The sequence below is a fragment of the Megalobrama amblycephala genome, linkage group LG7 (assembly GCF_018812025.1).
Source record: "Megalobrama amblycephala isolate DHTTF-2021 linkage group LG7, ASM1881202v1, whole genome shotgun sequence".
Classification (NCBI taxonomy): domain Eukaryota; kingdom Metazoa; phylum Chordata; class Actinopteri; order Cypriniformes; family Xenocyprididae; genus Megalobrama; species Megalobrama amblycephala.
The window spans coordinates 670,445-814,623 of record NC_063050.1 but is presented as its reverse complement, the minus strand read 5'-3'; the positions used below and the strand labels follow the sequence as shown (position 1 = coordinate 814,623).

General features: G+C 39.0%; 1 protein-coding gene and 1 long non-coding RNA gene across 3 annotated transcripts; one reads left to right on the top strand and one right to left on the bottom strand.

Annotated features, from left to right (window-relative positions):
* Window positions 1-12,662: 12,662 nt before the first annotated feature.
* On the bottom strand, window positions 12,663-31,186 carry LOC125271068. Of its 2 annotated transcripts, none has more exons than XR_007185520.1 (5): window positions 31,054-31,186; window positions 29,440-29,495; window positions 29,227-29,312; window positions 29,026-29,138; window positions 12,663-12,722 (listed from the first exon to the last, which is right to left on the bottom strand). It is a non-coding gene; the product is annotated as an uncharacterized LOC125271068 (long non-coding RNA). The 2 variants fall into 2 exon arrangements; XR_007185519.1 differs by having other exon boundaries at window positions 29,440-29,498; window positions 31,054-31,172.
* A 27,781-nt stretch (window positions 31,187-58,967) lies between these two features.
* On the top strand, window positions 58,968-139,977 carry LOC125271050 (regulatory-associated protein of mTOR-like). Its single transcript, XM_048194991.1, has 4 exons — window positions 58,968-59,421; window positions 104,897-105,071; window positions 138,452-138,554; window positions 139,149-139,977. The coding sequence occupies exons 2-4, from the start codon at window positions 104,910-104,912 to the stop codon at window positions 139,280-139,282; spliced, it is 399 nt and encodes a 132-aa protein (XP_048050948.1). The 5' UTR covers window positions 58,968-59,421; window positions 104,897-104,909; the 3' UTR covers window positions 139,283-139,977.
* Window positions 139,978-144,179: the final 4,202 nt, after the last annotated feature.

The window sequence follows — 144,179 nt, the reverse complement described above, 5'->3', positions numbered from 1 at the left end:
GAAGTTTTGCTGATACATGGAAGGAGTTACAAGCTTCAGGAATCCAATCTTTTTTGATCTACCCAGCCACTCGGCGCGTTATGCACAACGGTGAGAAACTGTCTTTCTCTTCGCCACAAGAAGCAGAGGAGTTCCGACTTCAGATCACAGACCCTTCGTGGGCAAAACGGCAGCTGACTTTCAGCGATGTCAATCCATACGAGATGGACACGAATCAAACTGATAATTAACCAGCCATCGTAACTGGTAGGACTGTCCATGGAACTGTATGGTTAAAGACATTCTACATTTACTTTGGATAAACACAGGCTACCAATAAGTTAAATGCCGTTTCATTACGTTCAGGATTTCTTTCTTGTTCAGGGCAGCACAAATTTTGAGAGTATATAACGCAGAAAGGTGTGCTTTTAGTTGAAGTGTTCTATTGTTCCTGTTAACTTTTGTTTCTGACATCTAAGTTACACACGAGAGGGAGCGGGTGAGTTTCAGATCAGTGGGACGTATGATACTGTCACGGTTCCGATACACAAGTTGGGGAATATCTAGCGGTCTGGGGGAGGGGGGAGGGGGGGAGTTTCGTCCCGCCAAGTATCTCTTTGTTAATGTTAGTAACGAAACGTGCAATCAAACTAGCGTTGTCTAAAATAACTCATTATTTAGCCTTTAACATAGTTAAAGTTTACAGTCCCTTTGATAATGGTTAATATCTCAATGATTTCAGTTAACATCAGAGGTTTAAATAGTCCTATAAAGAGAACAAAGTTTCTGCATAGTTTAAACAGACACAAAGTAGATGTGGCTTTAGTTCAAGAATCTCATCTAAAAACAAGCGATGTTGATCATGTACAAAATAAATTTTATAAAGTCATTGCTGCATGTGATGGAACAAAAACAAAGGGATCTCTTATACTCATTAAAAGAAACTCTTGTTATTGAAAGATGTAGTAATGATAAATCTGGCAGGTTGAGCTATTTCTGCACAAGTATTCAAGGCAAGAAAATAGCTTTTGTCTCCGTCTATGCCCCAGCAGTTTTTGACGTAAAGATTTTTCAGTGGTTAACTAATCAGTTGCTACTCCTGGATGAATATGGCCTTATTATTGGAGGGGACATGAATGCACTTGCTGATTTGATGCTTGATAAATCCACTACTATATTTTCCAAATCGCAAGAGACAACATCTGTAAACTTTAAGTCCTTTATGCAAACTTTTAATCTCATAGATGTATGGTGAGTTCAGAATCCTTTGGTTAGAGATTACACTTTCTTTTCTTCAAGGCATCAGACGTATTCTAGAATAGATTATATTTTATGTTCTTGTGAATTCAGGATGTATTTTGAGAGCATCGCAATCCTTCCTGCTGTAATATCTGACCACAAACCTCTTCTGACAAAGTTTATTTATTGTTCACATGAAAGGTCTCCAAGATGGCAATTTAATATATCTCTTCTACAAGATTCTGCATTTTTAATAGATTTTATAAATAAATTGAAAGACTTTTTGAGCATAAACCTCATAAACCATAAATGAATGGCTACAAAAGGCTTTATTAGAGATTTCGTTATATCTTTCTCATCACATTTAAATAAAGCAAGAAAATCACAAATTCAGGAATTAGAACAAATTTGCCTCTCCCATGAGAAAGATTTGAAGAAGAAATTCTCAAGATCAGTTGAAAATGCTTTAAAGAGTTCTAGGTCAAAGCTAAATGATTTGCTCCGAAGAAAAGCTGAATTCATTATGCATAGAATCCGTCAGAAGTATTATTATAATGGGCCAAGACCCAGTAAGTTACTGGCTCTACAACTCAGACAAAGTGAAGGTAGGGCTATTATTGATACCATTGATTCACCTACAAAAGGCCTAGTAACAAATCCTAGAGAGATAAACAATACTTTTGCAGAACAATTTAAAGAGCTATATCAGCCAAAGGATAGTACTGATAAGGTTGAATGTCATAAATTTCTACAGGACATTGATTTACCACAATTAACGCATAGTGAATCTGAACAAATGACCCAACCTATAACACTTGAGGAGCTGTATGCAGCACTAAAAACGGTAAAGAAGGGAAAATCACCTGGGCCAGACGGGATCCCCCCTGAATTAATTTTAAAATTTTGGGATATATTAGGACCAATTATGCATGCTGCAAAAAATGCTGCAATCCAAAAGGGACACTTTGAAAAACAAATGAATACAGCTCTAATCTCTTTAATTCCAAAAAAAGATAAGGACCATACTAAATGTTCAAATTTTAGACCAATTTCTTTAATTAACTCAGATTTAAAAATATATGCTAGGGTTTTAGCTTTACGTCTTGATGCGTTCATCAAACAGCTGTGGTAACTCAGATCAGTCTACAAACACGGTGAGTCATGTCATCCTTTCCCACTGTTATCTCGTGTTCAGTTTGTCACATGTTCAGTGTAGCTCTCTCTGTCAGCGACGAGGGATTTGCATGTCATAAATGTAGGGAAATAGTCAGGCTGACAGAGAGAATCTCAGAATTAGAGACACGCATCCAAACTTTAATCGAGGATAGTAAGAATGCAGGGGCTTCAGATACTGTTTTGGATGCGACTAGCTTAGTGAACTCTGTACATTGTTCGGTTCCGGCTGTAGAGCCCGTGCAGCAGGGCACTTGGGTAACGGTGAGGCGACCTAGCCACAGAAAACACCACTCTTCCGTTCCAATAAGAACATCAAACAGGTTCTCCCCACTCAGTGGCGCACCCACTGAGAATCCTGTTGAAAGTGTCCTAGTCATTGGCGATTCTATTACACGGAACGTGAAAATAGAGACACCAGCCACCATAGTCACATGTTTGCCGGGAGCCAGAGCACCTGACATCAAAGCAAATTTAAAAGTGTTGGCTAATGCTAATCGTAAATACTCTATTATTATTCACGTCGGCACAAATGATGTTCGACTTCGCCAGTCGGAGATCACTAAAATTAACATTAAAGAGGTGTGTGAACTCACAAATACAATGTCAGGAGAAGTAATTTGCTCTGGTCCTCTTCCTGTTCGTCGGAGTGATGAGATAGTTAGCAGATTATCATCACTCAATGGCTGGCTGTCTAAGTGGTGTTCGCAGAATAATATAGGTTTCATAGACAATTGGAAAAGCTTTTGGGGCAGACCTGACCTGTTGAAAAGAGATGGTATTCATCCATCCCGGGATGGTGCTGCTCTTCTCTCTAGTAATATGGCACATAGTCTTAGAACTAAAATGACAAACTGGGACCCAGGACAGGAAGCAGACAGACTGGCTAAACCGACGTCTGCTAGCTGCTTCACGTTACAGAAGTCAGATAATTCCCAACACATAGAAACTCTTGCACCTAGATATTATCAAATAGAGACTGTGTCTGTACCCCGAATTAATAAAAACTTCCAAACCCATTTAATGGTAAAAATTTAATTGATGTTCAACAAATAAAAAATAGAGATAATAATGATAAACAAATGATAAAGCTTGAGTTGTTAAATATTAGATCACTTTCTTCAAAAGAACTTATTGTAAACGATATTATCACAGACAATAATCTAGATGTGCTGTGTTTGACAGAAACCTGGCTAAAACTGGACGATTACACTACTTTAAATGAGTCTAGCCCTCAAGGTTATGATTATCGACACAATCCTCGACAGAAAGGAAAAGGGGGAGGTGTTGCTGTAATTTATAGTAATATTTACAGTATCAGCCAGAAGTCTTTCAAATATAATTCCTTCGAAGTGATGGTGCTTTACGTAACATTATGTAAGTTGACATTTGTGTTGGCTACTGTATACAGGCCACCAGGGCACAACACAGACTTTATCAAAGAGATTGCCGATTTTCTATCAGAATTAGTACTAGCTGCAGATAAAGTCCTTGTTGTTGGTGATTTTAATATCCATGTAGATAATAAAAAAGACTCATTAGGATTGGCATTTACAGACATTCTAAACTCTATTGGTGTTAGACAACACTTGTCGGGACCCACTCATTGTCGTAAATCATACTTTAGATTTAATATTGTCACATGGAATCGATATTGATGCAGTTGAAATTCTGCAGCAGAGTGACGACATCTCAGATCATTATCTAGTCTCGTGTATATTACATTTAGTGAAAGCGGCTAAACTGCCTCCCTGCCATAAATATGGTAGAACCATCACTTCTACCACTAAAGATTGCTTTATAAATAATCTTCCTGATCAGTTTCATCGCCTTAGCATACCAGACAGCTTAGAAGACCTTGATATTGCAACAGAAACTATTGACTCTCTCTTTTCCAGCACATTAGACTCAGTAGCTCATTTGCGTTTAAAAAAGATTAAGGAAATTAATCCAACACCATGGTACAATGAGCACACTCGGGCCCTAAAAACAGCAGTTAGAAAAATGGAGCGCAGCTGGAAGAAAACAAAACTAGCAGTATTTCGCATTTCGTGGAGAGAGAAAATGACTGAGTACAGAAAGGCCTTAAAAACTGCTAGATCTGCCTATTTTTCAAAACTTTTAGAAGAAAATAAACACAACCCTAGGTATTTATTTGATACAGTGGCTAAATTAACAAGAAATAAAGCTTCAACTTCTGATGTTTCCAAAGAGCACAGCAGTAATGACTAGCAGTAACTTCTTTACTTGCAAGATTGATAATATTAGAGAAAAAATTATAACCATGCAACCGTCTACTACAGTCTTGTGTCAGACAGTGCATTGTAGTGTCCCTAAAGAAAAATTAAATTCATTTACTGCTTTAGGAGAGGAAGAATTGTCTAAACTTGTTAAATCATCAAAATCATCCACATGTATGTTAGACCCTATTCCAACTAAGCTATTGAAAGAAATGCTTCCAGAGGTCATAGATCCTCTTCTTAATATTGTTAATTCATCTTTATCACTAGGATACGTACCAAAAACTTTTAAGCTGGCTGTTATTAAACCTCTTATTAAAAAACCACAACTTGATCCTAGAGAATTAGTCAATTACAGGCCGATCTCAAATCTCACTTTTCTGTCAAAAATACTAGAAAAGGCAGTTTCATCACAACTACAGTATGTTCCTTTTTAGAAAAAAATAGTATCTGTGAGGATTTCCAGTCAGGATTTAGACCATACCATAGTACTGAGACTGCTTTCATTACAGTTACTAATGATTTGCTCTTATCATCAGATCGTGGTTGTATCTCTCTATTAGTGTTACTGGATCTTAGTGCTGCATTTGACACTATTGATCACAATATTCTTCTAAACAGACTCGAAAATTATGTTGGCATTAGTGGAATTGCATTGGCATGGTTCAAATCATACTTATCTGACCGTTATCAGTTTGTAGTAGTAAACGATGAGATGTCATATCAATCACAAGTTAAATATGGAGTACCGCAAGGCTCAGTACTAGGACCGTTGCTTTTTACTCTGTACATGCTACCCTTGGGAGATATCATTAGGAAGCATGGCGTTAGTTTTCATTGTTACGCTGATGATACTCAGCTCTATATTTCTTCACGCCCTGACGAAACTCACCAATTCGCTAAATTAACAGAATGTATAGCTGATATAAAAAACTGGATGACCAGTAATTTCCTACTACTAAATTCCGAAAACTTCTTCACACAATAATCTAGAATACTGTCTAACACTTGATGGCTGCTCTGTTAAGTCTTCGTCGTCAGCTAGGAACCTGGGTGTGCTCTTTGATACCAATCTTTCATTTGAAGGTCATGTTACTAGCATCTGTAAAACTGCATTTTTCCATCTTAAAAATATATCTAAACTACGACATATGCTCTCAATGAAAAATGCAGAACAGTTAGTTCATGCGTTTATGACCTCAAGGCTAGACTACTGTAACGCTCTACTGGGTGGTTGTTCTGCTCGCTTGATAAATAAACTACAGCTCGTACAAAATGCAGCAGCTAGAGTTCTTACTAGAACTAGGAAGTATGACCATATTAGCCCAGTTCTGTCATCACTGCATTGGCTTCCTGTTAAACATCGGATAGATTTTAAAATCTTGCTAATTACTTACAAAGCACTAAATGGTTTAGCTCCCCAGTACCTAAGTGAGCTCTTAATACATTATAGTCCTTCACGTTTATTGCGATCTCAGAATTCAGGCCAGCTGATAATACCTAGAATATCAAAATCAACCGCAGGCGGTAGATCCTTCTCCTATTTGGCACCTAAACTCTGGAACAATCTTCCTAGCATTGTTCGGGATGCAGACACACTCTGTCAGTTTAAATCTAGACTAAAAACGCATCTCTTTAACCTGGCATACACATAACACATTATCAATTTATATTTTCAAATCCGTTAAAGGATTATTAGGCTGCATAAATTAGGTCAGCCGGAACCGGGAACACTTCCTATAACACCAGATGTACTTGTTACATCAGAAAAAGAATGGCATCTATGCTATTAGTCTTTCTGTTTATCCCGAGTGTGGCGAGGGGGGCGTGGTTCAGCGAGGTCTGCAACCGGAGAGAATAGCGGGAGATGCTTGGTAAGTGAGTGGGTTGAATACAAATCACGAACACCTGTTTCTCATTCCAGTGATTGGCGCGGAGACAGGTCAAAACGCCGTGAGAAGCAGGAGTGTGTGAGAGAGAGGGGAACTGCTGACTGAGTCGAGTCGAGGTTCTTGGAGTGAAGCCCTTGTGGATTGTGTATACCAAACTTGGAGAGAAGCCCTTGTGGATGGTGTATACCGAACCTGGAGTGAAGCCCTTTGTGGATTGTTTATTTTTGTTGTTGTGCGTTGCACAGACTTCCTGTTGAACCTTTTTGAAAGTTAATAAAGGCTCAGTCAGCAGTTGTTCGTCGACCCTGACCTCTTCCTTCCCCCAACTACGAACTTAAGTGTACTACACTGGTGCCGAAACCCGGGAAGGAAGACGGGAGTGTAGCGAAAATTAACTCAAAGGGGAAATATTAATAATTATTCATAACTCATTATGATTATTAACCCTCTGGAGTCTGAGGCTGATTTGGGGCTTGGAGAAGTTTTGACATGCCCTGACATTTGTGCTTTTTTCAGTTGTTCATAAACATATAAATGACAAAAGTGTCATTACACTGTATTCAGCACAAACTAGGCTACAATAATATGTGAGGAACATGTACGTACATGTTTGTATTTTTGAAGGAATAATGTTTATGCGTGGTTATTGAAAAAACAAAAAACTTAAGTCACTGAAATAAGGCCAAAAAAAGTATATTAAATCTGTGTTCATAAGACTTCTGGGTATTGGAGGTTGTAGACTAGAGTTTTTGCTTCAGAATTATGTAAAAATTTTGCTGCCTACTCCTTCATATAAAACAATAGAGAGATTTAAATTTTCTAAGACACTTTTGGTCAAGAAACACAGTATGCATGGGGGCGTGAATCCTCATGTATAATGGGTGATTCTCACCTGAGAAGACAAAAGAATTGAATAATAATGACCTGAAATGACTTGCATATTAATGAGGCCTTTCAGTCAGGTAGGCTGTGAAAAAACCCTCTGTGATCATGCTGATAACAGGATTAAAGTCCACTCAGGACAAAAAAAAAAACATGATTTTTGTGATCTCATGCATGCACGTATTAAGAAAATTTTGTATAGGCCTATGTTAAATTACACTACCAGTCAAAAGATTGAACACATTGGCATTATAATGTTTTTAAAAGAAGTCTCAAGTCTCTAACCAAATAATGGTTTTCTATTCAAGTCAAGTCAAGTCAAATTTATTTATATAGCGCTTTTACAATTGGTAATTGTTTCAAAGCAGCTTTACATATTAGAAGCACAGAAAAAAAGGGAAGTGGTTAAAAATAAGCTGTACAAACAAGCGTGGTAATATGTAACATATACAAGATGGTGCTACATTAAGCCAATGTCGGCTGACTCCCAGGGGTGGAAAAAACCCCCTAGGAGAAAACCCAGCGTGGGAAAAAAGTCCTAGGAGGGAAAAAACCCCTTGGAAGATATATATATGTAAATGGATATGGAGATCAAAATCTGAATTATACATTTTTATTATAGAGATTAAAAATAGATTATATATATATATTTGTAAGCGGATACGGGGATTTAAAAATCTATGCAGCCAGAACTGGATCTGTAGGCCCATTGTCTCCTGGGCTGCGTTGTAGTCAGGTCCAGACACAGGTTCTCCATCTGATCTGGATACGGCCTGGATCCAGCACCCGGAAAACCTCGGGATAAGCAGAGAGACAGATATTAGTGTAGATGCCATTCTTATTCTGATGTACAGGTATATCTAGTGTTATAGAAAATGTTCTCGGTTCCGGCCGACCTAATTATTGCAGCGTAACAATCCTTTAACGGATTTGAAAAATGTTAATGTATTGATAATGTGTTATGTGTATGCAAGAGCAAAGAGATGTGTTTTTAGTCTAGATTTAAACTGAGAGAGTGTGTCTGCTTCCCGAACAATGCTAGGAAGATTGTTCCAGAGTTTAGGTGCTAAATAGGAAAAGGATCTGCCGCCTTCAGTTGATTTTGATATTCTTGGTATTATCAACTGGCCTGAATTCTGAGATCGCAATAAACGTGAAGGACTATAATGCATTTAGAGCTCACTTAGGTACTGGGGAGCTAAACCATTTAGTGCTTTATAAGTAAGTAGCAAGATTTTAAAATCTATACGATGTTTAATAGGGAGCCAATGTAATGTTGACAGAACTGGGCTAATATGGTCATACTTTCTGGTTCTAGTAAGAACTCTAGCTGCCGCATTTTGGACCAACTGTAGTCTGTTTAAAAGCCGAGCAGAACAACCACCCAGTAGAGCGTTACAATAATCTAGTCTTGAGGTCATGAATGCATGAATCAACTGTTCCGCATTTGTCATTGAGAGCATATGTCGTAATTTAGATATATTTTTTAGATGGAAGAAGGCGGTTTTACAGATACTAGAAACATGACTTTCAAATGAAAGATTGGTATCGAAGAGCACACCCAAGTTCCTAACTGAGGACGAAGATTTAATGGAGCACCCGTCAAGTGTTAGAGAGTATTCTAGATTATTGTGTGAAGAAGTTTTCGGAATTTAGTAGTAGGAAATTACTGGTCATCCAGTTTTTTATATCAGCTATACATTCTGTTAATTTAGCGAATTGGTGAGTTTCGTCAGGGCGTGAAGAAATATAGAGCTGAGTATCATCAGCGTAACAATGAAAACTAACGCCATGCTTCCTAATGATATCTCCCAAGGGTAGCATGTACAGAGTAAAAAGCAACGGTCCTAGTACTGAGCTACTGTTAGAGAGTATTCAAGGTTTTTTCGTGAGGAAGTTTTTGGTCCAAAGATTAGGATATCAGTTTTTTCTGAATTTAATAATAAGAAATTTCTTGTCATCCAGTTTTTAATGTCAGCTATGCATTCTGTTAGTTTTGTGAATTTGTAGGTTTCGTCAGGGCGCGAGGAAATATAGAGCTGAGTATCGTCAGCGTAGCAGTGAAAACTAACACCATGCTTCCTAATTATCTATTCCTAAGGGCAGCATGTACAGAGTGAAAAGCAACGGTCCTAGTACTGAGCCTTGTGGTACTCCATACTGAACCTGTGATCGATACGACATCTCTTCATTAATTATTACAGACTGATAACGGTCAGATAAGTACGATTTGAACCATGCCAAAGCAATTCCACTAATGCCAATATAGTTTTCAAGTCTTTTTAAAAGAATGTTGTGATCGATAGTGTCAAAAGCAGCACTGAGATCTAATAACACTAATAGAGAAATACAGCCACGATCGGATGATAAGAGTAGATCGTTTGTAACTCTAACGAGAGCAGTCTCAGTACTATGGTACGGTCTAAATCCTGACTGGAAATCCTCACAGATTCCATTTCTTTCTAAAAAGGAACACAGTTGTGATGAAACTGCCTTTTCTAGTATCTTTGACAGAAAAGGTAGATTCGAGATTGGCCTGTAATTTACTAAATCTCTCGGATCTAGTTGAGGTTTTTTAATAAGAGGTTTAATAATAGCCTGCTTAAAGGTTTTTGGCACGTATCCTAGTGTTAACGATGAATTAATTATATCAAGAAGTGGACCTACGACCTCTGGAAGCATTTCTTTCAGTAGTTTAGTCGGCATTGGGTCTAACATACATGTCGTTGATTTTGATGATTTGATAAGTTTAGATAATTCTTCCTCTCCTATAGCGGCGAATGATTCTAGTTTTACCTCAGGGACACTACAGTGCACTGTCTGAAGCGAAACTGTAGACGGTTGCATGTTTTTAATTTTCTCTCTAATATTATCAATCTTGCAAGTAAAGAAGTTCATAAAGTCATTACTGCTGTGCTCTATGGAAACGTCAGCAGTTGAATCTCTGTTTCTAGTTAAATTAGCCACTGTGTCAAATAAATACCTAGGATTATGTTTGTTTTCTATTAAGAGATTTGAAAAATAAGTAGATCTAGCATTTCTTATAGCCGTTCTGTACTTAATCATTTTTTCTTTCCACGAAAGGCGAAAAACTTCTAGTTTTGTTTTCTTCCAACTACGTTCAGCTTTTCTAACAGCTCGTTTTAGAGCCCGAGTGTGCTCATCATACCACGGCGTTGGATTAGTTTCCTTAATCTTCTTTAGACGTAAAGGAGCGACTGCATCTAATGTGCTGGAAAAGAGAGAGCCAATAGTTTCTGTTGCAGCATCGAGTTCTTCTAAGTTGTCAGGTATACTAAGGCGATGAAACTGCTCGGGGAGATTATTTATAAAGCAATCTTTAGTGGTAGACGTGATGGTTCTACAATATTTATGGCTGGGTGGTGGTTTTGTAGCCTTGGCTAATTGTATTATACACGAGACTAAATAATGATCTGATATATCATCGCTCTGCGGTAGGATTTCAACAGCATCAATATCAATTCCATGCGACAGTATTAGATCTAAGGTATGATTACGACAATGAGTGGGTCCTGACACGTGTTGTCTAACTCCAATAGAGTTTAAAATGTCTGCAAATGCCAATCCAAATGCGTCTTTATTATTATCTACATGGATATTAAAGTCACCAACAACAAGGACTTTTTCCGCAGCCAGTACTAACTCTGATAGAAAATCAGCAAATTCTTTGATAAAGTCAGTATGGTGCCCTGGTGGCCTGTATACAGTAGCCAGCACAAATGTCAACTTACATAATGTTACATAAAGCACCATCACTTCAAAGGAATTATATTTGAAATTCTTTTGAATGATTCTGAATATATTACTATAAATTACAGCAACACCTCCCCCTTTGCCTTTCTGTCGAGGATTGTGTCGATAATCATAACCTTGAGGACTAGATTCATTTAAAGTAATGTAATCGTCTGGTTTTAGCCAGGTTTCTGTCAAACACAGCAAGTCTAGTTTATTGTCTGTGATAATTTCATTTACAATAAGTGCTTTTGAAGAAATAGATCTAATATTCAGTAACCCAAGCTTTATCATTTGTTTATCTGATTTATCTGTGATTTTCATTTTTTGAACATCAATTAAATTTTTACCCTTAAAAGGTTTCGGAAGTTTTTTGTATTTACTAGTTCGAGGTACAGACACAGTCTCTATGTGATAATATCTAGGTGAAAGAGTTTCTATGTGCTGTGAATTATCTGAGTTCTGTGACGTGAGGCGGCTAGCAGACGGTCGGTTTAGCCAGTTTGTCTGCGTCCTGATCTGGGCCCTGGTTTGTCATGGTTTAGCTCTAAGACTATTTGCCAAATTTCTAGATAGAAGAGCAGCACCATCCCGGGAGGGATGAATACCATCTCTTTTCAACAGATCAGGTCTGCCCCAAAAGCTTTTCCAATTGTCTATGAAACCTATATTATTCTGCGGACACCACTTAGACAGCCAGCCATTGAGTGATGATAACCTGCTAACTATCTCATCACTCCGACGAACAGGAAGAGGGCCAGAACAAATTACTTCTGCTGACATTGAATTTGCGAGTTCACACACCTCTTTAATGTTAGTTTTAGTGATCTCCGACTGGCGAAGTCGAACATCATTTGTGCCGACGTGGATAATGATTTTAGAATATTTACGTTTAGCATTAGCCAGCACTTTTAAATTTGCTTTGATGTCAGGTGCTCTGGCCCCGGCAAACATGTGACTATGGTGGCTGGTGTCTCTATTTTCACGTTCCGTGTAATAGAATCGCCAATAACTAGGGCACTTTCAACAGGATTCTCAGTGGGTGCGTCACTGAGTGGGGAGAACCTGTTTGATGTTCTAATCGGAACGGAAGAGTGGTGTTTGTTCTTGCCACTATGCCGCCTCACAGTCACCCAGTTAGCCTGCTGCGTGGCTTCTACAACCGGAACCGAATGTGCAGTGTTTACTAGGCTAGTCGCATCCAAAGCAGTATCTAAGGCCCTTTCATTCTCACTATCCTCAATTAAAGTTTGGATGCGTGTCTCTAATTCTGAGATTCTCTCTGTCAGCCTGACAATATCCCTGCATTTATCACATGTGTAAGTCTCACTGCTGACAGAAAGAGCTAAGCTGTACATGTTACATTTAATACACATGATAATCGTCGGACATGACTGACCGTGTGTTTGATGAACGCCGTCCGAAAAACTGCAACGCACACGGGACTCGCTGGCTGGATGTCTCGGTCGCTTGCCGGTGCCTGGGGCAAGGGTGATGTGCGGGACGCTGTACCTCGCGGTGGATCGATGAATGCCGGGCAGCAACGTCTCCACAGCTTCCCGATCTGGCGAGGACAGATCAGAATAACATACATCGGATAAATCCGCCATTAAATCGACAAGGAAGGTTGGTTTAGAGGAAAAAAGAAAGTAGACGGTAGCTAGCAGGCTAGCGGGCTATGGCTAACACTAGGTGATTACGCTGGTAGATAACTAGTAATAAATCGTTCCGTTTAGTAATACTATGCAATAGGTAATCTAGTGAAAAATAAGAAAGTTATATTATGTGAATAGGAATAAAGAGAAGGATTTAGGATAAACTCCACGAAGCTCCAAACGTAGGTCAGACAGCAGGCAGCAGCGTTGAGCCCTGCCTGCCTGCTGCCTGCATAATATATTATTTTAATATACTTTAAAATATAATGTATTTCTGTGATGCAACGCGTCTGAACATTCCTACGTCTAGGGCATTTCATATAGGCTACTATATTTGTTATATTATAGAGCCTAAATGTTGATGTGCAGTTGACAAACTATACATCATTAAAAAGATCTAAGACTCAAGCTTCACATTTTGACTCTTAAAATCTTATATTGACCATAATTTCTTAATATGCTTAAAAGCATACACATTTGGAGAAATATTGATGGATTCTCATATGTTTATATCAATTTTCTATACAGAGGAGTAATATTTATTATTCTATATTTATTGTCATCATTATGAGCGCTGGATGCTGTGTTTTTAATTCATACTTCAGCCGGAGGGCGCTCTGCCCCTTTTGTCCACAAATACCTCAGTAAAAGAAGAGGCATATCATGTGACAATCAAGGAACTAACAGAGGCAAGAGATCGCTAAATATGGCTATTCAAAACACTTTTCAAGACAATAAATACACGATTGAGATGACGAATGCATGTATTGCCTCTGAATTTGCGTCTGAATAGCGCTGGCTCCGTGGGCGTGGCCGCATTAGCGGAAAATGAGCTGAATCACAGACTTCTGACATGGCTCTCTTTTCATACCGATTACATAAACACAGAAGGTTTGTTTTCGATTTGACTTATATGTTTTAAAACCTGACATCTTAACGTTTTTTTAGACATAAGTTTAATTTTTCTGTGATTAGTATTCACTAAGTTACAGTTCATTTTCTGAGAACTATCAGATTGGACTTCGTTCAGAGGGAGATGAGAGATCACGCATCATGTTAGTTTTCTTTATTTTACAAAAAGCACAACATTTTGTTTTTACTCTGAGTGTACACAAATGAAAGAAGATATTCCACAGATTAAAATGGTGTATAACTCTTAATTGTATGTGCAACATTGACAGAGTATTTTGAGTCTCTTTCACACTGATAAGAAAAAAACCACGGTGGTATCGCCGGCGATACCCTCAGACCTCAGAGTGTTAATTATGATTAATTATGAATGTGCAAATTCGTTAATCAGATTAACTGGACGTAGCTACATTAAAATTAACATTACAATCAGTTAACCTGTTCGTCCAGTGAACGCTCAGTGTTGATTGTTTATTAATTCTAAGAAATGTCAATTTCCAAGTTATGGAAAAATAATATTTCTTATTGTACTGTACTACTCAGAGCACGTAGTCCGGATCTATCACTTAAGAGGCAATTCATTAGCAGACGGAGTCAGAACCAAACGTGTATTGTGCACAATCTTTATTAACTAACTCACAAACACATAACTAAACTAACAAACACATAACATAACATACATAAAGGGTCACACACACACACACACACACACACACACGCAAGTCAGAATGAGTAATGATAGAGTTGAACCGGATGAGATGCTGTTACTAGAGCTACATGAAATGTCAAAGGCAATCTGGAAAGGAATCATCAGTTTCTTCAGCAATAGCAAGGTAAGTCTTACAAATTAATACTAACTCGCTGTTTAGTGTTAAAATGTACGATACTTGCAAGATGCCCTTAGGCTGAGGAGCATCGGCTCTGCCATCTGAGGAGAGATCTTGGGTGATTCAGTCCGAAGTTATTGCCAGTCTTTTCCATGTTGGATGAGGAGCACATGGCTCATTTGTAGGCCGAGGCCTACAGGCCTTGCAGGCCTGGCCTAGGCCGGCCGCAAGGAGATCGATTCGGTCGTTCAGAAGCAAGGAGAAAAAGAGAAGGAGTGGCCCTGTTCAATCGTTTTTAACCTCTGGTCAAAGCCAACCTCTTAGGAATGATGGGGGCCAATGAGGTCGTTGTATTTCCGGGTGACACACACCTCCCCTTGGTGGGGCTTTTATGACCGAGCAAGATTAAACTGGTTGAGCTTTAAAGACTATTAAAGATCCTTATAACACTTATGTGTTGTGCAGGTATGGACATACCGCATAAACAAACATTTAAATCTGCTCGACACGAATGCATAGACACCAAACATGGCATAATTGAAGTTACCGTGCAGGTCATAACATTTAACAATCATCAAACATGTAAATACAATGAGTGCAATACAACAACAGTAATAATGGATACCATTTCCTGAGAAGGATTCATTTATAGCACAGTCTGTCTATACATTAATGCCATAGAGTCTGTGTTCTGTGTGGAAAATGCAGGGAAGATGCAGATTTTCTGTGTCTCTTCTCTGCTCTCCATGCGGCAACCACATTCCTCAGCGCAATAAACTTGTAACTGAAAACTTCCCGGGGGATGGGGACAGTCAAATCCCAGAGTGAGCTTAAAACTATTGGTGAACTAACAAATAATTGTGTCTGATTTGTCTCAGTCATTACATAATTTTCCCCCTTTCGCTCGTTGTTTTCTCTCTTATGGCAACAGTGAGCGACATTGAAGGTGCAGAAAGATCAGACACATCACTGACACACAAGGTTGGAAGGCTGTGATGGGCCCTGGTTGTATGTGTCTCCTGGAGTGGTGGTCGTTGATGCAGACCGTGGGCAAGCTAAGTTCTCTGAGCTGGTGCTGCAGGAATCAAGGCATCCAGTGCCTTGACGGTGTGTCACCTGTCACCCTAAAGTCAGTTAGTGCGGGCGAGACGTTTGCTGGTGGCAAGGTTCAGGTCTTTGAGCTTGCTCAGCAGGTGTCGAGGTTGCAGGTGCCATGACAGTGTCACCTGTCATTCGGACACCCATGAAGCAGGTGGCTGCAGGAAGAGTTTATGGGATTTGTAATGTGAAGAGTGTTTCAGACTGACCTAGGGTTGATGACAGAAGCGTTTGTTACCTCTGCTCTCAGTCCAAAGGAGTCTGAAGTTTGCTGTGTCCCTCTGCTCTGGTGGCGGCGCCAACTTGAGCAGGTCTGAGTTGTCTTGTATGAGTGGTCAGAAGCTTGTGCTTCTGAGTACTTCTCAAGTAAGTACTGTTCATGGGGCTCCTTACTAGCGTTAGAAGCTCCTACAGGTTCGATGCAGGCATGTCCAGTCGCCCTTGTGCTACCTGCTGTTGGAGATCATGTGGTGTCTGCAGGAAGAGGATGTTTCCATCCATGGCTTCTCCCTGTGGTAGGTCTGGTGCCTGGGTCTGTCTGAATTAATCCTTCTCCTTCTGTAGCTTTAGAGGATTTCAGGAAATTGGCTGATGAGGTGTCAAGCAGAAGGCTTTGGCTCCCCTCTCTGTACCTCTGTGCTTGGCTGGGGGAGGTTCTTCTGCTGCAGGCAAGAGAGTCTCAGTTCTCTTTGGGCCATGTCAAGTTCATCTTTGGTGTTGTCCAGCTGCTGGGTCAGAGCTTCAGTCCCAGGTCTGGACACATCCAGAGGACGTTCACAGGTCCTGATCCTGTCATCTTTGTCCTAGAGTTCAGAATTTGCTATTTTTAACAGTGACTATTTGTGACAGAGTTCTTTTACCAAATCCTCTCTGGCTGCCTTTTCCAGCTGCTCTCGTTGCTGAGCAGTTGTCAGAGCCTTTGAGGTTTTGTGGATTTTCTTCTGTGCCTCTATTCTGTCAGGGTCTGTCCTGAGCCTCCATCTCTAGCTGGTCTATGTGGCTTTTAGCATTCATTAGCTCCTTGTGAGTCTCTGTGATCTGGAGTTGGAGGGTGTTCACCTCCTGTTTCAAACCAGTGAGGTTGTGGGCCAGGAAGAAGTTGACTTCAGTCAGATCATCGTGATCATACCCCTGGTTTGAGTCATCTGCCTTTACTTCTCTTCCATCTTTGTCCAGTTGCTTTTGGCTCCGATGCTGTAAGTGATCAGCAGCCCTGGTTAGGAGGGTGTTCCTCACCACACCTAGCCAGGCCTTTCGGTCTGCCATCTGGGCAGTTAGGCTGAGCATCTGCAACATTTAGGCACGCTTGTGGTGAGAGTAAGGGCAAGAGACTACTGCACGATCAAACAGAATTTAGGGCTAAAGGCACAGTGAGCAGCCAGGTGTATAAAGCTAGGTTTAATAAATGACTTAAGATGGTTCTTAATGTCAAATTATTTATCAGAACGTACTGATGGCTCACAACGGGCTCGACCTCTGAACGAATGGAAGAGAGAAAGGGAGAGGAGGAGGAGAGCTTCCCATTGGATTGTGTTCATTAGTGGTGCTCAAAATTATGCCATAGCAATCGTTCAGATTACTTTTGTAACTGGCTCATAAAATTGAAACAACTGTTGTAAATTAACAAAATCAAGAAGGAAAGTATGTCTAGATACTTGTGGTCCTATTGGGGAAATTAAACCACATGAGGAGAAAGGAAAAATGTAAATAAATCACATAGATGAAAGAAATAATACTAATAAAAATTAATAGCGGATGGCTATTATGATTACAAATCAATACAAAGATTTAAAGAAGTGATTAATACAGCCGAATGACCTGGTATTGGGAATAGTCAATAGCACTAGTGATTAACATCCACAGCATGTTCAGAACCAAACCATTTGTGTTTTGAAGTTTAGTTTAGTGTGCTATTGACAAGTCTCAATAACTCCTAGAATTCTTCTTTAACTAAACAGTTTACATGTAATTAAATTTAGATTTAATTACCCTAGTAACTGCAGATTTAGCTGAACAGTGTTCAGGGAGAAATGCACCTAAGTACAGATGAAATTATCTGAGAAGAATTCAAGGTAAGGGAAGTGAAAGGTCAGAAAACCAGGAATGTGGTTAAAGGAATTTGGTTTAGATCCCTTCCCACTGCATACATACAAGCTGTGGTTAAAGGCTCCAAGTAAATAATGCTAACTGTTACTATAGTAGTGTAGTTAGCCACCTTAGCTGGAGGGCCGCTAGGTTGCATTAGCTTAGCTCCCTAGCCTGGTTTGTTACAATATGATGTCACAAGGTGTCAAGTTAGTACTTCCTTTGACAAGTTGTTGTCATGAGAAGCAGTGCATGTCAGAGCGATTCTACAGTTCATGAAGAATGTCTGTGGATTTGAAACGAGTTACGCATCAAGTTAAAAAAAAGAGTGCTTATGCTTCAATAATTCAACCTTAAATTCAGTCAGATGCAAGTATGGTTTGACGTTTGTAAATTTTACTCATGTAAAATTCTTCTCTCTACTTGTAACATCTTTTGACTAATTTAGAGAGTAGTTACCCAGATTTGATGCAAATCAAACTGGTCTAGGCGCGCAGAAACCTTGTCTTGTGAATAGATACTGATGTTTCTATTGGCCAATGAAACATAGTATTGATCACCCGGTGGTTATGCTTGTAGATGCAGCTAAAGTTAGGATGAATGAGTCTCTCTGACTATAATTTCTAAGGCCTTTGCTCTGTAGAAAGGATGCCGACATCTAAATCTACATTCATATAACACTGTACTGAGATTTTTCATCAGAAACAGGTTTAGCAATTCTGCAATTGGTATTTCTTCAACTAAAGTAGAATAGTTACTGGTACAGTTTACAGGCTGCTGAGCTGAGATTCCTTCGTCAGAACAGGCTTACGCTCTAATACTGAAATTAGGTTTTCTTCGCTAAAATCAGATTAATTTACACTGATACCATTTGACTTATTCAAATGTGGCAAGACTCTCTCTGTTACAGCAGAGGTGTTAATTCAAGCTATGGTTTTATCTGAATCTAGCGAGCCAGACCCACCGATCTACATGCGAATCGAACGTTGTGTCAAATGTCATTTCGGAGCTATACATTATTAAACACTCTTTTAGTTGGACGGGGGTTTAAGCAAGTGGCGTTACGCCGTGCTAACTTAACCAGTTAAATCTAGTGTCATAGTGCCGTAGCTGGAGTTACTATTTCCTTTGACAAGTCGTTGTCATGGAAATCAGTGTACCGTGTGCTTTATGCATTATGCTAACTAGGAACCTTTGTAAAAGCTATGTGGAAGGCACTGTGTTTGCCGTTCAAAGTCATTGGGGTCTTGAGAACCCCCTGCTGAGGGGCCTTGTGTGTTACAGGCCTTCTGTGTCAGGTCACAGGAGTGGCACTGTGTGAGGGCAGGTTGTGCTGTCCAAAGGGGTGACTAGCCGTTGTAGGAGGCAAAGGTCCTGTTGGTGTCCTCCATTCATTCCAGGTTTGTCTGAGTCGGTGGCAGTAGCCTTGGGACTTTCAGATCTGCCCTGCTTGGTGTCGGGGGCAGCACTCAATCTGCATTCAGGCTTCTGGGTCTGAGAAATCCTTTATGCAGACTGGCTTCAACTGCTGATAGTCTAATTGGAGTTTTTCTGGCTGTTAAGTCAAAACTCATAGTGAATCTGGTGGGATCAAGAACAGAGAGCCTGTCTTGGTGGGTCACGCCAGTCAGGGGCTTCGGGCAAAAAGGAAGGTCTCATATGTTGGCATGAGCGCTGTGGTATCCTAGGCTGCAGGCTCTGGCCCCTCCCCCCTTTGTATAAGGCTGGGGGAGCTGGTGCTTGGTGTGGTCCATTTGCAGTTGGTAGGACTGTTTCAGTTCTTTTTGGACCACCACAAGTTCGTCTCCCACACTGGTGCATTGCCGAGTCAGTGTTTGGATTTCAGCTCTGCATGCGCTTTAGTGTCTCTTTAAATACAAACAGTTCTTTACGTTCTTTGACTGGCGAAGTTCAACAGCTGTCAGAGCCTCCTGAAGACTGGTGACCTCCCTCAATTGCTCTGCTCTGTCATGGTTCTTGCATCTGTCCTGTGCCTTCTCATGCTGAGTGGGTTGGTTCTCTGTGGAACTCAGTGACTTGCAGCGTTCGTTCAATTACCTCCTGTTGGAAGCCCGTATGAGCATGGGCTAAGGAGAAATTGAAGCTCCTTTTGGCTCAGGTCAGGTGTCAAGTGTCTGCTGGTGCTGCCGATCTCGCTGTCCCTTACTCTGCTGTTGCAGGTTGTTGACTGCTTTAGCTGAAGGGCAACCATCACATTGTTCCGCTGGGTCTCCAGGGGGTCCTGGATGGCAGGGCTGGATGTACTGGGCAGACAGGCACACTTATGGGGACATGAGAGAAAGAGATAGCACAGGCAAATGCAAGTTCGTACAGCTATGTGGGCCATATAGGAAGTGGCTAGCTGAAGTGGGGGAAGCCAGCATGAGACTAAGGTGTTTAACTATCTTGGATGACAGCTGTAAGCTGTGTTGACTGATGACGGGGCTGGTACACATCATTAAACTATTAATCAGAGTACAGATGATTCCTTTCCAGAAATTATCACCATAAGGTAAATGAATAGAACAAACTGGTAGAGAGAGAGAGAGAGAAAAAAAATGAAATAAGAAAAGGGAAAGGAAGGAAAGAGGTTTTTTACCCATTTAGTCTTGCTAGGAGATATGGTTAAGCAGGTGTCACTGGTTCAAGTGATGACCTAATCTCTAGACTAACAGAGAAAGACCAGATGCCTTGAGGTCGAAAGGAGAAGAAACAACGGGAAGAGTTTCTAGTCCTTTCCGGAGCCCCAAGTGCACTGGACGGTGGCCGTACTTCATGTACTCAGCACTAAGGAGTGAGGAGGGGTAGCTGAGAGCTAGGTGTTAGCGTAGTAATAACCTATAACTCATTATGCCTCATTAAGGAAACAACAGTTTCTAGAACTACTGTAATCCTATAGAAAAAGGGAAGAGGGTGATAGTAGAATAACACAAAAAAAATAATAAAAATAAAATAAAAGAACAAAGAAGCAAATTACAAAAACAATAGTACATTAAAAATAATATTTTTTCAGATACAGTAGGTTTATTTAACATATAGCCTACATTTATTTAACATCTTTTGTTGTTTGAATAACATTAATGACAGACAGGTAGGCCTATTTAATTGGGCTGCTGAATGCATGGACGTAACTGACGCATATCCAGTTATTACCCACCTGTTTACGTCCACTTAAGTCATAACCGACTGTATTCACGCAAGATACTCCACACGATGGACATTTAGACATCTGTGTGCACGTGTATTTTACTATTCAGGCCCGAGGAGAACTGATCGCGCACGCGAGAGGGCGCTTTTGTTGTGTGTCATTCAGCGCAATTCCGCCTATCCCTCCTTCACTAACTGCACGTAAATAACGAATTGCGTGATTGGATTGTAATTTTGTGCTACAACGATCTTCGACGATCATTTGGCTGTAACCTGAAATTATATTCAACCCGCCAAAGTGGCTAGTGGGAGTGGCTGTCTTACCCGCCACGGCTGAAATCTACCCGCTTGGCGGGTTGGCGGGTGTTAATGTCAAGCCCTGAATATGATCCTCAACTGGTTGGAACTGAAATTTGACTTTGATTGTTGCGATCCTATCAGACTTATGATAGCAACCTGATTGTAACAAAGCACTGTTCGCCAGAGGAGAACTGCCCCCCCCAACTAAGCCTGGTTTCTCCCAAGGTTTTTTTTTCTCCATTTTAACAACTATCTGCCACTTGTTTGCCACCCAATGTCACCTGATGGAGTTTGGGTTCCTTGCCGCTGTCGCCTTTGGCTTGCTTAGTTGGGGACACTTGACATTTGATATTCAATAGTATTCTTGACATTTATTCAACAGTGCTTTGATCTTCCTGCATTGGCACTATTATTTAAGAGCTGCTGTGCAGCCAAATTATGTACCAGTTATCAATGTAAAGCTGCTTTGACACAATCTGCATTGTAAAAAGCGCTATATAAATAAAGGTGACTTGACTTGACGTCTTGAAAAATATATCTGTAAATTAGTTCATAGCGATCAATCTGGCTTTATCCCACATCGCTTGGCTGCAGACAATGTACGTCGGTTGTTACATGTAATTCATGAAAGTAAGGATAGAAATTCCCCTTGTGCAGTTTTATCCTTAGATGCAGATAAAGCTTTCGATAGATTAAAATGGGATTATTTATGGATGGTGTTAGATAAAATTGGTTTTGATGAGAGATTTATTAATATGGTGCAAATAATTTATTTTAATCCATCAGCAATTATAGCAACAAATGGCTTACACTCCCAACCTTTTAATATCTTGAGAGGGACAAGGCAAGGATGCCCCAATGTTATTTGCATTGTCTCTCGAACCTTTAGCACAAAAAATAAGACAAGACCAAATTTGTTCCATTTCAATCAAGGATACCCAACATGCAATATCTCTCTACGCAGATGACATTTTCCTGTATTTTTCAGATTTCGACGCAATCCAAAACATACCAGAAATTTTTAACTGTTTTGGGAAATTTTCTGGATACAGGATCAATCGGTCCAAATCATCTCTTCTACCTTTAAACAAAAAAGCTCAGAGTACCCAGACACCATCAGTTATCCCAATTATGAATCAGATAACGTATCTAGGGATATTTATACGGCCCTCTCTAAAAGAAATTGTACATATTAATTATGATAAAGTCTTTCAAAAGCTTAAAAGAGATATTGACAGGTGGAGGACACTTCCTGCATCACTGCAATCTAGAGTCTCGACTGTGAAGATGAACATATTACCTAGGGTGGTAATATTTTCCCAATACTTTATCTGTGCGACACTGGCTATTTCAGTTTCATGATATAGTAATGTTAGAACTGTCAACGGCCAGAATAAATAAAGCTAGAGCCTCAACTCTTGAGGCTTGGGAATCTGTGGCAGATGAGTTGACAGAAAAGCTTCAAGATGGTAGAATCTAATTTTGTGATATGATTGGACTCTCAAACCTCTGATGATCTTTATGTTATGTTACTTATCCTAAGTTTCTCATATTGCAGACTATATCTGTTTTGTTTTATTATTGTTATTTTTATTTTATTTTATTACGCAGGTGTATATGTGAATTTTATTTTGTTTTGATTGCAATTTTATGTCAATGATTAATGGCCTGGACCTTGGGGACCGCTGGAATGGGGAGGGGTTCAGAGGGTCACCTCCTTGTTTATGTTTTATTCTGAAGAAAACTATGGACAACTGTATGTGACGCTATCTATACAATAATCAATAATAAAAAATTGATCCAAAAAAAAAAAAAAAAATGCCCGTCTCAGTGAGTATCCTAGTAAACATCGTCGGTTATGTCTTCAGCTGAGAAAGAAAATACATTATCCGTTTGTGCATTCTGTCTTAAAGTGACAGCATCCTAATAATCCAGCTGCTGTCTGCATCTTGAACTTTAAAAAGGATATAAATACTATGCAGTGATATATTAGCCTTTATTAAATTTCTGTAGCTGGAAACCACTGTTAGACCTGCATGAAAAGCTGTTTATTAGGGCCCAAGCACCGATGGTGTGAGGACCCTATTGTAATTGCTTAGTCAATTCTTCTTCTTCTCCAAAATGAATCGCAATTTTGAGGGCCTAAACATGCTCTCAAACTCATAAAACTTTGCACACGCGTCAGAAGTGGTGAAAATTTACATCTGATATGGGTTACAGAACTAGGTGTGGCAAAATGGCTTGATAGCGCCACCTACAAAATTTCAATTAAGCGTCCTTTGCGCTACCTTTCACATACAGGTATGAAATTCAGTAGACACATGTAACAGTCCAATACCAACAAAAAAGTCCCTCGGTGCAAAATCTGAAAACCCAACAGGAATTGAGATATTTTGAATTTTCTCTGCAAAATTTTTGCAGTTTTTGCCATTTCCAGATGTTGTTCTTTGACAAACTCCTCCTAGAGCTTTAATCAGATCAACATCATATTTGGTCAGTCTAATCTAAAGGCCTTTGCAACGTTAAATTGTGAAGATCTTGAGTTTTCGCTGAAGGGTGTGTCCGTGGCCGCCTGACAAAGTTCGATGTTTCGCCATGAAAAAGGAAGTTGTTGTAACTTGGACATACAATGTCCAATCTGCCCCAAACTTCACGTTTTATTAGAGTCCTGGCCTGAAGACATCTACAAGGCAATATTCACTTACAGTCATAGCGTCACCTGCGGGCAACTGGAAATGACGTTTTACACTGTGATTTACTCGTCATAGAGATTTAACCAGAACAACATCATATTTGGTCAGTCTAGTCTTAAGGCCTTAGCGATGTTAAATTGCAAAGATCTTAAGTTTTCGCTGAAGGGCGTGACCGTGGTGGCCTGGAAAAGTCTGATGTTTCGCCATGAAAGAGAAAGCTGTTGTAACTCATGCATACAATGTCTGATTGTAACTCAGGCATACAATGTCATACAATGCCCCAAACTTCACATGTTTGATAAGAGTCCTGGCCTCTATATGCCAATATTCATTTAGTCATAGCGTCACCTGCTGGCAACAGGAAATGGCATGCTTTGCACTATAATTCACTCCCAGAAACACATTTAAAAATGCCATGAAGTACCAAACATGTTAGAAACGCATTAAATCATGCAACACTTGGCTAAGTGCTAAAGTATGCGATTAATGCCACAAAACAGGAAGTTGTTGTAACTCAGGCAAACAATGTCCAATCTGCCCCAAACTTCACATGTTTGATAATACTAATCAAAACCTATCATGTTAAATCTATTGATTCTCTCACAAAACCCTCTTGTATTATCGGATGGAACAGGAAACATTAATTAATGGACCTAAAAGCACAACGGATCCACACAGACATCCCCTGATTAGGAATCCCTTTTGACCCGGTCACTTGTGACTCCGGTCACTGTTTAAACTCTGCTTAAGGACTCAATCTTGAATCTCAAAAGGACAATTGTCGATCATTTAAAGTATTAACTATATCCAGAATAACACATGCTATGATGTGATTACTAACATGTTGGATTCGTTGCATTATATGTTTGTATTCCCGTATGCATTTTCTTTCTCTTGTAATCATTGTTTTAATTAGGTCAGTCTAGTAATATGTGTGTAAGAACCCAGCTAACACAGTTACGTTGTGATGACGTCACTGGACCGGACCATATTCGTTGTAGCGACGTACCAAATAACGTTCTAGGGACATAACTTTGTGATTCCCATATTCGTCATGGCGACGTTATAGTGGTATGTCTCTGTAACGTGAGGAGTACGTCTTAACGACCAAACTGGCACGTTGTAAAAACGTAACCGTATCGGCTCATATTAGTCGCAGCGACGTTCCAAATAACGTTCTAGGGACGTAACTTTGTGATTCCCATATTCGCCGTGGCGACGTTATAGCGGTACGTCGCTGGAACGTGACAGTAACGTCTCAACTACCAAACTGGCACGTTGTAAAAACGTAACCGGATCGGCTCATATTAGTCGCAGCGACGTTCCAAATAACGTTCTAGGGACGTAACTTTGTGATTCCCATATTCGTCATGGCGACGTTATAGCGGTACGTTGCTGGAACGTGACAGTAACGTCTCAACTACCAAACTGGCACGTTGTAAAAACGTAACCGGATCGGCTCATATTAGTCGCAACGACGTCCCGAATAACGTTCCAGCGGCGTATCTTTGTGATTCCCATATTCGTTGTGGCGACGTTTTAGTGGTACGTTGCTGGAACGTAACAGGTACGTCCTAAAGACCAAAATATCATCTCGACCTTTATCTTAACTCTGCTTCTCACCTTTACTCCGGGGAATGGAGATGTGCTCCGTCCATGACCTTGAAATCCATGCAGAACTGATAAACACTTCATTGTCTGCTATAAAACCTTATAAATTCTAATTGTTATATGGAATTGTATTGCTTTGGTTAATACATTTGCAGATCAAAATATGTAGTGGAAACCAATAGAAACCCTCATTAAATTCTGAGAGAAAATGGCTAGAAACACACTGCATCCATGAAATCATCAGCATTGTTACTTTGTACAATTACTAAGCCATTATATTTGAACATTATCATGTAACCATGTTTTAACCATGTAAAGTGTTATTAAGTAATGAGTACAGAAAATTGAACACATGAATTCATAAATTGAACACATTCATAGATAAAACAATACAATTAATAAATAAATGTAACCAGTGATTAATATGTTTTATTCTTTTAATTTAATGTTTTATTCCATCTAATGATAAGTGTTTTATCATTAGATGGGTATAGTTAAATAATGATTTTATCAATTATATTTATAGATACTCTTATGATTACTACTATCCATAATTTGGCACAAAAATGACAAAGATATGAAAAAAGATTCAGCAGATATTTTATTACTTTATTTGCAAAAAATATATTTTAAACTATTTCCTAAGTGTCCTGTATGAGGCAGCTGCTACAAATATACTGAGGTAATTTGCTTTAATACTGCTTTTACTGCCAGACAATATCACAATTACCAAAGATCTACAGTCCTTGAGCTTCTCAAAAGCTAAAAAAAATCCAGAAGATGACATTCATAAAGAGTAAAAGATATGTATAAAGAACAATATAGAGATTTTTAGCATCTCTTCAAATAATAGTTTGGCCCACCCAAAAATACATGTAGTATTTTTTCTATTTTAATCTATTTTTAAAAGTAAGTTATTCCTGTGATCAAAGCTGAATTTTCAGCATCATTACTCCAGTCTTCAGTGTCACATGATCCTTCAGAAATCATTCTAATATGATGATTTGATGCTCAAGAACACAAAAATATGAAGCAGCACATTTTAAAAGAAATATCCGAGCATCAATTCAGCATATTAGAATGATCAAGGATCAAGTGGCACTGAAGACTAGAAAAATGATGCCGAAACTTTTCCGTCAAAGGAATAAATTAAATTTTGCAACATCTTACAAATCTCAATATCTTTGACTGGCAGTGCTCATTATTACATTTAGATAATAAACAGTGCACAAATTCTCAAAGAACTTACATTTTAACGATTACTTCCCTCACTGCTGACTCCTTCAAGCTGGGGACACACCGAACGACTAGAAGAAACATTCTAAGACTGAAATCAACTTAATAAACACTTAAAAACTGTTTCTTTCGACTGAAGTGGATTTAAATACTTACAGATTATAAACAGACTGAACACAACTGGCTCTGACTCTACGTGTTTGGGCAAGATCAGTTGAAAGTATCAAATTACATTTATAATCGGCCTTACAGTCGTTAAGTGTGTCCCTGGCTTTAGTTGTTGTTGCAGCCTCCTCAAAAAATACATCTTTCTGTACACGAAAGCACGAAAAAAATATTTTAAGAAAAAATACAGTAAGGGCATATTTCATGTAGCCTAAATGAATTGCGATTATGAAGTTTTTTTTAAATTTTTGATAGTATTTTGAAATCATTAAAATATCATGTATATATTGTAAGTTACAACATTATTTGTTTTTATCATGACATGAATTCATGTCATTCCAAACCTATTAAAACTTTCGTTCATCTTCAAAACACAACTAAAGATAATTTAATGAAATCTGAGAGCTTTCTGTCCCTCCATTGACAGTCTACACAACTGCCACTTTGATGTTTAAAACAAAAGTTCATACAGATCGTAAATCTAATCTAATGAATTGAGAGGTTTAGTCTAAATTTTCTGAATGAACTCGATCACGAACTCGAAAAGTCTAAACTCAAACTGTAAATTGCATTAACGAACAAGTCTCTTCAGAAAATTTGGACTAAACTGCTCCATTCATATGGATCAGTTTTACAATCTCTTTATGAACTTTTTGAAGTGTCAAAGTGTTAGTTGCATGGTCTGTAAATTAAGGGAGATAACTCTCAGATTTCATTAAAATATAGTAGTCAACATTTGAAGTGGATCAAAACTTTTCATCAAAGTTCTCCTAAAACCTTCCTCTTAGGACAACTTAGTTCTTAAGACAATTTTGATTAACTTTTTTGGTCCACTTCAAATGTTGACTACTGTATGTTCACTTATGTTTCGAAGATGAATAACACATCCTTGCATGTTCGGAATGACATAAGGGTGAGTCATTTTTTTTCATTTTTGTGTGAACTAACACTTTAGGCAGGCGTACACTTTGTAAGTTCGAACACTCAGTAGTTTGTGAGCCCTTGCATACAAGTTAGTTAACCCGATAATCATGTCAAAGCAGTTGGTACACTGAACGACTGCACTACACAGCTTTTCTTTGTTTTAAAAACAGACTTAACATTTATCTATTATGGGTCCTAATTAGGAGACGATGAGCACATTAAACTTTGTGCCATGCTGTTTATATTTATCAAGCAGTAAAAATGCCCCTTTCAATGCCCAAAACAAGAAGCTTGCGGATGAGATGATGAGAGGAAGGAGATTTTGGATTGTATTTGATAGTATTGAACAGATTTTAAAAAAGCTTTAATCATGCCCTTTCAATCCGAATGAAATGTCAATTGGACCCGGCCAATTCATTTCAACTAATGTGGTTACATGTGACTTTTTATTCCATCTGTGCTACTAGTCTGATTGAAGTCTGATTATTAGTACTCATGTAAACACAGCTAATGTTGCTGCTATAGCTTCAGATTTAAAAAAGTTTATAGGGTTGCCAAGCAGCCTATGTGATGTGATTGTGTATAATTTGGGACTATACAATAGCTGCATTTACATGGACCCTAATAATTAATTTGTAATCGGACTAGTTGCACAGTCGAATTAAAGGGATAGTTCACTGAAAAATGAAAATTCTATCATCATTTACTCACCCTCAGCTTGTTCCAAAGCTATATAAAATAAGATATTTTAAAGAAAGTTTGTTACCAGGCTGCTTTGGGCCAACATTGACTTCCATAGTAGAAAAAAAAAAACTATGGAAGTCAATGGTGGTTTTTAACAGAAGAAATTTATACAGCTTTGGAACAAGCTGAGGGTGAGTAAATGATGACAGAATTTTCATTTTTGGGTGAACTATCCCTTTAAGTCAAATGCAACCACGTCATTCAGAATAAATTTGCCAAACCAGATTTTAAAATTTCATTCTGATTGTAAGGGGTGGTTTAAACCTTTTCTAATCTGTTCGATAGGACATGTAAACACTTGATCAGATTAAAAACTGAAATTTGAAAGTGTAAAGCATGTGGAATGATTTTATTCTGAATTAAATAAAAAGTGTAAATGTATAATGGTAAAATTGCTGACCCCTCAAATTCAGTATTATTAACATCTTGTCTCTGTGAGTAATTGAATTGTGAAATTCAACCCTGTGAATTACCTGTTTGTCCTCCGGAGCCTTTTAACGAGAAGGCTGCTTTTATGGCTGAATGCTGATTGACACACCTTTTGACCATGTTCTCACATCCAGGACAACAAAATGATCAAGCAGACCTGAAACAAATGACCCATGATTGAAATCACTTTAAATCCATTTAGTCTTACCTAAGTGATATTGGAAAAATGAGGCATAGTTGTTCACCCAGGATACGCTGCTTCTCCTGGAGCAGGGTCTGCATGATGAATGATCTCTTGATCCTGGACCCGTGCAGAACACCTGGAGATTATCTGAATGATATGAGGTTGCATATAAAGGGTAATTAATGACTGAACGTTACATACATACCGATAGCAGCACCAGCAGGACCTTATATCTATTGGTACTGAACAAGTCAGAAACTAATTTAATACCCACCCCTGCTTATAATCATTGTTGTCTTGTTGTTGCTGCACAGGCTGTCTCTCCTCCAGCTGCTGAAAATAAAGTATGTTAGATTTATTGGAATGAATAGACTCACACATAACGTTCACGTTAAACCAGTAAGTTGCGACAAACGAGAATATTTTGTTATAAACAACTCTAAATCATGGATTTGGCTGGTTCATTGGCTGTCATTACAAAGAATTTAAGTAAACAAATCGTGAAGTAATTAACCATGTCTGATAAACTGTTTTACACAGATTTTATTGAATTTTCAATATGGTTCATATGAGCTTCAGGGAGGCCAGGCAGGGTCTAAAATAAACAAACACTCTACTACAGTTGCTGTTTAACGAATATAAGTGATTATTCTGCCGTTTATAGCATTAAACAGTGAACGTTACACTTAAAATAACTAAAATAAAAATATAAAACTGCGTCTCAGATTTTAACGTTAACGTTACGTTACCTCAGACTGCCTCACGGGGACAGTGAGAATTTTGTAAATTTTAAATTTAAATGCATGAATCTGGTGCATTCTGAGAGCAAAATTAAGTGACTAGATCAATGAAGAAATTTGTTCTCTTGTAAACAATTTTGTGCTCTAATAGTAATTTATTTATTGGTGATGGTAGAACACATTAGTCACGTACACAACATGTAGTAGGCTAAATGATAGTTCATAAGTGGTCAAACATGTAGAGTACACATTTAAACCATTAAAATATGTAGCAAAAGAGGTTACCTTTGTTGAATTAATTTATTAGTGGGAGCCTGCATCTGTATTTGTGGAACTAATGGTCACTCACTCAGAATGCACTAAACACACTACTTCATTATAGAGAAAAATAACAAATGAAAAAAAATATATAATCATAAGCTGACCAATAAATAAATAAATAGGTAAACTAGGTGAGTATATAATTTAGCAGCAAAAAGTATGCTAGCCTAATTCTTGGGAAAAAGAAAAAAGAAAAAAAAAAAAACTTTGCACAATAATTTTATAAATCAAAAGGTTAATAAAAAGTTTAAAATTACTATTTTTATTCTTATGAAATGAAAAAACGATTTATATTAGATTTATATGTAAATAATTATATGTAATGTAAGATTAAAAGACGCTCATTTTAAATGTATTGTGCAGCCTTTCAATGGGGCAACAAGATATGATAGATACGACAGAACAAAATAGGCTATTAATAATCTTTCAGTATGCAAAACCATGATAATATGAAACGCCTCAAAACAGCAGCAAAAAACCGCTAATGCACATCCCGGGTGCAGAATGATGTGCTTGAATCAATATCGAGTCAGAGCACGCAGTTACGCTGCGCATTGAAAAGTTCACGGCACAAAGAGGTTCGCCTGTGTATATCTGTTTATTAATCATATGTTTCTTCTCACTTTTTAAAATTCCAGTTATCGTGCGTGTGACGCGAATTCATAGTCCTTGTGTTGTGCGATCTAACAGACATCCTGTAGCCAGTATGATGACATCGTTCAGAAACAGCAATAAACTCCAGCAAGATAAAGTCGTTTTATGCAAATCCACAGCCCTTTATCTACATATCAAGTATAATAATAGGAATATATATTTTGGAGTTTTACCGTGCTGACTGTCATTACCGAACGCGACGCGCAGTTTGAGTGCTGAATGATTGACAGCTGTAGCAGAGGGAAGACGAGTTTCTGACCGTGAACTTATCGATGTACATATCCTTCTGTCCCTCACATGAAGCTATGGAATGGCTTCAGGTGACTTTGAATATAGTGCACGAAACCTTAATTGGTGCTAGTCTTCTTATTTTGCTCTATGACTCCCACTTTTGCCATATAAAAGAGCGCAATTATCAGACGGTAATTTAAATATCGCGACAAACCTATTTCCGTTTCATTTGGAGACTGTGGCGGGACAAATTAGAATGTGGCGGGCCACCACAGTCTAGTCAATGTATGGGAAACACTGGTCTATGACGAGTCACGCAGGTATTTGTGCTACTCCGCAGCGGTTCCTACTAGACTGGTCTAAAATAGTCTGAATATAACACTTATTCTAGGTGTACCTCCATAATGATTCAAGGTACATCAAAAACACGGTTTGGAAAATGTATTCGTGTTGTACATTCCCATTGTATAATTTTTGTAAATTTTGAACACAAAAAATTACATATCCGGAAAGTTATCAGGAGACCTATGGACCACGTCGCTACAACGTTCTCCGTGGGATTAACCAGCGACGTCTTTTGAGGACGTGCCCGCGACGTTTCTGGAACGTTAGCCAAGATTCTTAAAAAAAAAAAAAAGGAACTTTACCACGACGCAGTGGCGAGGCCAGAAATCTTCAAGTGGGTGGACCTTGGTGAAATAGGGTGGACCTCTGTTTTTTGTCATATATATAGCTTGTTGTTTATTTACTCACTTCATTTTATTATCACGGGAAATGATGTGGATGATATGTAAATCAGTGTCCATCATTTTGCGAGCAATAAAGAAAAATGCAATATTGAAAATATTTCCATTTTAAACCATGAAGATGAGCCAGGATATCACACAACCAATGTGCAAACTTGAGAGTCTCAAACTCCAGTCAATTATTCACTACAGAAACAAAGTATAAACTGACTGAGTTTTTGGCATCCGACGCTGCAATAACGGCACATATTCTCTTAGAGATGAGAGATGAATCTAATTTATTTTCTTTATATTTCTCTTGTGGCCCATAGTGAGAAAAAAATGAGGAGCTATCTAACTAATATTTTATTGTCCTCGCAGCACGTCTGTTATGCGGTGATGCGATATTATCGCGGGGCAAATGAATTGCAATATTAATTTAATAATAAAAGTAGCATGATAATAAGAAAAATAATTTAATAGCCCTGCATGCCCATCCACTATATGCCACTGTGAAGGAATAAACAGCAATCGGACACGGCATCAAATCAATGAACTTTTTTATCCAAATCCACGCACAGACCGTTCAGTGTTTAGTAGTGCAATGTCCGAGTCTCTCTTGTAGCAAGAAACATTTACTAGACCGTGGACTAGCTTTGACTCCCTGAACAGTGTCCGCGCAGCCGAATTTTTATGACCATGGACGGTGCACGTGTGCGTGCATCCGAACGCGTCTTTCCGAGCTCATGGGCAAAGTTGAAAGGCCCGCGCGCTCATGAGCAAAGGAGTATCTTAGAAAGATTTGCGCGCTCAACTGTGAGCGAGACGGAGGGGAACGTGGGAAAAGTATACCTGGGCCTTTACCGCTCCAAATCAGAGGACTGGAGCTGACGGATCATATCGGGAATAACATGGGGGGCATTTGCTTGTTTGGAGAGTTACTGTCATATTGGTGTGGGGGAAGGACACAATACTGAACCAAAGCTCGATTTAATTTCATTGTCATTAGCCTACTTCATTTTTTTAAATTGTTTACACATAGGTGACTACATAGAATGAATTGTTACTGTAGAATAAATAGGCTAATCACAGTAAAAATTAAAACAAACCGGCACACATAGGCTATTATAAGCGCGACTCATGGACGGTGACGCACGCTGCATAGAAACAGCTGCTGCCGCGACTCTGGAAAGCTGAGTTTACCGGCGCGATATAAAAACATATCATGTTATATGTACTTTTAATAATACATTTTTCAAATCATATATAGGCCTTCGCAACAGATATGACTATTTCCAGACCAAGTGTCTGGAAATAAAATGAAATATTCTGGCACCTTTGATTGGGTGGGCCAGCCATCAATCTGGGTGGGCCAGTGCCGCCCTGGCCCTTCTGTAGCCTCGCCACTGCCACGACGTCCTCACAATGTTGTCATTCAGTAAACCTCTTGTTCACAAACCAGTGGCGTAGCCACGGGTGTGCCAGGGCCACCCAAAGTGGCAGCTGGCACACCTAAAATAGGTCCAGGTGAAATTGCAAGCACAACAAACCTCACAAGTATCGAAAATGGGCTACTTTCCCATAGACTGGAGTGAGACCATAGACGTCTCTCGTCGAGCTGTCGCGATCATTCTTGGCTCTCTGTGGCTTGTAGCGCTAAGCGCTTCAGTTCATGCAGAGCGGGCGTGAACGGACCATCTCTTCCACATGTAATAAACATGAATGAACATCCAAAGGTATGTTGAAAGATATAGTAGAACTTACCAAAATCCGTATCATGTCATCTTTCATGTTCATGTTTCAACTGTGGAAAGGTGTCATTAAAACATATTGTAATAATGTCAAATTTACCGTCACATTACCTCAGAAAAGCCCTTCAATGTCCAAAAACGCATCAGTCAGCTACAAAAATGAACTTCGAGAGGAGCATTTTGCTAAATATATGCACTATTGCATATTCATTGTATTTGTGCTCAGGGGCGGTTTCTTCATTAGGGCAATAGGGCGACGCACCACCAAAGTGAGAAAGGGACGGATTTTTCAATCACATTCAACCACAGAGTTACGCTAGCTGTCACTGCTAGGCTGTTTGTTCTGCCTCTGGATATAGTCCAATCAGCGTCGAGTCACGCTCTGGAGTACCGCCTCTTTTTGGGCATTTCAGTCTGGCGGAGATTTGCCCCGAGTGCTCCCATAGACTGCCATTCAAAGAACTTTTTTTTTCGAACTGCAGGCACTGCAATGCAATCTCTATGGGTTCCGGGAGGGCTCGCACTAACGTGCTTTCGTCATCATACGTAACCTTAACTTGTGCAGCGATTGGTGGAAACAAACATACCACTATTAATAATTTTTTTAAGCTGAAGTGACATTTAATAATTTCCTCAGTGCATAATTTACATTTCATAGACAAATTCTCCATCTGTAAAAGTTAGAAAGTCGAGAAAATATTTCCATTTTGCAGTCAGGCGTGGACGAGCCTTCAGCAAGCACAAACTTCCGTGAACGAGCGCCGGCGCGCGCCGAATAGACGGAGTTCAATCTGAGTAAAATAGCCTACATTTTGCACAAAATATTTGTTGAAAATTTGTTTTTGTTGGCGAACATAATTATGTCATATGTAGAATTTCGAACCTACAACTAAGTGTATTTGTACAATAGCAGTAACTGTGTAAAGTGACTATTCTAGGGTAATCAAAATAATAATAATTATTAGTCTGTTCTTTTGTTTTTATTTATTTTCATTTTTAGTTTAGTGTATTTAATTTCTGCTTCAAAAAACATTTTGTTTTTAGATTGTAAAGGTACAATTTTAGAATGTAGTCTAGGTCTAATGTGATTTGACCCCTTTTTGCACAAAATTTACAGCATATACTACACAGTTACATCTCAGCCCTATGGCATGCTTTAAATACTGAATTTTCCATGTTTTAGATAGATACATTATTATATCACTTGTTAAATGGATATTTAACAATTAGCCTATTCATTCCTGCATTTCTAAATTGTTTTTTTTTTTTTTTTTTTTTTTTTTTTGTGCCCCCCCAAATATTTTTTGCACCAGCCGCCACTGTTTGTGCTTAACATGTACTTCAATATTGAATGTATAAATCTGTTTTATGACAGCCACCATTTAAATTTTTAGGTCTATATAAAAATGAGTAGAAATATAATTGTCATATTTTTTTTTATTATAACGTTATTATAAAAACTGTGTAATTTATATGTAAGTAGCTTACAAATAAATTAATTTTTAATATTATAGTGATGTAGGCTACCAGCTGTGGTTCCCTGTATAGTTTACAGTGTTGAGAGAGATTTTTTTCTTTGAGGAAATTTGCTGTACCTGACGGCACTTCTGTAAAGTTGGTTTTATATTCGCACATTCGGACTTCTGATAAATTCAGACTTTCCAATAAATGTGCAATAAATTAATGTTTGCGAATTTTAAGCAGCGACATGATATTGACAACCAACGATTGTCAACTTACAACATTTTTCACAGTCGATCAAAATAGGCAAGTATTGTTTTAATGGCATATTTACTTGTGAATGTCCACTGAATGTCCAATGTAGTTTGATTAACAAGGCTACTGAATACGGATGTCCGAATGTGCGAATATAAAACCAACTTTACCCAAGTCTGACGGGCCCCAAATTAGTCAATAATGAATCAAGGAAATCAAATCGAAATCAAACCACAAGCTTCAGAATCAAAATCAAATCCAATGGTGAAATTTGTGTCAATGCCCAGCCGTCAATCATTTTTTTGTTTGTTTTGTTTTTATTTAAAGCAAATGATGTTTTTTTCCAATTATTTTCTTGTCAGAGTGCACCAGAATGCGTCGTTAAAATCCCTAAAATGGGGGAGGATGCTCCCAGACCCCCCTACAACAATTTCAATTACAATACTTTGTCCGGTTGCACATTAATCAGACAATAAATATGGCACACCCAGTTTTTCTGATGCACACCCAGAGTCACTTTTCTGGCTACGCTGCTGTCACAAACATATGAATTATCACAATTTATTAAGTAAAATGTTAGGTAGTTTTGCTGGCAAATATTTTATGAATATGTAGTAGGCTATCTCAAATATAAATAAAACTATGTCGATTCATTTAAAAAGCTTGAATCAATTAAATTTACTCATAATATCCATATTAACAAACATAATGTTGGCTTAATGCAATATCTGGAAAGTTATCAGGAGACCTATGGACCACGTGTCACGGTTCATGGGTTCACTTACTCGCCCTCGTGTTGTTGTGGTGTGTGTTGCCTGTGAGTGAGTGATTGTGTGGGTGTCACCCACCTGTCTGATTGTGATGTGCTGCCAGCCGTGTCTTGTTCAGTGTTTGCTATTTAATGTGCGTGTCTACATGGTGTCTTTGTCAGTTCGTTGCAGGCTGTCCCGGTGTCGTGTGTTCCGTGTTTCACTTCCCGTTTCCTGGATTTCTGGACTATCGTCTTGTGCCCGTGTCTGGGTGGATTATATGAACTGTCGTCTTGTGCCCGCGTCTGGGTTGGATTATCCTTGGTTTCTGATACCCGCTGCAGCCCTGCGCCACCCTGTTCATCTGCCTCCGTACGCCATTGCTTCAGCACGCCTCAGTCACTGCAACGACTGCCCATTTGGAGTGAAGTTATTGTACAGCGTATTCTGTCAATAAATATTGTTTTACTTGCACTTGGATCCACTCTCCGTGTTCATTTCCTGACAGAACGAACTGACCAAGAATGGATCCAGCAAGTTCGTTGAATCTTCAGGAGTTTTTGAGTGAGAGCGCTCAACGGATGGATCAGCAGGACGAGCAGGTGATGGCCACTGCTTGTGCCGTGCAAGCGTTGGTGGCGCAGGTGGCTGAGCTCTCGACCCAGGTATTACATCTTTCATCTCCCACTGCACCAGCCCCACCGTCCGTTCCCCACTCATCCGCCAGCACGCAACAAGAACCTCGTATTCCTGCACCTGAGAGGTATGGTGGAGAACCTGATGCTTGTAGAGTTTTTTTTTCTAAATGCTCTATTTATTTCTCTCTGCAACCTAACACGTTCTCTTCTGAGGAGTCTAAAGTAGCGTTGGTTGTGACGTTATTGACTGGACGAGCGGCGTTATGGGGAATGGCGGTGTGGGAAAACAACCATCCATGCTGCTCCTCGTTCCAGTCCCTGTCGCAGGAGATGAGGCGAGTGTTCGACCGTTCGGTGGCGGGACGGGAGGCTGCTCACAAGCTCGCGGACCTGCGGCAGGGAGTTCGACCTGTTTTCGACTACGCCATTGAGTTCCGCACCCTGGCAGCGGAGTGTAAATGGAACGAGGAGGCGCAATGGGATGTGTTCCTACATGGGCTGGCCGACCGTGTTCAACAAGAAATTTATTCACTGGATCTACCCACCACTCTTAACGGACTGATTGAGCTCGCACTGCGAGTGGATGGCCGTTTGCACGAACGCGCTGAACACAGGAAGCCTGTAGCGCGTCTCGAGGAACTGGTTGCCGTGGGGATCAGCGGAGAGAACACAGTCGGTCCCCCGTTCGATTCTGAGCCCATGCAGGTGGGGAGAGCTCGGCTCTCCCGGGAGGAGAGGACACACCGGAGGGAAAAAGGACTTTGTTTGTACTGTGGTGGAGCTGGAAATTTTTTTTAAGGACTGCCCAGTAAAGGACAGAAGTCCGGCAGTAGGACCGAGGTTACTGTCGGGCGGTCTAGCCTTGGATAAATCCTCGTCTGCGACGCTCCTCCCGGTGAGACTGCAGTGGGTATTGGGACATCACATCTGCCAGGCTCTGGTCGACTTGGGTGCTGAGGGAAGCATTATGGACTGGGATCTGGCAACACGATTGCACATTCCTATTCGCCCTCTGGATCGTGCCATATCTGTTTTCGCTCTCAACGGACAGAAATTACCCACCATCACACACGCCACGGAGTCCATAACTGTCATCATTTCCGGTAATCATACTGAACTGCTGTCATTTTACCTCTCCAGATCTGTTCATCATCCCATCGTCCTGGGGCACCCATGGCTGATGGAACACAAGCCCAGGATCGAGTGGGGCCAGGGATCCGTGGCGGATTGGAGTCAGCACTGTCATGCGTCTTGTTTGTTGTCTGCTTGTTCTTCTGTATCTCGTTCTGTGTTGCAGGAGGAGTCGGTGAACCTGTCAAACGTGCCCCAGGAGTACCACAACCTGAAGGAAGTGTTCAGTAAGTCCCAGGCTGCTTCTCTCCCTCCGCATCGTCCCTATGACTGTGCCATAGACTTAGTTCCAGGGTCTTCTCCGCCTAAAGGCAAGTTATATTCACTTTCTAATCCAGAAAGGGAGGTCATGGAGAAATATATTTCTGATTCTCTGGCAGCTGGGATCATCCGCCCTTCCTCGTCTCCCGCGGGGGCAGGGTTTTTTTTCGTGGGTAAGAAGGATGGGTCCCTGCGGCCGTGCATTGATTACAGAGGACTGAACAACATCACAGTAAAGAATACTTATCCTTTGCCGTTGATGTCTTCTGCCTTTGAACGGCTGCAGGGCGCATCTCTATTCACGAAATTGGACCTGCGCAACGCTTATCATTTGGTTCGCATTAGGGAGGGGGATGAGTGGAAGACGGCTTTTAACACCCCTAGAGGGCACTTTGAATACTTGGTTATGCCCTTTGGCCTTTCCAACTCGCCCGCCATCTTCCAAGCACTCGTCAATGACGTGTTGAGAGACATGGTCGATCAGTTCATATATGTCTACCTGGACGACATACTGATATTTTCTTCTTCTCTCCAGGAACATGTGCAACACGTCAGACGAGTGCTCCAGAGGCTTTTAGAGAATGGGCTTTTTGTCAAGGCGGAGAAGTGCGTTTTTCATGCACAGTCAGTTCCATTTTTGGGCTACATTGTATCGTCCGAGGGGGTGCGCATGGATCCTCACAAGGTTAAGGCTGTGGTGGATTGGCCAATTCCAGATTCCCGCAAGGCCCTGCAGAGGTTTTTGGGATTCGCCAATTTTTACCAGCGTTTTATTCGCAATTTCAGCCAACTAGCTGCTCCTCTGAGTGCCTTGACCTCCCCTGCAACGGCGTTTAGGTGGTCGGATGCAGCTGAGGCTGCATTCTCCAACCTCAAAAGCCGCTTCGTTTCGGCTCCCATTCTTGTCGCCCCTGATCCTTCACGTCAGTTTGTAGTGGAGGTTGATGCGTCAGAGGTGGGGGTAGGTGCAGTTCTATCCCAGCGCTCCGCAGCGGACGATAAGATGCATCCTTGCTAATTTTTTTCACATTGTTTAACTGCTGCCGAACGCAATTATGACATTGGTAACAGGGAGCTGCTGGCGGTCAAATTAGCTTTGGAAGAGTGGCGTCACTGGTTGGAGGGTTCGGAGGTACCTTTCATCGTCTGGACTGATCATAAGAACCTTGAATATATCAGATCCGCTAAACGACTTAACTCTAGGCAGGCTCAGTGGGCTCTGTTTTTCGGTCGTTTTGAGTTTTCTTTATCTTACCGTCCCGGGTCAAAAAACATCAAGCCCGATGCTTTATCTCGTGTTTTTGATCGTTCCGAGCGCCCGTCCACTCCCGAGTGTATTCTACCTGAGAGACTCATTGTCTCTTTACTCACATGGGAGGTCGAGTCGAAGGTCCGCACTGCCTTAGAAGGTTTAACGCCTCCACCCGGGTGCCCACCGAGTCGGTTATTTGTGCCAGAGGGGTTACGTTCAGACGTTATCCGATGGGGCCACGATTCCAATCTGGCTTGTCATCCAGGGGTTAGTCGTACCAATTTTTTGGTTAAACAACGATTCTGGTGGCCCTGCATGGCTCGCGATGTTCACAATTTTGTTTTGGCTTGCTCTGTGTGCGCTCGTGGTAAGACTTCCAATCGTTCCCCTGATGGACTCCTTCAACCGCTGTCTGTCCCTTCGAGACCCTGGTCCCACATAGCGCTAGATTTTGTCACAGGCCTCCCTCCTTCACAGGGCAATACGGTGATTTTGACCGTAGTGGACCGGTTCTCGAAGGCGGCACATTTCATCCCCTTGCCCAAATTACCCACTGCCAAGGAGACAGCGGTTACTGTCATTAATCACGTCTTCCGTATCCATGGCCTCCCGGTAGACGTGGTTTCTGACAGGGGATCCCAATTTACCTCCAAATTCTGGAAGGAGTTTTGTCGTTTACTGGGGGCGACTGTTAGTTTGTCATCTGGGTTCCATCCCCAGACGAACGGGCAAGCTGAGAGAGCCAACCAGGATTTGGAGAGAATGTTGCGATGTCGGGTTGCTCAGAATCCTTCCTCCTGGAGTCAGCAGCTTCCTTGGGTGTAGTACGCGCACAACTCGTTACCAGTGTCGGCTACGGGCCTGTCGCCTTTTCAGTGTAGTCTAGGTTACCAGCCACCTGCCTTTCCCAGTCTGGAATCCGAAGTCATGGTCCCCTCCGCTCACGCCTTCGTCCAGAGGTGTCATCACACATGGAGAAGAGCCCGAGAGACTCTTCTTCAGGTGGGAGTGCGCACCAAGGCCCAGGCCGACCGCCACCGGCTGAAGCCTCCCGTATATGTCGTTGGTCAAAAAGTGTGGCTTTCATCCAAGAACATTCCGCTCTGCTCCGTGAGTAACAAGTTAGCACCCAAATTTATTGGCCCGTTTACGGTCACCAAAATTCTTAGCCCGGTGACTGTCCGCCTCAAATTGCCACCAGCGTACCGCAGAATTCATCCTGTTTTTCACGTGTCTAAAATTAAACCTGTTTTTCATTCTAACATTAATCCGCCGGTTCCGGTTCCTCCCCCGCCGCGACTCGTAGATGGGGAACCTACTTATTCGGTCCGTCGTATCTTGGACGCTAGGCGGAGGGGACGCGGATTCCAGTACTTGGTGGACTGGGAAGGTTACGGTCCGGAGGAGAGGAGTTGGGTTCCTGCCAGGGACATCCTGGACCACTCTCTTATTGATGATTACAATCGACAGGTAGGCTCTCCTGGGAGCGTCAGGAGGCGCTCGTAGGAGAGGGGGTACTGTCACGGTTCATGGGTTCACTTACTCGCCCTCGTGTGGTTGTGGTGTGTGTTGCTTGTGAGTGAGTGATTGTGTGGGCGTCACCCACCTGTCTGTTTGTGATGTGCTGCCAGCCGTGTCTTGTTCAGTGTTTGCTATTTAATGTGCGTGTCTACATGGTGTCTTTGTCAGTTCGTTGCAGGCTGTCCCGGTGTCGTGTGTTCCGTGTTTCACTTCCCGTTTCCTGGATTTCTGGACTATCGTCTTGTGCCCACGTCTGGGTGGATTATATGAACTGTCGTCTTGTGCCCGCGTCTGGGTTGGATTATCCTTGGTTTCTGATACCCGCTGCAGCCCTACGCCACCCTGTTCATCTGCCTCCGTACGCCATTGCTTCAGCACGCCTCAGTCACTGCAACGACTGCCCATTTGGAGTGAAGTTATTGTACAGCGTATTCTGTCAATAAATATTGATTTACTTGCACTTGGATCCACTCTCCGTGTTCATTTCATGACACCACGTCGCTACAACATTCTCCATGGTATTAACCAGCGACGTCTTTTGAGGACGTGCCCGTGACGTTTCTGGAACGTTAGCCAAGATTCTAAAAAATGGAACATTACCACGACGTCCTCACAACGTTGTCATAAAGTAATGTCACGCTGACCAAATGACGACTAACTGACGACGTCGTCACAACGTACTTTGTTTGCTGGGAAGTGTGTCATGTTTGAGTTCTAAATACAGGATTTATAATTATTTTTAATTCTGTGTGCATGAAACATTGAAATTCTGTATCAGGAAGATATTATGAAACGTTATAAAGTTGTTAATAAAACAGGAGAATGATCCGTGGGTATAACGCGATGTAATCAATGGACAAGCAACATCTCATTGGAGGATCGCATCTGAGGACGGAGCAAACGTTCTCCTTTAAAACTATGCTGTCTCAAACAAGCTAGTCGTTGAAGCACCGAAACTTTGACCACGGCTGAAAAGTTGTTTGGGTTATTCTGAAAAGAAGTCGTGCGGGCCGGAAGGTCCAAAAATATGGCTACCAACTTGTTGCGGGAATTCACTATACAATTGCCAGTAGCCACTGGATTTACCACTGATAGGCCGGCGGTGCATCTGTATACACACTCTCCTCACGCAGCGAACGACTCACTTTCCTCACGCAGCTGACCACTGACTCTCCTCGGCTGGCGACTCACTTTCCTCACGCAGCGAACGACTCACTTTCCTCACGCAGCCGGCGACTCACTTTCCGCAGCCGGTGACTCACTTTCCGCAGCCGGCGACTCACTTTCCTCACGCAGTAATATTGTCAATATTGACGCTCCTCACGTTTCTTTTCAAATACTGTGATGGTGCAATAACTAACTACATCTAGTAAAGTTTATCATTTTGTGTTGTAAATGTAATTTATTCTGAAGCAATATTCCCATCAGTGTTCTGTAAACTGTTACTTTTAAGATGTAAACTGTAAATCATCAGATTTAAATCCCTTAAAGGGATAGGTCAATCAAAAATAAAAATTCTGTCATCATTGACTTACCTTCTAGTTTTTCCGAACCTGTATGAGTTTCTTTCTTCTGTTGAACTAAAAGTATATTTTGAATGTCAGTAAACAGACAGCTGACTGTAGCAAGTGACTTTCATAGTAGGAAAAAAAAAATACTATGGAAGTCACTGGTTACCATTAACTGTCTGGTTACTGACATTCTTCAAAATATCATTTTTAGTTCAACAGAAGAAAGAAACTCATATAGGTTTGGAACAACTAGAGTGTAAGTCAATGATGACAGAATTATCATTTAGGTTTAACTATCCCTTGAAATTGACTTCTCTTCGCTGGAATCCTGCTGAACGCCTTCGCCGCTTGGAACGAGCTCACTCCGCCGTCGAAGAGGCACCGCAGAGGACCAGCTGAGACCGCCAACTGCAGCAGTGCCGGCGGCCTCGCAGACTGCTGCTCTCGAGCCGCCCGCTTCCCGCTTCCAGCCACCTTTCAGCGAGTCTCCTGCCACCACCCGGCGATTCTAAAAGCAGCATATTTCCGCGGTTTTCACACCGCTGCTCAAAGAGCATTTCCAGTGGTTCTCACCGCTCTAAAAGAGCATTTCACAGCGATGGCATTGCTACAAATGCCGCGCCACAGTTGTGGTACCTGCAGAGCCCCTCTGCAGGATGATGATGGCCACGATGAGTGCGTCGGCTACCTGGGTAAGCCCCACGCAGAGGCGGCTCTCACCGAGACTTCATGCCCGCCCTGCGAGTGCATGAGTCTCACCTCTCTGCGCTCGCAGATCACTTTCTTCAGTGAAAGCGGTCCCGCTCCTCGCGCCCTCCCGTCTTCTTCCTCCCGAGAGCCGGCTAGGAAGAGACAGCGGGGTAGAGACAGCGGTGTGAGAACGTTAGCCTCAGGCTCGATTGCTCCTGTCTGCCTTGCTGCCTCTGCCTCGCTGCTGGTGTTTGCGTCTCCGTATAGCTTTGTTTTCTCTTACTTATATTGAATCTCTTACTTTTATTCATTGTTGCTTATATTATTATTATTGCCTACCACATTAATCTGACGTCGCTAGCCTGTAATCTTTGAATCTAAATCGCTGTTACAACGCGTTTGCATCTCGCTTGTTAACTTGTTATCAGTCTCGCGCGCTCCTTTTCAACGCGTTCATCAAACAGCTGTGGTAACTCGGATCAGTCTACAGTGGTAACTCGGATCAGTCTACAAACATGGTGAGTCATGTCATCCTTTCCCACTGTTATCTCGTGTTCAGTTTTTCACATGTTCAGTGTAGCTCTCTCTGTCAGCGACGAGGGATTTACATGTCATAAATGTAGGGAAATAGTCAGGCTGACAGAGAGAATCTCAGAATTAGAGACACGCATCCAAACTTTAATCGAGGATAGTAAGTGTGGCGAGGGGGGAGTGGTTCAGCGAGGTCTGCAACCGGAGAGAATAGCGGGAGACGCTTGGTAAGTGAGTGGGTTGGATGCAAATCACGAACACCTGTTTCTCGTTCTAGTGATTGGCGCGGAGACAGGATAAGACGCCGTGAGAAGCAGGAGTGTGTGAGAGAGAGGGGAACTGCTGACTGAGACCCAGCGAGTTACTTGGAGTGAAGCCCTTTGTGGATTGTGTTTACCGAACCTGGAGTGAAGCCCTTTGTGGATTATTTGTGTTGCTGTTATCGTGCGTTGCACGGCCTTTCTGTTGAACATTCGTTTCAATAAAAACTCAGTCAGTAGTTGTTCGCCGTCCCTGTCCTCTTCCTTCCCATACACGAACGTGAACTGTGTTACACTGGTGCCGAAACCCGGGAAGGAAGACGGGAGTACGCCGCCATGCAAACATCGTACTCCCCATCATTTGCGGACGTCATCGCGTCCCTCGCGGTCCTGCACCGAGAACAACACCAGGAACGGTGCTGGCAAACCATCCTCCAGACCCAGCAGGAGGACCGCGAGGCGTTCCGGAGCTGGATTCACCGGGAGGTTTCTCGAGAGCCCAGCGGGCAGCCAGCTGTGCCTGTCCACCTGCCCCTGAACAAGATGGGCCCCCTGGACGATCCAGAAGTTTTTCTCGAGCTCTTTGAGAGATCCGCTGAAGCGAGTGAATGGCCGCGGGACCAGTGGTCTATGAGGCTGGTCCCGCTCCTCTCGGGAGAGTCGCAGGTGGCGGCACAGCAGCTGCCAGTCCAGAACCTCCTGGTGTATGACGACCTACGGCGGGCCATCATCCAGCGGGTCGGCCGGACCCTGGAACAACATCGTCAACGCTTCCGTTCCCTCGACCTGGGTGAGTCCGGCCGGCCCTTCGTGTTGGCCCAACAGCTCCGGGACTCGTGCCGCAAATGGTTGCTGGCTGAGGGAAGCGACGTGGATCTGGTCATCGATCGCGTGGTGCTGGAGCAGTTCATCACTCGGCTCCCAAAGAAGACGGCCGAGTGGGTCCAGTGCCACCGCCCCACGTCGCTGGACTCAGCCATCCAATTGGCGGTCCCCCCCCCCAGGGGGGCGGGACTCCCTGCTGCCGGGACGGACCCCACTCCTGCTTCTCCCCTTTCTCCGCTTCAGCCATTTAACCCACTCACTGCCACAGGAGCGGCGGGCAGGTCTGGGCCGGCTTGTTGGCGGTGTGGGGACCCGGATCATTTTGTGGATAAATGTCCGGTTATGGAAGTTGGGACGATGATCCGGGTCCCCGACCATCCACAAGCTGCCCCTGGTCAAGCTGGCGAGTACCAAATACCCGTGAGTATCAAGGGGGGTACATATCAGGCTTTGGTGGACTCGGGCTGTAACCAAACCTCTGTCCATCAAAGCCTGATTTCATCTGGGGCATTGGATACAGGCCGCATGGTTGGGGTTCGGTGTGTACACGGGGATGTGGTGACATATCCTGTAATGCCCGTCATAATTAAATTCAGGGGACAAAAGCATAGTGTGGAGGTTGCAGTTAACCCGCACCTCCGGCATCCGATAATTTTGGGAACAAATTGGCCTGCGTTCAGTCAATTATTGGGATGTTTATGCTCGGATGCCTCTTAGGAAAAGAGAACGCAGGGTAAGCAAGTGCGGGTGCAGGTAGGAGAGACTGAGCAGGGACCGGGGAGCGCTGCTGCAGGGGAACAGAGTGAAGCCGGAAGACTAATTCTTCCGGAGCGCGATTATTTTCCCCTGGAGCAGTCTCAGGATGAGACGCTAAAACATGCGTTTGAAAAGGTCTGTGTGATTGATGGTCAGCCTCTCCAGCCTGGGCGTCCGCTTGCTTATCCGTGTTTTGCCGTTATAAAAGATAGGTTGTACCGAGTGACCCAAGACACTCAGACAAAAGAGGATACAACCCAGTTATTAGTTCCAAAGAGCCGCAGGGAAATGCTTTTCCATGTGGCTCATTCTAATCCGATGGCGGGGCATTTAGCGTCTCATGACCCGATTTTTCTGGCCGGGCATTCACGAGAATGTACGCAGGTGGTGCGCGTCTTGTCGTGAATGTCAGTTGGTAAACCCACCGGCCACCCCAAAAGCGCCATTGCGCCCACTCCCATTAATGCAGGTCCCCTTCGAAAGAATTGGTATGGACCTCATCGGGCCATTGGAACGATCAGCACGGGGACATCGCTTTGCATTGGTCATTGTTGATTATGCAACGCGATATCCAGAAGCAGTGGCTCTCCGCAACATTTCCGCTAAGAGTGTTGCGGATGCACTGTTTCGCCTAATCTCCCGAGTGGGGATTCCAAAAGAAATCCTCACTGACCAAGGCACGGCGTTTATGTCACGCACGTTACGCGAATTGTACAAATTATTGGGCATTAAATCGATTCGTACCAGCGTCTTTCACCCACAAACGGACGGGCTGGTCGAACGTTTTAATCGCACGCTTAAATCCATGATTCGTAAATTCATTCAGGAAGAAACTGTTGGAAATCTCAGAAGCATAGACCAGGAGACTTTGGGATCTCTTGAAGCAGAAGTTACTCTTTATTGAGAAACACGCTGTGCGTCGCTGTGGTCATCCAAAATCTAACTAAGGCAGTGACTTGGTAGTTCATATACATTCAAGGGGGAGGGATACATAGAGTAGAGGTGTGGACAATCTAAACAAAGGATGCAAATGCAGTACAGGAATCAGATCATTGCCTACATTTCCCAGCCATGATCTAATCAGCATAACTGTGTCATTCAAATGCATAGGTGCTAATCCAATCAGTCTGGCAGTATCACCTATACCTTTACATTATCATAGAGACAAAAGCACTGCTGTATCTTGAGCTTGTCCTGCCAAATGGTCAGGATGTAGGATCCGCAGATTTTAAACAGATTCTTAAATTTGTAATTCCACAGTTCCCCCTTTGAGAGTTCTAATAACTCTCACATAATACAAATTTAAACCTTCTTAAATCCCTTCTATAACATATGTTTGTTAACATAAGTTCCATCTTCCAGTCATGCAACTTGTAACAGTTACAGGCACATACATCTTATTCTGTGTCGTGTCCAACATTTACATAAGTGTTGTTCTTTAACTTGAGTATACTGTTGACACACATATACAACGCAGGGTGGTAACATGTTGTATTAACTACATGATGACACAGAAGAACCATGTAGCATAAGCGTGGAAGTCCTAAAAGTCCATGGCGCCTGAATAGCTGTGGAGTCTGTTCCCGGGAGAGTCCATTTCCATGTTTGTCCCAAGATGATTATTTGTCGTCGTGCAACTCCGAGTTGCTCAGATGACTCCGTCATCATGAAGGTTGTTCATGGATATCTGAGGTGATGGTTTACACCAGGTGCTGCTTGTGAGACGTCATGGCATATACACATACCTGCACACAAGAAAACAAAGAGACAGCAGACCAGCAGTATTCATGCATAGACTTTAGTACGTTACACCTCTGATGATCGTATAGTTTTTCTGTCTAACTCTGATCATCATAAACTTCTAGTGATCGTATAGTGGTTTTGTTCTTCTGTTTCTTAACCTAGTCTTAATCAATTTGACACCTATAGACCAGTAAGGTGGGGATAAACTGAGAGAGGGGGAAACCTATGAGGAAGTCTTCACCACAGGGTTAGCCCCCGAGGCCTTTTGCACTTCGGTTCTTCCCTGGGCTCCTCACTGGTCTGTGTGTCCTATTCTCTCCCTGTAGTTAGTTTGCAAACTTTACTGTGCTACATCTCCATCTTCCATTGAAACATCAGTCATAGCAGACATCATAACCCATTGAGGATGGATAAGTGAATGGAGTGTGCTGTAGCATACATTTAAGGCTGTGAGTGTACTTAACCTGTGTCCCCAAATGGTGGAAGTGATAGTCAACTTTCTTTTGTTCAGAATGAGTCTTTCAGCTTTCTTGTAAATGACTGGGGAAATTAAGCACTCACAGCCCAAATGGTTAGCATGTCAGCAAGCTGCTGCTCCAAGAGTTTGGAGAAGAGGGGAGGGGCAGTTTCAATGTAGCAAGTAGACTGAGTAGGAGCTGAGTAAAGCTGTACATTTCTTTAAATGTCTTTTTGTTTTTTCTACACTCTTTCATCCAATGTCCAGGTTTACCACAGTAATGACAAGTGCCTTCTCTCTTAGGACATTTACGTTTCTGTCGATTCTCTGTGTTGACCTTAAAGGATGCTGCTGCAATTTTTACTCTTGTCTTGACATCAGAGTCTCTTTCCCAAACAGCTAACCTATTAAAGTTGTTTTGCAGAGTTCCATTGGACCATGTGAGGTCTAAGAAAGGCAATGCATTTCTGTATTCTGATGAGAGCCCATCAAACCACATGCGGACCAGTGGTCCATTATCCTCTAACACCTTCTCTGGAGTGTCAGCTATTCCACTGTATGCTGCAGCTAACTGACAAAATCTTTCAGTGTACTCACTTACAGTTTCATCCTTCGTCTGTACACAACTAGTGATCTTTGACCAGTCTACCTTTGGTCCAACAAGGTTCTGTAACACTCTCAGAACTCCTTCTCTCAATTCACCTTTGCTGGAATGCTGAAACTCAGAACTATTTACAGCACTTTCAAAATCATTGAATTCTGACTCTTTCAGGATTTGTGACATTAGCTGGGTGACTTCAGCTAGGGACATATCATAGAGCTTCATTTTTCTGGACAACTCTGTCCTAAACTCAGAAAAGTTTCTATGCACTGATGGCAAATTCTCAGCAAATCTTTCTATGTCTTCAGGACCTATAGTGGTACTGACTGCTTGTAACTGCAGTATGGGGGTTACAGATGGAACTGTGTCAACCCCTTTTGCCCTACTCTGAGCCTTTTGTCTCACTCCACACACTTCAATTGCATTTACATCTTTATCCATCAATCCAGTATTGCTATTATCCTCAAGTCTACAGAAAGACTGTAAGTCAGGATAGCTTTCATCTGACTGCTGGTCTTTTGAGTCACTTTTGGTTAATGCTTTGTTACAACCCAACTTCTGAGTGAGACGAGACACTCGAGTGTGCAACTGTTTGTTCTGCTCTTCTAACTTAGTAATACGTTGGATTTGTTCTTGTGCAATGGATAGAGTAAATTCTCTGTGGCAGCAGATAATGCCCTTCATATTTTTCTTCCGAATACAAGCACCAAGTACCTTTTTGCATTCTTCAATGGACCAAACTTTTTCTGGATGAATCCCAAATTTCTTTGTCAAATCCAATCTGACTGACTCAGTCACTATTGAGTCCATGTGCTTTCCTAACAATGATTTGAACTCACTATCTGTCCATAAAGGAGTAGCTAGTCCACCTTTCTCAGTTGTTGGAATTAGTCTAGCGTTCTTTCTCAACATTGTGTAATGTCTTTCTGGCACAACAATACACTTCAACACTTCCCTGACAGAGCAGAGGTTAACCTAGTTAATACACATCGTAATGTATTCAACCTTCTCTGACGAGCAGAATAGAACCAACTTGCTAGCACACTGTAACAGTTGTAACCTTCCCTGAATTAACAAAGGATGAACCTTCTTCTCTAGCAAAGTAGAGGATGGCTATTCTGTTAACACACCACCTTCCCTGATTAAACAGAGGATAACACAAATTATTAGCACGTAATGCTAATCTTCTCTACCTGAACAGAGGCTAAACTTCATCTCTAAAAGAACATTTTTAGAGGATAACTTAGTTAACCAAACCCTACAGCTGTCTGTTAACTCTTCTCTGACGGTGCAGAGGATAACAACTTTGTACTGGTCTTAATGGTTCTTTTGGATAGAGTATCACTCACCAACCCTTGGGTGCACAGGAAAATTCAGCCTGGATCTTCTTTTGGATCAGATCTTTGTTGTGCTTGAAGTTCCAATCTGGATTGAGGTGAGAAGCTCTATCCGGGTCACGGCACCAAAACTGTTGGAAATCTCAGAAGCATAGACCAGGAGACTTTGGGATCTCTTGAAGCAGAAGTTACTCTTTATTGAGAAACACGCTGTGCGTCGCTGTGGTCATCCAAAATCTAACTAAGGCAGTGACTTGGTAGTTCATATACATTCAAGGGGGAGGGATACATAGAGTAGAGGTGTGGACAATCTAAACAAAGGATGCAAATGCAGTACAGGAATCAGATCATTGCCTACATTTCCCAGCCATGATCTAATCAGCATAACTGTGTCATTCAAATGCATAGGTGCTAATCCAATCAGTCTGGCAGTATCACCTATACCTTTACATTATCATAGAGACAAAAGCACTGCTGTATCTTGAGCTTGTCCTGCCAAATGGTCAGGATGTAGGATCCGCAGATTTTAAATAGACCAGGAGACTTTGGGATCTCTTGAAGCAGAAGTTACTCTTTATTGAGAAACACGCTGTGCGTCGCTGTGGTCATCCAAAATCTAACTAAGGCAGTGACTTGGTAGTTCATATACATTCAAGGGGGAGGGATACATAGAGTAGAGGTGTGGACAATCTAAACAAAGGATGCAAATGCAGTACAGGAATCAGATCATTGCCTACATTTCCCAGCCATGATCTAATCAGCATAACTGTGTCATTCAAATGCATAGGTGCTAATCCAATCAGTCTGGCAGTATCACCTATACCTTTACATTATCATAGAGACAAAAGCACTGCTGTATCTTGAGCTTGTCCTGCCAAATGGTCAGGATGTAGGATCCGCAGATTTTAAACAGATTCTTAAATTTGTAATTCCACAACGCCAAAAATTTGGATAAGTGGTTAGAACCTCTGTTATTCGCAGTGCGAGAGGTCCCGCAAGCCTCCACGGGGTTTTCCCCCTTCGAGCTTCTCTTTGGACGCCAGCCCCGCGGGGTGCTGGATGTCCTGAGGGAAGCTTGGGAGGACGGACCATCTCAGGCCAAAAACGAAATTCAGTATGTGCTGGACTTGAGAGCAAATCTCCACACTTTGGGGCGGCTGTCAATGGAGAATTTGTTACAAGCCCAGCACAAACAGAGCCAGCTGTATAACAGACGGTCTATTTACGCAAATTTGCACCGGGAGAGAAAGTACTTGTATTGCTCCCTACTTCAAGTTCTAAATTACTTGCAAAGTGGCAAGGACCCTTTGAGGTTACACGGCAAGTGGGCGAGCTCGATTATGAGGTGGTACGGTCTGACAGGAGGGGGGCACGTCACATTTATCACCTCAATCTCCTTAAAAAATGGAATGAGGCAGAATCAGTGATGCTGGCGACGGTGATTAGCGGGGAGGATGATCTCGGGCCAGAGGCAAATGTAAAAACTCAATCCCTCGCTCTGACCCCAGGAGGAGATCACCTCTCGCCCTCCCAGCTCACTGATTTATCTAAACTACAAGCAGAGTTTGCAGACGTGTTCTCTCCCCTGCCGGGGCGTACCAACCTCATTCAGCACCATATCGAGACGGAGCCGGGCGTGGTTATTCGCAGCCGGCCGTATAGATTACCTGAGCACAAAAAAAAGGTAGTTCAGGACGAATTAGAGGCAATGCTAAAGATGGGAGTAATAGAAGAGTCCAGCAGTAACTGGGCGAGCCCGATATTTTTGGTCCCCAAAACAGACGGCTCTGTTCGTTTCTGCGTGGACTATCTCAGGGTGAATGCAGTGTCGAAATTCGACGCGTATCCAATGCCACGGGTGGACGAATTGCTTGACCGGCTAGGTGCGGCTCGATTTTATTCGACACTGGACTTAACGAAAGGATATTGGCAGATCCCCTTGTCGCCATTATCCAAAGAAAATTCCGCTTTCACGACGCCGTTCGGATTACACCAATTCGTTACGCTTCCGTTCAGGCTGTTCGGGGCACCGGCTACCTTTCAGCGACTCATGGATAAAATTCTCCGGCCCCATGGTGCATATGCGGCTGCCTATCTAGATGATATCATTATCTATAGTAATGACTGGCAGCGGCATATGCAGCATTTAAGGGCCATCCTGAGATCGCTGAGAGGGGCTGGGCTCACGGCCAACCCGAAAAAGTGTGCAATTGGGCGCGTGGAGGTAAGGTATCTGGGCTTCCACATGGGGCATGGGCAGGTGCGTCCCCAAATTGACAAGACAGCAGCGATTGCGACCTGTCCGCGCCCCAAGACCAAAAAGGAGGTTAGGCAGTTCCTCGGGCTGGCGGGATATTATAGAAGGTTTGTATCTAATTATTCGGCCCTCACCAGCTCGTTGACTGATCTAACTAAAAAGGATGCACCAGATACGGTCCAGTGGACGGAGCTGTGCCAGCAGGCCTTTACCCAGGTGAAGGCTGCTCTATATGGCGGGCCATTGCTTCACTCTCCTGACTTTTCTCTCCCTTTTCTGTTGCAGACTGACGCGTCGGACAGAGGGCTGGGTGCTGTCCTGTCCCAGGAGATAGAGGGTGAGGAGCGGCCGGTGCTGTACATTAGCCGTAAGCTCTCTAAGAGAGAAGCTAAGTACAGCACCGTGAAAAAAGAGTGTTTGGCTATTAGGAGGGCCGTCCTCACCCTCCGCTATTATCTCCTGGGACGGGAATTCACTCTCTGTTCGGACCACGCTCCCCTGCAGTGGCTCCACCGCATGAAGGATACCAACGTGCGGATCACTCGTTGGTATCTGGCTCTACAGCCTTTTAAGTTCAAGGTGGTCCACAGGCCGGTGTTCGGATGGCTGTGGCCGATTTCCTCTCCAGAAATGGGGGGGGGGCTGCAGGCCGGACGGCTCCCTGGCCTGAGTCGGGCGGTGGGGGTATGTGGCGAGGGGGGAGTGGTTCAGTGAGGTCTGCAACCGGAGAGAATAGCGGGAGACGCTTGGTAAGTGAGTGGGTTGGATGCAAATCACAAACACCTGTTTCTCGTTCTAGTGATTGGCGCGGAGACAGGATAAGACGCCGTGAGAAGCAGGAGTGTGTGAGAGAGAGGGGAACTGCTGACTGAGACCCAGCGAGTTACTTGGAGTGAAGCCCTTTGTGGATTGTGTTTACCGAACCTGGAGTGAAGCCCCTTGTGGATTATTTGTGTTGCTGTTATCGTGCGTTGCACGGCCTTTCTGTTGAACATTCGTTTCAATAAAAACTCAGTCAGTAGTTGTTCGCCGTCCCTGTCCTCTTCCTTCCCATACACGAACGTGAACTGTGTTACAGTAAGAATGCAGGGGCTTCAGATACTGTTTTGGATGCGACTAGCTTAGTGAACTCTGTACGTTGTTCGGTTCCGGCTGTAGAGCCCGCACAGCAGGGCACTTGGGCAACGGTGAGGTGGCCTAGCCGCGGAAAACACCACTCTTCCGTTCCACTAAGAACATCAAACAGGTTCTCCCCACTCAGTGACGCACCCACTGAGAATCCTGTTGAAAGTGCCCTAGTTATTGGCGATTCTATTACACGGAACATGAAAATAGAGACATCAGCCACCATAGTCACATGTTTGCCGGGAGCCAGAGCACCTGACATCAAAGCAAATTTAAAAGTGCTGGCTAATGCTAATCGTAAATATTCTAAAATTATTATTCACGTTGGCACAAATGATGTTCGACTTCGCCAGTCGGAGATCACTAAAATTAACATTAAAGAGGTGTGTGAACTCGCAAATACAATGTCAGGAGAAGTAATTTGCTCTGGTCCCCTTCCTGTTCATAGGAGTGATGAGATAGTTAGCAGATTATCATCACTCAATGGCTGGCTGTCTAAGTGGTGTCCGCAGAATAATATAGGTTTCATAGACAATTGGAAAAGCTTTTGGGGCAGACCTGACCTGTTGAAAAGAGGTGGTATTCATCCGTCCCGGGATGGTGCTGCTCTTCTCTCTAGTAATATGGCACATAGTCTCAGAACTAAAACATGACAAACTGGGGCCCAGGACAGGAAGCAGACAGACTGGCTAAACCGACCGTCTGCTAGCTGCCTCACGTTACAGAAGTCAGATAATTCCCAACACATAGAAACTCTTGCAGCTAGATATTATCAAATAGAGACTGTGTCTGTACCCCGAATTAATAAAAACAAAAAACTTCCAAACCCATTTAATGGTAAAAATTTAATTGATGTTCAACAAATAAAAAATAGAGATAATAATGATAAACAAATGATAAAGCTTGGGTTGTTAAATATTAGATCACTTTCTTCAAAAGCACTTATTGTAAAACGATATTATCACAGACAATAATCTAGATGTGCTGTGTTTGACAGAAACCTGGCTAAAACCGGACGATTACACTACTTTAAATAAGGTTATGATTATCGACACAATCCTCGACAGAAAGGAAAAGGGGGAGGTGTTGCTGTAATTTATAGTAATATTTACAGTATCAGCCAGAAGTCTTTCAAATATAATTCCTTCGAAGTGATGGTGCTTTACGTAACATTATGTAAGTTGACATTTGTGCTGGCTACTGTATACAGGCCACCAGGGCACAATACAGACTTTATCAAAGAGATTGCCGATTTTCTATCAGAATTAGTACTAGCTGCAGATAAAGTCCTTGTTGTTGGTGATTTTAATATCCATGTAGATAATAAAAAAGACTCATTAGGATTGACATTTACAGACATTCTAAACTCTATTGGTGTTAGACAACACGTGTAGGGACCCACTCATTGTCGTAATCATACTTTAGATCTAATATTGTCACATGGAATCGATATTGATGCCGTTGAAATTCTGCAGCAGAGTGACGACATCTCAGATCATTATCTAGTCTCGTGTATATTACATTTAGTGAAAGCGGCTAAACTGCCTCCCTGCCATAAATATGGTAGAACCATCACTTCTACCACTAAAGATTGCTTTATAAATAATCTTCCTGATCAGTTTCATCGCCTTAGCATACCAGACAGCTTAGAAGACCTCGATATTGCAACAGAAACTATTGCCTCTCTCTTTTCCAGCACATTAGACTCAGTTGCTCCTTTGCATTTAAAAAAGATTAAGGAAATTAATCCAACACCATGGTACAATGAGCACACTCGGGCCCTAAAAACAGCAGTTAGAAAAATGGAGCGCAGCTGGAAGAAAACAAAACTAGAAGTATTTCTCATTTCGTGGAGAGAGAAAATGACTGAGTACAGAAAGGCCTTAAAAACGGCTAGATCTGCCTATTTTTCAAAACTTTTAGAAGAAAATAAACACAACCCTAGGTATTTATTTGATACAGTGGCTAAATTAACAAGAAATAAAGCTTCAACTTCTGATGTTTCCAAAGAGCACAGCAGTAATGACTTTATGAACTTTTTTACTTGCAAGATTGATAATATTAGAGAAAAAATTATAACCATGCAACCGTCTACTACAGTCTTGTGTCAGACAGTGCATTGTAGTGTCCCTAAAGAAAAATTCAATTCATTTACTGCTTTAGGAGAGGAAGAATTGTCTAAACTTGTTAAATCATCAAAATCATCCACATGTATGTTAGACCCTATACCGACTAAGCTATTGAAAGAGATGCTTCCAGAGGTCATAGATCCTCTTCTTAATATTGTTAATTCATCTTTATCACTAGGATACGTACCAAAAACATTTAAGCTGGCTGTTATTAAACCTCTTATTAAAAAACCACAACTTGATCCTAGAGAATTAGTCAATTACAGGCCGATCTCAAATCTCACTTTTCTGTCAAAAATACTAGAAAAGGCAGTTTCATCACAACTATGTTCCTTTTTAGAAAGAAATAGTATCTGTGAAGATTTCCAGTCAGGATTTAGACCATACCATAGTACTGAGACTGCTCTCATTAGAGTTACTAATGATTTGCTCTTATCATCAGATCGTGGTTGTATCTCTCTATTAGTGTTACTGGATCTTAGTGCTGCATTTGACACTATTGATCACAATATTCTTCTAAACAGACTCGAAAATTATGTTGGCATTAGTGGAATTGCATTGGCATGGTTCAAATCATACTTATCTGACCGTTATCAGTTTGTAGTAGTAAATGATGAGATGTCATATCAATCACAAGTTAAATATAGAGTACCGCAAGGCTCAGTACTAGGACCGTTGCTTTTTACTCTGTACATGTTACCCTTGGGAGATATCATTAGGAAGCATGGCATTAGTTTTCATTGTTACGCTGATGATACTCAGCTCTATATTTCTTCGCGCCCTGACGAAAATCACCAATTCGCTAAATTAACAGAATGTATAGCTGATATAAAAAACTGGATGACCAGTAATTTCCTACTACTAAATTCAGGAAAAACAGAGATTCTAATTTTTGGACCGAAAACTTCTTCACGCAATAATCTAGAATACTGTCTAACACTTGATGGCTGCTCTGCTAAGTCTTCGTCGTCAGCTAGGAACCTGGGTGTGCTCTTTGATACCAATCTTTCATTTGAAGGCCATGTTACTAGCATCTGTAAAACTGCATTCTTCCATCTGAAAAATATATCTAAACTACGACATATGCTCTCAATGAAAAATGCAGAACAGTTAGTTCATGCGTTTATGACCTCAAAGCTAGACTACTGTAACGCTCTACTGGGTGGTTGTTCTGCTCGCTTGATAAATAAACTACAGCTCGTACAAAATGCAGCAGCTAGAGTTCTTACTAGAACTAGGAAGTATGACCATATTAGCCCAGTTCTGTCATCACTGCATTGGCTTCCTGTTAAACATCGGATAGATTTTAAAATCTTGCTAATTACTTACAAAGCACTAAATGGTTTAGCTCCCCAGTACCTAAGTGAGCTCTTAATACATTATAGTCCTTCACGTTTATTGCGATCTCAGAATTCAGGCCAGCTGATAATACCTATACCTATAACTATCAAAATCAACTGCAGGCGGTAGATCCTTCTCCTATTTGGCACCTAAACTGTGGCACCTAAATTGTCTGGAACAATCTTCCTAGCATTGTTCGGGAAGCAGACACACTCTGTCAGTTTAAATCTAGACTAAAAACACATCTCTTTAACCTGGCATACACATAACACATTATCAATTTATATTTTCAAATCCGTTAAAGGACTATTAGGCTGCATAAATTAGGTCAGCCGGAACCAGGAACACTTCCTGTAACACCAGATTAGAAAAAAGAAAAAGAATGGCATCTACGCTAATATTAGTCTTTCTGTTTATCCCGAGGTTTACCGGAGTCAACCGGATCTGGGCCGTATCCAGCTGAGACCAAGGACCTGCGCCTTGACACGACCACAACGCAGCCCTGAAGTATCAGCAGAGATCGAGTCAACTAGATCATCCTTTGTGAAGACATCATCAACACGACAGCCAGTGCCACAGTTCCTCAACAGACCGTCCATACCGGCGTGATGAATACGATCCTCAACTAGACACGACCACAACGCAGCCCTGAAGTATCAGCAGAGATCGAGTCAACTGGATCATCCATTGTGAAGGCCTCATCGACACGACAGCCAGTAGCACAGTTCCTCAACAGACCGTCCATACCGGCGTGATGAATACGATCCTCAACTGGATGGAACTGAAATAAATACTTTGTTGCAATCCTATCAGACTTATGATAGCAAACTGATTGTAACAAAGCACTGTTCGCCAGAGGAGAACTGGCCCCCCGACTAAGCCTGGTTTCTCCCAAATTTTTTTTTTTCTCCATTTTAACATCTATTTGCCACTTGTTTGCCACCTGATGTCACCTGATGGAGTTTGGGTTCCTTTGCCGCTGTTAACTATAGGCTGTTACTTTATTGCAGTTGTGTAATCAACCTTGCATGTGTGGACCATCTTGCAAAAATAAAGCAACAAACAAATAAATAAACCTCACGAGGGAGCAAACCCAAACACCTCTCAACCAAGGAAGACAACCAGTGCCCCATCCCAAACGTAAGTGAACAAAATAGAGTAAATTACAATTTGAAAGTAACTTGATACTTCAAATAAAGATTGCATCAATTACATCGTTACACCAGTAGGTGGCGACAAATGATTGTTAAAAATGTATTTGTCATTGATTCATTCATTACAAAGAATTGTTCAAAAACGTTGATTCATCTATGAAACAAGTGACATCTTTATAATTGAGTCATTGAATCATTTATTCAAACCGATTTTTATAAAATAATAATTCATTCAAAATAATTAATGTTTTTTGTAAATAGACTGCAGCAACTAATATGATGTCAGAATCAGTAAATTATTATTATTATTATTATTATTATTTTTTTTTTTTTTTAAGTTGTCTATTCAGAATCATGGGAGAATTGTGAACACTATTTTAAAAAAATGTGATTCTCAATTTCCAGAATCTTGCAGCTTATTGAGTAAAAATCAGCAGTTGAAATTATTTCAGCGAATATTAGAATAAAACTAAACTAATAAAAACTCTATGGTCTATGGTAACATCTTCAAAACAAAAAGTTTTATAAAATGATAAACATCACATTTCAACCCTTTTAACCATTGTTTAAGAAAAGGGATGAGTGAATATTATTATATTTACATTATTACCCTTTTGCATTAAAACTGGATTCCCCTTTAAATGTGTAATTGTTGATTTTCAAAGTATACTAAACTGAGTAGTAGCCATCCAAAACATTACGTTTTCTTTGACCTGAGGACAAATGTATTTAAAATGTTTGTGACCCGTTCAATTCAGTATGCACCACATATGCAAATTCCTAGACAATGTATCTTTAATTTGGCCAAAATCAAACAGGTTATTTTCTCCAAGCAAAGATTCTGTTGAATGAACATGTTTGTGCCACACACAATTCATAAATGTTGTTCATTGACCTTTCAATGTGCTTGCTTGATAATTAAGAAAATATTGTTTGGAGGAATGTTAGCAGATTATATAATTGTATAATATTTTATATTTACATACATCTGAAAAGTCATTGAAAGTAAAAAAAAAAAAAAAAAAAACCTTCCCATATAGAGTCCCCCCAGTGAATCTCAGCCATTTCCAGCCCTGCATACCTCCCATTCTGAAATGGAAAACCCAGAGTTTCCCTCATTTCAGGGTTAAAATACTCATAGTTCTCACTTAACCTCCTTTCTGAAACGGGCCCCAGAAGGTATAGCAACAAAAACAACTGCATAAATCCTTTGCAGATATTAGAAGTTTGAATTTATCTAGAAATGATCCATATGAAAGTAAGTGACAATCATGGCGAAACAACTGTGTCACCAATAAAATGTCGTTTTTAAACCATACTAAAAAAGTGTTTTATTCTTATATTTAATGTCTTTATTATTACTTGGGCTATGCTTGGTTCCTCTATCCATACCGATCGGTGACGTGTTCGTTGACGTCCTCAGATGTATGCCCCGATGTGCGCGGTGCATTCTGGGTTCACCCCAAGATGGCGGCGCCCTTGCGAAAGTGTTGAGAAACAATCTTACCTAGAATTCTTATTAAAATTTGCCGCAGTTTCACAGTGTTGATCCATTATCGCGGAGCACAGAAAGTGCACGGAAAGAGACCGTGGGGTTAAGTTACTGAGCGCCTGCCGTGGCTCACGCAGTGTGTGTGTGTGAGGATGATGATGGGCCGCTGCGCCTGACCCAGAACCAAAAGCAGAGCCAGCGCAGATCACCCTGCAAAAACGTCTTGATCCAGCGCCTTCAGATTCTCCACAGGCTGTGGACACTGCCGTTTAAGCTGCTGACGGGAGTGATCTGTGTTATCGTCCGTAGACGCAGCGGATCTCCAGCTCGAGCTTTGGAGAACTCTGCTGACCAGAGGTGCGAGTACAATTCACAAAACCATCTAATGTCTCATAAACAATTCACCATTGGTGCAAAAATATCATAGTTGCTTTAAAAAAACTAATATACTTTATTATCCACTACTGTCATCAATAAAGAAAAGTGACACTGTTTCTGAAAACGCTTACTGTGTAGACTAGAGGACATCCTATTTTTTCTCTGCTTTTTACAGTGTAACTATAACGGCAGTAGTTATGGTATTTAGGCTAAAATAATATTTACCATGTTATTTTCTTTTTGTATGTTTAGTGTGTGAAGCAGCAAATTCTTGCAAAGCACTAACTGCATCATGCATTAATACCATGTGCACTGCAGTAGCTATAAACTTGCTGTCTTGTTTAGGCTAAGTTGTAGTGGTTGGACAATCATAGACTTTATCTCAACCTAGGTATCTGCCTAGATGCAGCATGTTTTTTTGCTGTCATAGTTTGCTAAATTACAGACAATTTGCATTAAATGCTACATTTTATCGCTGCCTAATAAGGTAACTCACACAATGTATTGCAACACAGCCTTATTCAGCAGTACTACTTTAATACTGTTGTTATTATATTAAATCTTTCTTGTCTCTCAGTGTGGTAGATTTAGGTTAAGTTCAGTTTCAGATCTGTCAGTTCTTAGTTTTTGTGGTTTCAAATGAAAAGTCTTTAAGGTTTTTGAATTCAGTGTTGTTTCTCGAGTCTCTCTATAATACTTGCAGGTATATCTCTTCATGTTGGAGACAGTGTTGTCTAATTGTTGTGTAGCTTGCTTGCATTTTTAAATTGCTGGTACTGTTACAACTGGCCTGTTCATTCTCTGCTTTGATCCATTTAAGCCTTATCTTGTATCATGTCATGGTATAATTTCAATAAAAGCTATGAATAATCTGATATATGGACACCAAAAAGCCATCTCAATTAAGTAAAATGTTGGCACAGTTACTAAGTTAAGCCAGAACAATGACTTACATTTACATTAATTCATTTAGCAGATACTTTTATCCAAAGCGACTTACAAATGAGCAACAAACGATTCATCTTAGAGGCAATAAACATGAGAAGTGCTAGTAATACAAAGTTTCAGGCAATGTCCGGAATAGTGCAAGCTAGAGGAGGGAGGGATTAAAACAGGGGTCTCAAACTCAAATTGGCGGGGGGCCGTTTCTGTGATTGACACCAAATAGGAGGGCCATATTAACATTCAAGCGCAAGAAAGTGCAACATTTCAGAAAATTTACTTTCCTTTGCATTATTTCTCATTTACTTCAAATTTCATTAGGCCTACTAAAATATTTTTATGCCTATACTATAAATATTTTATTTACCATACTTAATGTAAACAGCAGTGTCGCTCTCATTGTTACAGAGTGTAATATAATTATATAATACTAATATAATACTACTAATATACTAATATAATACTACTACTATTAATTGCAATAGTCTGGTGCAACTTCTTACATCCAACAAGGTGCATGGAATAAAAAAAAATTGTAATTTAGGAACAAAACCAGCAACACTTGTGTCGTGGAGGGGTCAGAAATAAACAAAAAACTGGAGTTATATATATCAACTTTATTTTGCCAAAAAATAAAAATCTCTCATTGTTACATTATTTGTTTTTAACATTTAGTGGAAGTATTTTCCCCTACTTTATGTTAGCTTAAATAACATTAAAATCTTGCACTGAACAACACTGTACTGAACAAATAAAATCCCTGAATACATTTGTACACTCTTCTGTTTCTTGACAGACACCTGGCAGCGCTTGTGCTCACACAGCTGAGACACATTTGCCCAAGATGCCGTTTGAGCATCGGTAACGTTTAATGGTTGCATCGCTTGTGACTTAAAGTCGAGTGCTTTTACTGTAATTTAGGCAAGCGCGTTCATAATAGAAGCGACGCGGTTGAGAGCGCGGCTCATGGTTGCATAGCAACAACAGACGCCACTGGAGCGCAAGTGCTTTGGAAAGAAGGAGAATGCGGCGCGGCCGCTTATGTGACGCGATATGTGAATGCCCCCATAGAACGGCGACTTTTTTTTTGCATATCAGACAGGTAGCAACTAGAGAATAATAATAATTTAGGGGGCCGGATTATGTTTTATTTTTGAGATCATTTGCAGGCCGGGCGGAGGGGGAGCGCAGGCCGTAAATGGCCCGCGGGCCGGCAGTTTGAGACCACTGGATTAAAAGATAGTGAAGGAAGGAAAAGTGAAGACTAAACATTAGTCGACAAAAAAAAGGCTTAGTCAACCAAATTTTAATTAATTGGTTAGTCACAGCAAATAAAAATCCACATAAACCCGATAAGTTGTCAAAAAAAAAAAAAATTGAGGAAACACTTAAGTTGATAAACTTAATTATTTAAAATCAAGTACACACACACACACATAGGGTGTATATATATATATATATATATATATATATATATATATATAAACATCTTCATCAGTTTGACAACACATGCGCTGCAAAAATCCGCAACACATGCAAATACAGATACGTGCTGCAAAAGTCCGCAACACATACAAATAGAGAAACGCCCTGCAAAAGTCCACAACACATACAAATAGAGAAACGCGCTGCAAAAGTCCACAACACATGCAAATAACGCGCTGCAAATAGCACAGACCAGGTTCGGCGATCTCAAGCCCCTTCTCCGATGATCTGAATGATGATGATGATGATGATGATGATGATGATGATGGGGGGGGGGTTATTTTGCGTTAAAAATATTATTAATAAATTATTAATAATAAATCATATATTTTTTAATAATTTACTTGATTTTATGTCTCAAATCCCAGTCAATTATTCACTGCAGAAAGTGAAATTAAAAACTCAGCGATGAGAGCTCAACTTCAACATGTTCCGATAACACTATTTAACCTAAATTTATTTCTTAATATTTCTTTTGTGACCCATACATATTGAAAAAATGAGAGGAGATGTAGGTGTTAAACACGTTTTTTTTTTATTTATTTTTTTAAATGAGTTAGCTAATCTTATTACAGTGCAAATTAAAATATTAAGTTAATTCTAAAAGTAGCCTCCTCCTCCTCCTCCTCCTCCTCCTCATCATCATCATCATCATCATCATCATCATTCAGATCATCGAAGAAGGGGCTTGAGATCGCCGGGCCTGGTATGTGCTATTTGAAGCGCATTATTTGCACGCACTTTTTGTTTGGAGATAGGATTGTAGCAAAATACCAAATAAATAGATTATGATCCACAAATAAATGTAAAGACATTCACAAAAAATAATTGTATCCACAAATGAATAGAATGAGATCCACAAATATATGTTAGGAGTTTCACAAAAATTAACTGAATTCACAAATAAATAAAATGAGATTTGCTAATAAAAAAAAAACATATTCACAAATATGTTTTTATGTCACAAGCACAACTCTGCCTGCTTTTATTTGTGAATCACCACCTGTGTATTTGTGAATTGCTTTCTGTGCATTTGTGGATCGCTGCGCGCATTTGTGGATCTCTTCCTGTGCATTTGTGGATTCTGAAACAATTCTAGCGTCAGGACCTCGGACAAATCCACAAATACTCCTCGGGGGCAGTGCCCCTGTGACAACAAGCTTGGACCCCCTTGTGGCCCCCCTAAATGTGGAGTGTGAAATAATTTTTACGAAACTGTTTTTTTGCGATTGTTGTTTTTTACATCCGTTATTAGACAGTGGCAATGCGGAACAGAAATGTAACTAGGGATGGGTACTGAAACCCGGTATTATATTGACCCCGGGGCTAAATTATGAAAGACCAGTGTATCGATAAGCTCTGATGTACAGTTCTGCTATTGGTACTTGAGAAATTATGAAGAAAATACATGTTCATTTATTATTGCTATGTAGGGCTGCAACAAACGATTATTTTGATAATCGATTAATCTATCGATTATTAGAACGATTAATCGACTAATCATCGATTATTGCACTGATTAATCAGCAAGCTTTGTTCGATTATTCTACTTTAGCAATTAGTTAAAATATTGAGTTATACTGTACTTTAACTAGTAAATAAAACAAGGAAATCACTTCAGCTTTTAAAAGTGTATTTTTAATAATTTTCAAGCCAACTGAATAGACCAATATACTTCAGGTTAAAAAAATATAATGTAATTATGTGGGTTTTTTTGAAAAATTAAACAACAACATACATACACACACATATTATATATCATATTATATTTTTTTAATATATATATATATATATATATATATATATATATATATATATATATATATATGTGTGTGTGTGTGTGCATGTGTGTTGTTGTTTAATTTTTCAAAAAAAAAACACATAATTACATTATATTTTTTTAACCTGAAGGATATAGGTCTATTCAGTTGGCTTGAAAATTATTAAACTATCGAGTTTATGGTCATTGAATGGCTTTCCTGAGGTAAATGTTACATTTTGTGTGATATATTTGTTTGCAAGTTTTATTGACTTTCTGCGGTTAAAATTCAGATTAAGTGATTACAATAGAGATGGATTCATTTCAGTAAGTTCAGTAAGTACTTTTTGATGTTCATTCATGTTTATTTCACGCTGTAATAGAGAGGAATAGGTTCACGTGCCGCTTGAACCGAGGTGTTACAGCGATCTGCCACACAACCTTAAACAGCGTCACCACCACAAGTATTGTTTCAATCCCGTAGTAATATTGACTGAATTTAAAAGCTTAGACTTAGTTTTATATCAAAAGTAACCTGATCTGTTGGTGTATTGTCTGTGTCCTCTTTGCTCTGCGATGCATCTTTCACTGTGTGAGAAAATGAACGTGTGGCGTGAGAACAGTGAGTTTGAATGAGAGTTGGTGGCCCTGCATGACAGTATTCTGTAGTTATACTAAACGTTATGTTTGTTATGTTTATGCTATGTTAATCTCCCACATTTCACGGGTTCGACTTCGTTTGCACTATGCTCTCCAAAGCGCTGATTTCTTTTATTGGATTGGATCCGGGAGGGCTGCACTACAGTATTGCACTACAGCGCCCCACTGGTTACACCGCGTTATTGCAGGCCCTTCAAATAGGTCGTATGAGATCAAGAGACTATTCGACAACAAAAATATTTGTCGACAATTTTTTATAATAATGTCGACTAATCGTTTCAGCCCTATTGCTATGTAGACATTATCTTGCAAATGATATCTCGCCAGAGTCGCCAGCTGAGTCTGTAAATAATATTAGGACATTTGTATATGATGCATTTTTGCTTTCGAAATCCAGAAGAGAGGATCCACAGCGCGCGCAGTCGCTCACATGAAAGCCCTGTTTAATGGTGACGATGGAGGAGAGAACTAAACAACTAAACGTCTGCTTACACTTTAGGCCTGTGATATTAAGCTAATTTTATTTTTGATTTCGATTTTGGCTTCCAAGGATCAGACAGAAGATATCTGAGGTAAAACTATTTAAAACTAGCCGCGTTTCGTCTAGTACACCTTCATTCTCTTCACAGCTTTGCGCGTTCCTTTCTCCCTAAAGGCTGATTTATACTTCTGCGTCGAGTGTACGCCGTAGCAACGGCGTAGGCTGTGCGTAGCACGCGTAGCCTACGACGTAGCCTGACATGCACCTCTTCAAAAATGTAACAACACATTAATTCTACGTGGACTGCAAGCGCTGTGATTGGTCTGCTAGAACCCCTCCCTCGGGTCAAAAAACTGCCGTGGAGCACTCAGAGAAGAGCGAGCTCTTTCAACTTCCATATGAATGAAAAAACACTCTGTTTCAGGGAACACATGAAGTCAAACTGCAACAAAAGTCATTACCTATTTGCTGCTTCTCTGCCATTTCTGTTTGTAAGCTTCTCTGATAACGTACATGACAAGCTGCTTCCTCTTCAGCTTTTGTTTTGATACTCAACATGACTGAGTACACTGCCTCCTAGTGGTCTGCATGCACGTAGACGCGGACAACGACGCAGAAGTAAATGAAAACAGACGCATAGCCTACGCCGCCGAGGCTCCGCTGTAGGTCCGACGCTGAAGTATAAATCAGCCTTAAACCGTCGTAAATCAGCCGTAAATGTTTGATAATTATTATCAACGGTTTAAAACGTTGAAAGCACAATAATCCGTGCAAGAGACGCTGTTCCTCAAGCTGAATTGTGTGTGCGCGCTCCAAAACGGATCGCAAATAGACAAATTACACATGTCCAAATGATCAAATACACACAAAAATATGTTAAAATGACCGGATTGGAGCATGTTTAACTACTTAAACGCAGTTTATATGGTAAGTGTACATGAACAGCTTGGAGAAAATCCGATGTGTGTTAATATCTATTGTCCTCTATTGTGACAGCAGTCACCTTCTGACGATTGTGCCATCAATGTTAATCAAACAACAAAATGCAAAGAGAAAATCACTTACAGCTCTTCATCTGAATATAGTTATCTTTAATAGGCATTAATCTATTAATTTATACTGTGAAAACCATGCAGTGTTATTTTACGTTTAGTTACTTTACTTAGATTTCTTTTATAAGCTAGGCCTATATTACTTACCTGAACACATGAACAAATTAAAGCACTTTATTTCATTTGTATCTTTGTTTTATTGTATTTGTCAGTTTGTTTTACTTTGTTTCTTTGTTCATGTTCTTACTGTATCTTAAATAAAAGATAGAACCAAAAAAGCTGGACACTATATAATATAAAGCAAAGTTAATTCAGCTCATTATTAATTCAGCTCATTCAGCTATATATTATATTATATTATATTATATTATATTATATATAAACAAAAAGTACAGATAAGAATACCGTTAAAGTACCGGATCGATAAGCAGTATCGGTAAGAGTAGTAATACCGTTAACCTTAACGATACCCAGTGCAGAAAATTATATGACAACAATAAGGTCTAAATGTAACTGGCCCCTCTAACAGTACAACTGGCCCCAGCTTTGCCCCCCCAGTTGAAATGGTCTAGAACCGCCACTGAGAACGTGTCGTGCACATTATTACAGTTCATCTGAGTTTTCTTACCGATAGAAAGTTTACCAGTTTAAGCAACCATGAAAAGGCATAAGCTCTTACAGTGATTGTCTGGAGTTAAAAATGGACATTTCATGGTAGCTAATGTACAATAAAACTTCATGAAACTCATCAGTAAAGTTTCAGGCATCATTCAGACGGGGATGATTTTTTGAGTATGTTCTTTATATTGCCACCAGGATCAGTGAATCGGGATAAAGGCTATGTATGAATTATGATCATTCACAGATCCCCAGCTATAACACCTCTACCTGACGCGAGCGGCGCGGCACGGCGCGATGCAGCAAATAGAAGGCATTATAATCATTATAAACAAACAGATTACATTATTAGTGTCCATGTACATGCAGCTATACTGTCTACAAGAGGCGCGGTGCGACACGAGCCAGAAAATTAAATTGTATGTATTTATTTTGTATGCTGTAGGCTAAATAACTTTTACAATAAAAATCTATTAAGTCTGATTCATCGGAAATTTGGGTGATCAAGTGTTTGACTGCTGGACATTTTACTTAATCTATAGGCTATTTCATTCAATAACCTGTCACATTTAAAATGTCTTCTCTACAAACAATGGTAACGTTAAAATGTTTAATTAATGTTTAAAATATTATTTAAGGGCCTGTTAGTGTTTAATAGCTGGTTTGCTGCTCGTCGATGTTTGATTGATAAACTGAGAAATGCTGTTATGTGATGATAAGATCTATTTTGCAAACTCACATGTTTATCACAAGGTTAAATCCAGTTAGATAAGTTAATAGAGCCATTCACCTAATTATAATTAAGTTATTATAATTCTAATTATTGAGGCTTTCTGTTCTATCTTGAATAACGTGACACTTCCATAACGCATCCGTATCCAGTATAACTTTGTTGTTCCCATAACAGAGAGCACTGTTTCTCTGGCATTTTTAATGACGCATAAAATATAATAGTTTGGCTTGGCTTGAGACACAGTCTAATGGTCTTACGAAATATAAATTTTAAACCTCTTTTTACTATACCATTGTTTACGAACCCTCTACTTCCTTTCTAAGCCAATGCAGGACGAGAGACCGCCCCCGATTGTAAAGCAAAACGTGATTGGTTGTAGTGAGAGTGTGCTGCAATTGGTCAGCGCCACGTGGCTGTTATCTGATTGGCTTGAGTAGTCGGTGGGTGGAGTTGACCTATTTGTGGATTTGTCTGAGGTCCTGACGCTAGAATTGTTTCAGAATCCACAAATGCGCGAAGTGATTCACAAATGCACATGAAGAGATCCACAAATGCGTGCAGCGATCCACAAATGCACAGAAAGCAGTTCACAAACGCACAAGTGGTGATTCACAAATAAATACAGGCAGAGTTGTGCTTGTGACATAAAAACATATTTGTGAATATGTTTTTTTATTATCAAATCTCATTTTATTTATTTGTGAATTCTATTTTTGTGAAACTCCTAACATATATATTTGTGGATCTCATTCTATTCATTTGTGGATACAATAATGTTTTTGTGAATATATTTACATTTATTTGTGGATCATAATCTATTTATTTGGTATTTTGCTACAATCCTATCTCCATATTTTTGCAGCGTGTTTCTCTATTTGTATGTTGTGGACTTTTGCAGTGCATGTGTTGTCAAACTGATGAAGATGTTTTCTTTATTTGCTGGTGTTTTTTCTATTTGCATGTGTTTTCTTCATTTGCAGCACGTTGAGCTCTCTCGGCCAACGTAATTTTTTATTTAGAATACAAAAGTTAATTTACATAAAAATTTAGATGGGAAAGAAAAGTTCTTTTAAGACCTTCGTAATCTTCAGAACGCAAATTAAGATATTTTTGTTGAAATCCAATGGCTCAGTGAGGCCTCCATAGCCAGCAATGACATTTCCTCTCTCAAGATCCATTAATGTACTAAAAACATATTTAAATCAGTTCATGTGAGTACAGTGGTTCAATATAAAGTGACGAGAATATTTTTGGTGACCTAACCCTTTAATGCATTGTGTTTCCTTCTGCAAATTGTCCCTTGGAATTTTGAGATATTGAGCTTCAAAGTTTTTGCATTCCATATAGCAAAAACTACATGGGGAACAATTTTATTTCAAACATGAAAATGACAGGGACCCTAAATGTATTCTAAATGTACAATATCAAAATCCTCTCAATTTGTAAATGGGGATTTTTGGAATGGGTCAAACGTAGATAGAACCTTCTAATTCTAAAAAATCACTTTTCGCTTGGAATTATAAGGTTCTATCTGCCAAAAAAAATAATTAAAGCAATAATTTTCATGAAACACAAACAGTTATAATATAATTTATTATATTTTTATTATAATTTGTTTTAAAACATAAAATTAGTGTTGTAACAATGTGTTGACATGCATCAGAAAGTTAAATTTGATGGTTTTTATGACATTTATTTCATATTTTAAATATTTTTTTCACATTCAAATTAAGCATAAAATGCAGTGCTAAATCTTTTGTCCAGTGCAGATGTTAAATTTAAGTAGGAATATGATAGGTAATTTAACACATAATTGCAGGAACCATCTAAGTTTAAGTTTCCTTTTGTTTAGACAGAAAGCATCTACTGTAATACATCTGAGCTGGACTTTATTCCACAGAAAGTGGGACATGTACAATGGCTTTCTCTCTAGGCATCAGTACGGCTGAAATAACATGCTAACATTTATTGTTGTAATTAAGACCCCATCAATTAAATTATTGACACTTTGACCTTTAAGGCTTAATATTGTAAAATATAAGACATTTTATATTTTACTGCAAGAAAACAGACAATGCTTCAGCAAAGGTGTTTAACAAAGTTTAATAAACATTGAAAAATGAAAATCTCTATATAGTTAAAAATATTTTACATTTAAAATATTTAAATTACTTAAACTATGCAACAACTCAGTTTTTACCAATAATGTAAAAATGTAACATTTCATCTCACTTAATCTTGTATACACTTTAATCCAGTATGCCATAGCGTAGAGCTTTAGCTGTACAGCTCAATTCAAATAAACAGGATGTATCAAGGTTAAAACGTAACCTAATATATACATAACTTTCCCTCGTATGACAATGAAGTGACTGGAAATAAGCAAATATACTACAAAACCCGAACCTATCCTCGTAATAGCGCTGCTGTCTCACTGAAAACAACAACTCAGCAATTAGATACAACAAAACACACAAAAAGACTGTAATTCCCTTGAATTTGGACTGCTGTCATTGACAAGATCATAAATAAAATAGTTGATCATGAGGTTTCTAATAAACATCACATTGTGTGAAATTATTTAGTCTTCTCTTCACCGATTTAGCGTTTTTCTGGGCTCAATTCCGTTATCGCGGCAACATGACAAAGAACGCTGATCCTGATTGGTCCTCGTGTGTGCAGTCAAAGTGCTGATTGGCTCACACAGATAGAACCTTATAGAACGTATGTGAGTACTAGAGTGAGACTTTGTAGATAGAACCTTTTTTGTTTTCTAAAAAAAAACAAAAACAAAATGTACACAACTTAAAAAAAGAAACATCGCATAATGTAAATTGGTTGTCACAGGATATGAATATGTGAACAACTCAATTTTGACAAAAATGTCAGATAGAACCTTATAATTCCTAGGGGACGAAATGTGAGAAAAAAGTCAGAATTGTGAGATATGAACTCGCAATTGTGAGAATAAAAGTCAGTTACCGGATATAAACTATAAACAATTTTGACTTTATTTTTCACAATTGCGAGTTTATATCTCTCAATTCTGACAATGACTCGCTATTGCGACTTTATATCATGCAGCTCTGAAAAAAAGTCAGAATTGCGAGATAAAAAGTCGCAATTATTTTTTACATTTTTTTTTATTCCATGAAGGAAACAAGCTTCTATATATATATCTTAAGAATGCAATAGTTAATTCTCAATTTCCTAGAAATGTAGTAAATTATTTTCATTTATTAAAAGTAAAAAAAGCTAAATAGCCAAATGGAATAACCACTCAAACTTGATGCACTAACATCTATCAACCCCATCAGAAGTGCAGCCATATGTCTGTAGTTAAAGGGATAGTTCACCAAAAAATGAAAACGCTGTCTTGTCATGCCTTGTGTCATTCCAAACCCATAAGACTTTTGTTCATCTTCAGAGCATGAATGAAGATATTTTTAATGAAATTAGAGATTTCTGTCAAAACTCTGATGTTTCAAAATGTTCATGAAAAGATTATAAAAGAAATCCATATGAATCCAGTAGTTTAAAGGTGCCCTAGAATCAGAATTTGAATTTACCTCGGCATAGTTGAATAACAAGAGTTCAGTACATGGAAAAGACATACATTGAGTTTCAAACCCCATTGTTTCCTCCTCCTTATGTAAATCTCATTTGTTTAAAAGACTTCCGGAAAACACTCGGATCTTAACATAACACCGACTGTTACGTAACAGTCGGGATCATTAATATGTATGACCCCAATATTTGCATAATGCCAGCCCATTCGACGCATTAGACAAGGAAAGGCAGTATTAACGGCTGGATCTGTGCACAGACAAGGTAAGCAAGCAAGAACAACAGCGAAAAATGGCAGATGGAGCAATAATAACTGACATGATCCATGATATCATGATATTTTTAGTGATATTTGTAAATTGTCTTTCTAAATGTTTCATTAGCATGTTGCTAATATACTGTTAAATGTGGTTAAAATTACCATCGTTTCTTACTGTATTCACGGAGACGAGAGTCGTTGCTATTTTCATTTTTAAACACGTGCAGTCTGTATAATGCATAAACACAACTTCATTCTTTATAAATCTCTCCAACAGTGTGTAATGTTAGCTTTAGCCACAGAGCATAGCCTCAAACTCACACAGAATCAAACGTAAACATCTAAATAAATACTTTACTCACATAATTCGAACCATGCATACAGCATGAATGACGAACATCTTGTAAAGATCCATTTGAGGGTTATATTAGCTGTGTGAACTTTGTTTATGCGATGTATATATAGTCGAGAGCTCGTGGGGCAGAGGGAGCGCATCTCTTAAAGGGGCCGTGCTGAAAAAATCAGTGCATAGTTAATGATGCCCCAAAATAGGCAGTTAAAAAAAATAATTAAAAAAAATCTATGGGGTATTTTGAGCTGAAACTTCACAGACACATTCAGGGGACACCTAGGACTTATATTACATCTTGTAAAAAAACAATCTAGGGCACCTTTAATCCGGTCTTCTGAAGAGACACAATCACTTTACATGATAAACAAATTTAATTTAGGCATTTATTTACATATATATTAATCAGCGAACATAAACAGAAGTTCAGTCGAACTGAGAAATTTACTCCAATCGAAGTGCAGGCCACTGAAAATGACCAGACTTGAACACAATGAGATATGTTAATCTCATAAATCAATTGGAGTTTTAAAATGTACTTTAAGTCATTACAGGCTTCCCATCCGCAAACTGTAGTTTACTCACACCTTGGTATGCTCCGGCTCAGAAGTTGTATAGAACCTGTATAGAAAATAAAACCACATAAATATGGAGGCAAAAGAAACGTCAGACATAATGACAATATCACCCCATTACAGCTAATTTAATTCTAAACATTGTTTAGTTTCCTTGACTCTTAAGCTTCAAGACTGTGATAATCAACAGGGCCACAATAGATTGCTCTAGATTGCTGTTATTATTTGCTCTAGATTACTGCTCTAGATTACTTTTATTATTTAAAGATGTTTTGAAAAGTATACTTTACAGATTATAGCCGCTAAACGAACTGCAGCAGGCGACCACAGAAATGATGCTGACCGATATATATTGCACAGAAACATGTTGAGGCAATGACTCTTGCATGCCGTCTGTTAAAATGACAATTCAAATCTGAGCGCAATTTTAAATGCAAGTTTTTTATTTGTTTAAAAGTAATTTGTGTAAAATATTGAATAAATTGACATTAGATGATAGTCTAAATGTTGACTGTTTCCATGTTGAAGAATTTTTGCGTAGCATGTTTTAAACGTAGCCGAATGCAGTTCATTTGTAGTGTAAGACATTTTTTCTTTGTTTCTTAGCAGGTAGGCCATACAGCTCATTACCGCCACCAAAGGTTTATTTGAGATGATATCATTCAGAAGTTAAAATAAAATTTTAGTTAAGGCTAATTCACACCACACTGACAGACGACGACAGACACTTTGTCTGGATCAGTGTGTTACCCGTCAGAGTCTGTTACCGTCTGTCAGTGGTTGTTTTCGCTAATTGAACATGCTGAATCAAAATTAGAATGTTGAGAAGTGACATGCTGTAATCTGGTGAGTGTCAGCGTTGGTCTGCGTCTGTCGGTGCAGTGTGAATTTGTCTTTAGGTGATTTCGACTTATTTTATTTGAGTTCCTTGAATTCAAAATGTTAAAATCATTGAAGTCACTTAAAGATTTTAAGTTGAATTAACTGTTTCACAGTTTTGAATACAGATCACTCATTTTTAATAAATAGGTTATACTGTGAAGGAATACAGGAAGTGCCAAAGTTATGCAGTCTGTTTTGGACAGATCATTAAAATGCTGATCCATTTGGTAATTATGCCGGGCAGGAAATCCAAATGTTTGCCTATCATTCATCGAACTCAAACATGGCTTATTACTTGAAACATGTTCGTAGAAGTCTAACATTAGGGCTGCAACAAACGATTATTTTGATAATCAATTAATCTAATGATTATTAGAACGATTAATTGACCAATCATCAATTATTTTGATGACTAATCAGTAAGTTTTGAACGATTATTCAGCTTTTTCAATTAGTTAAAACATTGAGTTATACATATTCTAACTAATAAACAAAAAAAGAAAACCACTACAGCTTTTGAAATAGTTGTTTTAATGAACTTTGAGCCAACTAAACAGGTAATTCTCTTAAGTTTTCAGATTTCTGTCCAACTCAAATCACACACAAATGCTCTCTAAGCATTGTTTAAATATTCTGTTCTCTTTCAATAGAAAAAAAATAAACAAAAACTAATCAGCAGCATTACAGACAAAAAAATAAAATAAAAAATAAATATATATATATATATATATATATATATATATATATATATATATATATATATATATATATCTTAATACTGTCAGCAGTATTAAGAGCTTCATTTCTAAAACAAGTGCTCAGTTTAATGAAAAGCAGTAACAGTGTTATTTCTGCACTGGCCTTTTTTGGATTTTCAAATAAGTGCTGAATTAAAATTTAAGAAAGGTCAGCATATCAACATGTTCACATGACAAGCTTGCTCTTTTTTGTGAGCAAACGTTTCCTGCAGCAGAGAAGATCCGTTCTGCTGGAGTGGATGTGGCAGGAATGCAAAGAAAAGATCTTGCAAGCTTTGATAGGTTAGGGAAACATCCCTCATTTTCCTTCCACCAACGTAATGGATCTTGTTTGGCTATTTGGGATTCTGAGAAGTACATTTGTACTTCCTTTCTCACCACCTGAATCTTTTGTTCCTCATGGGGCGGTGACTCTTCACTGAGGCTGTCAGTGTCAGACTGGAGGAGGTTTTCTAGCACTGACTCTTCCTCTCTCCTTGGAACAGTGACACTGTGACACTGAAGCCGCCCTTCTTCTGTAATTTTCCAGAGCTCTTTTCCTGCTTTAATAGCAAGGACTTCGACAGTGCTTTGAACCTCTATCCTCTGTTCAGCAGGCATAAACTTGAGTTTTTCTAAACCTTGGATCTAGGGCTGCTGACAGAAGAACAGTGTTGCCTTTCTCCTTGAAGAAAGTACTGATTTCCCCCCACCTTTCTGTTAACTCTTTAGAAGCTTTGGCTAAAAAAAGCTTTTCCAGGTGTTGTTTCAAAGCTGAGGGATTGTTGCACAGACCTCTGTAGTTCTTTTGCAAGCTGAGGAAGACATGACAATGTTGCATACTCTTGGCCACTAAGAAACTCAGTGGCGCATTGAAAAGGCTGCAGTCAAGTCAAGTCACCCTTATTTATATAGCGCTTTTTACAATGCAGATTGTGTCAAAGCAGCTTTACATTGATAATTGGTATATAATTTTCCTTTTAAAGAATAGTGTCAATGCAGGCAGATCAAAAGCACTGTTGAATAAATGTCAAGAATACTGTTGAATATCAAATGTCAAGTCAAATTAAATTAAATTAGGGCTGCACGATTAATCGTATTTTAATCACGATAACGATATCTGCTTCTCCCGATTGATTTTAAATAATCGTCATGATATTGGCCCACTCTATGAAAATGAACATAATTTGGAAATATTGGAAGTAATATTAGGAGTTTCACTGTTTTATCTTTTGAAGTTCCTAAAGGTTTCACCAGTTTTCATAATGTTGATCAGCTAGAAATGATTGTTCTTTGCTTTACAAATTTGCCGGGCAATTTGAATCTGGTTTGTCTTATTGCAAACGAATTTTGTTGCTTTAAAATCTAATGTGAATACATATTACAAAGCGCTCACCAAAACCATGTTTTGTATTGATTTACCATCTAACAAAGTTATCATAGTTGGTTAAATTAAGTCGTTGTGCCACCTACAGGCCTTTTGGGTGAATTGTAGGTTGGTAAAGAACTTGCAAAATAGCCATAATTACATTACTCTTTTTGATAGAATAAACGTAATTAATAATCGTGATTATAATTTTGAGGAAACTGTGGCACTGGCTGTCGTGTCGATGAGGCCTTCACAATGGATGATCTAGTCGACTCGATCTCTGCTGATACTTCAGGGCTGCGTTGTGGTCGTATCAAGGCGCCGGTCCTCGGTCTCATCTGGATAGGGCCCGAATCCGATTGACTACGGTAAACCTCGGGATAAACAGAAAGACTAATATTAGCATAGATGCCATTCTTTTTCTGATGTAACGAGTACATCTGGTGTTATAGGAAGTGTTCCCGGTTCCGGCTGAACTAATTTAAGGCCCTGGGTCAGCTCTTCAAGCAATGACCACTGATCAGGCTTCAAATCAAAGTAATGTTTGCCACTTCAGGATCAGAAAGCATGGCAGTCAGGTGCCACTTCAGGATCATAAAGCATGGCAGTGATGGGCCTGCGCTGCTCCAGCAGTCTCTCCAGCATAAAGTAGGTGCTATTCCACTGGGTTGTCACGTCTTGTATCAGCTTATGCTGTGGTGTGTTCATCTGCTGCTTCTTTTCTTTCAGCTTAGTATTGGCCAGTTCACTTCTTCTAAAATGTTCAATCAAGGTCCTTGCAGCTCCCAAAGCTTTGCTGATGGTGGTCTCTTTAAGGGAATTGTTCACAACAAGCTGAAGTGAATGTCACGTACAGCGAACGGAGACCATTTTATGTCTCTGCCAGCAATTTTAGCGCTGACACAACATTTGATCCATTGTCATGAACAACTGCTTTAATGTTGTCTACGGAAATGTTGAATTTTGTGACAACATCTTTAAGCCATGTGGCTATGTTGACACCAGTATGTCGTTCATCAAGAGGCATGGTTGCAAGAGTGATACTCTTCATTTTCCAGTCCTCAGTGATGAAGTGGCATGTGGCACCAAGGTATGCTTCTGTTGCGAGGCTAGTCCAGATGTCAGTGGTCAGTGCAATGAAGCTTCTTCCTTCCTGAATAGTTTCCTTTACCTTTAAAAAAACATCAGAATATTTTAGTTGAACATTTTAACTCTATTAGTGGTTAAACTGTTGTTTAGTCATCTTTACTGGGTGTTTAGTTTGAAATATAGAAGCACTTCACACTAAGGTTTCATTTGTAAACAATATATTAACTAACATGAACTAACTAATATAAGCAGTACATTTGTAACATTATTCATTTTTGCTAACGTAAATGAAAATACTGCTGTTCATTTTTTGGTCATGTTAGTTCAGTGTATTTGTTAATGAATGTATTAGTAAACGTTGAAGTTAACATTAACAAAGATAAATAAATGCTGTAGAAGTACAGTTCATTATTAGTTCATGTTAACTAATGTTAACTAATGAACCTTATTGTAAAGTTGTTACCATAGATTGTTCCTGAAACATGTACAAACCCGATTCCAAAAAAGTTGGGACACTGTACAAATTGTGAATAAAAACAGAATGCAATGATGTGGAAGTTTCAAATTTCAATATTTTATTCAGAATACAACATAGATGAGATATCAAATGTTTAAACTGAGAAAATGTATAATTTTAGGTGAAAAATAAGTTGATTTTAAATTTCATGGTATCATCACATCTCAAAAAAGTTGTGACAAGGCCATGTTTACTACTGTGTGGCATCCCCTCTTCTTTTTATAACAGTCTGCAAACGTCTGGGGACTGAGGAGACAAGTTGCTCAAGTTTAGGAATAGGAATGTTGTCCCATTCTTGTCTAATACAGGTTTCTAGTTGCTCAACTGTCTTAGGTCTTCTTTGTCGCATCTTCCTCTTTATGATGCACCAAATGTTTTCTATGGGTGAAAGATCTGGACTGCAGGCTGGCCATTTCAGTACCCGGAACCTTGTTCTACACAGCCATGATATTGTAATTGATGCAGTATGTGGTCTGGCATTGTCATGTTGGAAAATGCAAGGTCTTCCATGAAAGAGACAACGTCTGGATGGGAGCATATGTTGTTCTAGAACTTGGATATACCTTTCAGCATTGATGGTGCCTTTCCAGATGTGTAAGCTGCCCATGCCAGACGCACTCGTGCAACCCCATACCATCAGAGATGCAGGCTTCTGAACTGAACGCTGATAACAACTTGGGTTGTCCTTATCCTCTTTAGTCCGGATGATATGGCGTCCCAGTTTTCCAAAAAGAACTTCAAATTTTGATTTGTCTGACCACAGAACAGTTTTCCACTTTGCCACAGTCCATTTTAAATGAGCCTTGGCCCAGAGAAAACGCATGGATCATGTTTAGATATGGCTTCTTTTTTGACCTATAGAGTTTTAGCTGGCAACGGCGAATGGCACTGTGGATTGTCTTCACCGACAATGTTTTCTGGAAGTATTCCTGAGCCCATGTTGTGATTTCCATTACAGTAGCATTCCTGTATGTGATACAGTGCCGTCTAAGGGCCCGAAGATCACGAGCATCCAGTATGGTTTTCCTGCCTTGACCCTTATGCACAGTGATTGTTCCAGATTCTCTGAATCTTTGGATGATATTATGCACTGTAGATGATATTCTTGATATAACTTCAAACTCTTTGCAATTTTTCTCTGAGAAACTCCTTTCTGATATTGCTCCACTATTTTTCGCCGCAGCATTGAGGGAATTGGTGATCCTCTGTCCATCTTGACTTCTGAGAGACACTGCCACTCTGAGAGGCTCATTTTATACCCAATCATGTTGCCAATTGACCTAATAAGTTGCAAATTGGTCCTCCAGCTGTTCCTTATATGTACATTTAACTTTTCTGGCCTCTTATTGCTACCTGTCCCAACTTTTTTGGAATGTATAGCTCTCATGAAATCCAAAATGAGCCAATATTTGGCATGACATTTCAAAATGTCTCACTTTTAACATTTGATATGTTATTTATATTCTATTGTGAATAAAATAAAGTTTATGAGATTTGTAAATTATTGCATTCCTTTTTTATTCACAATTTGTACAGTGTCCCAACTTTTTTGGAATCAGGTTTGTATTTGCAATTCTGCAAATCTATTTACTTTTTGACAGCTTTTTCATATTTTTCATATAAATCTTGAAAAGTAGGTTCTTGATGGAAGGATATATCCAGGATTGAATTCAGAAACCATTTCATGAAAGCCTTCTCATGTTCAGAATTGACTTTGTAAGAGCAGCTTGCTGAGGAGTACAAGAATTCTTCCTCAGAAAAAAATCATCAATATTAGGCCCACTGCTTCTCTTAGAACTGAAACAGAAAAAGGGACATTTACTTCAATACAAAGAATGGTAATATTATTACTATAAATAGTAGTATTGCATTCTCTAATAAAGAGATTTACTGCTTGTTAGTTATCTACAGCTGGGGAACACTCACCTCTCACCGGCTCCTCTTGTGCTGGGATGTTTCCTCTTTAAGTGCTCCAACATGCACGTTTTGCTCCTGTGAAAGGCAAGTTCCGTCTTGCATGTATTACACACAACAGCATTCTTGGTTTGAAGTTTTGTGAAACTTTCCCACATCTTGCTAGTTCGGGTTCATTTGCACTCCGTCATAATTCACACTGTTTTCTTCTACCACAATAGCATTTGTAAGGTCTGCATTACACTCTAGCGCTAAAGTGCCGTAGCGGTCAAATCGTGATATTGCAGGCCCTTACATTAGGTCACATGAGATCAAACGACTACTCGACAACAAAGATATTTGTTGACAATTTTTTGTCGACTAATTGTTTCAGCCCTATCTAACATTAGCCACTTTACATGGCCACTCACTCTCACATTAACTCTATTCATAAGTGTTCTTTCAAAGTGTGGAAGCTAAGTGAAAGCAATTTTTTTTTAATCAGCAGGATGCAGTTAAGTGCTCATGGAAAAGATTAGTTTTCTGCTGTTTCTTGAATATTTTCAGGCATTCAGCTTTCCAGATAGGGCTGCAACAAACAATTATTTCGATAATCAATTAATCTTACTATTATTAGAACAATTAATTGACTAATCGTTGAGTATTTCACTGATCAATCAGTAGGCTTTTTATTGGTTATTCAGCTTTTGCAATTAAAATATTGAACTATACCTATTCTGACTAATAAATAAAACAGGGAACTCACTTCAACTTTTGAAATTGTCTATTTAATTAACTTCAAGCCAACTGAATAAACAATTCACAGTCTATACTCAATTTAAATTTTGACACAATGAAGGGTTTAACAGGACAATACAGAAATATCTTTGACCTTATTTACCAATAGATACTTGTTAGGAAGAGTCTAAAACTTCTTCCACAAAATATATTCCACTAACCTGATCCATCTTGTAATGACATTAGGAGTGGAGACAAAATCATTAAGAAATAGGAAACCTGTATTTCTATTATTTGTTTGATGTGGATGATTTAAAACAATCTCCCTACATACTACTCAGCTGGGTCTGGGAGAGATATTACAGAACTGTATTATAACCCTTAAATAGCATAATGACAGCATTAGGGATAACACCAAATACAGTGGCAAACTGTTTTGGAGTAATAGGAACATTATAGTGAGAGAGAAATTCTTGATATGTAAATAAGTTCCCATCCTTATTAAATAATTGACTAACCCGATTGATCCCATTCTTAAACCATCAAAAAATAAGGACTTGTTTATAACAAATATTATTCCAAACGAAGTAAGTGGCTGGAGAAAAATTGTTTGAAAATCATAGACAATGCTTATAGCACTTGTTTGTGGAAATTAGAGAGAGCAGCAGGGATCTTATCATTGTTGAAGTTGCATAACAAAATCCAAACCTTCTGTAACAAAGTCAGAGTTCAGGAAGGAAGAGGATTGGGTCGGCTTGACTGTTACTTGTGGTTTTATTTGGATTTCCGTTAAACAAACAAAGTCATGCTACCAGCCTCAGCATAACAAAATGCAAAAGCAATATATAAACTTGTGGCTCTCCAGAGCATTAGTTCCACACACACATGCACGAGTCAGCAGTCTTTCCCACTCTCCAGAGTCTAATTTCCATGTGGCTGTATGCGGTCTCTCCACACCGATTACTGAAACAAGACAGGTGTTTGTCATCTGAACTTGACCCACTTACTCACCACTCGTCTCCCAACTCGCATAAGTTATCTGCGCGTTGGTATCCTTTATGTGGTGGGGCCACTGCAGAGGGGCGTGGTCTGAACAGAGGGTGAATTCCCATCCCAGGAGATAATATCTCAGGGTGAGAACAGCCCATCTGATGGCCAAACACTCCTTCTCTATGGTGCTGTACTTAGTCTCTGTCTTTGAGAGCTTGCGACTAATGTACAGCACCGTTCCTCTCCTGGGACAGGACTGCAACCAGCCCCCTGTCTGATGTGTCAGTCTGCAACAAGAAGGGGAATGTAATAGTGGTCCACCACACAGAGCAGCCTTTACTTAGGTAAAAGCCTGCTGACACAGCTCTGTCTACTGAACCAGATCTGGTGCTTCCTTTTTAGTGAGATCAGTCAGCGGGCTGGTGAGGACTGAATAATTAGTCACAAACTTTCTATAATATCCCAACAGCCACAGGAACTGTCTCACCTCCTTTTTGGTCTTAGGTCTCGGGCAAGTTGCAACTGCTGCTGTCTTATTAATTTGGGGACGCACTTGTCCATGACCCAAGTGGAAGCACAGATACCTGACATCCACATGCCCTACTGCACACTTCTTTGGGTTGGCTGTGAGTCCGGTCACAGTAGAGTCTTGATCAGTGAGGATCTCTTTCGGGATACCCACTCGGGAGATTAAGTGAAACAGTGCGCCTGCAACACTCTTGGCGGAGATGCTGTGGAACGCCACTGCCTCAGGATATCATTGCATAATCCACCACCACTAATGCAAAACGATGCCCTCTTGCTGATTGTTCGAATGGCCCGATGAGTTCTATCCCAATTCTTTTGAAGGGGAAGAGGGCGCAAAGGTGCTTTTGGGGAAGCCGGTGGATTTACCAGCTGAAATTCACGACAAGATGTGCACCACCTACACACATTCACGTGAATGCCTGGCCAAAAAAAAAGGAGATTTAGCGTTGTTGTTTGACCTAAATGTCCAGCCATGGAATTACAAAGAGTTGCCTGGAAAAGCATTTTCCGACGGCTTTTTGGCATTAATAACTGGGTTGTATCTTGTTTTGTCTGAGCGTCTTGGGTCACTCGATACAACCGGTCTCACAATTGCAAAATATGGATAGGAAAGCGGATGAGTAGGTTAGAGTGGTTGACCGTTGATATAACTGACCTGTTCAAAAGCATGTTTTGGTGACTCATCCTGAGACTGTTCCAGGGGAAAAGCAGCATGCTCAGAGAGGATCAGCGTCACGATTTCGCTCTGTTCCCCTGGCTCAGATTGCAGTGGTCCCAATTCAGCCCCTCCCACCTGCACGAGCACTCCCCTTCCCCGCACATAAACATCCCAACAGTTCACTAAAAGCAGGCCAATTAGTTCCCAGAATTAGCGGATGTCAGAGGTGTGGGTTAACTGTCACCTCTACACTATGATTTTGTCCCCTAAATTGGATAACAGCAGACATAAAAGGATATTTCACCGCGTCCCCGTACACACACCGGACCTGAATCATGCGCCTTGTATCCAATGCTTCGGTCTGAATCAGGCTTTGATGGATTGAGTTTTGGTTACATCCTTGAATCCACCAGAGCCTGATAGTTACCCCCCTTAAAACTGAGATATTTGGTACCAGACTGGGGGCAGCCTGCGGGTCATCCGGGACCCAGATCACCTCCCTCATGGGACACCTGTCAATAAAATTCTCCGGGTCGCAGGCCGGCCCAGACCTCCTCACACCTAGTGGTAGGAAGTGGGTTAAGTGATTGCTGTGGAAAGAGTGTGGAAACGGAAGCTGTATTGGTCCCTGCTGTGGTCAGCCCCACCCCCCTGGGTGGAGCTCTCAGACCAGCAGCATAATCCTGTCCTGGCCCACCCCGCCCTCTGGGCTGGACTCGAAGAGGACCTGGAGGATGGGACCTGGGGAGAAGGACAGGTCGAGAGATAGAGGGAGAAGGAGAAAATAAAGGGGAAGAGAGACAGCCAGCTGGGAGGGATTCACCGACCCCGGGGCACGCCACCATCGGATCCTCTGCCAGTTGGATGGCTGAGTCCAGGGACGTCGGACGGTGGCACTGGACCCACTCTGCCGTCTTCCTTGGCAGACAAGTGATGAACTGCTCCAGTACCACACAAGCGTTGCTTCCCTTCAGCCAGTAGCCTTTTGCAGCATGAGTCCTGGAGCTGTTGTGCTATCACAAAGGGTCGGCTGCTCTTTGGAAACACCAGCGATGTTGCTCTGGGCATTGGCCTTGACGGGATGGTCTAGTTGAACCAATCTCTGCTGACATTGTGTTATGCTTGTGTTTAGGCGCAAGTCCTCCTTCTGATCTGGATCCGGCTGATTACGGTAAACCTCGGGATAAACAGAGGCTAATATTAGCGTAGATGCTATTCTTCTATTCTTCTGATGTGACGAGTACATTGCGTGTTATAGGAAGTGTTAACGGTTCCGGCTGATCTAATTTATGCAGCCTAACAATCCTTTAATGGATGTGAAAATATAAATTGATGTGTTGTGTATGCCAGGTTAAAGAGATGTGTTTTTAGTCTAGATTTAAACTGACAGTGTCTGCTTCCCAAACAATGCTAGTAAGTTTAAAGTTTAGGTACTAAATAGGAAAAGGATCTTCCATCTGCGGTTCATTTTGACATTCTAGGTATTATTAAACGGCCAGAATTCTGAGATTGCAATAAATGTGAAGGACTATAATGCGTTAAGAGCTCGCTCAAGTACTGGGGAGCTAAACCATTTAGTGCTTTGTAAGTAATTAGCAAGATTTTAAATCTATCTGTACGATGTTTAATAGGGAGCCAATGCAGTGTTGACAGAACCAGGCTAATATGGATGGACAAACTTCCTGGTTCTATTAAGAACTCTAGCTGCTGCATTTTGGACCAGCTGTAGTTTGTTTATTAAAAATGCAGGGCAACCTCCCAGTAGAGCATTACAGTAATCTAGCCTTAAGGGCATGAACACATGAACTAACTGTTCCGCATTTGTCATTGAGAGCATATGTCGTAGTTTATATATATGTTTAAGATAGAAGAATGCTGTTTTACATATGTTAGAAATGTGGCTTTCAAATGAAAGATTGGTATCAAAGAGCACACCCAGGTTCCTAACTGATGACGAAGACTTAACAGAGCACCCATCAAGTGTTAGGCAGTATTCTAGGTTATAACGTGCAAAGGTTTTTGGTCCAATAATTAGAATTTCTGATTTTTCTGAATTTAGTAGTAAGAAATTGCAATTTTTTATATCAGCTATGCATTCTGTTAATTTTGAAAATTGGTAAGTTTTGTCAGGGAGTGAAGAGATACAGTATCTCACAGAAGTGAGTACACTCCTCACATTTTTGTAAATATTTTATTATATTTTTTCATGTGACAACACTGAAGAAATGACACTTTGCTACAATTTAAAGTAGTGAGTGTACAGCTTGTATAACAGTGTAAATTTGCTGTCTCCTCAATATAACTCAACACACAGCCATTAAAGGGGTGGTTCAATGCGATTTCACTTTTTTAACTTTAGTTAGTGTGTAATGTTGCTGCTTGAGCATAAACCGTATCTGCAAAGTTACAGCACTGAAAGTTCAATGCAAACGGTTCAATGCAAATTGTCTTTTAAAGTTGAATGCCTACAAATGACTGGTTTGGACTACGAGGCAAGGCCATGTCGCGCAGCATGTGGAAGCGGAAGAGTTGTATACACCGGACGCGAGCGGTGCGACGCAACGTGTCAAAAGATAATAGAACCCATTAATCTGTGATATTTTCTACACTGGATGCGGCGCTGAAGACAGCTTCCAGAATCTACACGAGTTCAATGCTGGATTTGCACAAAGGCTATTACTGAAAGATGAAGCAGTTCCCACTTTAAAAGCAGAAGCTGCTGTTTATCGCCCCCAAACTGTAAGTACGTTTTATTGTTTGTACATGTCTTTTAAAAGTTTAGTTCTGTTACTATTTTTGGTTGCATCAAGGACGTAAACAAAGACCAACTCGTTTTTGCTTCGCTAGCCAGTTAGCTAAATTCTACAAACACCAACAAAATTCTATGTTCATGGACAAACAATTGTTCATACAAAAATGCTACTACTCAGTCATGTATTCGGCTACAGTAAAGCTTTAATCAGGATAAAACCGTATATTGAAAGCACATTGCGTATTTCGGAGGGAGTGGCTCCATAGAAGCAGGAAGTCAAATGAGCCGTTCATATGACAGTGGAAACAGAGGTGTAGAATAAAGATAAAATATATGAAAAATACAGCATTTTCAAAAAAACAAAGCATTAAGACATGTTAAACTGTGCCCCCAAAACACAATCAAGCCTGGAAAAAAAAAACACTGAACCACCCCTTTAATGTCTAAGCCACTGGCCACAAATTTATAAAAACAGAAAATAACAGCACCTTTCAGCCTATCACTATCATGCAAATGTGAAATATCAAACATACAGTAGTAGTTCTTCAGAGGTTTTTGCATTCCACTGCGCTATTTTTCCTATTGTTTTTATGTTTGGTGGATATGTTTGGCTGTCGCACTCGTGTCTCGCATCTTCTGTAGTGTCTCACCCATGAAACGACATTCTAAAAACACGGCGGTCGAGTTAAAAAAGTTCAACTCGCATTTAATAACTCTGCTTTTTTCCCATTCCACTGCCTGCATCTCCTTTTTTTTCAACACATTAATGCATTTCTGAGTGAACAGTTGCTTAAAGGGTCAATTCAATGGAAAGGGTTCCGAGAATACAATGCTGAATAAAGTCGTAGTTTTTGTTATTTTTGTACCAAAATGTATTTTCGATGCTTCAAAAAATTCTAACTAACCCACTGATGTCACATGGACTACTTTGATGATGTTTTTATTACCTTTCTGGACATAAACAGTATACCGTACATACATTTTCAACGGAGGGACAGAAAGCTCTCGGACTAAATCTAAAATATCTTAAACTGTGTGTTGAAGATGAACGGAGGTCTTACGGGTTTGGAACAACATGAGGATGAGTCATTAATGACATAATTTTCATTTTTGGGTGAACTAACCCTTTAAGACTAGCAATGTGTATTATGTCACACGAGCAGTTAATCAGGTGCGCGATCATGTGATCGGATCATTTTCTTCTCTTACGGTTGTCATTGCTGTATTGTCAACATGTCTAATTGTAATGTTTGCTAACATTTTTATTCAAAATCACGATTTCTCGATTTAAAAATGCTAAAATAGAGGCAACACATTGAACTCGAATTAATCGAAAAAATCAGAAAAATTGCCCAGTCTTATCTAAGAGATTTGAAAAAATATTAGATCTAGCCGTTTTTAGGGCCTTTCTTTACGCAAAAAACGCAACCTGAGATAAAACAGAAAAACAAATGGAGAATAATTAGCGTAGCTGCTGTTCATAACATTAAGCAAAGATTGTGATTTACATAATGTGATGCAGGAGTGATAGGATACAGTTTCCTATCCACTGTAAAGTAGGCATGTGACGGTATCAAATTTTCATGTTGCGATAATTGCTTAAGCTTTTATCAAATTCAAATTCAAATTCAAAATTGCTTTATTGGCATGACTGTAAATAATACAATATTGCCAAAGCAGAGATAAAACAATAATAAAAACATCTGTATAATAGAAGAAAATAATATCAAATATTATAATGCAATCAAATATTACAACATAACGTAAACTTAAATTAACAGTATAACACAATAGAACATGTCTGAACATTTGGTACCACAGTGGTTAAACAAATATATATATATATACACACACACACATGTACGGAGGGTCACTGTGGTGGACGGTAGGGAAACACACTGAGGTCAGACACACATTACACACATTCACCTGCTGTCTCTCAGGCTGTGGCACATCCACACGTATCTTGCAGCCAGTGTGCTATCACAGTATATGGTATTATCACAATATTGAAATAAGTTGCAAAAAAAAAAAAGTGTTGTCATAGTATAACAGGTTTAAGAACTCTTTTTCATATAACAAAAAGAACTCTGACTGTATAAATACAATAACATAATACACAAATTATAAAGTAAAATGTTTCAAACAGATTAAAGTGCAAAAGAGTTATAAAGAACAACAGGTAGTACTTTACAATAAGGTCTCATTATTTAATGTTAGTTAATACATTAGCCAAAATTAAGAATGAGCAATAGCTACGTTTGTTACAAAACGTGTTACATGTCTAGTCGGTGTCTCCCTCTTTCATTTCCAGGACCTAGTTTTCTCCCATCTCTCTGATTAGTAATTTAGTTCACCTGTCATCTCATTAGTTATCTAGTTAGCCCCTGTGTATTTATACCTTGTGTTCTCCCTCAGTCTTTGTCCGATCTCGTCAGTGTGTTTATTATTGTGTTTGTAAAGAGTTTTCTAAGTTTCGTCATTAAAGATCCTGTTTCCTGTTTATCCTCGTCTTCGTGAGCTTCATCTAATACTTTACGAGACAGTATTATTATTATTTTTTTGTTAATCTTAGTTAAAAAATACAACTGATCATTGTTAGTTTTATCTCAGGTCCATTAAATAATAATTACAACTTTTGATTTTAGTAATGTTATTAAAAATAACTAAAAAATAACATTAACTAAGATTAATAAATGCTATTTTAAATGCTAATAAATGCTATAATAAAAGTATTTTTCACCGTCCGTTTGGTAATAATGATTTAACATGTTAGCCTTATGTCACTAAGTGTTACTGAACAATAACAAATAATCAGAAAATGTTCAATCAATATAGGGCATGTTGTAGTCCATATTAAAATATAAAAATGTTTAAGTTTGAAAAAGAAAAAAAAACCAGCCTGTTTTAAGTATTAAATATTTGGTGCTGTGATGCACGTTGGGCTTTGTTTACATCTGAGTGCCCATGTCCCTTTTATACTTTTTATATGGTTGATGGGGAAAGTATTCTTAAAATGTAATATAAAAATTTGAATAATTCTTAATAAATAATTATTCACAGTATTTTTAAGTACCCACGATAACAAAATCGTGCATATTCATTATCGTGATATATCATATTATCGAATATCAGTGCGTCTAATTCCATGTGACAATATTAGATCTAAAGTATGATTACTACAATGAGTAGGTCCTGACATGTGTTGTCTAACTCCAATAGATTTTAGAATGTCTGTAAATGCCATTACCAATGTGTCTTTTTCATTATCTACATGGATATCAAAATCACCAACAATTAGGACTTTATCCACAGTTAGTACTAACTCTGATAGAAAATCAGTACATTTTTTAATAAGTCAATAAGTGGTACCCTGGTGGCTTGTATACAGTAGCCAGAACAAATGTCAAACAGGATTTATCACTTTCATTATATAACGTTACATAAAGCACCATCACTTCGAAGGAATTATATTTGAAACTAGACTTCTGAGTAATACTGAAGAAATTATTATAAATTATAGCAATACCTCCCCCTTTGCCTTTCAGATGAGGCTCATGTTTATAACAGTAATCTTGGGGGGTGGACTCATTTAAAAGTAATGTAATCGTCTGGTTTTAGCCAGGTTTCTGTCAAACACAGCACATCTAGTTTATAATCTGTGATCATATAATTTACAATAAGTGCTTTTGAAGAAAGGGATCTAATATTCAGCAACCCAAGATTTATCATTTGTTCATCTTTATTATATCTGCTTTTTTATTTGTTGAACATCAAATAAATTTTTACCCTTAAATTGGGGAGTTGGGATTGGGAGTATTTGTATTTACTAATTCGGGGAACAGACACAGTCTCTATGTGATGATATCTAGGTGAAAGAGTTTCTATGTGTTGGGATTTATCTGACTTCTGTGATGTGAGACAGCTAGCAGATGGTTGGTCTGCTTCCTGACCTGGGCCCCAGCTTGTCATGTTTCAGCTCTAAGAGTTTAATAGAGTATTACTAGAGAGAAGAGTGGCCCCATCCTAGGAGGAATGGATACCATCTCTTTTCAACAGTTCAGGTCTGCCCAAAAAACTTTTCCAATTGTCTATAAACCCTATATTATTTATTCTGTGGACACCGCTTAGACAGCCAGCCATTGAGTGATGACAGTCAGCTGTATCATCACTCTGATGAACAGGGAGGGGGCCAGAGCAAATTACGTTGTCTGACGTTGTACTTGCGAGTTCACACACCTCTTTAATGATAATTTTGGTGATCTCTGTCTGGCAAAGTCCGACATCATTAGTGATGACGTGAATGAAAATCTTAGAGTATTTACTATGCCTTCTGTTACCCAGCTGCCCTGCTGCAAAGGCTATACAGCCAGAACCTAACAATGTATGGGGTTCGCTAAGCTAGTCGTATCCAAAACAGTATCTAGAGCCATTGCATTCTTACTATCCTCGATTTAAAGTTTGGGTGCATGTCTCTAATTCTGAAATCTTATCTGTCAGCCTGACTATTTCCCTGCATTTATGACATGTGAATCCCTCATCTTTGACAGAGAAGGCTATACTAAATGTGACAGGCAATGCAAATGACAATAACAGGAGAGGATGACATGTCTCACTGTGTTTGTTGACTGATTCTGGCTTACCAAAGTCGTTTGAAGGACTCGTAGAAAATAGCACACGAGAGAAAAAGACATTTGGCACGAATGACAAATTAACAGGCTAGCGAAATGCTAACGCTTTGTGCTAGCGATAGCAATTTAGATTAAAAGATAGCAACGTCAGAATAATGGGATAGGCAATATTAGACAATATCAGACATATGGTGATAAGTAAGTTATATTTAGTGATATAAACAACAAGGAATGATAGTAAATAGAGATACAAAACAAAGTTATATGGAGCTACAAACACAAACCACTCAGCAGTGAGGCAGACATGAGCAATCCGCAGAAGCAGAGGACCAGGGCCCGGTTGCATGAAACCTCTTAAGGGTATCCCTTAGGCGAAAAAATCCCTGAAGCAAGGGATTTCTTTAAAGGTCCTGTTTTTCGTGTTTTTTTGAAGCTTTGATTGTGTTTATAGTGTGCAATATAACATGTGTTCATGTTTCACGTGTAAAAAAACACAGTATTTTTCACATAATTTACTTATCTGTATACCGCTGTTTCCACTGTCATAAAAACGGGCTGATGACTTCCTTGTTCTATGAAGTCCCTCCTTCAGAAATACATAACGAGTTCTGATTGTGCCAGCGGTTCCTGTGTTGTGATTCGACAGCAGCTTAGCGAACCTTGCCCGGAAAGGTCACGCCTCTTACCATAACGTGGAGATGCACGCGCTCAGTCTTATTGTAAACATGTCTTTAATTTTACCCTATCAATTTGAGCCGGAATCAGACCCGGTGATTGGACTGCGGGATGAAAATAACAGCGTTTCGACGACATGGCGACAAACACACTCTACAAACGCAACTCTTGTGTATTCCTGTGGGCGGAGGTTAGTTTTAGTGACGTCATTAAAGAAGGAAGTAGAGGGATGTAGTCCAAACTGGCCATTCGATGTAGGCGACTTCTGTTAAATAAAATATCTCGCTTGGCATTGAACTTTGAGCTTTAAAATTTTACAGATTTTATTTATACTCTAACAACAACATTACACACTAACTAAAGTTTGAAACATGGGATCACGAAGAACGGGACCTTTAAAATGCCAGTACCAAGAAAGGTTGCTCACTACAATGCTGCAAACACATGATGCTTTTGATATCAAGTTTTTCTGGTTAGCTTTGTCCTTGACAGTGTTCAATATGACCTACAATCTAAAACATGAAATTACTGAAATTGTTTTTGTTTTTTTTTCAAAAGAGTTAATGGTAAAATAAAATGTTTTTAAAAAAAACATTCTCTTTGTTTTTTTTTTTTTAAGAGAAGGACAAAATTGAATTCAAATCACATGTATACATTACAAAGATGTCTTCTCATTTCACATTATTCAACAATACCTCTCCCCCCACCCAAAAAACAGGTGTCACGAGTATTGTAAAGTACCTTTGTTTCTGATTGACTAGATTGTAGATGGGGAAAATACACTGTCTCTTTTAAAATGCAAGAAGCGTAACAAATACAATCACAGAATGCTGACTCTTTGATATCGTAATGTTATCATCCTTAAAGGATTAGTCCAATTTTAAATACACTTTTCCTGATAAATTTACTCACCCCCATGTCATCCAAGATGTTCATGTCTTTCTTTCGTCAGTCGAAAAGAAATGAAGGTTTTTGAGGAAAACATTCCAGGATTATTCTCCTTACAGTGGATTTCAATGGCTACCAACAGGTTGAAGGTCAAAATTACAGTTTCAGTGCAGCTTCAAGGGCTTTAAACGATACCAGATGAGTAATAAGGGTCTTATCTAGCGAATCGATCAGTCATTTTCAAAAAAAATACAACCGTTTATGCTTTATAAACAAAATATCGCCTTGAACGTACTTTCCGCTTCCGCATTCTTCATAACGCTTACGCTGAATGTCCTACGCCTTCCCTATTCAAGTTACGGAAAAAAACGAAACTGGCGCCGCGTTCGTTCCTTAAGTAGAATAGGGAAGGCGTAGAACATTCAGCGTAAGCGTTATGAAGAATGCGGAAGCGGAAAGTACGTTCACAGCTCAGACCAAATGGGCTCCTCCAGAGTGGGGCCACCAAGAGGACTCTGTGTTTGTCTTCCCTGATTTGCCTGATGACCTGAGGGATCAGAGCGACCGGGGGAAAAGCGTAAAGAAGGAGGCTGGGCCAGTTGTGGGCCAGCGCATCTGTGTCCATCATAAAGAAGTTTGGGCAATGAGAGTTGTCTTCTGAGGCAAAGAGGTCGCCCTCTGCCCTCCCGAAGACCTCCCAGATTTTGAGAATCGTCTGGGGGTGGAGCATCCACTCGTCTGAGGGGACATTGCTATACAGGCCTGATTTACCCTGACAGAAAAGCAGCCGTACCGCCAAGCGTGAGGTGATATCCGAAGATTTATCCAGTATTACAGAGGCCGCATCCGCAGGAGGCCGAGTTGCAAAACCGGGGAGGCGGAAGCCATCAGCCCTAACATCCTCTGGAAAAAGGGAGACGGGTTTTGTTCCTGATAGAAGCCGTGAGCTGCTGAATGGCCAGGGCGAGACTGTAGCCCTCATCTGGATTGAGTCGAAAACTGCACCCAGGAACGTTATACGCTGGCAAAATTGACCCTGAGCCCTAGGCACTCCAAGTGGCTGAGGAGCATGGATCTGTGATGTTCTAGCTCGGTCCGAGACTGGGCCAATATGAGTCAGTGGTCGAGATAATTCAAGACACAGATTCCCATCTGTCTCACAGGGGAAAGCGCCGCATTCATGCACTTTGTAACAGTGCGAGGAGCTAGAGACAGCCCGAAGGGAAGGATTGTATATTGGTAAGCCACTCCCTCGAATGTGAATCTCAAGAATTGTCTGTGATGGGGGGCTATCTGGATGTAAAAGTATGCATCTTTTAGGTCCAGTGAAAAGAACCAGTCCCTGAGGCAAATCTGCGCAAGGATCTGTTTCAGCATTAACATCTTGAACTTCCGTCTCATGAGGGAGAAGTTCAGAAGTGTGAGGTCTAAGATGGGTCTGAGACTGCCATCTTTCTTGGGGACGATGAAGTATCGGCTGTAGAAACCGATTCGCTCTCTTGAGGGGGGAACTATTTCTATGGCTCCCTTCCCTAGCAGAGTCATCACTTCAACGCGAAGGACATGAGCTTCGTCTGGTTTTACCAAAGTAGTAACCACAGCGCTGAAGCGCGGGGGTCTTCGGGCGAACTGCAGTGAGTAACCTCGATTTTATTATTTCCCAACACCCAACTTGACACTCCGGGGATGGTCTGCCAAGCCTTGGCCCGCGTGACAAGGGGTTGGATTATGTCGGTTGACAGACCGCTGTGTAGGGGCCTGAGCACAAACGAGTGTGGAAAAGGAATTTTGCTCTCCTTTTGAAAATGTATGTTTTTTATTTTGTTCGCCATGAGAACGGGGTTTGGCGCGTGCGCAATAACAGTGGGCCCAGGGCGTGAAACAAACATTTTGTCCCCAACACCCGGAACTGAAAGGGGTGGCGGGGGAACTAAATGAGGCAGCTTTGGGGGTGGACTTTGCCCCCTCCTTTTCCTTCCTGTCAGATCAGGAAGACTTGGGAGCCGTCGGGTCCAGTGTAATCCTAGGCCGGGGTCCCTGACGCCTCTGGAAAGACGGGTGCTTAGAGGAGCGAGATCGCTGGCGTTGCTCCTTAGAGGGCGCTGCCTGGGAGGTAGAGGGAGCAGGCTTGCTCTGCTCCTGATATCTGTCAGATTGAGCCAGAGATGGCTCTCATGGCCTGGGCTGTGGCTGTCGTGGCACGCAGGGCCAAATCCGTCAGTTCCAGACTCGTCCAGGGAACGCAGGAGCTTTGCTTGGAACACCTGGAGAATGGCCATGGTGTGAAGCGCAGAGGCAGCTTGGCCTGCAGACGAATAGGCTCTGCCAGCCAGAGCAGAGGACGTCCTGCAGGGTTTGGTAGGAAGGGCCTGTTTGTTCTTCCACCCCATAGCCGTGGGGGGGGGCAGAGATGAGCGGCCACGGCCTCGTCCAGGTGTGGCATCTGCTCATATCCCTTCTTGTGAGAACCATCCACGGTGGTGAGAGTTGCAGATGTGGTTGTGCGTAAGTGGGCTGAGTAGGGGGCCCCACTACTTAGTCAGCTTGTCGTGCACCTTGGGGAAGAACAGTGCAGACCGCTGACGAGGGGCCTGGCAGGAACCATTCGTCCAGCCTGCTGCGCGTTGGCTCTTCAGGGGATGCCTACTCGAGGTTTGAGTTTCTCAACAGCCTTTGAGAGGACGCAGAATAACTCGGTGTCCATTCCTGCGCTGGCGGCGATGGGCTCCAAAGACAGTAAGTGGGCAGGGTCCTCGAAATCACCGGCCCATTCCTCCATTTCAGAAGCCGCCAATGACATGCTGTCATCAAGCAGCTCGTCCTCAGAAACGCCAAACAAAACGAGGTCGCTCGCTTCAGCCGAGGGACGCTGTTCGGGGCGGGAGAACAGGACAGGAGAAGGCTCTCTGATCTGAGAGAGTGAGGCACGCGGGGGCTGAGCCGGCGTGAGCTCACTCATCTCCGAGCGCTGAGCCCCTCTGCCCCACTGTTTCTTCCTCGCAGGCTCTTGGGAGGAAGAGAACGGGAGGGCGTGAGGGGCGGGACCGCTTTCCGTGAAGAAAGCGATCCACAAGCGCAGAGAGGCGAGACTCATGCTCTCACAGTGAAAGCATGAAGTCCTGGTGAGCGCAGCCTCTGCGTGGGACTTGCCCAGGCAGAAAACGCACTCACCGTGCCTGTCATCCTGATGCAGAGGGGCTCTGCATGTGCCACAGTTGTGGCATGACATTTGTATCAACGTTACAGTGCCATGAAAATATCGTTTAAAGGCTCTTTTAGAGCAGTTAAAACTGCTGGAAACAGCTCTTATAGAGAGCGGTAATAAACTGCTGAAATATGCTCTTTGGAACGCGCTGGATGGCGGCAGGGGAAGCGCTGAGAAGAAACCGGAAGTGCTTTAGGGCGGCTCGAGAGTGCCAGTGCTGCGGGCGTTCGGCGGGTCTCAGCTGGTCCGCTGCGTTGCCTCTTCAACGGCGAAGAGAGAGTTCGTCTCAGCAGGTGAGAGAAGGCGAAGGAGTTTAGTCTCGAAGTCCAGCGAAGAGAAGCGTCGTCGTCGCTGAAGGAGAAAAATCTGAAATCCTATGGCGAAATGCTCTCTTATATAGCCAGATGCCCCGGCCATTTTGGCGGGCTTTGGCATGCTGCATCGCCATAGGCTCACGCAGCTCCGCCGCGCCGTCATTGGTTCAAAAAGTTTTCCAGTTTGAACCAATGGCCGTGCAGTTACACTGCATCATTGAAAAAGGCTTCAGTATCGAGGAAAAAAGGAGTTCTTCCCCCACACGCAGTATGAGTGAAGTATCGAAAGGGAACAATATCGTGCATATTCATTATCATGATATATCATATTAACGAATATCGGCACGTCTACTGTAAATTTTTCACTGATTGTTTTGGGATCTTTTAAGTTTTAGAGGATTGGATTTTAAATGGAGGAACTGAAATCATTCAGGTTTCATAAAAAATAACTTAATTTGTGTTTGGAAATTGAAAATCTTATAGGTTTGAAATGACAAGAGAGTGAGTGCATGATGACAGAATTTACATTTTTGGGTGAATTGTACTTTATAAAAACTAGTAAGCTGAGACTTGGATAAAACTAACTCTATATGGCAAATATCATTTACATCGACAATACATATCTTAACATTTTTATATCAGAATCAGAAAGAGCTTTATTGCCAGGTATGTTGTTTACACATACTAGGAATTTGTTTTAGTGACAGAAGCTCCACAGTGCAACAGTGCAACAGAGTAACAGCGACAAGACAAGACACATAATAAAGAGAATAAAAATAATAATATACAAATTTACAAGATAGACAAAGTGCAAAAAAAGCAAAAAACAATATATAATATAGACAATTTGTATGTACAGTTATGTGTGCAAATTTGAAATATAAATAAGCGTTTTAAGTAAATAAAGTGTAATAGTGTTGTGTGTTCTGTGTTTGTCAAGTGTTCATGAGATTAATTGCTTGAGGGAAGAAACTGTTCCTGTGTCTGGTCGTTCTGGTGCTCAGGGCTCTGTAGCGTCGACCAGATGGCAACAGTTCAAAGAGGGAGTGTGCTGGATGTGAGGGGTCCAGAGTGATCTTCTTTGCCCTTTTTCTCACTCTGGATAAGTACAATTCTTGGAGAGTGGGGAGGGTTGTGCCAATGATTCGCTCAGCAGACCGGACTACCCTCTGTAGTCTGCTGAGATCAGATTTGGTAGCTGAGCTGAACCAGATGGTAATTGAAGTGCAGAGGATGGATTCAATGATGGCAGAGTAAAACTGTTTCAGCAGCTCCTGTGGCAGGTTGAACTTCCTCAGCTTGCGAAGGAAGTACAACCTCTGCTGGGCCTTTTTCACAATGGACTCAATGTGGTTGTCCCACTTCAGGTCCTGGGAGATGGTGGTGCCCAGGAACCTGAATGACTCCACTGCAGTCACAGTGCTGTTCATGATGGTGAGTGGGGGAAGAGCAGGGGGTTCCTCCTGAAGTCCACGATCATCTCCACTGTCTTGAGCGTGTTGAGCTCCAGGTTGTTAAGACTGCACCAGACAGCCAACTGTTCAACCTCCAGTCTGTAAGCAGACTCGTCACCGTCCTGGATGAGGCCGATCAGTGTGGTGTCATCCGCAAACTTCAGGAGCTTGACAGAGGGGCCTTTAGAGGTGCAGTCATTGGTGTACAGGGAGAAGAGCAGTGGGGAGAGGACACAGCCCTGAGGGGCGCCGGTGCTGACGGTGAGGGTGCTGGATGAGAATTTTCCCAGCCTCACTAGCTGCTGCCTGTCTGTCAGGAAGCTGGTGATCCACTGACAGACAAAGGTGGGCACGGAGAGCTGAGTTAGTTTGGGCTGGAGGAGTGATGGGATGATGGTGTTAAAAGCAGAGCTGAAGTCCACAAACAGGATCCTCACATAAGTCCCTGGTCTGTCCAGATGCTGGAGAACATAATGCAGTCCCATATTGACTGCATCATCCACAGACCTGTTTGCTCGGTAAGCAAACTGCAGGGGGTCCAGTAAGGGTCCAGTGATGTCCTTCAGATAAGCCAGAACCAGTCTTTCAAATGACTTCATGGCCATAGACGTTAGAGCCACAGGTCTGTAGTCATTTAGTCCAGTAATTTTGGGTTTCTATGGGAAGGGGATGATGGTGGAGCGTTTGAAGCATGAGGGGACTTCGCACAGCTCCAGTGATCTGTTGAAGATCTGTGTGAAGATGGGGGCCAGCTGGTCAGCGCAGGTTTTCAGATAGGCTGGTGAAACACTGTCTGGGCCTGGGCCTTTCTTCTCTTGTTCTTTCTGAAGACCTGGCGCACATCATCTTCACTGAACTGAATTGCAGGTGTGGGGGAGAGGGGGGTTGTTGGAGGTGTGAATGGTGATTTTTCAATCCTGGAATAAAACTCGTTCAGATCGTCTGCCAGTTGTTGATTCTCCACAGAGCTGGGGGATGGTGTCTTGTAGTTGGTGATAACTTTCAGACCTTTCCACACTGAAGCTGTGTCATTAGAAGAGAACAGATTCTGAAGCTTATCAGAATAATTCCTCTTTGCCACTCTGATCTCCTTTTCCAGTGTGTATTTGGCCTGTTTGTACAAGACTCTGTCCCCTTTTCTGTGAGCATCTTCTTTGGCCTGATGGAGCTGGCTGAGTTTTGCAGTGAACCAGGGTTTGTCGTTGTTGTAAGTTAAATGAGTCTTTGTAGGAATGCACAAATCCTCACAGAAACTGATATATGAAGTTACAGTCTCCGTGAGCTCGTCCAGATCGGTGGCAGCAGCTTCAAAAACACTCCAATCAGTCCATTCGAAACAGGCTTGTAAAGCCCGCTCTGTTTCGGTGGTCCATCTCTTTACAGTCCTTGCTACAGGTTTAGCTGATTTCAGTTTCTGCCTGTAGGTCGGTATGAGATGAACTAAACAGTGATCAGAGAGCCCCAAAGCTGCCTGTGGGACAGAGTGATATGCATCCTTTATTGCTGTGTAACAATGATCCAGTGTATTACTCTCTCTGGTGGGACAAGTAACATGCTGTCTGTATTTAGGAAGTTCACGTGAGAGAACCGCTTTATTAAAGTCCCCGAGAATGATTAGAACAGAGTCTGGGTGTTGTTGCTCGCTCTCTGTGATCATATCAGCGAGTAACTGTAAAGCTGAGTTCACGTGCGCTTGCGGAGGAATGTATACGCTCACCAGAATGAACGAGCAAAACTCCCACGGCGAATAGAACGGCTTGCAGTTAATGAAGAGTGTTTCAAGATCGGGACAGCACATCTTCTTTAACACATTTACATCTGAACACCACCTTTCATTGATGTAAAAGCACGTCCCGCCGCCGCGTGATTTCCCCGTTGATTTCCCCGTTGATTCTGTGTCGCGATCTGACCTAAACAGCTGAAAGCCCGGCAGACTTAACATGCTGTCCGGAATGGCGTCGTTCAGCGAGGTTTCTGTGAAGCACAGAGCAGCCGAGTTTGAGAAATCCTTATTTGTCTGGGAGAGCAGAAGGAGTTCATCCGTTTTGTTGGGCAGAGAGTGGAGATTCGCCAGATGGATGCTAGGCAGCAGTGTTCTTAATCCGCGCAGTCTGAGCTTCACGAGGGCGCTGGCGCGCTTTCCCTGTCTGCGCGTCCTGAAGCGTCTAAACAGCGCTGCTGCTCCGCCGACTACAACATTCAACAAAACGTCTGAATAATCGAAATCCGGTAAAAGATTTTGTGGTGTATACTGCTGAATGTTCAGCAGTTCATCCCTGGTAAAACTGATGGTGTTTGAAAAACAAAAAACAGGAAAAACTAACAAAAACAGTACAAACACTGAAGAGCTAAGCACTGTGGCTGCCATGCGTGGCACCGTCTTGCTGGAATATATCCATATTATATTATGACATTTCGAAATAACGATGTATCATTACACCCCTAGTGTAAAGGAAAGACCTGTTAATGTTTAATGTTCAGTATTGTTTGACATTTAAAAGAGTTTTTGTTATGTTAAAGTTTTTATGGTTACCATAGTGCTGAAGAATAGAGTTTGTGGTTAGGTAGATGGCAGCATGTACAAAGATGCTATGTCCAGTGAGCAGTTACTTTGCTAATGCCAATGCAATAACAAGTATCTTCCTATTTGTGCTGTGCTAATTGCAGACAGTCTTTAGTGTCTTTTACAACATGTCTGAATGTCAAATACAAACAGGTCTTTTCCATTTACTCAAAATCACAGACTTGAATTTATTGGAATCTACTCAATATATTTGAACTGAAATAACTAAAAAACATTGATTATGTTCAACTAAAATTGTTTAAAATGAAGATAAAATGATTTAGTGTAACCACTTGCCTTGAACTGAGTAAATTAAAAAATCCATTTTTGTCAGTGTTGGAAAAGGTTTTAAAAGTATTATGACGAATGACAATCTCCTTTCCCCCTTATTAATTCCTTGCAAGGCACTATTCTTAATATAATTGGCTAATAGTTGAGTTGTCAGTATAAATAGGTGTGGTGAAATGGGGCAACCTTTACATAATCCCTGCAGCAGTGCAAATCAGAATTTCAGTTCAAATCAGAATTTCTGGTTGAGTGAACGCTGGCACATTTTGGCTGCCGCTACTCATCAGTTTTATTTCTTCTTCATCACTGAAGTCTTCCTTTTCCTATCAGTTGACATGTTCTCAAAAGTGAACAAAACTGTAGAACATGAATTCAGGCTGTGCGATTAATCGTAATTGATTCTTGATTTCTATTTTTTTCTTCCAACAATTATGAAAACAAGATAATCGAGGTAAAATTATTATTATGCCTTTGCCGCATTCCGTCCAGCTTCACAGCGGTGTGCTTTCGTAATCAACCAAATAAGTGAGTGTTGTAAAATACAGTCTACTGTTGCTAAACTGCGGGATGTGTTTGATTTTAAACATAGTGTCATTAAAACTGCATTAAGCCACAAAAGATAAACTGTTCCCCAGGCTTTGTGCACGCTGAGTTGAAGCCGAATGCGGATAAGCAAATGGGCTTTGGATACACAGAAAAATGTCAAAATGCCTTTTTGGAGTGTATTCACGTAAACACAGTGGGTTATGTCTCAAGTATAAACGTACACCGTTGAGAAAGAAAACGTGTGTAACAGTTTATTTGATCCATGCATTAGCTCTTAAAATGACAGCAGCCTAATAAACTTGCTGCAGTCTGTCATTAATGATAATCAAACAACAAATGACATGGGAAAATCACTCACTGCTATTGACTGAATAACTTAGGTAGCTTTAATAAGTAGGGCTGGGCGAAAAATAGATTTTTCAATTATTATTTTTTTTTTTTTTTAATGTGGTTCGATATCGATTGTCGAAAGCCACAAATCAATCTCTTTTTCTGTATTTATTTTCACAAACATTGAACATAATATCTGATTGACATTAATCTTATTATTAGTCCTCTCTGCTAGATTTCATCCTCTTATTTACCTTGCGCAACAGTGGGGACCCTTTCATTCATTCAGTACTTAACATTTCGAACGCAGGTGCGCCTTTAAGCATGAAAGACATTTCAAACAGTTGAAGGAACTGTCACAAAAGTTCATCATTTACATAGGTTTTCAAGCCTTGCCAATTTAAGAATACAAGCAAAGGAGACGCGAAAGAGAACTGGCGTGCACAGTGTGAGAAGTTTTGTGTGTGCGCAAACAAAAAGCTGCTTATCTCAGACAGCATGCAAATAATAAAATAAATTTTCTTTCCCATCTCCTTGTGCTTGAATGGACAAATTCACACAGATTTATCTGAAAATGCTCACCTTGGTGAGTATCGTAGTAAGACAATGTGTATTAGTATATTGGATCCATTCATTAAGTTGGCTTGGCACAAGCTCAAAATTTTTCCATAGACTAACATTGACTTACTTTCGTTTTGTCACTTGCATGATTGTCACTTGCATGTTTTTTTTTAACCTTGTAAAATAAAACATTCCAGGGATTCAACAAGATTCTATCACAAGAAGTCACTGAAGAGTTACATTTAGTAAATGCAAGCTGTTTTGATGACAAAGCGCCCGTCTCTGAACTCGAGTGCTCACAGCAGCGCGTCCTTTCTATTTTTGTCATTCATATGTGTTTCTTAAGCCGGGCACACATTTAACGACTATTTAAAACATTCTAAGACTGTGCTCAACATACAAGCGATTGTTTCCTGCGACTGGAGCCGATTTAAATACTTACACATGGAATTTGAACACCGACTGTAATCGCAGACTGAACGCAACTGGCTCTGACTGGACGCGTTTGAGCGCGATCAGTCATAGGTATCAGTTTACATTCATAATCGGCCTTACAATCGTTAAGTGTGTGCGCGGCTTTAAAGGTTCTCTAAGCGATCCTGAGCGGAGTAACTTCCTGTTGACGTTCGAAGTGTTGTGAAACAAAACAGAGGCTAGCTAGACCCTCCCTCCGCCTCCTCCTCCCCTCCCATCGCCTCCTCCTCCCCTCCCATCCGTGCTTCCTGAAACAGTCATGAACGCGCATTTAAAATCATTCTTGTCGGTTATTGGCTGGAGCATGTTTATTATGATTCGTGGTCCAGCCTGCACCATTTTTTTTTTTTTTCTTTCCGTTTTTGGAGCTTGTGGCGACTACAGAGACTGTGTTTTTTTTTTACAGTGTGTTCAGGGGACAGGCAGCTAGCGGATAGTGAGGAGATGTTTGCTGTATGTGACAAAAAATGGCCTAAAAACGCGTGGCATCACTTAGAGGACCTTTAACCTTTTTAAATAAAACATTCCAGCGATTCGACAAGATTCGATCACAAGAATGCATTAAAGAGATACATTTAGATTTTGGATGAGGTTTTAAGTGAAACGGAGATGGCTCGCGTCTCTAATGAAGCTCTGGCTCCAGAGCACATACATTCTCGCCTCATCATCATGTCCAAAATACATGGCGAATCTCATTCAAGCGAGCACAAGAATGCATCAAAGAGCTTCTTTGTTTGTATGACTGTGTTAATGATGTGTAGCATCTGTGCAAAGATTTGTGCATTAGAGGTGCGTCGTGACGCCCGTGCCGCTGCAGCTCCCAGCATGAGCAGATGACAGAGACACGAGACCGTTTCGATTTCGTCTTCAGTTTGTCAAGATTCATTATATCTTTGTTTATACCATCTAGAATCTCAGTATTGATGGGGTGACTGCATGTTTTAAACAGTTTATTGAACAGGTTAGATGATCGCCTGATATGATGTTACACATTCAGAGCTTGCAAGCCGTGCCTCTTAAAGCGGCCGTGATTTGAGCGCCTCTTAAAGAGAGAGAAGAATCTGAAAAGCACTGATTATTTCATCTGTATCTTTTTTCTACTGTATTTATTTATGTGTGCTATTGCTTAAAGTTTGATTATTTGTTCTTTCTTTTTTTATTAATGACTGTTTGCTTGTCTTTAATAATCTTTGGAATTTGTATTAGTTGTAGCTATGGTTTTGAAATTGGAATTGGGACATCTGTATCGATGGCCCTAATACGTTTTGTGCACAAAAATAAAACAAAAATAGCGACTTTAATCGCTATTTCATTATTAGAGAAAAACAACAAATGAATACAAAACAATGTAATCATAATCTATTGCAAAAATATTATAAATTAAATTATGTTAATAAAATCTAAACATTTGTGACCAGTCACGGAAAGTAGGGACACAAGTCGGTTCTGGGGCATTTTGAGTTATTCACAAAGCTTTCCAATGATGTGTAACACATGGTAATATTTGGAGAAGTTGTGGCCATTTGAAGGTAGGCACTCAAAAAAGCTCAAAGGACAGAAAATTACCTAAAGATTTTGCACTTCTCGCCTGTTCTCACCTGCTGGGAGTGACAAAAGGGCTCATTTACATCTCATTTAGATAAGCCATACCCCTTGTAAAGCTGCATGGTTGAAAAGCAACGACAGACGCAATGGGAAAAATCGGACCACATACTATTAATAATAAAGGATAATGTGCATTGTAAATGTCAGTAATTTATCTTTTTTGACATTAGGACTTTTTGAACAGGATTCTGTGATAACCGTATAGTCCTGGTTTAGACCTCAGTTAGTGGTTAGACCTGGTTTGAGTCAAAGGATTAAAAAAATCCTGTACATTTAAACTCTTCAATAAATACTTTTACTTTTGACTTATAACGCACATTTTACGGCTACGGATACTTTATACTTTTACTTACGTAGGAATTTAATCTGATACATTTACTATTACATTAGTAAATCCTTGTTAAGAAGTAGTAACTGGCTAAAATTATTAGCGTCACATTCAATTCAAGAATAGTAAGGTTTACATGAGCTAAGTCATTCACACCAGTCAATTCAAGCAGTTGAAGCGTTATTCAAATTAATAGCAGATGCTAACATTACCATCTAAAAAGCCCATTATAGTAATGGGGGTTTTTGGCAAGTTATACGATGCTAACGATTAAAATTAAAATGACAGTCCTGAGCTAGCTAATAACAAAAGACACATGAGATAACGTGTAGCCTAGGTGTTCTTAGAATGAACACAAAACGACAAACTTTGATGTTTATGGAAACTCACCCCATAAGAAAAAGAAAAGATGAAATAAGTTGTTCGGTCACACTTTCTCTTTGTCGGGGTCTTCTTTGTGGATGTAACCATCTCCGAAGTTTGCACTATGCGTCTGTTTGCCTCTAAATGTCCAATAATTCACATGTCCTGCCACTCTTTTTCCGCAGCTAAAGAATCCAGCCGTATGTTGTACTTCAAAACATTTTCGGTGTAACGGCCACGGTTCAGCTCGTCTGCGATATTCTTTGTGGTCCATCTTCATTAAATTTTGATATCAGCTAGAGCCGGCCAGAGCGCTGCATAAACAAGTAGCCACGCTTCCCTTGGAGGGCGGGGGCGATAACAAAAGAAACAAAAGCCGGCGTATCCGATTCCAGTATGGAAATACAAACAGACAATGATGCGCCCCTACTGCGAGATAGAATCCCAGAAAAGCAAGCCGATTTCAACCTCAAAATGTACACTTTTAAATAAACCAATACTGCTACCTAAAACACGGAGATGCTTCTTCATGATCTCAACTAACAGATTCTGCAAAAAAACGAAAATCACCAATTTTGAAAAAAAATGCTTCTTTCTCAGTTTGCTCAATAGTTGTGCTGCCGACTTGTGTCCCTGGTTTCCGTGACGGGTCACATTTAGTGAAAAAACATTTAGTGGGGAAAAAATAAATGAAAGTAAGTGTAGTGGTAAATATGATAAAATGAGAAATAAAAACAAATTACAATTTATATTCTTATTAAATACATTTATGAAAAACAATTTGTAGAATAATACTATAAAATTCAAAGATGTTCATTTAAAACGCATTGCAGATTTTTAATGGGGCAACAAGATATGATGGTTACAACTGAGGTTTGACATTGCAACTTTTTAAGCTGGAGTGAATACATCTGTACACACCTTTTATAATTAGCAAAACAAAAGCCTATATTATGCAAAATAGAAATTACTGTGGACAGTTCTGCACTTAAGTGCAATACATGTTAGGAGCAATACAAAAAAACATATAGCTTACCGATAGCTAATCTAATTACAAATACATGCAATCAAAATACAAATTAGAATAAAAATAGAAACTCCAAATAAACAGTAAACAATTTAATCCTTCCTAGCAGCAAATATGAATCTAAACAACTGAAACTGGTATTAAGCAAACACTTACATGCTACCGTTGCTTCCACTGATTAATCAGTTAGTTTGAAGTAGTACAAAAAAGCAAATGAAATCACAATTGGTATTTAGCTTTACTGCAGAATTGTTTTAAAATCATTGTTTGCTATCAGTCTGAGAGCTGCAGTGAGCATTTATAAGCTACACAATATTCTGCACCACCAGTGGCACCAAATGCTATTGCGGAAATTATGATTGCAAACTAGTTTCCTTATACATTCCCTCATCATTACGAATGAGGTACAAACAGGTAGTTTTGCTCCAAATGTATACCATTAACTGAGCCAGTGTTTCTATGTTGAAGTACTCATCAGTAAAACATTATTAAAATTATTTAAAAGTTTAATTGGCCTAAATTGCTGATGAAACAGAGACATGTCAAGCCAATCTATGCGCCACTGTGCATGTTAGAAATTTTGCCTGAATTGAGACAGTGGTAACAACATATCACTGTGACATATGGCATCAGCCTGTTGGCTCAGTCAGCGCGGCTTCTTTAAAATGGCTGCATGAGCTCTGATGACCATACAGCTTTTGATAATTGGCCAGACTTACCGACAACAACAATGATATGTTTTATGTTCATTCTGACACAAATCTGTAAAAACTCTTTTTATGCAATTTTGATGTTAAATTGTGTCGTGTTTATCAAAATAAACCTGGTATAGACCCCATTTGATTTGTATTTAAATAGTATGCTGTTGAACTTCATTCTTGTACATACAGGCATTAAGTTTTGAATGAAATGTGTTTCTGTTGCTATAAACATCTAAAACATCGGTTGATTTGACAAATATTGCACCTAATTCACTTCATCTGTGATAAATAAAGCTTTTTTTTCTACTCCTCCCCTGACTGTAAGCAGCAAATCTCATCAGTCACTAAGGCCATCACACCTAATGTCAAACACACCTAATGTGTTTCTGGACCATGTGGCAAGTTCAGAGATCTGCCTCTAGAGCATTTGAAAACTCTGGGATGTGTTTCTAGACCACCAGAAATCAGCTTTGTCGGAAGTATCGAGAAAGTATGATTTTTTTTAATTATTTTTTTATTTTATTTTATATAAATGGTGGCACTCGTCACTCACATTCGCTTCTTGATTATGATTGGAGTATAGGGTTTTGACCTGATGCAGCTGTTCTTGGAATCTGATATTACTGCTGAACTTTGCTGAATTGGCATTGGTGTGTCATAAGAATTGGTAAAAAATAATGTAACATTGATATAGTCTCCAACCTATTTTTTTACTTTTAATACTCTTTGTGCTAATAATTTAGATTATGAATTATTTAATAGAACCATTTCAGTAGTACACCACGACTCTGTCTCTCTACTTTCTACATTTTAGTCCTGCACATGTACAGTGATATAATTGTATTTTTTCCATATATTCTTTGTCCAGATTCTTTATAAAAATGGACGCTGAGCTGCTTCACTCCCCTGTGGTGGGTATGGCGGAGGAGGAGGAGGTGGACGTGACTGACTGGAACCTTCCACTTGCCTTCATGAAGAAACGGCACACAGAGAAGATTGAGGGATCCAAAGCTTTAGCTCAGAGCTGGAGAATGAAAGACAGGGTGAGGGAGAAACTTTTAATGTTATCTTTAGTCGTTTGAGCGTAAGACCATTCAACTTGATTGAACATTGATTGTTATCTACTTTCAGTGTTGATGTGTGCTGCTGCTGGTTTTTTGACTTGATTTAGTGTCATGGTCACACTGTCTAATATTGAATAGAAAACCTTGATGAAATCTAAAAGGGTTAGTAACCCAAAAATGAAATTTCTATCATTAATCACTCACCCTCATGTTGTTCCACACCCGTAAGACCTTGCGTGTAGTGACGGTGTACATTTGTTCTTTTGATGAAGTTGTCAGCTATTTTATGAGACCATTGTGAAAGTCTCCTGTGAAATAGGTTTTGTTCTGAAGTTGAAGCAGAATTCTCCTTTTACGGAAAAATTACGAAAAAAACATAACATAATGAAGTTGTTCCCGATCACAATACAAATTACATCCAAAACAGTTCAATGAACACAATTTAAACAGTAAAGATTTTATTGTGCTAAAAAACGGCGCAACCTAGGCCCAACTCTAGTAAGCTTCAGATTCTCTTTCTATAGCAGGCTGAATAAATCCTTTTAATGGGACATTATTAAAAGCTAAAATCAGGCGAGTTGCAAAAATATACATATACAATATACATTCTGTTTAGTTTATTTTGGAATTTAAAGCATGACTGGTGCATATCAGGGAAACAGCATTGCTGTAAATGAGGCTGTAGTTGAAGACATCAAAACCTCTTTAGTCCTCTTAGAAACTGACTGTAGGATAATGATTACATGGACAGGCTTTTCAGTGGTGACATCTTGTAGATATAGCAACAGATTAGATGTGTAAGTCCAGTTTCATTCATGAGTTTAAGTTATATAAATGATGTCCGGCATCGAGGGAAATCAGGGCAGTACTGAATGTCTGCCTGAACCTAAAGATTGTGCATTAATAGTGTGATCAATATTGTTCAATAGCCATTGTCAAACATCGTGCAAAGACAGAATTTATCTAGCAGGGTCTGAATTTTGGCGAATTGCACATAGTTTTACTCTGATAGCATTTTTATTTTTTATTTTTTTGGCAGATATCGATTTAAAAGGGGTCATATGATTTTATAAAATAATTAATTTGTTTATTGGATTAACATGCTTTAATGTTCAAAAAAACATTTTTTTCACATACTGTATATTATTGCATCTCCTCTACTTTCAGTCTTTCTGGCACACGCTGATTTCTACAAAGCCCCTCCTCTCTGAAAAGCTCAGAGTGCTCTGATTTGCCAGAAGATCAGTGCATTGTAATTGGTCAAACACCTCAATCGTGTGCTGGAAATGTAACGCCCCTTACAGTTATCAGGAGCTTTAGCTTCTATGACTTTAAGCAATTGTAAGTAGGGATGTCCCGATCACGTTTTTTTGCCCTCGAGTCCGAGTCCGAGTCATTTGATTTTGAGTATCTACCGATACCGAGTCCCGATCCGATACTTCTATAATACATAAAAAAGAATAAAAAAGAGCGAAAAAACAGATCCAGGACCCAGGAACAGTGCTTTTCAGGTTTTTCAGGTATCTAACAGTAGTTTTCACGTACAGAAAATGGATAAAGTAATCAAATATAAAATATCACTGCATGTTATCTTTACTGTATAAAATAAATAAAGATGAATCATTATTGAAGTTACAAAAGCTATTCAGTCAAGAGCAGTGAGTGATTTCTTTGTTATTTGTTGTTTGATTTAACATTAAAAACAGGCAGGAGGAATAGTTTTTGTCCCTATAAGACATGCACGATCCAGTTCATATACTGTTACACATGCGCTGTCTTTCTCGACTAATATACGTTCATTTAAGACATAACTATGTTTGCTAGGATACTCACTAAGACGGGCATGTTGACATAATTTTTGTATGAATTTGTCCGCTGAAGCGCAAGACTTGAAAGAGAACTCAGTATTTGCACGCTGACTGAAATAAGCGTGTGCGCGCTTCGGATGAGCGCACACAAATCTTCTCACAGTGCGTGCGAGTTCTCTTTCGCGTCTTGTTCTTGAAGGTTTAAATCAGCAAGGCTTAAATGAGTTAGTGTAAACACAGATAGCAACGTGTTCTGTTCAGGTCTCACCTGCGCTCGCTCGCTATCAACGCCGGGTGATGACGGCGTACATGACTGGACATTAGAGCAGACGGCACTCGCAGTTAACAGTTTGCAAAGAGTGACTGTTTTGTCCACGATTTCTGATTATCGTTGTTGTAACGTTTTGAACGACTGAAACATACATTATTTGAACTCTGTCTGTCTGTTTTCCACGTTGCTATTTTAAACAAACCGTATTAACCAATAGATGCGTCGTCATTCAAGATGGACCGCGGTGCAAGAGCGTACCGAACCGTAAGTGGAGAACTGTATGGTTAGATTTTTTACCGAGAACCGTTGCACCCCTAATACATATATATCCGAGTCCTGATCGAGTCTGAAACCACGTGATCGGGTCCGATTTCCGATCACGTGATCGGATCTGGACATCCCTAATTGTAAGCACACAGTTATTAATGTCATTGTTTTTACCGTATCAGTTCGAGCCCAAGTTGGATTCTGAAAACTTGGATGATAAAGCCAATCGATCAAAACCAAATTTGCAAGCATGACTTGAGCAGGAATTTCACAGTGGTAAGTTGTCTTTGTCTATAGCTGGCGTTGTACTCTTTCAAGTTCAGGAAGCTGTCCTGTATTAAATGTGCTGTGCACATACAAACTTTGGGGTTGTACTGCTCAAAAACAGTTTTATAAATAAATCTTAACCTCTGATTCCGAATTTCACCCAGCCCTATTTGTTTGACCGCGAGAGGCTAAGCTTATGCTACTCCTACATACTACGTCATGCATCGCGTCAGGGAGTTACTCATTTGGCACAAGTCAACTTGAACAGTATGTGTACGGTTGTCCGCCATAAGCTAGTTATTGGAATTTATAAAGTTTTAAATATGAATATTTTTCTTACAAAAACACAACGCTTTATGTCAAAAGGCCTTTATTAACCCCCTGGAGCTGTTGCATTATTTTTTAAAGGGCACCTATTATGCAAAATTCACTTTTACATGGTGTTTGACCATAAATGTGTGTTGGCAGTGTGTGAGCAAAACCACCCTAGAATGAGAAAAATCCACCCAGTGGTTTTTTTACAATCTCAATAATTCATAAGCACTGTCTCAGAACGCCCTGTTCTAAGATTGCTCTCACTGTGACGTAGAATTGCGCTAAGCCCCACCCACGTGGTTTGATTGACAATCTGGTTTTGGCATAGACCCCGCCCTTGGTGATCGGTCAACCATCCTCCATTGTTTCAACGACAGCCGGTAATGTCTCCTAAGAAACATAAGTGTTCTGTTGTGGGATGTAATAATGAACATAGTAGTTTTCACTTACTTCCGACATCAGAGCCACTGAAAACGCAGTGGATGGATTTTATTTACGAAGGAAAGGCGCCACTCAAAATTCCAAAATACGTTGATGTTTGCGCAAATCATTTTTTGACTGACTGTTCTGAGAACGAGGGTCAATTCAAAGCAGGTCTTGCTTCAAAGTTAATCCTCAAGTGTGGATCGTTGCCTACTGTTCGCGATCCAACGTCACCTCCAGAAGAAGTAAGTGTATTTAATGTTTTTTGAGCAAATAGTCATTTCAGTCGATGTCAGCCAGTTTAATAACAAATGCGTCTAAAGTTGTTGTTGTCATCGTAGAATGTCTGTGTATATAATTTAAACCTTGTTTGTATAGTGTGTATATCCACACGTATATATATATATATTTTTAAAGATATTGTATTAAAAACTGTGTATGTTTTCCGGGATGGTCTACCATACATGATGGAGTGACTTGAAGTTGTTTCATCCGTCTTGTAACCTTTGATACAACAAATAGCGTCAGACAGTTTTATGTCACGTATTATTTTTTGCAACAATTACAAATGTAAATAAATTAATACCTGTTCTATCTCCCTGCAGCATATATTTTCTGGTTCTGTAGCCATCTTCTCACATTTGCCACATAAGCACCTGTACGACAAGTAATGTCAACATGACGCAACCGTTCCCTCGCATAAATATAATTTCGTTTGTACTTAGCAAACGTTATCACAGTATTTGTGTTTGTAGTTTCAAAAAATTGCGCGAACGTTATCACAGTGTGTGTGTGTGTGTGTTGCACATCCATAATTGCAAAGGGGACGCGATTAAAACTCTATAAGTACATAAATGTATCAAATAACCATTCAGAGACGTCCTGCTCCATTCTCAATTGTGTTTCTTCTGCCGGAGTCTCTTCATCATCTGGGTCTGATTCCGGTTCAAACATGTACGGCTGAATGCCATACAAAACAGCGGGTCTCTCACTCTCAGCCATTCTGCTTCTACTGACTGTTTATTGCCATAGGTATGCAAGTTACGCCCTCATCCAAAGGCAGGGCGGGGATATGCAGCTCATTTATATTTAAGGTGGTATACACCAAAACAGCTCTTTTTAAAACAGGCCCCAAAAATGACATTTTCAAATGGTTATAATAAATTAACTGTGGGGTATTTTGTGCTGAAACTTCACAAATACATTCTGGGGACACCCAAGACCAATATTACATCTTGTAAAAAGGGGCATAATAGGTGCCCTTTAATAGTTGGATGATTTTTTTTTTTAACAAAGAGACACGCAAAACAAGCAGATTATATACTTAAATAGCAGTGTTTTTGCACTGTAATATTTACAGACACAAGCATATTGAGATTTATTTATTATACAGCTCTACAGCTCATCTAGCCATCGAATTGTGCATTTTGTGTGACATCTGCTTTATACTGTAAATTCCATTTTCATGACTGAATTTCTGGATTCTCTTTGCATCTAGGAAATCATACAACCTTAAATTATAAACGGAGGGATAGTGTTTTCGAATATGGGTAAACATGTTCGATGTATTTCCTCCTTTTATGCATCCAGATTGTTTGCAAAATGTATATCCATCCTTGAGGACAACCCTGCATTCGTTCTTTTTCTTTTTCTTTTTCTTTTTCTTTTTCTTTTTCTTTTTCTTTTTGATATTCAGAGTATTTCCATACTGCAGATTTTAACTTATTTTTCAGCAGGGGATAGAGATTAGAGATTAGAAATCACAGTCTCTGTCTCTGACATTTTCTCCATTGCACGTGTGTGGGTGGAGCAAGTTGAGAGCATAAGCTGTCATGTTAATGTGGTAAGCGTAGTACACAATAGAAATGTTAAAATTTTTTATTATGCATAAGGTAAAGCTGAAGAGTGAATTAATACTACTAAACTGAATCCCGTTCTATATGAAACATCCTATATGAGATTAATCAGATATAGATGCACAACATAAACGTAGCATTACAACTTGTATCTTGCGTAAAAGTACGCAAATGCAAGTGAACTTGAACTAAGTTACGTGCTAGCCAGAAATTGTTACTCCCATTGTGGATGCGCTCTTCCCATAACAACGTGTTGAAACACTGGCAACTAAAGCACAAATTATTCACTACATTCTATAGTGCCCTCTTTATAATGCTATGTATATAGCAGATTTTCGCTGCACATCTTGCACTTAACTGTATTTTCATCCACTTTATCAAGTGATTCAAGAAATCCCTGCGAATTTTTGAAGCCACGATGAGAAATTATAAATAATATCATTAATGTTTTTAAAAAGGAAACATCTAAAAGGAATAAGACAAATAACCCAGTCATAGTCAATAATGTCGGGCATTGCATTTGAGCTAAAACTGAAGAGTGATTGAACACTGTTAAACTGAAGCGCTTTGCTATCAGGCTAATAAACTCAACCAAACACAAACTATATGATATTAAAAAGATACAGGTACAACATAAAGTAGCAGCTTACATCTGCAGCTTACATCTGCACAAAAGGGCGCAATAGTGTAATTACAATAGTGTTCTCATTATAATGTATATATGACAGATTGGCGCTGCAAACCACCTAAAATGTCGCAATAGTCAGGAAAAAAGTTTCAAGTTTAATTCATTTCTAGAGCACATTTAAAAACAACAATAGTTGACCAAAGTGGTGTACATGTAAAGGGTCATAAAACAAACAACAATAAAAGAAAAAAAGAATGCCAAAGAATAAAAATATGTTTTAAGACTAGTTTTAAAAGCAATTGTATAAGGTCAGAGAGTTAAGTTGGGGCTAGGCCATTTAAGGATTTATAAGCAAACATTAACCTGTTAACTGAAGCTTCTTTGTTTAAATTAGCTCGAATTTACTGTTAGATGTAATGTAATTACCTTGACAAACTGTACATCATTAAAAGTATCTAAGACTCAGGCTTCAATTTTTAATCTCTGTTTTACTTTCAATATTGTATAGTGACCGTTATTTGTTAATATGCGTCTAATCACAGCCTCTGTCTCTGACATTTCTTATGAATATGAAAAATGGAGTCGTTACCTTTTCATTGAAATATGAGCGTCAGCCTCATCCATTGAGAAAAAAACTCTTGTGAGATCGTCATGAAAAAACTCGACAAAATAACCTCCCTCAGGGCTTTTAACTTAAAAGCATGCACATTTTGAGAAATATTGATGGATTCTCATACGTTTGTCAATTTTCTATACAGAGAAGTGATATTTATTCAATTTTTACCCAAAACCCGCTGTTGTCCTTATTACGAGCGCTGGATACTCTGATCTACTGTGTTTTCAATTCATACTTGCAGCCGGAGGGCGCTCTGTGCACATTTAGTCCACAAATGACATGCAGTGAAGGACAGGCATACCATGTGACATTCCAGGAACTAACACAGGCTTCCAGAGATCGCTAAAACCATGGATATAACATGCAGATCGACACTTTTGAAAGTAATAAATACATGATTGTGACAATATGTGGTTTATCTGTGTTCTTCACGCCATGTCGGGTATTCATAATAATAGATTATATTTATAATGCAATGCTAATCGAGATAGCTTTACTCATTGTGCAGAATATCAAAAAATTATATATTTTCTGTCTGATTTTTTATCGGAAGCCAAATCACATCACACAAGGTTTTTTAAAACACTCGACTTGTAAGTTTGGAGCAAAAACATGGGTGCTGGCTAACAGGTTAAAACCTTAAAATCAATCCTAAAATGGACCGGAAGCCAATGTAGGGCAGCCAATATGGGGGAAATATGTTCCCATTTATGTGTTCATGTTAAAAAAAAAAAAAAAAAAGGTAACACTTTATAATAATGTTCAGTTGTAAGTCATTTATAAGTTATTAGTTGGTGATCTGATCATTTAGAAGACATGACTATACGTTACATACATAAATGATTTATAAGTGGTATGCTAACGATTTACAAATGTGTTGTAAGTTATTTCAAAAAACATTAGTAAAACAAAGTAAATCAAACAGATCATTAGTAGATGGTTGTTATTAGTTGATATATTGGTAATCACTTATAAATCACTGAAATATTTGTCAAAATTGTTTTCGTTTCAATGTTTAGTAAACAATGGTTAATCATGATCAAATAATGTACAAACCATTAGTAAATGTTCAGTATTTTATTTTTTGATGTATGCTAAAGCAGTATTTTTAAGAAAAGTAATTTATTTGTTTTCAAAAACATTTATAAATGACTTACAGTCAAGGGATTCAAGTTTTTTTTTTATGTTAAATCCTTACACTCATCAACACAGATTTGGGTTCTGTGGGAAGTGTGTGGATCTAGCAATAATGTAAACCTCGGAACCAGTTTAACCTATCACTGAAGCTCACATTCAGGCACACAGTGATTTAAGACTCCATGTGTGTCAAGAGAACACTGTCTGTACCCTCACAAGTCAGCACTTGCATTGCAGTACACACTACAAAGTGTTCAACACCTGTTGATAAATGCATGCATAAATGCATAATGTGTAAATGCATGAATAAATAATTTACAAAGCTTTCTGCATCCCCTATTCTAAAGTGTAAACTATTCATCACTTATAAATGTGTTACATATCATTTGCAGATCTTCTTTATAAATTACGTACAAACTGCAATTTGTAAATTTACCATTTATTTGCCATATGCAAAGTATACCTTTCACTTACAGGATATAAAAATCTATACGAATCCCGATTTTCAAATTATATATTTTTGTATAAAAATTAAAATATTTGTATGCAAATATATTATATAGATACCTTTGAGCCCATAACTCACCCCTTATACCTAAACATGACCACTCTTTAGCCACTTCACAAAAATAAAAACGCAATATAGATATATTTACAGTGACTGTTATCATAGTTGATATACTGTTGTATAAAAAGAATAATTTTAAGTTCCCTACTCCACTCTATAACCTTAACCATAACCATTTTGACAATATACGTAGTGTAACAGGCAGATAAATGTACGTTAGTCACAATAATTTATTTAAAACATTACAAAAAGCAGTACAGAAGACAAACAGAAGTCAAGCAAACAGAAGACAAAACGACACGTGTGCAACATTACCAGCGAAATGACAGCAAAACAATTTTGTGTGCGTTACGGAATGAAATTAAAGTTTAATCGCTGCAAACATTCCCCTGATCTGATGCCCATCCTTCAAAGCGTCGCGCTGAATCTAACTCAACACAGCAACTCAAATTCGGCATGTCGCAAACGCTTTATGGTAGTTGCAATTTAAATGTGACAGCCAATAAGGAGCGAGGTTTGACGTCACTGCCGCAAACCTGTTAGAAGCGCCAATTTTGAAAGTTATGAAACGGCGGATTGGTATTAACGTAATATAACCATTATACATTATAAGAATCTTTTCCTCACATGATGGCATTGTTCGACTTCTGAAGACTAGAAATAAAATGCACAAAATAATGGACTACGTTTATGATCAGTTTATGGTGCATTTTCATGTTATGTTGAGGGAGCTGTTCCATGAAAAACAAAACAAAAATTAAATGATTAAGTGCTGGTTAAACGGTGGCAGAGTGTTAATTTTTTTTTTTTTTTTTTTAATAATGTAAAGCTTAGGCTTGGGTAAAGTGATGGAATGAGATGAATCATGTAACAGGAAGATCTTCAAATGACATGTAACACATTTATAAGTGAAGAATAGTTTACACTTTAGAATAGGGGATGCAGAAATTGTTATAAATTACTTGTATACATATACAAATAATTTGTAACAGGAAAGAAAGGTCTACAGATGATACGTAACACATTTACAAGTGATGAATAGTTTACACTTTGGAATAGGGGATCCAGAAAGCTTTGTAAATGATTTATTCATGCGTTTATACATCATCTATAACAGGTGTTGAACATTTTGTAGTGTGTACTGCAGTGTAAGTGCTGACTGGTGAGGGTATAGACAGCTGTCTTCTCTGACTCACATGGAGTGTAACTCTGTGCACCTGATGTGAGCTTCAGTGGAAGTTAAAAGGTTCAGAGGTTGACTTCATCACTGGATCCCACACACAGAACACAAGTCTGTGCTGCCCACTGGAATCACCTGATTGTAAGGCATTTATAAATGTTTATCCACTTCAAAACAAATAAATTACTCCTCTTAAAAATAGTGCTTTAGCATACCTGCATGTTTGTGCTTTTGAACCCTGACCAGCTTACAACTTCATCAATAAATCATTTACTGATCATTTGCTAATTTACTAATACTCATTTATTAATCACTGATCATTAACTAATAAATTATAAATGACTTATAACCAAATTAATAAAACATTCATAAAATGTTAGTATATCACTTATTAATCACTTATGAATGTATTTTCATTTTTTGTAAATGATTTGTTCAACATTATCTAATAATTTATAAATTACCTATAACTGAATTAATAAAACATTCATAAAATGTTAACATATCACTTATTAATCATTTATGAACATATAATCATGTTTTGTAAATGATTAGTTCATTGTTAACTAATAATTTATAAGTGACTTATAACTGACCATTATTATAAAATGTTACCAAAGTGTCAGTATAGCATACGTACGTTTGCATACATACTACTTAAAACAAGGGCATATGTACATGCTCCTAAATCACAATTTTGCATATAAACAAGTTTAGAAATGAATAAATGTTTAAGAATTTTTTTAGGATTGTAGAAATTGAATTAATGAAATTAATGGGATGATTTTATTCTATTCAATAAGACTGATCAAATATGTTAAGTGTAGGGTTGTGCTGAATCAGGGTATCTTCCGTTCATTCATGTTTTGATTTGATATTGAAATCAGAAAAATGAGAAAACCACACTTAGAAAAATCAAGCCAGTTTTTTTTTGTTTTTTTTTTGTTTTTTTGTTTTGTTCTGGGGTTGGAAACAAATAAGCAGTTTGAAAATTCGATCTCTACATGTGGGCGGGAATGAAACGCCTCTTTCCGCTGATTGGTCAACAAGACGTCAAACCATGTCGTCATCAGTTGTTCATCGGTTCTGCTCAACAGAATAAAAGTCCCTCGCTCTACAGCTGTACGGATTCTTAACGCGTTTATTCTACATTTCATCTCTTTCTAGTGAATTCTAGCCAGAGTAGTGAATGGCTTGACACAAATCGTTCTGATGCAGAGTCAGGGCTTAATTCTGTGTAGACATTAATTCATCACGTGAAATATTAGTTTATCTCATAAATATTAATTTACTTTGCAGCTGCACACAATTACCCCCAGCGTACAACTTAGATACATTGAATGTAAAAAAAAAAAAAAATATATATATATATATATATATATATATATATATATATATATATATATATATATACAGTACAGTCCAAAAGTTTGGAACCACTAAGATTTTTAATGTTTTTAAAAGAAGTTTCGTCTGCTCACCAATGCTACATTTATTTAATTAAAAATACAGTAAAAAACAGTAATATTGTGAAATATTATTACAATTTAAAATAACTGTGTACTATTTAAATATATTTGACAAAGTAATTTATTCCTGTGATGCAAAGCTGAATTTTCAGCATCGTTACTCCAGTCTTCAGTGTCACATGATCCTTCAGAAATCATTCTAATATGCTGATTTGCTGCTCAATAAACATTAATGATTATTTTCAATGTTGAAAACAGTTGTGTACTTTTTTTTCAGGATTCCTTGAATTGTAATAATATTTCACAATATTACTGTTTTTTACTGTATTTTTAATTAAATAAATGTAGCCTTGGTGAGTAGACGAAACTTCTTTTAAAAACATTAAAAATCTTAGTGGTTCCAAACTTTTGGACTGTACTGTGTATGTATGTGTGTGTGTATATATATATATATATATATATATATATATATATATATATATATATATATATATATATATATATATATATATATATATATATATATGTATTTTACAGTCACAGCATATCTATTGGGCATATTCTGTTTTTTTGTTTTGTTTTTTTTTTCATAGAGAAATATTCAAATATTCAGTTATCCTATTCTGTATCATATATGTATATAATAGGGAACATGCTATTTTGTTCCTTTTCTTAAAGTTATAACTTTTGTTTAAGGCAATATTCTGAGTTTATTTCATTAATATTGAGTATTAATGAATGTCACACAAACCGGTGTTTTAATTTCTCTGCCGACTAAACTTCCAACGCATATCAGAACCGTTGTGTGACTGACTCCTAGCGCACAGAGCCGGGGTTTCATTCCTGAATGAATCAGAGTCTTTGAACAAATCAGTTGACTGAATGATTCAGTGGCCCAAAAGATTATAGAGATCCAATTGATATTATTCTTGAATGAATCAGTGTTTTGAACGAATCGCTTAAAATGACTCAATGACTTAAATGACTCAATCATTAACACAATGACTTGCTGACACCTACTGGCAACATTAATTTCATAATCCAATTATCGTTTCATTTTGTCATTTAAAATTTTCTGTATTCAAAATGATGTGTAAAACATTAGTATCAGTACATTATGCAATTGTAATTCCTACACATATACTGCCCTCTCTGAGCAATCTAACAACTCATAAATCTCAAAGCAACTTTGGTTGATACCAATTTAATTGGTAACAACCTATAGCATCATATTATTCTAATTTAATTGACTAAATTTAAGAACTTAACATTAAAGAAAGCATACATATTTAATAAGATTAGGAAAAAATCCCAAAATCCCCTGAAAATCAATTAATCAATTAAATCAATTACAGTTAATTTCTGACACAGACAGATGGCAACAAATAGGCTATAAAATACTCTTTATCTCATTATTGTTAGTGTTATTTCAGGGTTTTGATATATAGTCTAATAATGATAAAGTATAATTGATATCTTAAGAGAGCACTATAATGGTTATTTTTTTAACACAGTTTTAACATTTTCCCCTTTATTTATTTATTTTACTTTTTTTAAATGTGTGATAGCCTAATTCAAATTGGCATAAACGAGTTCACCTCCTTCATCAAATCATCGAATTCACATTTTAAGTCCATCTCTCTATAGTACCGCTTTGATGAACTAATAACATGTAATATATTTTCATATATTTCAAATTCATCCCATGTCCAAAACTCAGGGTGTTGTCTAAAACAAAAGTTATGACTGCTGCATATTTACATCGATAGGCTACAGATTTGCACTTTTTAATTCAATACATTCACTGCCCAGTGCGTCGAGCAGCTTCGCTAGACTTTTATAGTTGGTCACTGCAATAAAACAGTCATTGTGCTAACGTTGTAGAATGGGAGTAATTGTGTGCAGCTGCAAAGTAAATTAATATTTGATGAGAGAGAGATAAAATGTAGAATAAAAGTGTTAAGAATCCGTACAGCTGTAGAGCGAGGGACTTTTATTTTGTTGAGCGGAACCGATAAACAACTGATGACGACATGGTTTGACATCTGGTTGACCAATCAGCGGAAAGAGGCGTTTCATTCCCGCCCACATGTAGAGATTGAATATTCAAACTGGTTATTTGTTTGCTACCCCAGAACGAAAAAAGAAAAATCAAGCCAATTTTTTTTTTTTTTTTTTTTTTTTCGTTTTCATTTTAAAAATGAAAAATGAAAAATAAGTGTTTTTTTCTCATTTTTCTGATTTTCAATATTAAATCAAAACATGAATGAACGGAAGATACCCTGATTGTGCTGATAGACAATTGTATTGTGTATCAACGATAGTCAGAGATATCGGCAATGGCTGATGCCTTTGACGATATCAAGACTATAATTGGCTCATTTTCCCATTAATGTATTAAATTATTGTTTTTATTATTAGGCTAGTATTATTATCAAATTAATATTAAGACCTACAATTAATTTGCTTTCCCCAATTTCATAAGGACATCACCTCATAACCACACTTACAACAACGACACGCACGTATGGGGATTGATGCACGCACATATGAGGATGACTTCTCATTGATGTGCGTTTTCAAAACAGACTACAAAACTACATCCCACATCAAACTGAATTTGCAAGGTGATCTATTAACAAATTGTCAAGAGTGCTTTATTTAAAAGAGACATCATTCTTGTACAGTTGTCATTTAAGCCAAAGCGAAAACAACACAGTTGTTCGTCAGCATTTGTTTTGTTTCCATAGCGCACAAAACATTTAATGACACTAAGAACACTAATAACAATACAATTACAAATTATTATTATTATTATTATTACTAAAATTACATAGGCCAACAGTCTAGGTCAGAACACAGCACAAAATTAATTCAGTCATCAATGAAAATCAAAAGCAGCTTCAAACATGATTTAAATAACTTATTTAGCAAGAAATATTGATTCTTCTGTTTTTTTCACTATTATTAATGTATGGTCCACAAGAGAAATATTAAGCCAATAAATTAAGATAATTGATATATCCGTTATTAGCATTGAGGTAAATTTATCTCTTGTTGTGTCTGAGAGAATTAATGTGCCATGCAGCGTCAGATGCCAAAAGCTTGGTCAGTTTTGCTTTCACTTTCAGGGAATAATTGACTGTGGTTTGGGACTCCACAGGCTCGCCTTTTTGGGTGAAATATGTCTATGCGACGTGACATTTTTTTTCAACAACTCCATCTTTGCTTGCAAAACGATTCTCATTTATAATTTAATTCCTTTAAGAACAGACACAGTTTGCTCAGTAAACCACTGTTTAAAGGTGGTATAGAGGATGTTTTCGACGACTGAGAAACCAAAGACTGTTACTGCATTTTTTAAATGAGCGGATGCGTAAGAACAACCCCCTTTCTTCACAGCTCATTTCAAGGGAACACCTCCCAAAACTCGTGCACGAGTATTGGAACACGAGTGTTTGTTTACCACCGGCATTCGCTGTGTCGTGTTAAGCCGCGCACACACTTAACGATTGTAAGGCCGATTATGAATGTAAATTGATACTTATGACTGATCGCGTCCAGTCAGAGCCAGTTACATATTATATATAAAAAAAATTATTAAAATTTATTATATATAATAAATATATATTGCAAAAATGTATAAAACAAAACATCCTCTATAGCACCTTTAATAATCATTTAAAAAAAAACTATTTTATATTTAGTTTTTTCCTCCCTGCTATACCGAACCGTGACTTCAAAACCAAGGTATGTACCGAACCACCAGTTTTGTGTACCGTTACACCCCTACTTATAACTGATACTTATAGCCTCATATTTATAGCCTCACATACATTTTGACATGCTCTGTCTAATCTGTTCGCGTTTTATTTGAAAAGAGTGGGGTCTATCAAAAAGCTCTTGATAACTTTTTGCCAGCATGAATCTGAAGATGATCTAAGCCAATTATGGTGAAAATCGGACAAACAGTGTAGGACAGTGGTTCTCAACCTTTTTCCCCAGTGGGCCGCACTATGGTCCAAGTGCAAGTCTCATGGGCCAGATATCATTTACATATGACATCACTAATGAAAACCAATCAGATTTAATGTTATGGTATTAGCAGATAATATTATTATTATTATACCTAGATGTTGCACACACAGAAGAGGTGGTGTTTTCTGGTGGCACATACAGTATTTTATTTCTGTCACATTCTGCAAAATCAACACATACTATAAGAAATTTGTTTTTGTTTCACAATGTGTTAAAATGGCTGTGTAACACAGTTCGTATATACGGGAAGAAGGAGGCGGGAACCGAACATTTAACAAACTTTAATACCAAAATAAACAAAGAACAAAACGAAAGTAATGCCGGCAGACCCTCGCGGACATCTGCCGGCCACACAAACATAATAAAACATAAAATAATATCCAGGCCTGGTCCTCTCTCGTCCTTCACTGTCGTCGCTCCTCCTTTTATGCTCCCGGAGCTCCTCCGTGAGAGAATGAAGGCTGGTGCGCCTCCCAGGTGAAGTTCATTAACTCTCGCGCCACCTGCCTCGCACCATTCCCTCATGGCTCTCGCCTGCCCTGGTCGCCACAGGCTGGTAGTGTGACTTCTTCATATCAAAGTGAAAACTCTCTTGTTCAATAAACTCATCTTACACAATAGGGCTGAAACGATTAGTCGACATTATCGACAACGTCGACAATAAAAAATTGTCGACAAATATTTTTGTTGTCGAATAGTCTCTTGATCTCATATTTGAAGGGCCTGCAATAACGTGGTGTAACCAGTGGGGCGCTGTAGCGCAATACTGTAATGCAGCCCTCCCGGATCCAATCCAATAAAAGAAGTCAGCGCTTTGGAGAGCATAGTGCAAACGAATTCGAACCCGTGAAATATGGGAGATTAACATAGCATAAACATAACAAACATAACGTTTAGCAGAATTACAGAATACTGTCATGCAGGGCCACCAACTCTCATTCAAACTCACTGTTCTCACTCCACACGTTCATTTTCTCACAAAGTGAAAGATGCATCGCAGAGCAAAGAGGACACAGACAACGCACCGACAGATCAGGTTACTTTTGATATAAAACTAAGTCTAAGCTTTTAAATTCAGTCAATATTACTACGGAATTCAAACAATACTTGTGGTGTGGTGACGCTGTTTAACGTTGTGTGGCAGATCGCTGTAACACATCATATTACAGCGCTAAATAAACATGAATGAACATCAAAAAGTACTTACTGAAATGAATCCATCTCTATTGTAATCACTTAATCGGAGTTTTAACCGCAGAAAGAAGTCAATAAAACTTGCAAACAAATATATCACACAAAATGTAACATTTACCTCAGGAAAGCCATTCAATGACCATAAACTCGATAGTTTGTGTGTGTGTGTGTATATATATATATATATATATATATATATATATATATATATATATATATATATATATATATATATACAGTACAGTCCAAAAGTTTGGAACCACTAAGATTTTTTATGTTTTTAAAAGAAGTTTCGTCTGCTCACCAAGGCTACATTTATTTAATTAAAACTACAGTAAAAAACAGTAATATTGTGAAATATTATTACAATTTAAAATAACTGTGTACTATTTAAATATATTTGACGAAGTAATTTATTCCTGTGATGCAAAGCTGAATTTTCAGCATCATTACTCCAGTCTTCAGTGTCACATGATCCTTCAGAAATCATTCTAATATGCTGATTTGCTGCTTAATAAACATTTATGATCATTTTCAATGTTGAAAACAGTTGTGTACTTTTTTTTTCAGGATTCCTTGATGAATAGAAAGTTCAAAAGAACAGCATTTATCTAAAATACAAAGCTTCTGTAGCATTATACACTACCGTTCAAATGTTTGGGGTCAGTAAGAATTTTTATTTTTATTTTTTTGAAAAGAAATTAAATGAATACTTTTATTCAGCAAGGATGCATTAAATCAATCAAAAGTGGCAGTAAAGACATTTATAATGTTATAAAAGATTAGATTTCAGATAAACACTGTTCTTTTGAACTTTCTATTCATCAAATAATCCTGAAAAAAAATATTGTACACAAATATTTTGTACAATTGTACACATTAAATGTTTCTTGAGCAGCAGATCAGCATATTAGAATGATTTCTGAAGGATCATGTGACACTGAAGACTGGAGTAATGATGCTGAAAATTCAGCTTTGCCATCACAGGAATAAATTACTTTGTGAAATATATTCAAATAGAAAACAGTTATTTTAAATTGTAATAATATTTCACAATATTACTGTTTTTACTGTATTTTTAATTAAATAAATGTAGCCTTGGTGAGCAGACGAAACTTCTTTTAAAAACATTAAAAATCTTAGTGGTTCCAAACTTTTGGACTGTACTGTATATGTGTATATATATATATATATATATATATATATATATATATATATATATATATATATATATATATATATATATATATATATATATATAATATGTGTGTATGTATGTTGTTGTTTCATTTTTCAAAAAAACCCCACATAATTACATTATATTTTTTTAACCTGAAGGATATTGGTCTATTCAGTTGGCTTGAAAATTATTAAAAATACACTTTTAAAAGCTGAAGTGATTTCCTTGTTTTATTTACTAGTAAAAGTACAGTATAACTCAATATTTTAACTAATTGCTAAAGTAGAATAATCGAACAAAGCTTACTGATTAATCAGTGCAATAATCGATGATTAGTCGATTAATCGTTCTAATAATCGATAGATTAATCGATTATCAAAATAATCGTTTGTTGCAGCCCTATTACACAATCCCCTGATATACAGTATGTCACAGAAAATGAGAACAATGTATTCCACCAAATAAAAACTAACTTGCTGACATTAGCATTACAGTAATCAGATAATAATGCTCGATGAAGATAGACAAAATGTATACAAGCACGTTAAGTAACTATTTAACTCTGGATGTAAATTCTCTTCAACAGCATCGTAACAGTCACCAAACAATGACAGAATGTTATATAGGCCACAAACACCTTTAATAAGCAAACTCTCTTTACTCACAGCATTGAGCGCATTGTAATTACAATCTCTGACAATATCAAGCATTTTGTCACATCGCAATCCCTTGCACAGCACCCGCCTGCAGCCGCGGGTGCGTTGATGCGGTTATTTTTATCGTTTTAAAATACAAGTACATGAAACAAACACATCAAATTCACGTCTTTTGACATTGTACGTTTTGCATATGCAAAGTACTTTACTACATAGCAAACAAAGTCTGCCCATCTTGCTCATTGAACAGCAAACTCATTCTTCCATCCTTCTTACCTTCGCTGCTGATGCTACATCTCTTCTTGTTTGCAATGTGTTCCTTCATTGGTATGTTCCTCATTTCATTTTTCTCCTCTAATAACAAATTTGCCCATTTTGATCCCTAAATTTACAAAAAATAATGGCTACTATTGGAATTCTGCCAAAGCGTGCACTTGTAAGTGTTCGTTAACTGAGTATTCAGTATATAGTATGTCTGCGCATGTCTGAAAATAATAGGCCAAAATGGTTTTATGTGACAAAAAACATTATAGTTCAAACTTCTATTCATTTAATCCATTTTAATTGAATTTAAAAACAATAAATTATTAAACTGGAATTTATTTTGTGGTTGGCATATCATGGGCCGCATTTGCATTCGTGACTGGCCATGGGTTGAGAACCACTGGTCTAGGACAAGTTTAAAAAAGGTTTTTTTTTTTTTTTTTTTTTTTTTTTGGAAAATGGTATTTAAAAAAAAAAAGAATTTTCAAAAATTTTCAGAAAAAAAAAAAAAAAAGAATTGGTTCTAGCCCTTACAGTTCAAAAGTTACTAACATAAACGTTAGTACGACTATGGACAGTTGGTGGCCTGTTGAGACTATTTCAGTTCTATTTCTGTGTGCCAGATTTCATCACTTTCCCGCAAGCGGTTCAATGGGCTGCCATAAGCAGCACATCAAGAGCAGAAGAACACCCTTAACAGATACAATAGGTGCCTACACATATTCAGTGCTTGGCCTCTAATAATAAGAAATCTAACAGATACAATAGGTGCCTTCGCACCTTTGATGCTTGCACCCTAATAATAATACAGGCCACTAATGGATACAATAGCTGCCTAATCACCTTCAGTGCTTGGCCCCTAATAAGAACACTAATGGATACAGTAGGTGCATTCGCACCTTCGGTGCTTTGCCTCTAGTAATTAGAACAATAAAGATTACAATAGGTGCTTGCTTATTTTTTTTGTTCCACACAAAGAGTCACTTCAAGAAGAGCTCACTTCCAGTCATCTTCCTTCTCTATCTTGAGTGTTTTCAGCAGTTCACCTGCATGAGGTGGCACACATTCAGACATGTATGTGCGTTTTTCTGTTTCTGCTCTTTGCGCTGTGGTAGATCAGGTCAGTGGGGTCCCTGCTGTGTCCCCATGACTCACTGACCTTTCCCTGACCACAGGAGCTCATTACCTCCATCCGTACAGGAAGTTTATTTCCATGTTTGAGTATTTGCATATGGGGTGCTAAAGAAGGCCAGACATTTTACTCTTTTGACATTTATCTTGAAAGGTATAGTGTAATTTCTGCACCACTTGTTGTATTAACTATTCCAAAAAATGCTATCATGTCTGCTAATAACATTTGCCATTGTCGAACAAACAGTCCAACCCAGACTCACATCATTGGATGGCTCAGAAGTTGCGTCAGGTTGTTGAAACAAGTGTTCATGCTCTTCGGGATGTTAGTCTTCCAAACTGACTAACTTAGAGTTTCCTCTGTCTCGTAATCTGTGAAAGAAGAAAGTATATCACAGTATAGTTTAATTTAAATCCTCTGTTTCTCATACTATGTGTTCTTTCAATGTTAGACTCTAACAGTGGCGGACAAAGTACACAAATCAAGTACTTGGGTAAAAGTACAGATACATATAATAAAATATTACTCAAGTGAAAGTATTTAGCACTGCTTTTTAATTTTACTTGAGTGAAAGTACAAAAGTAATTTTTAATGCACTTAATGTACTGATTGATGAATGTTTATTTTGTACTTTTGCTGCAGTCTATTTAAAATATTGAATTGAATTGGATTATTTAACAAATGGTTTTGAATGAATGATTAAATAACTTACACATAACTACTTCACTTGTTTCATTACTGGATGAATCAATGTTTTTCAAGTTAGTTTTAAAAGGTGATTTGCTCTTTTTGATCACTAACGTAGACTTCTGTTTAACGTTATTGTCACGTGAAATAAAGAAAGATGCAAGCGCAAGTCAGAAAATCTCATTTATTGAGCTTCACACCATGTAAACCAAACGACAAGTAACCAGCACAGGGAGACGGCGACACAGGGACTTCGATGGGTCTGACGAGATGGTGGTAAGTGCCAGGAAGTCCAGGTGCAAGATGATCGTGCTGGGGTCCGTAGTAGTGAGTGAAGACGTGAAGAATCTAACAAAGAACAACAACAGGAACACGAAGACTTCAACTCCAACGGAAGAACACACGAGGAAACAGAAGGACATGAACAGGAGACTCCAAACAACGATCTGACAAACATGAAACGAAAGACAAGGTGTTATATAGGCTGGCAGTGATAGGAAACAGCTGCCGCTGATCACACAATCAGCGGCGACGCCCACATGAAACAATTAACGTGACAGCACAACGTAAACACAGACAACAGAAAGAAACTGCGGATCTACAACCGTGACAGTTATATCCAAACTATAAACTTTTATCTCAGTACTGTTAAAATTTGGATATTGTAACACAGAAATAACAATACTGTGTGGTTCACTTGCTTCCTTTGGCTCAGACACAGGAAAATTGATGTTATGTGTTTGAATCGAGATTGCGATTTGTAGACACATTGATCTGGACATGTCTGCATTAAAGCATTTAAGTGGGCTTAAACAAATCACTCTTTACAGCAGATTTAGTTCACAATCAACTGACAGTTGTGACCTAAATATGATTTAGGTTTTTAAATTTTCAGTTACAATAATTAATCTTAAAATTTAACATTAGTAACTTTTCGCCATCAGTCGCATGCACTCAGAGGATCCCCCCAGTTCTTGGCTGTAATTTTCAGTCAGATTTGTAAATTCAGTGGAGACTCACTCTGAACAGATTCTTGAATCATTGAAGTGAGTTGTTTACCCGGGAACAGCTGCAATACGATCAGTCCAATTCATGAATGAATCGTTTTATGTGATTTGTGAACCGATTTAAAGGGATGATCGAAAAGAATCAGTTAGTGCAGTTTGAATCGGACACCGTTTTTGCATTAATGAGCATGTAATGATTTCTTTATTTTAAAATAATGAGTAACGATAAGTTTTATGGAATGTAGTGGAGTGGAGTAAAAAATACGATCTCATGCTTTTGAATGTAATGAAGTAAAAGTTGCTCAAAATAAAAATACTTGAGTAAAGAATAGATACTTGAAAAATGTACTTAAGTACAGTAACAAAGTAAAAATACTTTGTTACTGTCCACTGGACTCTAATGCTGAACTACATCTCTCAACAGCAGCAACCATTGCTGTGAACTCATTTAGTAATATAACAGAAAATGATTTAAATTCTTATGGCTTAGAAGAGGGTATTAATTTTATAATCCAAGAGTGTCTTTTTTTTTTTTTTTTTTTTTGGTAAAGTGGTTCTGCAAAACTAGTGGCACCAATGAAATTTTTAAAATGAATAATTTGTGTCTTCAAACAATTTCAAAACAGTCTATCAGTTTTGCATTATTCAGCTAATCGGCCAGAGTTGAGAACCCCTGCCCCAAAGCATTGTTAAGCCTAAGTAGATCATATGAACCATTGGCACCTCTACACTGCATGTCGCTAGCCTCTGTGTTGCTTGTGGGCATTCCTAGTGCTGTTTCTGTTATTGGTAGACTGCACCAGTGTTAATTTTGACAGCAAATTTTGATTTAGTTTTAGTCATAATCTTTTGACTAAAATACCATTTAGTTTTAGTAATATTTTAGTACTCTGAATTGTTTCATTTTTTTTTTTTAAAGTCTAGTTTTAGTCGACTAAAGGTGGGTTGCACCAATAAGGATTCAATTAAGCAAAGCTTAGAGCTAATCTAGGATTTGTTGATCTGGGTTTTATTTTAAATGGAGTTGTGTTGCACCACTTAATTTTAAACTCAGATTAACAAATCTGGGATTAGGATTGTAACCTGTGATTAAAACCTCCATTTATGATTAATTTTCTCCACCATGATGGATTCACCATTACACAGCAACAATGTTAATTTTCTGTATCCTCTTTGCGATAAAGAAAATAAACATAAACTGCCACCGTTAGAATAAAGGGCTGATCAAGCGGCAGCACATACAGATTTCTTAAACCTGGAAATATTAATAGTAACAATTAATGGAGTAATATGGCAGCATAACTTATGACAAAATAACCGAGATGAAACTGAAGAAACTGTTATGATTTGTGGAGTGACAATCTCCACATTTGACCAGCGTTAATTTTGACAGCAAATTTTTATTTAGTTTTAGTCATAGTCTTTTGACTTAAATACCATTTACTTTTAGTAATATTTTAGTAATTAGAATTATTTTAGTTTTAGTCTAGCTGTAGTCAACTAATGCAGTAGATTTAGTCGACTACAGTAGATTTAGTCGACTAAAATCTAATGGGTTTATTTAAATTGAAATGCATCAATTAAAGGGATAGTTCACCCAAAAAATTATTCCACGATTTACTCACCATCAAGCCATCCTAGGTGTATATGACTATCGTCTTTCAGATGAACACAATCAGAGATATATTTAAAAATATTCTTAATCCTGCAAGGTTTATAATGGTTGTAAATGGGGGCTCAAATTCTGAAGACAAAAAAAAAAAATGCCACCATCCATAAAAAAATGAATCCATACGACTCCAGGGGGTTAATAAAGGCCTTTTGAAGCAAATCGATGTGTTTGTGTAAGATCCTTATTTAAAACTTTATAAAGTAAAATAACGAGCTTCTGGCATGACAGCCATACGCATTCAATGTACGTCCAAAAAGCATTAACTTCCACAACGTAGTACACAGTGCCATAACGTTCTACACTAAAATGAATCCATATGACTCCATGGGGTTAATAAAGGACATCTGAAGTTAATCGATGTGTTTCTGTAAGACAAGTATCCTTATTTAAAACTTTATAAAGTAAAATAACAATCTTCCAGCATGGCAGCCATACGCAGTCAATGTATGTCCAAAAAGCATTAACTTCCACGACGTAGTACACAATGCCATGACGTTCTACACTACACCATGATGTACAACGCATAGTACATCATGTCATTGTGTAGAACCACATGGATTCCCCTTCAATTCATTTTTCTTTTTTTTTTATTATGGATGAATACATTTTATTTAGTCAGATAGTCATATACACCTAGGATGGCTTGAGGGTGAGTAAATCATGGGTTAATTTTCATTTTTGGGTGAACTATCCCTTTAGTATGAATGATATTAAGGTTTGAACATGTAATACAGACAAAGATTTAACTGCTGTGACATATAATATGCCTTTATTTATCTTAAATAAAACCACTTCTCATAAAGAAACAAGAACATGGACTTCAATTAATCAATTAATCAGTTAATTCTTTATAACAACTTGCATACAACATTGTTCACTTCTTTTAAGCAGACATATTTATTTGTATAAATTAGACCAATCCTTATTAAAGCTATTAAAGTTATTAAGTCAAGAACATTGAGTGATTTTCTTTTTCTTTTGTTATTTGAATAACATAAATGACGGATAGCGGCAGATTTTATTAGGCTACTCTCATTTTAAGGCCGAATGCATGGATCCAATACACTGATACACATCCGATATTCTCCCAAATGTTTAAGTTCACTTAAGCCATAACTGATTTTATGTGTTTATGTGAATACTCGCCAAATCGAATATTTTGTGAGGCGAACTGAATTCAGCTCTATTTTGCGCTTTTACATTTATCTATATGTCTGCTCTTTTCTTTCCCCCAGACGTTTACACTTTTGAACATTTTATGAGACATGCAGCAAGTGTATGCCAACTTATGTCGGGTAGATCAGCATGTTACAATTCTAATATATGCATCTACCATGCAGGACATAAGTTCTGGTTGGATCACTTCCCAAATCGTTCCTCCCTAAAATTTTCGTCTTGTTTTTATTCATTGGTGAAAATGTCAATAGATTTTCGTCATAGTTTTTGCCATTCAAAACTGTTTTTCATTCAGTTATCTTCTCAATTTCATCTGTGAAAAAATGTTTTAGACGAAAATTGATGAAAATTGACACACATTAATTGTCAATGAAATTAACACTGGACTGCACGACTGGCCAAATCAAGATATCATTCAAATTTGACTAAAAAGTGGTTTTAAAGAATTAAAAGTAACATTCTGCTGTCCCAGAGTATTGTTATATGAACTATAGCAGTGTAGTTTTGTGTAATGTTTTGTCATTTCAGGGCTCAAGGCTCTGGAACAGCATCCCGCTTTCTGTGAGAGAATGTACAACTTTTATTACTTTTAAAACACAATTGAAACAGTGGTTGAGAGAGACCCAAACATGCGATCATATGTGAACTGCATTCTTATAAGTTGAGTTGGTAAGACGGGCCTGTGCAATATTCATATTTTATCACTACTTTTCTTTCTCTCTTAGATTCAGTGCAATACAGATTACCTGTAAATTATTTATTTATTTCTTTTCTTTTCTTCTAATTAACTTGTTGCTGTTCTATTGTGTATTTTAATATTGACTGTTGTATTAGCGTGTCTGTGTTGTCTTACTGTGTTGTGTATACAGTTTTTTTTTTTTTTTTTTTTTTTTTTTTTCCTTCTTTTCTTTCTTTTTATGTGTAACACTTACCTGCCATGGGGTCTGCAGATGGAAATTAGCCTAAGGCTATAATCTGGCATATTTACATTGTCTTAATGTTCATTAATATGCATTGTCCCCTCCCCCCCCTTTCTTAAATAAACACAAAGGTAGTTCAGATATTACCTTTCATGCAGTGTGTAATATAGCTGTTTGTGAGTGTAAAAGGTCTGCAAATTTTTAAAGATCAAAGTGCATGATAAAGTTATTGTCTCTCAAAAAAAAAAAAAATTGATTCTGAACTGACAAAACGAGTCGTCAGTAATTCCAACCTTATTCTGCGTTCCAGACCACTCTGAATCTGGACTTTCCCCACCTCCTTGGAAATAATGTCTGAAACGCCACTCAAAGTCGCACATTCGACCTGTAAACTTGGAGTAGATCGACCAACCCCTACCTCACACACAATGATGGCAAGTCCTGCTTACAATGAGCGTAGCATCGTAGAGCTACTTTATGTCAAACGTGAAAACAAACTTTAACATTAGACATTAAGTTTATGTAGTTATGCTTTGATTTTTGCTTTTTTGCTGGTAGAATACGTGAAGTGACATCGCCACTCAGGATTGGTCACTTGTCTGTTGCCTGGCTACCAGTTTCTCTGTAGCTGGCTAAGGGTTCTACTTGAGCGATGTAAACATAAATTATTAATAAAATTATAAGAAATATATGATCATCCTCCATAACGCGGCCGTTATTTACATCTCATATCATAAATTTATAAACTGTTTTGTTACCAAGGCAACGACTGACGCTTTTGTATTACATTCCAAAGAGCGGCCGTTATCAGCCCCACAGTGGAAAGTGAAACTGTAACCATACCAGCTGGCCTGGATCAACACGGAATGGAATAAAAACTTAAAAATAAACAACAACAAAAAAAAAAAAACGATGCGATTCGAAAACATGCGTGTAAACTACAATGTAAACACTTTTACTGAATAAATTCCTTGATGTGCATCAAAGACGTGACTTTGCGATGGGAAGGCATAACTGGACCAACCAGCGGACCGATCTTGTTGCACAGCATCTGAAAAGCTGTTTTGGTCATTCTGTAATGTCTGAGCAAAGTCTGCCGTTAAAGTGGTTCGGTATAATTCCCTCCCAGAAGCGCCTCACACGATTGCGTTCACAAACACCAGGCATCTGAATGCAAGATAACATGACATCGTTTATTGCATTTTGTCTGCGTGCTCTGAGGTGCAAGTCATTTGTTATATACGAAAACTATACAGTGGCTTCTACTGCAGCAACTTCCATTTTTCTCAGTGATATTTAGCGCCAGTTTATCAGGAAATGACGATTTTGTTCTCTTAGACTCACTGGATGGAAATAGGCCTTATTCGCAAATGTTTTATGCGATATTCCAAATTTGCTATTTCCAATTAATTTCACAACTTTGGATGGAAACATAGCTAGTGTCAGAATATGTACTAGTATGAAACAATTTTTTTGTTTGAACCTGCACACCAGAGTTCATTTATATAAACTGTAGGTCCATAGTGAATAGTGTCATGTACTTTTTTGTGGTAATTGTACACAATGACAAATATTATAGCAATCCTCACATTTGAGCCCTGGATTATTTTTTTTATTATTATTATTTTTTTATGTTTTGTGGTTTATATTTGCTCTTGATCTAATTCTAACTGTAGCTGACTTGATTGGGTCTGTGCTATCATCAACAAAATGCTGATCATCAGCAACTTGCTTGTCAGTCACATGCCCCTCCCATCCTTTCTTATGGTCATGATGGAGTGATTTAATCTTTCTTCTTACTCTAAGTTCATCCTCCCATCCTCCCTGTAAAGCTCTATGTGGAAAATGGAACACCCATGCAATCTCATTCCTAAATGATAACAATTCCCATGTCTATTAAACATTTGACAAAATCACACCAGAACCTTTTGCACTGCCGCTGAGCCATGGAGAGCAGTTATCATACATTTTAGGTATGAAACAGCTTCACAAACAGGCTTTTCAACTACAAAGTTTCATTATTTCTGTGTTACAAATATTCATATTATCACAGAAGTACTGGGATAAAAGTTTATTGTTCAGATATAAACACTGATTTCTATGGTATTGTTCAAAATAGCGCAAATCACCTTTTGAAAGTAACTTGCCACTTCAAATAATGATTGTATCGATTACATTATGCCACCAGGTGGTGACAAGTAACGTTAAAAAAAAATATTGTCATTGAATAATTCATTCAAGAGATTCATTCAAAAACGCTGAATCCTCTAGTAATGAAACAAGTGAAGTATTTAAAATTAATTAACATTTTGTCAGAACCTCTAGTAAATTATTTTGTTTAGTTGTTTGTTCACGATCGTGGGAGAATCGTTATCTCTGTTTGAAACAAAGAAAATAGTAATTCTCAATTTAACAAGCATCGTGCAGCTCCAAAACCATTTATTGTGATTCTGCCTATCAATTCCTAAGTTCGATTCCAGAAAGGTAAAAAAAAAAAAAAATAAAAAAAAAAAAAATCTTGAATATCATTTATATCATCATTTATTCTAAGTCTTATTGCAAAAAAATTAATTGTAGCGGAATACCATGAACAAATATCAACAGGCACACTTACTAGGGGTGAAACAGTTCTCGGTAAAAAAAAATCGAACTGTACCGTTCTGCACACTCGGTTCGGCACACACTTGCACTGCGGTTCATCTCATCTGACGATGCATACACATCTATAATATGGTTTGCAGAAAATTAATAAAACAGAGTTAGGCTAATGTATGTTTCTGTCAATGGATACGCATTCTGGCTTCCCCTAAACTTTGTTCAATGCGAGTGCCGTATGCTCTATATGAGCAGTCATTTACGCTGTCATCACCCGGGTGTTGATAGCTCACGAGCGGAGGTGAGACCTGAACAGCACATGTTGCTATCTGCGTTTAAACTAACTCATTTAAGCCTTGCCAATTTAAACATTCGAGTGCAAGGCGCAAAAGAGAACTTGCGCAAGCTCTGTGAGAAGATTTGTGCACTCATCCGAAACACGCACGCCGAAGCGCGTGTACAGTGCGCAAATATGGAGGTCTCTTTCAAGTTTTGTTCTTGAACGGACAAATTCACGCAAAATTATGTCAACATGCCTGTCTTGGCGAGTATCCTAGCAAGCATAGTTGGTTATGTCTTAAGTGAACTTATACACTTGAGAAAGAATGCATGTGTTCAATATCAGTGCACTGATCCATGTATTATGTCTTAAAGAGAAAGCAGCCCTTTCGTTCCTGCTGTCTGAATGTGTTTTTAATGTTAAACAGCAAAAGACAAGGAAATCACTCATTGCTCAAGACTGAATAGTAACTTAATTAATAATGATTGATCTTTATTTAATTTATACAGTGAAGATTACATGCAATGTTGTTTTACATTTTATTAGCTATTCAAATTATGTACCTGAAAACTGGATACATGGAAAAACCTGAAAAGCTTTATTTATTTGTATCTTTGCTTTACTGTATTTATTTGTGCCGTTTGATTATTTGTTCTTATTTTCTTTATTTTTATTTGACAGTAGTCATTTTTTACCTGAACATAGACACATACCGAACCGTACCGAAACCGTGAGCCTAAAACCGTGATACAAATCGAACCATGAGTAATCTGAATCGATGCACCCCTAACACTTACAGAAGCAACTTTTGCCTATGGAGCAAAAGAAAGAGTTCGACCAATCTGAGCGCTGGGCTCATTTCCCAAATAGCAAGAGGGGATGATTGACAAATGCGTACGGCCTATCAATAAAAAGAGACGGCAACAAAAAATCCCGCTCGATCCTCCTTCCACTCACGCCATCTCAGTGACTGAAATCTCAAGCGAGGACAGTACTAGTCACGGTACTTCTGACTGCTTAAGGTAAACGGGTATAAAATGCTCAAGTAATGTTGAACAACAAATCTAAATAAAATTGAAATCGCTATATGGCTTAGTGATTATGAAAATGTTGTGATGTGTGACTGGCTGACAAGCGCGAGTCTGGAAAAACAGGCGTTTATTTATTTATTCTCAGTGTTGAGAAACGTAGCCTACATCTGTTACGTCATTGTGTTAATACTAACTAAAGTACCTAATTATGTTACATAGCCTACTTATTGTATGAAAACTAGCACGTTAGTTACTTATGCATTTAAAAGTACCGTTGTCTCAGAGCTGCGCGAGCTCTCTCTCATACACAAACGGAAAAACGGGGAAAATCATTGTAAAATGAAAATTGCTGTGCTTGGTTTAAAATTTGTTCTTTCTTGTGTTATTTTTTTTGTCAGAAAACATTTTTAATTATCCACCCATGTTTTTAAGATTCGTTAAATGACAGACGCTTTAGTTAACACAACCCCGCCCTCGTTATATGTTGGACTAACTTGATATTCTTGAATACTCGATTCATTTTGCTCTTATTGGTCCTTTCTATTCATTGTCAACTGTTTTCTATAAATATGTTTGTATTGGCTAACCTTTATTCAGCAAATGTTTGTCTTGTTTGTAATTCAAGGACAGCACGTTACAAATAGAAACCCTTTTTTTTCTGTGGGATTTAGTATCATATTTGGATATTGGAATAATAAATTAAGTATTTTAAATGAATTGCATGTAAACTCAATGTTTACTGTTTTCTAAGGGTTTCTTAATATTAGACTAGTTTTCATTACAAAACCTGTATAAAAGACTCTACTGTCAGGTTAGTTGTATGTAAATATAGCCTACTTGAAATTGCAAACAAATTTTTTTAGTCCATATTAAATATATGAATGCGATTCACTTGTGGTTGTCAGTTTGTATAAGAACACATTATGCAATGCAATATTAATCATTGTCCCCCCCCCCATGTCTCACATCCTGTCACACTGGTACTCGAAAATTTTTTGCAAGGTTGGCAGGTCTGCAAATATAGTTACAAAAGTTATCCAGCCAAGAACAACGAGTGAGTTTTCTCTGTATTTTGTAGATTGATTAATGTTGTTATAGAGACGGCAGCAGAAATATTAGGCTGCTGTCACTTTAAGATCCAATATCGGATCCAGTATACTATTACATAGGGCTGGGCGATATATCGCATGCGATTCTCATGCGCATTTCGTCAGTAAAGCCGGTTCCCTGATTACCTCTAAATCGCCATCACCTGCTTTAAAATGGAGCGCCTTTTAATAGACAGAGCCGTAGTTCACTGATAAGCCACGCAAAATCGGGTTCATTATCGAAGCCGATTCATCTTCGATACTGAACGCGATTTTGCGTGGCTTCTCCGTGAACTACGGCTTTGTCTATTAAAAGGCGCTCCATTTGAAAGCAGGTGATGGCGATTTAGTGGTAATCAGGAAACCGGCTTTACTGACGAAATGCGCGTGAGAATCGCATGCGATATATCGCCCAGCCCTACTATTACACATGTGTTTTCTTTATCAACTGTTTACGTTCACTTAATGTAAAGTAAAGCTTTAAATTCCTACATTAACGTCAGCTGCTGCAATAATCCTCTCATATGTGCAAGTGAAAATCACTGCGCGGCATAAATAATAAATATATTAGGCAGTATCTGTGCATTTCTTCCTGTTTTCTTCCATTCAAAAAGTTGCATCGTATATGACGTAAGCGTGCTTCGGCCTGGAACGTTAAGTGCAGTGTGAGTGCAGGCCACCGGGGGAGTGGGGAGGGGGGAATATCGCGCTCGAGCTCGGTTCAAGGCAACCGTGCCTAGTGTGAGTACAATGAGTACACCCTTAGGGTGTTGTGGGGATTCGTAAACGACAGTGGGTATCGGGACGCAAGATTCAATCGTTTCAGCTCGTGTAGTGTGTCATATTTAATGACAACTGAAGCCATGTCTGCGATGCTTCACGACGTCACGACAGAAAGACTAGCATGTTTAATTTTTTTCTCAGTCATCCATGACGAGCTCCGTCACGTGTGACACTGGCCAATAGAAGCACAGAAGCTCCTTCCTACATGCTTTCAAACATGCCGAAATGAAAGAGAGACAATTATATCGTTCCTGCTAGGTGGAATTTTCAATGGAGGAAATATTTGTGGAGCTATGGCAACAATACTCCTGTGTTTATGATATTTCCTTGAGGGATTAAGTTACTGTGACAGAGTGAAGAAGGTAAATAAAACATATGTTATCTCAGTTCTCTTTGGTGGAAATCCAAATATCTATGCAATCCAGATATGTGTCCACTTTTGGGCTTTTCTGACAACAAGACAGAGCAAAAGACGCTGCTAGCCATTGTTTGTTTAGGCTTACAGCACTTTCTGTCAGTCCATATTCTTATATTCTCGATGACAGTATGCATCGGCACGCAATGAATGGTCGGGTAGCAATGTGTAGTCCAACATGTTTCTTGTCCACGACATGACAAGATTTTAGGAGTCAAAATTGTGTAATCTGACACAGTGACTATTGTGACAGACAAAAATGTTGTGTAGTCTGAACCCGGCATATGACATAACCAATTGTTTACCAGTATATTTTGACATTTTTGTGTGTATTTGTCCGTTCAAGTGCAAAAAGACACAAAAGAGGACTATACAGTATGAGAGGCAGCTTTTTTTGAGCACGTTTTGGACGTCTTTTTGCTCTTGAATGGTTTAAAGTCATATTAAATTGCACACAAAGGAAACGATAATAATTTTATAATAAGTATCCGATTCCAGAATTGGAATAAATTTTTTTTTTTTTTTTTTGATTCCAAACCATAGTCAGAACAGTTTGTTAATAGTACATAACATTTGCTATGGTCGGGATATCACGTGCTTATAGGCCTTTATCACACTTCCGTGTTTGAAAAACGGAAGCTTTGATTAGGAGCGTTAAAAAACTTCCGCTGCAGCCTTTAGTATTGGCTGTGCCCATAGCACGGGAATGTTGTGATTTATTTTTGTAAAATTAAACACAAATACTTATTCTAAAGACACCAACCTCTGTTTACTATCATTAATTGAGTATTGTGAAACAAAGAAAAAAGGCATCATAATATTCTGACGCATATTTCGTTATTTAAAGGAGAGCGCAGAAGCCATTATGTAGGCTATGTGTCTGTGCAATACTTCAGAGTCTTATCACCTTACAGAACTGCAAAAATACAATGCAAACAACATATCACTTTAAAGAGCTTTAATTAGACAAAGCTTAAAATATTAATACAACTAAAGTCTATTTTGGGTGGATTAAATTAAAGGTTTGGGGGAAATTTATTGTATTAAACAAAAATATTCACTTTTTTTTTTTTCCCATGGACTTACTTTACGATGCTGGCATCAAATTGAAGTTGTTTAAATAAAGAAATATGTCCAGGCCATAGACGATTATTCAAAAATAACAGGTTTGATTATCGTAAATGAATCATATCCTCCGTGTTTGAGTGCAATATTGGATAGCATTATGCTGTAGACAATAATGGGTGGTTAAATATTGCAAAAATAAACAAAATAACATTACAAATCAAATGAAATCAGTCCGATGATTCCTCTGGCAGTAACTTGAGCTGCGCGCTGCTCGTTAATCTCATGCAGTCAGTACACCGGCAGCGCTGATGATCGCCTCGCTCAGATAATGTTACACATTCAAATGAAAGATGACATACATTGTAGAATATCATGTAAGTCTAAATAAACAGTTTTAAATATTAAAGTTTATTGTTAAGGTAAACGAAACAAGTATAATTTCTTCTTCTTTATAATTTCTTTCTTCAAGTAAAATCTTCTCAAAACTGGCACCTGTCCATTGACAATAATACAGGTGGAAATTCCTTTACGCTTCTAATCAAAGCTGGATGTGACAACACGCGTACTGTGATAAAGACCTATAGAACTAGGCAGCTGCCTAGGGCGGCAGCACAGTCAGGATGGCAAGAAAAAGAGAAATTTAATTTTTACTTGAATTGAATTATTTATCTTTTGGAAATTCATTTGGAATTATTGCACTTATATCATCAAGTTATCACCCCATTAGTTATTCTGAAACTAAATTAAATTTCCTTCATTCCACCTAGTAGTCCCACTCCCGACCTGCCCCCACCCTGATGTTTCTGCATCATACAGTGATCAGAATGCCCATTGGATCGCAATCGGAATTTATTTCAAACACTTGCTGGTTTCTGAAAGTGTGTTTTGAAAATTGTTTAAAATGTCTTAAATGTTGAGGTTAGCTGGTAGCCTGACATGAAAACATGGGAAATGAGCAGTGGTCCTGATGTCTCCTGACTCAGATAAACACCACCTTACTTCATAACCACATCTGCTTTGGACCAAGCTATTCGGCCCTGAGTAAGCCCAGAGGATGCACAATCAAGCCCCGCAAGTGATAGTGGAAATGCGACACATGCGTCCCTGGCATGCACTAGTACACTCACTTTTGGTTCGACAGTGGAAACGCGGCTACTGTCTTGAACTGAAGTCTATCAGTATCTAAATTCATTCATTGATCTTTTGCAGTCATTTTGCTGCTTTTATAAAGGCTTTTATTTTTGAGTAATTTAACCTTTTCAGTAAGATTTGAATCTTTTTGAATCTTTTTTAATCTTTTCAGTAGATTTTAGAGTAATTTAAATTTTATCTTACAGTTTTCTTTTTCCCCCATATTTGTTCCTGCAGATGAAAACTGTAAGTGTGGCTCTAGTTTTATGTCTCAATGTTGGCGTGGACCCTCCTGATGTAGTCAAGACGTCACCCTGTGCCAGACTAGAGTGCTGGATAGGTGAGTTTGCTCATGCATACACCAATCCAATGACTTTCCCCTCAGTTGTAAATCTGTTCCACCATCACCCCTTTTCTGATGCGCATGTGTAATAAATATGGACTACTTTGTACATGTCTGAAAAATCTGAGAAATAAGCAGTGTTGAATGTATGACAATGAATAAATGTTTGTCGCAGTGGGCATTGATTTCTATGTAAGCCAGTTTGATTTAGTAAACATTGTTTTTTAGTTCCTTTCCTCTATGATTTCAGCTATAAACCAATTTAATGTACACTTTCCTCAGAGAAAACTAGTTCAACATCACTATTTTGTATTTCAGTAGTTATGATGTGTGTACAGTGCAGAAATGTTTCATAATCCATACAGAATTGATTTTTTTGTTTTTGTGTTTTAGCTTCTAACTTAAGTGCTTTCCCATTTGATATATTTCACTTGTGTTTCAGCCAGGTTTTATTCTGGGATGACTTTTGTACTTCTAGACAATTCCTTAGAAAAAATGTATATCATTTGGCATAATAGTGTTAGTGTATAGCATATAGCAGTGTCTGAATTTACAGTAATGCTGTAATGTGTATTTTCTCTTATCTTCTAGACCCCCTGTCCATGAGTCCACAGAAAGCCCTGGAGACGATAGGGGCCAACCTGCAGAAACAGTATGAGAACTGGCAGCCCAGGGTAAGAGCTGTCCACCCTGCTGTTACCTCATATAAAACACACACCTACTAGAGCTGAAATGAGTCCTGTAAGAAAAAAGGAGGAAAAAAGAAAACCCTCTTCCACCCATAGTCTTGTATGAATATTTGCAGTGAATCTCATGTCTTACCACCGGTGCATCAGATTCAGAGAAGAATATAAAGGAGCAAATAATTAGGCATATGGTGGTGTCATTGCTGTTGGAGAGTGACTAAAGAACTATTAGAGTTAGCATGTTAGTCTGTTAATGGCATCATCTTTTGCTCATTTTGGTGTGAAGCGGTCAATAATTGTGAGTGGAAAAACTGGCACAATAACATATTGAACCACACCCAAACAACAATACAAACTGAACTGTTACACTTCTTATACTCACATGCTGATACACAGTCCAGCAACTTTAATGTTACAGCAAAATTCATTAAAGGGATAGTTCACCCAATAAGAAAATTCTGTCAGCATTTACTTAACCTGATGTTCCAAACCTGTATGACTTTATATCTTCTGTGGAACACAAAAGAAGATATTCTGAAATGTTTGTAACCAAACAGATTTGGGTCACATTGATTTCCATAGTATGGAATACAAAACATCAGAACTTGATCATCAGAACATAAATTAAGATCTTTTTGATGAAAACTGGGAGCTTTCTGTCTCTCCATGGACAGCTACGCAACTGACACTTTGATGCTTCAAAAAGTTGATAAAGAAATCATAAAACTAATCCATATGAATTGAGTACTTTTGTCCAAATTTTCTGAAGAGACTTGATCGCTTCGTATGATGAACATATTTAATTTAGGCTTTTATTCACATATAAACATTAATCAGTGGACATAACCGGAAGCTCAAACGTGCTGCATAGCACACAAAAATGAACCTCATTGGTTCTCGCATGTCAAGCAAACATGCTTGAGCTTCCATTTACAACAACTGATGTGTGAGTTGATGAATGTTTATATGTGAATAAAAGCCTAAATTCAGTCTGTTCATCATATAAAACGATCGTGTCTCTTTAGAAAAGTTGGACTAAACTGCTCAAGAGATGAGTCAGAGCTGCATATTTTAGCACAATTTTAGTACTACTGGTGTACAGCAGCCTTAATGTGGTTGTTTAAAATGACCTGTCCAGTTGGCTGTGGCTACTTTTACAGGCATTTTGTTCCTAAACTATAAATTCTCACATGAGAGCTGATCCACACTCAGAAACAAAGTGTTTGTTCTGTATCACTTGTACATATTTTGATCAGTCCAGTAAAGCCTCTGTTAGGTTTTTGCTCCTAATTCGTGCCTCATCCCAGACCTCTTAATTGGCAATTGAATGAGCAATCACTCAGCGCTGAGGGAGAATATAGTCTCATTTTATTGATAAGAAAAGAGAGAATATATAGAAAGAGTACAAGGGATGTAGTATAGGTTCAGCCAATAAGAGAGAATACATCATATAGCTCATGGTATAGGAATGTGATACATATAGAATAACAAGTCTAAATATGGTCATCTCCCAGTCAGCTATCCAGGAGTTCCTTGCTATCCCAAAGACCTTCTCCTATGCTTGTAATACAAAAAGCAAGGGACCATTCCCTGTCTCCCATTCTATCCTAGTAGAGCCTTGTTCCTTATATAGAAATGGTTCCGGTGCATAAAGAAAACCATATGTGAAAACATACAGGATACAGTTTCAACAGAGGACAAAGGACCCTCTGTCCACTTTCCTTCAATGCTGAGACCAACATAAAATCTATCAGTTGCCCCTTTTGGCAATAAAATTGCCACACCCAAGTCTCAGCATTACTTTTTTCATATACAAATACAATCACTTTCTTTACCTTCATAATCACAACATTCTTCTGCAAACATTTCCTTCATTTTTCTTCAAAATTACTAACATTTAACAGTTCTATTCATCAAAGCATATTGAGAAGATACAAAGGTATTCATAGCACGATTAATCAAAGCTCTAATAAATGGAATAATACAACAGATAATAAATGCCATAATAAATACGATTACACCTATAGGAATTAAAGCAGATACAAGCATTTGTTGCCATCCTGTGAGCCATGCTAAGAACCCACTTTGATTATCAGTAACTTCTCGTCCTTGTAATTCTTGAGCAATTCTAGTCATATTTTTTAAACCCTCTGAGATTAAATGACCATCTGCATCATTCTCAGGGATATAGGTACAACAAGAGGTACCAACAGTAACACAGACTCCTCCCCTTGCCGCCGTTAATTGATCTAAGACCAGCCTGTTTTGCAGGGCAGTTAAACGGAGCCCTCGGAGTTCCTGTTGAACACCAGCCAATGTGTCTCTTGTAGTATTGATAAATGAAATTAGCTCATATCTTGTAAACTCAACTTCAATTTGAAGACTAGAAACACCTACTCCTGGAAACATTGCTTCAAAGAATCTTTCAGTACCAGTCTAGAGTCAATGTTGCATTGGTACTGGATTATCTCTACTCAAACTACTAGTTGAACTGTGACCAGAGAGGGAGCGTTTCTTTTTCTGTTTTTGTTTTGTCATAACGTGATGTTTGTGTGGTCTAATAACCATGGAATATTCTTCCAAAGTTACTAGAGCACATCTTCCACTCCAATCTTCTGGAAGAGTAGTGTAGACTCTATGTCCACACAGCCAAAACCAATCTTTGACAGCTCTAGTTCCCCGTGAAGCAGGAGCATATCTATAGCAATTTTGACCTGGCACAAGTGCACAATATTTAGAACACACATCTTGAATAAAAGGATTAGCCCATCCATAAGCAATCATAGTAGATATAGGATGTGGTGTTCCTTTAGAACACACTCAGTCATATTAGCTTTTGGATAATGCAAAATGCAACCCATACAACAAGACATATTTTCTATCTCGCAATGATGGTATGTTTGATTACATTTACTTTTAGGTATTACCCCCAGTCTCACTGTTCCAGTTTCTCTCTCCATACATAACAGTGAGTCTGGAATAGAGCCAATGGTTGTTACTTTAGCATGTACTTGCGTTGCAAGCATCATTATTCTACTTTTTCCACAACTCCATATTGCAGTTCTATTTGGAGCCATCATTCCAGTAATGCTAACAAAAAGAGGGCATTCTAATTCTTCTTCTGTTCTTGGTGATTTAACCTCTACATGTGGTCCAGAAGCACTATGTGGCATTTTTGTGCAAACATAAGTCACCTGTTTTTCCTTCAGATTTAGCAGTGTAGTTGGCTAATGTCCACCACATATTAGCTGCGAAGGCATGTGGTTCTTCTTCATAATGTACCCAAGTTTCATTACCAGTGCTAACAGCAGCTTGTATGTGAATAAATGCATTTGTCAGCACAACCAGGTAAAATATCAATTTAGCAATCATGGCTAGAGAGCTTCGATGATAATTATTGCTGGTTCTAGATCTCTAGCAATCTCTTTCTTCTTCTCCTCGTTGAACGTCTTGGTTCACCTTCCTTCGGATCTTTCCTTGGCTCACTGGCTTCCTCCTTCTCATTGACCAGAACGTTCCACTGGGATGGAGCTGCTTTCAGTCGTCTGGCATGGATCCACTGCGGCTGGAAGTCAGTCAGCACTCCTGTTCTCCTCACAGCAATCACCGCGGGGGGCCCCAGATACTTCGGCTCACCCAGTTTTGTGGGCTTCAGACACTTTATCAGCACCTGTTGTCCTGGAACGAAAGGATGAGTGGGTTTTTCTGCAGGAAGAGGGAGAGAGAGAGACACATCACCATTGATGCTATTCAAAGTTTTAATCAGGGAATCCACATAATCCGTGATGATCACCTCCGTGTCACCTGTGGAAAAATTGCCAGCGCGACCTCTGACCCATGGGGTCGGGAGAGGTCTACCCATAATGCTGCGTTCACACCGAAAGCGTCTGGGGCGTCTGAGGCGTCTGATTTACATGTTAAGTCAATGTAAACGCGCGTCTAGGTGTCCTGCAGCGCGAATCAAGCGTCTAGCGCAGCGCGAATCGGCCGTTGACGTGCGAATGGCGCGGCGTGAATTGAGCGTTCACGCGGCTGACGCGCGAATTGAGCGTCTGACGCCCAAACGCCCGAGTTGAAAAATCTGAACTTTGGCGTAAATTCACGGCGCGTTAACCAATCAGGGACTCTGCTTTGGTAGTAACGTGTTTATGATGTGATCAGTGGTGGAGACCAGAACAAAGATGTCGCTGTGTGTGGCCACCCTGAGCTCTATGATGTGTCATTATATTTTTTATCGAGACAGGAATAAAAAGGACCTTGCCTGGAAGAGAATAAGCGAAGAAATCGGACAATCTGGTTAGTTGTAAAACTTTTTGCATGATTTTAGCCGTTGATACTAGCCCACCTTCTAGCTAGCAAAAGTCGGCCAGCATAACTGAGTTAAATTGCCGCTACAGGTTTCCAACTGACGAGATTGTGTTTATTCAGAGGATCTGTGCAGAAAGAGATGAAAGCCCCTCCCATGACGCGAATTCGCATCTGAACACACTTTGTTTAGACGCGCGAATTGAGCGAATTTTACGCGCGTCTGAAGCATCTGACTTCAAAATGTTCAAGCATCCAACTAGGTGTGAACGCAGCATAAGGATTTCAAACTGAGACATCTTTGTTGTTGCTGATGGTGACATTCTAATTTCTGTCAATACGGCAGGCAGCAGATCAACCCAATTTCTGCCTGTATCAAGACTTGATCTTTGATAACCCTATTTATGTTCTCAACTTGTCCACTCGATGGAGCATGAAACGGTATGTGCAATGACCAGGTAATATTAAGCTCTTTGGCTAACAACTGTGTGACTTTGGAAGTGAATGGTGTTCCATTATCACTATCGATAACCATTGATATACCAAAACGCGGTATAATGTCCTTAGCCAGAACTTTAACTACCGTCTGTGCATTTTCTTTTCCACACGGAAAAGCTTCAGGCCATTTAGA

Excerpts from the sequence above, each read along its gene's own strand:
- LOC125271050 (XM_048194991.1), top strand. The coding sequence starts at position 104,910 with ATGGACGCTGAGCTGCTTCACTCCCCTGTGGTGGGTATGGCGGAGGAG. Across the intron at positions 105,072-138,451 it reads GCTGGAGAATGAAAGACAGG|ATGAAAACTGTAAGTGTGGC; the intron begins GTGAGGGAGAAA and ends TTGTTCCTGCAG. Across the intron at positions 138,555-139,148 it reads CAGACTAGAGTGCTGGATAG|ACCCCCTGTCCATGAGTCCA; the intron begins GTGAGTTTGCTC and ends CTTATCTTCTAG.